This window comes from Bos grunniens, chromosome X (assembly GCF_055505025.1).
Source record: "Bos grunniens cultivar Pamir isolate PY7600 chromosome X, Bosgru_T2T1.0, whole genome shotgun sequence".
Lineage (NCBI taxonomy): Eukaryota > Metazoa > Chordata > Mammalia > Artiodactyla > Bovidae > Bos > Bos grunniens.
Window position 1 is genome coordinate 113,614,222 of NC_141194.1, and position 144,179 is coordinate 113,758,400.

The window sequence follows — 144,179 nt, forward strand, 5'->3', positions numbered from 1 at the left end:
TTGAACCACATCAGGGTCTTTCTAGGACTAATTAACATTCAAATGTATTTTAGTTAACTTATTTTATTCTTTCCCTGGTTAATGCACAGATTTTTTAAAAATTCCCTTAGTAAGTGATTGTTTAAAATGCCTGCTCCAATGACCTAGCTGCTGCTGCTGCTGCTGAGTCACTTCAGTCGTGTCTGACTCTGTGCGACCCCATAGACGGCAGCCCACCAGGCTCCCCCATCCCTGGGATTCTCCAGGCAAGAACACTGGAGTGGGTTGCCATTTCCTTCTCCAATGCATGAAAGTGAAAAGTCAAAGTGAAGTCACTCAGTCATGTCCGACCCTCAGCGACCCCATGGACTGAAGCCTTCCAGGCTCCTCCATCCATGGGATTTTCCAGGCAAGAGTACTGGAGTGGGGTGCCATTGCCTTCTCCAATGACCTAGCTGCATGCTCACTAAGACAATGTAATCTGGATCCAGGTCTCTGATGAATAACAGTTGATCACCTTCTCCAAGATAAAAGTAGTCAGACAATGTGAGAGAAAGAGCTACAGGTTGTAAGTGTTTAAAAATACAAACTGTCTCACTGTAATGAAATCATTCCCCCTTGGTTATGTCTCACAATCTTCACCATTTTTCTCTCCTATCCTCCATCCTTCCCCCTTTCCAGCTGCTCATCCTGTAAGATTTCTTTTCCATTCATCCATAGTCATCTCCTCTGAAAGAGACTGAAGTCAATTCTATCTGAAGTTCTGCTATCTCAAAAATTTTCAAAAATTTTCAAAAATTTTCATATCTTTACAATAAAAACAGAGCTGTATAGTCTGCTTTTTTTCACTCTACACATGAACATTTGCTCGTGTCATTAAATGTTTCCTTATTCTTAAAGGTTTAATAAGGGAAATTCTGGCAAAAGTAAAGATGAGCTGATGCAGATCCATACCTTATGCTAAAAATATCTAGAAATGCTGGATAAACTGTAATATAAAACAAATTTAAATACATAGCCTAGCTTGAAAGGAAATATCCAGGGGTTATGAGAGAAGAAAGAAATCCAAGTCAGAACTAGGGTGACTGTTTCATTTTTAGCATGGAAAATTCTGCATCCAGGGAAATCCCTCAGTCCTGGGCAACCTGCAGTGGCATACTTGCCCAGAGCAGTAAGAAGCTGACAAATATTGGATATCTGTAGACATACCAGGACTGATAATGACTCTAGGGGCTAGATCCAACACTCATTAGTCCCAGCGATTTGTAGATTTTCTGATTGTCTATGTAAATGATATTTGTATGCAAATAACAGTTGTTGTCTTTTAGCCATTACAAATCATGTTTCTATTATATAATTCTTTGACTAGACCGTCTAGTATTATGTTAAATAGCAGCTGTGATACAGGGCTTCATAGCCTTTTTCTTGACCTCAACGGGACTGCTTCTAGAATCTCTCCATTAAATATGTTTAGTTTACTTTTATAAGGTTAGCGGAGCTCCCTGCTATTCCTAGCTTGCTAAGATTTTTTAAAATCATAAATGAGTGTTGATATTTCTCAACTGGTTTTCTTCACGTTTTCAGAAAATTGTATCATTTTTAACCTTCAGCCCGTTGTGATTCTATTCCTCTGCATTCCAGCACTGAAACATACTTGCACTTCTGGAACAAAGCCTACTTAATACATTATTGGATTCAGTATACACACACACACACACTTGTGGGATTTTTGTATCCATGTCCTTAAGTTAAATTGGCCTCTGATGTTCTTTTCTTGCACGCTCTTCTTCTGGCTGTGTTATCTACAACACACTAGCTTCATAAAAGTGATGGACAGCTTTTTCTGTTATTCTACTTTCTGAAACAAAATGTGTAAGATTGGAGGTCTCTGTTCTGTTTGTAAGAGTCACCTAAGAATTTGGGGTCAGATCTGGGGGGCAATGAAGGAAAAATAAAGAGTGCAACTAGAAGCCTTTGGCCTAACCACTCTGGCATCTGTAGGCCTAGCCATCTCCCACACTTCCCTTCATATACTGACTCTGCCTGGGGGCCTTTAACAGGTTTTTAGTTGTTTGATGTTGAGTTCCATTAACCTCCTTATCACTTTTTTAGCAGACAGGTGTGAAGGTGGTGGAGGAATCCATATACAACTTGGTTTGCCATGTCACAACTATTCCCCAAGGTGTGCATGGATATGCAACCTGTGCGATCACGTAAGGCCCAGCTCCTTGAACAGCCCTGTACTTGGTTTAATGTCCTGTTGTCACCATCTTAAAATTCTTAATAATTTTGAATATGGAGCCCTGTATTTTCATTTTGCACTAAGCCCCACACATTCTATAGCCAGTCCTACTATTCCTGGATACCTTCCCATTTGAGTATCACCTCCCTTTGCTCTGTCTTCTACCCTAAAGCAATAACCCATGCACAGCTATGTTTTCTTAGCAAGTCTCTGAGGTCTGGGGCAGGCAGCAAGTAACTTGGATGGTCCACATGTTACAGCTTGGTCTAAGGCTCTAAATTCAGCCTAGCAATTCCATAGTAGGTATATCAGTTTCGCAGTCCTCCTAAGGGCAAGTTGTGAATCACTTAGGCCATAAATAGACAAAAAAATAGTCACAAAATGCCATAGCGAATAAAATAGGCCTTTATCACAGTAAAGAGAAGCCCTTCTTTTATGGAGAGCTCCAATTATCTGTGACAGTGACATTCAAGAAAGATTTTGTCCTCATTTTCCAAGTGACCTAACTTTACATCTATCCAGATTCTTTTTTTTTTTTTTTCCAAATAGTTGCGCTACACAGCATGCAGGATCAAAGTTCCCTGACCAGGGATCGAACCTGTGCCCCGTGGCACTGGCAGTATGGAGTCTTAACCACTGAACCACCAGGGAAGTCCCTCTATCCAGATTCTTTTACCAACATCTGGTTGGCCAATGATCCAGATATGAGATCTTTTGAGTGGTGATTTATAATTTAAAGTCTCAACGCCCATGGAGTTTGGGAGAATATCTATCACTTCTAATTTTAGAGCAGTCACCATGATCAGTTTAAGTTCAGGCTTTGCATCATAGTACTTATCACTTCACTAGTATCTTTCCATTTGGAATAGATATGGTAATAACTTAAGGGAAATGACTCTGTGACTGTTAAGGTTTGAATGCTAGTGACATATGTATGATCTACTCATCTGTCTCGTTGGGCTTGATCATCTGTGTCAGACCAGACTTTAGTACTGCTGACTACTACTGTTGTTGTTGGCACTGTTGTTGGGAGCCAGCACTCTGAACAACCTTATTTCCTTCCCACTCCTGTGAGGGTCCCTTTGGCTTTTAATCTTTGATAACAGCAACCTTCAATTGTTTCAGCTTTTCATCTTGGGTCCAGTATTTATTTGGCTGCCACTTATGTTCACATTCTTTCCTCTCATGTTACCCACTTCGTGGTAATCTCTGTCAGTAGACCCTGCAACTCAGCTTCTAATCTGTTAAACAGAGAAGAGTTGCAGGTGTTCCTCTCTTTTGCTTTCAGGGTAGTATTTGTTTCAGACTATGCTTATATTCTGCATAGACTGCAGCAGCTTTTGCTAAAATCTCAATTTTGTATTCTAAAGTATTTGTTTCCTTATGGAGTTGTCTTACTTATTTCTACCAAGAGAAATTTTTGGTTGTTCTTTTTCATTTAGTTTTCCCTGAATGCACTTCTTAAAATTTAGAGAAGCAGTATTAGATTCTTGGGCAACAGCTTTAAAAGCAACCATTTGTTTTACTGAACTGTTTTTCTTCCCTAAGAGTTCAGTTCACTTGAAAGTATCTGATCATCATAGCAAAACATCTTTTTTCCTAATCTAATCATTCAATAGGTATTTTATTTGTTGAGCACTTACTATGTGCCAGACACTGTTTGAGGCACTTGGGAAATATCACTGAACAAAACACATAAAAATCCCTCCCCTCAAAGAACTTATATTCTGGCACAGGAAGACAATAAGCACAAAAATTATTAAATTACATAATATATTAACAGATGATAGATGCTAAGGAGAAAACAGAGCAGGGCACGGTCCCCACGGATCAGGAGGGCAGACGGAAATGTCCCTACATCCCCAGCCTTTATACTCAATGTTCCATCTACTCTTCTACCTTGAAAAAAATTATTCTACCCCATTCTGTTACCAATTGATCACTGCACTGTTGTTTCTGATTCCTTTCAGAAAGTTTTTCAACAAATAGTCTATACTCTTTCACTTTCTCACTTTCCAGTTACTCTGCAACTCAAAGTCATCTAGTTTCTGCTCCTACCTCTTCCCTGAAACCGCTATTGCCAAAGTCACCAATGACTTCCATGTTATCAAATCCAGTGGAAATGAATCTGAACTTTGATACTCTTGAGTACTTCTTCCTTGAAACATGCCATCCTGCTGAATTTCATTATATTGTTCTCTCCTACCTATCCTCCTACTCTTCAGTTTCCACTGATAGCCACACTACTTCTGACCATCCTATAAATCCCAAGGAAACCAGAATTGAAAGAGACACATGTACTCCAATGTTCACTGCAGCACTATTTACAACAGCTAGGACGTGGAGGCAACCTAGATGTCCATTGGCAGATGAACAGATAAGGAAGTTGTAGTACATATACACAATGGAATATTACTCAGCTATAAATAGAACACATTTGAGTCAGTTCTAATGAGGCGGATGAACTTAGAGCCTATTATACAGAGTGCAGTCAGTCAGAAAGAGAAAGACAAATACTGTATACATGTGTGCTAAGTCACTTCAGTCGTGTCCGACTCTGTGATCCCATGGACTGTAGCTCACCAAGATCTTCTGTCCATGGAATTTTCGAGACATGAATATTAGAGTAGGTTGCTATTTTCTTCTTCACAAATACTGTGTATCAACACACACACACATACACACACATATATATATATGGAATTTAGTAAGGTAGTAATGATGATCCTACATGCAGGGCAGCAAAGGAGACACAGATATAAAGAAGAGACTTTTGGACTCAGTGGGAAAAGGCGAGGGTGGGATAAATTTGAGAGTATAGCATTGAAACATATACATTACCATATATAAAACAGATGACCAGTGCCAGTTCAATGCATGAAGCAGGGCACCCAAAGCCGGTGCTCTGAGACAAGCCAGAGGGATAGGGTGGGGAGGAAAGTGGGAGAGGGGTTCAGGATGGGGGGGACACAAGTATACCTATGGCCGATTTATGTTGAAGTATGGCAAAAACTGTCACAATATTGTAATGTAATTATCCTCCAATTAAAATAACTAATTTTTTAAAAATGCTTGGGATGCTTGCAGTGTTCCTCTGGATTCTATTCCAGTCCCCTTTTCCCCCCTTATTCCTTCTATTTAGAATCAATCATTCATTGTGATTTCAATTATCATCTATATATTGATGACTCTCAACTTTTATATGCAGCCAGATCTTTCTCCTGCGCTCCAGAACCTAGTCATATCTACTTGGATGGCCCACAGACACACCCGTGGCTGATTCATGTCAATGTATGGCAAAAACCACCACAATATTGTAAATTAGCCTCCAATTAAAATAAATAAATGTTTAAATAAGAGCTCATTCAAAATGACCCATCTTCCCCTGCCAAACCTGCCCTTCTCATTGGTCCAGCTCAGCACCACTATCTTTCCAGTTGGCCCATCATTGAGAAACCTGAAATTCATACTCTCCTTTCAGCATGCTAACTCTTGCCGCACATACATTAATCACCAAGTCCTATTGATGCTACACACTTAACAGCTCTCAAATCTACCTCTATCCACAAGTGCCACCACCCCAGCCCAGGACACACTTTCTCATCCACATTAATACAACAGCCTCATAACTGGTTCCCTTGACCCCAATATTGTTCACTCCCAATTATCCACACAATAGTCAGACTGACTTCTAAGGATTAGATCTAACCATACCATTCTTTTGCTTGAAATCCATCATTGTTTCCTTCTGTCCACAGGATAAAACCCAACCCTTTAATGTGGGTTATAAGTTCTTCTGATTTAATATCTAAGTCAAAGTTGCTGCCACCCTAAACTGTTTGCAGTGCTTCAAATTGTCCATGAAATTTGGCCTTCATATCTGAAACATTCCTGCCACTACAGTGACTGCATGGCAAACCCTGTTCAGCCCTCTTATCTTTCATTTTATATCTCTTTCTAAAGTCTGGGCTAGTTCCCCTGCCATCTACTCCCATAGAACTTGGTACTCCTGTTACCACAGCCCTGTCATTACTTTATGTGGCTTCCTCCCCAGCTGGATGGTGAGCTCCACGAAGGAAAGGTTAAGTCTATCTTGCTCATGACTATGTCCCAAGTACATACCCTAGCAGGGCCTAAAGCAATGTTTGTTGAATGAATGAGCAACAAGCCCAGGTAAACTTGAGCCCTAGACATTTCAAAGAGGAAAGTAAATCATAAAAAAGCATCAGTTTCTTAAAAAGTCAATTTTACATATGTCACAGGATGTAACTGTTTCTTTAAAAAGTAAAAAAAAAAATATATAGTAACAGTGTTCAGCTCTGGGTGGTGGATTATGGTTGATTTTTCCTTCTTTCTTCTACATAACCTTTTTACCAAGTTCTCTGTAATGAGTGTGTCTTACTTTCAGGGTGGAAAAAATGTTATAAATTATAAATTACAAAGAACACTAATATAAAATACTTTTACCTCTTTTCCTCAAAACAAAGTGTCATATAGAGTGAAATTTGATCACTTTTTTTTTTCATCACTTTGCTTGAAGGTGAATAACAGCATGATATCTCTGCCTTATTTAACACCAACAGAAGTATATATGTTGATAACATAACCCAAGTTGCAAAAATCCATCACTGTCCAGGACCTGAAATGCAAGCAGTACTTTTCATATGTTTTTTTTAATTCTATAGAAGCTACTTTTAATAAGAATTTGGATTATGGTTTGATGCACAAAACTAAACTACAACTTTATTTTATATTTGAAAATAAGCACAACAGAAGTTTTTATCCTTCTAAAACGTTCCAGCAGATTTAGATGACTGGGACAGTCTCCTCTTCTCTGAAAGGTACGCGTTCTTCTCACTGGGAAAATAATGCTACAGGAGAAAAAGTAAAGCAGAGTTAAAACAACTTCAGAACTAGTATACGTACATCATACTTTGTTATACAAGGAACTGACTGCAACAAAGTTCTCAAACTATATACTGAATGCTACAATTAGTTTATTTTCAGTTTGCCAATGTATCATCTTATTACAGTGAGGCATACAGACAAAATATTGATATACTACTACAAATATCATTACAATGACAATTTCTGAATAACAAAGGTAAATCTCATGCCCTGAAGAACTGCCCATAGAAATCAAGTTTTGTTAGTCTACTTATAATTTCATATGTATGTGCATATATATATGCATGTGTGTACTGCATTAAAGTTATACATGGTAATATATAGGTATGTGTAATAATATACATGTATTACTATTATCATATATACTTATGTATTACCTTATATAAATAATATATCAATTACATACACATATATAATACCTTGTATAAGGATTTTATTTTGTTTTTTCTGATATAAGTCACTTTTCTTATTCATATAGTCCAAATCTCTATTTTGCAGTTTAATCAACTGAGCAAAGGTTAAGGGACTTACCCAAGCTCCCATTGTAAATAACAGGAAAACTAGGACTAAAGCCCGAATCTCCTGACACTCAGTTTAATGGTCTAGTATTCCACTCTTGCCCTTACCCATAAGTGAGGCTAGAAATTAACACCTTACATTTGAGTAATGCGCTGCAATTTTCAAAGCATTTTCACATATGTTATATTGCTGCAGCTACACACACACACACATACACACACAGTATCTCAGCTAATCAAGGACCTGAAAGGTTACTTGCCATTGGAAACACTAGTTAATGTCCTGAGTCTCCTGACTCGCAATCCAGTCCTCTACTCCTTGAAGGACACTCCTTTTCCCACAAATCATTTTATTCTCACTTGGTCCCTCACAATTAATTTGGGATGAGGGAATCCAGGCCAAGGCTCAGGGATCTGTAAGCCTACACAAGTGAAGTGAGGCCCAGGGAGTCCCTGGTGTTTCATTCTGAGATCCCCTCTCTGAACCTTTTCTAATACTACATTGTGTACCTTTGGGGAGCAGGAAGCTGAAACTAGGATTAGCTAGGATCTAGGACTGGAAGAGTTGACTCACTGGAAAAGACTCTGATGCTGGGAGGGATTGGGGGCAGGAGGAGAAGGGGACGACAGAGGATGAGATGGCTGGATGACATCACTGACTCGATGGACATGAGTCTCGGTGAACTCCAGGAGTTGGTGATGGACAGGGAGGCCTGGCGTGCTGTGATTCATGGGGTCGCAAAGAGTCGGACACAACTGAGCGACTGATCTGACGACTGGATATGTCATGTAGTCAACACAACATGGAGGACCATGGCACTATTATACTTAGCAAGGGTGTCTATTATGGAGCTTCAGAATTAGGGCAGGCAGATTCTATTTCTTTGTTTCCCTGAAGGGCTGAACTACATATACCAAATAGTATGGTACCCAAACAACCTAGCACATTTCTTGTCCACCTTCTTTCCATCCAAATGGTAATAATGATATTATTTCAGAAGCTGATACTCCTGTGGTCCAAACATTTGCAGGACAAAAAAATAAGCATCAACTGAACCAAGATGAGGATAACAATCAAATATCAAATACTTCAACTTTAAATCCTTGTCATTACCTGTAGTCTCCTGGTCCTTTTCATCACCATATCCTTCCTCATCCACTGCTGTTTCCAACATTTCAGTATCCCTCTTTGGTTTCTTTCTGTGTTTCTTCAAACGCTTTAAAGTTCTGTTGAATCTTCTTCGTAAAAGACCAGCCCATCTGCTGTAATATTAAAAGTTCAAAGTGAAACTTTATTTCTCAAGACTGATAAAATAATAAATAAAGGAAAAGGTTATTTGGTAACATAACCCTTTACTGTGAGGAGACATCCCACATCCAAGGGCAGAGAAGCCACAGTAAGACAGAAGGAGGGGCAAAATTGGGACCCAGAGACCCCAAAGAGACTGAGACAGAAATGTGTTGAGTGTCTACTGAGGAGGTACGGGTCAGCAGTGGACTGCTGCAGCAACAGGGGCTCTGGGTGCAGTAGACCTGGGTATGGCATAAGCACTCTAGGAAGAAGTCGCCATTAACCCAATCATAGAGCCGCCAGAACTTACACAGGACTGGGGAAACAGACTCTTGGAGGGCACAAATAGAACCTTGTATGCACCAGGACCTAGGAGCAAGGAGCAGTGACCCCACAAGAGACTGACCCAGACTTGCCTGTGAGTGTCCAGGACTCTCTGGCAGAGGTGTGGGTGGGCGGTGGCCTGCTGCAGTGGTAGGGGCACTGAGTGTAGCAGTGTCTGAATGGGACCTTTAGAAGGAGGTCGCCATTAACTTCATTACCTCCACCATAGTTTGGCCTCAGGTCAAATAATAGGGAGGGAACATAACACTACTCATCAATAGAAAATTGGATTAAAGATTTATTGAACATGGCCCTGCCCATCAGAACAAGATCCAATTTTCCCCTCAGTTAGTCTCTCCCATCATGAAGCTTCCAGAAGCCTCTTATCCTTCTCCATTAGAGGGAAGACAGAATGAAAACCACAATCACAGAAAACTAACAAATCTAAGCACATGGACCACAGCCTTGTCTAACTCAGTGAAACTATGAGCATTGCTGTGTAGGGCCACCCAAGACAGACAGGTCATGGTGGGGATTTCTGACAAAATGCAGTCCACTGGAGAAGGGAAAGGCAAACCACTTCAGTAATTTTGCCTTAAGAACCCCATGAACAGTATGAAAAGGCAAAAAGATAGGACACTGAAAGATGAACTCCCCAGGTCGGTAGGTGCCTAATATGCTACTGGAGATCAGTGGAGAAATAATCCCAGAAACAATGAAGAGATAGAGCCAAAGCAAAAACAACACCCAGTTGTGAATATGACTGGTGATAGAAGCAAGGTCTGATGCTGTAAAGAGCAATACTGCATAGGAACCTGGAATATTAGGTCCATGGATCAAGGCAAATTGGAACTGGTCAAACAGGAAATGGCAAGAATGAACGTTGACATTTTAGGAATCGGCAAACTAAAATGGACTGGAATGGGAGAATTTGACTCAGATGACCATTGTATCTACTACTGGCCAAGAGTGAACGTTGACATTTTAGGAATCGGTGAACTAAAATGGACTGGAATGGGAGAATTTGACTCAGATGACCATTATATCTACTACTGTGGGCAAGAATCCCTTAGGAGAAATGGAGTAGCCATCATAGTCAACAGAAGAGTCCAAAATGCAGTACTCGGATGCAATCTCAAAAATGACAGAATGATCTCTGTTCGTTTCCAAGGCAAACCATTAAGTATCACAGTAATCCAAGTCTATGACCCGACCAGTAATGCTGAAGAAGCTAAACGATTCTATGAAGACCTACAAGACCTTTTAGAATCAACACCCCAAAATGATGTCATTTTCATTATAAGGGACTGGAATGCAAACGTAGGAAGTTAAGAGACACCTGGAGTAACAGGCAAATTTGGCCTTGGAGTACAGAATGAAGCAGGGCTAAGGCTGATAAGAGTTTGGCCAAGAGAACACACTGGTCATAGCAAATACCCTCTTCCAAAACCACAAGAGAAAACTTTACATGTGGACATCACCAGATGGTCAACACCAAAATGAGATTGATTATATTCTTTGTAGACAAAGATGGAGAAGCTCTATACAGTCCACAAAAACAAGACCAGGAGCTGACTGTGGCTTAGATCGTGAACTTGTTATTGCCAAATTCAGACTTAAACTGAATAAAGTCGGGAAAATCACTAGACCATTAAGCTATGACCTAAATAAATCCCTTACGATTATACAGTGTAAGTGGGAAATAATACTTAAGGGACTAGATCTGACAGACAGAGTGCCTGATGAACTATGGACGGAGGTTCGTGACACTGTATAGGAGACAGGGATCAAGCCCATCCACAAGAAAAAAAAATGCGAAAAAGCAAAATGGCTCTTTGAGGAGGCCTTACAAATCACTGTAAAAAGAAGAGAAGGGAAAAACAAAGGAGAAAAGGAAATATATACCCATTTGAATGCAGAGTTCCAAAGAAGAGCAAGGAGATATAAGAAAGCCTTCCACAGCAATCTGTGTAAAGAAATAGAGGAAAACAATAGAATGGGAAAGACTAGAGATCTCTTCAAGGAAATCAGAGATACCAAGGGAACATTTCATACAAAGATGGGCTCGATAAAGGACAGAAATGGTATGGACCTAACAGAAGCAGAACATATTAAGAAGAGGTGGCAAGAATACACAGAAGAACTGTACAAAAAAGATCTTCACAAATCAGATAATCATGATGGTGTGATCACTCACCTAGAGCCAGACATCCTGGAATGTGAAGTCAAGTGGGCCTTAGGAAGCATAACTATGAACAAAGCTAGTGGAGGTGATGGAATTCCAGTTGAGCTATTTCAAATCCTAAAAGATGTTGCTGTGAAAGTGCTGCACCCAATATGCCAGCACATTTGAAAAACTCAGCAGTGACCACAGGACTGGAAAAGGTCAGTTTTCATTCCAATCCCAAAGAAAGGCAATGTCAAAGAATGCTCAAACTACTGCACAATTGCACTCATCTCACATGCTAGTAAAGTAATGGTCAAAATTCTCCAAGCCAGGCTTCAACAACATGTGAACTGTCAACTTCCAGATGTTCAAGCTGGATTTAAAAAAGGCGGAGGAACCAGAGATCAAACTGCCAACATCCGTTGGATCACTGAAAAAGCAAGAGAATTCCAGAAAAACATTTACTTCTGCTTTATTGACTATGCCAAACTCTTTGACTGTGTGGATCACGATAAACTGTGGAAAATTCTGAAAAGAGATGGGACTACGAGCCACCTGCCCTGCCTCTTGAGAAATCTGTATGTAGAACTGAACATGAAATAGCAGACTGGTTCCAAATCGGGAAAGGAGTACATCAAGGCTGTATATTGTCACCCTGCTTATTTAACTTATATGCCAGAGTAAATCATGAGAAACGCTAGGCTGGATGAAGCACAAGCTGGAATCAAGATTGCCGAGAGAAATATCAATAACATCAGATACACAGATGACACCACTCATATGGCAGAAAGTGAAGAAGAACTAAAGAGCCTCTTGATGAAAGAGAAAAAGGAGAGTGAAAAAGTTGGCTTAAAGCTCAAAATTCAGAAAACTAAGATCGTGGCATCTGGTCCCATCACTTCATAGCAAATAGATGGGGAAACAGTGGAGACAGTGACAGACTTTATTTTGGGGGGCTCCCAAATCACTGCAGATGGTGACTGCAACCATGAAAATAAAAGACGCTTGCTCCTTGGAAGAAAAGTTATGACCAATCTAGACAGCATATTAAAGAGCTGAGACATTACTTTGCCAACAAAGGTCTGTCTAGTTATGGTTTTTCCAGTAGTCATGTATGGATGTGAGAGTTGGATTATATAGAAAGCTGAAGAATTGATGTTTTTGAACTGTGGTGTTGGAGAAGACTCTTGAGAGTCCCTTGGACAGCAAGGAGATCCAACAAGTCCATCCTAAAGGAAATGAGTCCTGAGTGTTCATTGGAAGGACTGATGTTGAAGCTGAAACTCCAATACTTTGGCCACCTGATGCTAAGAACTGACTCATTTGAAAAGACCCTGATGCTGGGAAGGTTTGAAGGTGGGAAGAGAAGGGGACGACAAAGGATGAGATGGTGGGATGGCATCACCGACTCAATGGACATGAGTTTGAGTAAACTCTGGGAGTTGGTGCTGGACAGAGAGGCCTGGCGTGCTGCAATCCATGGGGTCACAAAGAGTCGGACATGACTGAGTGACTGACCTGAACCGCACCTTTTTTATGGAGTGTGACTTTCTATCTTGGATACTTTTATATATTTTTATTAGACTATGTGCCCCTTGAAAGCACACACCATGATCTGATTCACCTTTTTGCCCTTCATAACACCCAACAGAAGGCCTGGAATCAGTATCATCTTGAATGAATTTTAAGTTCTTTTTTTTCTCACTGACAGAATGAATTTTAAGTTCCTTTTTTTTTCTCACTGACAAACTGTTTATTGAATTTTGAAGCAGTATGGGGTGTCTCTTATTGTATCTTAGAATCTCAGGATTCAGAGAGGTGGTAAAGTGGCATTGGTGAATTTGGGACTCTGGTCTCGAAGAAGTACCTGCCACTCTACCCCTGATTCCTCAATGGCTGCCAGGTGGATAACCCCTCCACTGGAACCATCCTGCTCCATGTCCAAAGTGAAAGCACTGGCAGTGAACTGCAGGCATTCTTCCTTGGTCATGCCTTCCCAGTAGGTAGCATTGACGCAGCCAAAGAAATAGGAGCTCCTGGAGCCCCCAGTGGCAAAGGACTGTTGTACTATCATACTCCCCATAGGCACTGAGTACACCTGCCCCCCTTCTTGGGGGTTCCAGCCAGCAGTGATGATTTCTGCCATCAGGTCTTCTTGGTATCAGTAACACATTTCCTTAAAGAGGCTGGCTGCCGTGTATACCAGCAGAGGCTCATTCAGCTCAATGCTGTGGAAACCAAGCTGATAAGTGACTCCATCAGCTACTGCCTGTGTATATCAGCTGCTGAGCCTGAGTGGCAGCAGAAAATACAGTCATGAATAGGGGTCAGAAAACACAGTCACAAATAGGGGTCAGCTTGTCAGTCACTCGATTGGTGATGTACAACCCAGTGGTTGATCTGGAGTCGGTTCCTAGAACCACGCCCTCAGCAAATTGCATGGCCATGACAGTGGTCCCTGTGGAAACTTCCCTGTTTTCCCAGTCAGAGGCAATGGCCTCAGGCCCCCAGGATGGTGCCGGCCCGGCTCCCCAGCAGCCACTAAGGTGGTCACCATCTTCCTCTTCCAGTATTGCCCAAATTTTAAGTTATTGAATGATATAATGAGATGAAATAATGCTGTTTTAGGGAGATAAGCCTGGCTGGATGTAACAGGGTGAATTAGAAGGAGAGTAGATGAGGAATTCATGTATATGTCCAAATTAGCTTGGCAAGCATCCTTACTCACTCCCTCCATGTGAAAGGCACAGTCATACTTTTCTATTGAAGTACCAGGAAAGTTCTCCAGGACCTAACTCTTAGCCATCTTCTAAACTCCACTTGCAGCCTCATTCCAGTTATTGTCTCTCTTGTATAAATTCTTTGGATTGGATGCATCATCTCAATGTTCTCCTCAGTTTCCAATTCTGCATTTGCATTTGAATGCCAGCTAGCCTCCTGTTACAGACTGAATGTTTGTGTCCCTAAAATTCATGTTGAAGCCCTAGCTGCCAGTATGGTTGGATTTGAAGACAGTACCTCTAGGGAATACTTAAGGCTCAATCAGGTCATAAAGGTGGGGTGCTGATCAGTAAAATTAATTTCAGTATACAAATAATAAATTTTTGTTTTACTAAAAATCAGAATGCCTGCTCATCTTACTCTCACACACATCATAGAAAGGCCATGTGAGCACACAAAGAGAAGGTGGCCATCTGCAAGCCAGGAGAGCCCTCACCAGAAACCAAATCAGCTGGCATCTTGATCACTGACTTCTAGCCTACAGAACCATGAGAAAATAAATGCCTATTGTTTAAGCCAACTGTGGTATTTTGCTACAGCAGCACTGGAAGACTAATACATTTTGCCCTTCTTTTGCACCTCAGGAAACCACTTGCTTATTAGGACAGCAGGTGACAAGAGGACTACACCTGGTCTAAGCTGTGACTATAAAATATGAGAAGAGGTGAATCCCCAATTCACCCCAAAGGAAACCAAAAAAAAAAAAAAAATGACAGGGAGTCTGAAAGAATAGAATTACATATTAAAGATAAAGGAAAGTAAATAGTCACAGATGATTCCAAGGATTCTAGCATGAGAGACTAAAGAAATCACTGAGAGAAATGAACAGGTGTCAAGGGGGGATGATTTGGGAGAAAAAGAAGTCTAGTTTTGCACACATTGCATTAAATGCAGTTAAAAATACAAAATAGGTAGAGGTGATTTCAGGATGTATGAGTCATTTATCCAGAGAAACCCAGAACACTATGTTCAGAAAGGACTTCAGAAATTAACTCAATTTTCTACTCTAATATTATGAGAAAATCAACATCAAAAGAAGTTAAGCTCACTATAAAACTGGTAGTAAAGGCAGAACTAGAACAAAGATCTTTTAAAATACTCTTTCTGCTACATACTTGTAATATTTTCTGATAGATGAGAATAAGGCTTTGGGAGACAACCACAGTTGGGAGAACAAAGAAAACCAAACTGAGGTGGATAAGAATGGGAAGGGGAACAATGAAATCCAAGGAAGGAAACTTTCAAAAAGGGAGCAGTCAACAGTGTACTTATGTGATAAAAATGTCAAGTCAGATGGAAATTCAGAAAAGGTCACTGAATTTTGCAATGAGGTTATTAGTTACTTGGCAACAAATTCTTCCTTTTAATAGTACCTAATATCCCAGAATTTTCTAAAATGCTGCCCTTGGAGTCCTTGCAATAGGAACACCTTGGACATATAATCCACATATAATGAGGTTCTCTTATTATTTCAGTAACTAAATTACCTTGAATGGGGTCCAATAAGAACTGGTGTTATGTGAATTTCAAGTCTATAGTGACTCATGTTCAAGAAGGGTTCCAGTTGCTCACATTCTCATCTGATCGTATTTTATCAAAGTTCTTAGAGCCCAGCAATACTTTTATAGACTCTATTTTCTTTCTTTGAATTCATATGTCTATAATCCTAGGAACTTCAAACCTTTCAGCAGTTGGCTAATTACTGCATAAACCTTTTCAAAATAACATTACTAATTATATTGTACAGTATAATGAGACAAACAAACATGGGGTTTTGAAAATGTAAATGCTCATTTTTAAAATTCAATGGGTCATGATTTTTAGGCAATTTTTGGCATATTTATTCCCAATTCTTTACCTCCCATTCTATGAAAGTAAGTGGTAATAAGACTGTCTACATAATGAAAACCACATTATAATACAGAGAATCACTCAGCAGGATTTGTCTAAATGTAGAAATTTTCAGTAGCAGCCATCTGGCAAGCAGCAACATTGAAAGAGTATGGGGGATGTGCTATTTACATCATCTGTGTATCAGATGATCTAGAATCTTAAAAAACACAGTTTTATTAGTTGAAAGAAACATAGTCTTGTCATTTTCACACTGAGTTCTGAATTTTCTTAATTTGAGGTTACAAATTCAATCTGATAGGAAGAAAAAGAACATGAAAATACATTTCATCTGATTTGAACAGGCACTGCATTACAGTGTTTGAATCTTTCCCCTTGCCAAAGCTATGTATACACTCAAGTATCATATCCCTATATAATACACAGATGTTTAACTGGCATATAAATACAGATTAAACTTTATATAAAAACAGGTAAATATTAGAAGCTAAATTTGCACTTTAAACTACTGTTCTTGGCACTCTACAACTGTAACAGGAATAATTCAGCCACTCTCCTCTCTCACTCTAGAGCCCCCACCTGCTTTCTTTTGTCCCAATCCACCTGATATTTTTGCTTTTAATCTCTATGTAAGTCTTAAGTCTACCAGTGACACTTAAACCTAATGAGGTTTCTGATCCCTATTAATGAGAATAAAAAAAATAGATTTTACATAACCTTGAGGACATAATGAATTTCAAAATGCATCTTATATATGTTAATAAGGATATCAATAGCAAATTCTTAGAAAGCTTTTCACTAATATTCTCTGCTCCCTATTGTATATGTGAACCAGTTCAAACTAGCTTCTCTGTTTACATTTGAACTCAAGTAGAAGTAAACTACACACACAAAATAAGTAAACTACAGATTCAGTTATAGATTATTAAAGGGACAAAGTTCAGCCACTCTTGCTAAGAAATGACAGGCATTTAAGGGGTCTATATTATTAAGGAGACTACATCTCAATGTAATGAATTCTGTGGGAGAGCCCCCTTCCCACCTAACCCAAATGTTCTCCCTTCAGAAATTTAGCTCAAATATCATCTCCATCATGGAGCCCACCTGCTCTCTACCATTCAACCTGATTCCCAATGCCTCAGAACTTTTACAAGTCACTGTCACCACTAATTTTAATCCTTAATTATATTCCACCTTATATTGTTCTTAGTATGTCATGCTTGGGATTTATTTTAAGGTATATTTAAGTTCCTCAAAATGAAAATCCATCTCTTAAGACATTTCTGTATCCTAATATCTAGCATAAGTAGTGACTGAATATGGTCAATTGCAGAAAGCCTGAATTAGGCATTAAAAATGAAATGCATTTGTCTTTGCAAAGTGACTATCTTCTTTACATAAGCTGCTTTCATTTCTCCCCTCTCCTCATATTATTTCTCATTTTTCATCCCTCCAACTCTTGCAGGTTGTTAGCTCCTTAGGTTGGGGCTTCCCTGGTGGCCCAGATGATAAAGAATCTGCTTGCAATGCAGGAGACCTAGGTTCAATCCCTCGGTTGGGAAGATACCCTGGAGGAGAGCATGGAAATCCACTCCAGTATTCTTGCCTGGAAAGTCTCCATGGACAGAAGAGCCTGGCCAGCTACAGTCCATGGGGTCATAAAGAGTTAAGACACGACTGAGCTACTAAGTACAACATAGCTCTCCTTAGGTTGCTGGTGGTTGTTTAGTTGCTAAGTCATGTCTGACTCTTTGAGACCCCATGGACTGTATCCTGCCAGGCTTCTCTGTCCATGGGATTCTCCAGGCAAGAATACTGGACTGGGTAGCCATTCCCTTTTCTGGGGGGAATCTTCTTTGAGATGGAAAACAGAAAGTGAGTTAATGGGATAGCTCTAAAAAGATACCTTGCCCCTCTAAAGGAGGATTTAGCAGACTTTGGCCTTCATTTAAACTCCTTGTTTGGTATCAAGGATAGGATCTTTAGTCTAACACAATGATTGCCCTTGACTATAAAATGAGCTTACCAGGAAAAGCTGCCAGTGCCCCATCCACCCTCAGCCATCCATCGTTCCTGAAACTTCAGCTAAGCAGCAAGCTGAAACTGACACCTGCTCTGAGGCTGCAACGAACAGCTCAGGACGACTGAAGGTACCTACTACTATTACACAAAATAGTAAAATAAGTAAGGAAATAAATAAATCATAGTAAACCAAAGTTTATGGTGTTCAATATATACATACTATTCACATTGTTTAAGTCTCTCAAGCAGTTTGTTTATTATGTAAAACGAAGAAAATATATTCCTATCAAGGGATAATCCCCTGGAATTCATTTTAGAGAAAAATCCAGTGTACTTTAACATCCCCATACCTTGGCAGAGGAACACTAGGAGGGACCATAACAGAGGTATTATAGAAGGCAGAATATATCAGACACTCTAAATTGCTTGGCAAAATGCTAGGTCTGATGCTGTAAGAGCAATATTGCATAGGAACCTGGAATGTTAGGTCCATGAATCAAGGCAAATTGGAACTGGTCAAACAGGAAATGGCAAGAGTAAACATTGACATCTTAGGGATCAGCGAACTACAATGGACTGGAATGGGTGAATTTAACTCAGATGACCATTATATATACTACCGTGGGCAAGAATACCTCAGGGAAAATGGAATAGTCATCACAGTCAACAAAAGAGTCCAAAACGCAGTACTTGGATGCAATCTCAAAAACGACAGAATGATCTCTGTTCATTTCCAAGGCAAACCACTCAATATCACGGTAATCCAAGTCTGTCTCCCGACCAGTAATGCTGAAGAAGCTGAATTTGAACGGTTCTATGAAGACCTACAAGACCTTTAGAACTAACACCCAAAAAAGATGTAATTTTCATTATAGGGGACTGGAATGCAAAAGTAGGAAGTCAAGAAACACCTGGAGTAACAGGCAAATTTGGCCTTGGAGAATAAAGCAGAATAAAGCAGGGCTAAGGCTTATAGAGTTTTGCCAAGAGAATGCACTGGTCATAGCAAACACCCTCTTCCAACAACACAAGAGAAGACTCTACACATGGACATCACCAGATGGTCAACAGCGAAATCAGATTGATTATGTTCTTTGCAGCCAAAGATGGAAAAGCTCTATACAGTCTGCAAAAACAAGACTGGGAGCTGACTGTGGCTTAGATCATGAACTCCTTATTGCCAAATTCAGACTTAAATTGAAGAAAGTCAAGAAAATCACTAGACCATTCAGGTATGACCTAAATTAATCCCTTACGATTATACAGTGGAAGTGGGAAATAATACTTAAGGGACTAGATCTGACAGAGTGCCTGATGAACTATGGACGTAGGTTTGTGACATTAGACAGGAGACAGGGATCAAGACCATCCACAAGAAAAAGAAATGCAAAAAAGCAAAATGGCTCACTGAGGAGGCCTTAAAAATCACTGTGAAAAGAAGAGAAGGGGAAAACAAAGGAGACAAGGAAAGATATACCCATTTGAATGCAGATTTCCAAAGAAGAGCAAGTAGAGATAAGAAAGCCATCCTCAGTGATCTGTGCAAAGAAATAGAGGAAAACAACAGAATGGGAAAGACTAGAGATCTCTTCAAGAAAATTAAGAGATACCAAGGGAACATTTCATGGAAAGATGGGATCAATAAAGGACAGAAATGGTATGGACCTAACAGAAGCAGAACATATTAAGAAGAGGTGGCAAGAATACACAGAAAAACTATACAAAAAAGATCTTCACAAATCAGATAATCATGATGGTGTGATCACTCACCTAGAGCCAGACATCCTGGAATGCAAAGTCAAGTGGGCCTTAGGAAGCATCATTATGAACAAAGCTAGTGGAGGTGATGGAATTCCAGTTGAGCTATTTCAAATCCTAAGAGATGTTGCTGTCAAAGTGCAGCACGCAATATGCCAGCAAATTTGGAAAACTCAGCAGTGGCCACAGGACTGGAAAAGGTCAGTCTGCATTCCAATCCCAAAGAAAGGCAATGCCAAAGAACGCTCAAACTACTGCACAACTGCACTCATCTCACACGCTAGTAAAGCAGTGCTCAAAATTCTCCAAGCCAGGCTTCAGCAATACATGAACCGTGAACTTCCAGATGTTCAAGCTGGTTTTAGAAAAGGCAGAGGAACCAGAGATCAAATTGCCAACATCTGCTGAATCATTGAAAAAGCAAGAGAGTTCCAGAAAAACATCTACTTCTGTTTCATTGACTATGCCAAAGCCTTTGACTGTGTGGATCACAATAAACTGTGGAAAATTCTGAAAGACATGGGAATATCAGACCACCTGACCTGCCTCCAGAGAAATCTGTATGTAGGTCAGGAAGCAACAGTTAGAACTGGACATGGAACAACAGACTGGTTCCAAATAGGAAACGGAGTACGTCAAGGCTGTATATTGTCACCCTGTTTATTTAACTTATATGCAGAGTACATCATGAGAAATGCTGGGCTGGATGAAGCACAAGCTGGAATCAAGATTGCCGGGAAAAATATAAATAACCTCAGATATGCAGATGACACCACCCTTATGGCAGAAAGTGAAGAAAAACTAAAGAGCCTCTTGATGAAAGAGAAAGAGGAGAGTGAAAATGTTGCCTTAAAGCTCAATATTCAGAGAACAAAGATCATGGCATCCGGTCCCATCACTTCATGGCAAATAGATGGGGAAACAGTGGAAACAGTGATAGACTATTTTTTGGGGATCCCAAATCACTGCAGATGGTCACTACAGCCATGAAAATAAAAGACTCTTACTCCTTGGAAGGCAAGTTATACCCAACCTAGACAGTATATTAAGGAGCAGAGACATCACTTTGCCAACAAAGCTATGTCTAGCAAGGCTATAGTTTTTCCAGTGGTCATGTATGGATATGAGAGTTGGACCATAAAGAAAGCTGAGCACCGAAGAACTGATGCTTTTGAACTGTGGTGTTGGAGAAGACTTTTGAGAGTCCCTTGGACTGCAAGGAGATCCAAGCAGTCCATCCTAAAGGAGATCAGTCCTGAGTGTTCATTGGAAGGACTGGTATTGAAGCTGAAGCTCCAATACTTTGGCCACCTGATGCGAAGAACTGACTCACTTGAAAAGACCCTTATGTTGGGACAGATTCAAGGCAGGAGAAGAGGGGGACAACAGAGGATGGGATGGTTGGATATCATCATCGACTCAACGGACATGAGTTTGAGTAAACTCTGGGAGTTGGTGATGGACAGGGAGGCCTGTTGTACTGTAGTCCATGGGTCTGCGAAGAGTCAGACACAACTGACTGACTGAACTGAACTGAACTGAACTGAATCCTAGCCACCTATTTCTAAGAAATAATATTTCAGTTTTATTCATGGGTTTTCTTTTACATGAACACAAGCTTTGAAGGGAAGATGTAAGGATCAAAAATTCTACTCCTATTCCCATTCAGCTGTGAAAAGAAACAAAAGAAATAAACCTAGGAATAGAGATAACTCACTCAGTATAAGAAACTAAGTAAAAACTGAGAAAAGAATTGACAGTCATGCAAACTGGAAAAGCTGAAAGAAAGGCTGTAATCCAACAGTGTCTTCAAATTCGTCTGAGAAAGTTATGAAAGCATGAGAACGTTTAAATCAATATAGAACTGCCTTCCAGGCTAGCCATCTCCATCCACCATATTCCTTTATTTGTTCAAGTACTCATTTATTCAACAAAAATATATTAAGCATCCACTGTATCTGAGGCACTTTGCTTTAAATTGAAAATACAATGAAGAAGATGACAGGTTCACCAGACTCAAGAAAAAGGTACAGAAAAGAAAAAAGACAGAATCTTTTTTTTTAAGACAGAATCTTTATGCAAAATAAGATAACATGTATAGTCTAAATCTTCCAGTGAAATCTAACTCAAATAAAAACATAAAAGATGCTTAATCTTCAACAGGCACTTTATCAGAAAATTTAATAGGTACTTGTTCTCAGGGTTGTGCTAGTGCCAACCCTGTACTTGCACAAACCTGACAGTGAGTGCCTCACTCACTCCATCTTAGTCCTGGCCCTGCTCTCTACCTCTACACACATTCTGTCTCAGTAGGCGAGAAGCTATTTAAAAAAAAAAAAAAACTTAACAAGCATCATGCCAACAGCCCAATGGGATTTTGATAAGAAATCTGATACAAATTGGTGTGAAGTCAGATCAAGGTTTTCAAACCCAATAGTAGATGACCATCTATTAGATGGAGAGTAGCGCTTCTGGGAATCCTTCTGATTTGCAGTTAACCACCTCTACTCCACATACCCTCAGCTCGCTGATTTATTTTTCCTTTCAGTTGGGATTTTGTTTTGTTTGATGAGGCAATGTACAAACTAGGACATGCAAGAGGATGTCTTAAATGGGTGGAAAAATAAAAATAGCATGCATGAAGAAATATTCTGGTAACTTAACTTTTTCCCAAGCTACCTTCTGTTAAGCAAAAGGGACCAAAACGTAATCCCTGTACTTTTGAAGCTATGAATGAATGTGTCTACACAGGAATGCTCAAGTATACGCAGCACTTGGCAAATAAAAGTTGTTTGCCTACCTCTTCCAGCAAAAAGAGCAGCAATACATGGGCAGACATCCCAGGAAGACCATGCTCATCGCACCAAACCCAAACATCCGGAACATCTGCGTAGGCTCTGGTGGTTTAATTATATCCTGTTACTTTTATGACTTAAGCAAGAGAAGCAAATCTGAGCTCTTTCATAAAGTCTTTATTAAAAAAAAACTATTAGTTAATAAAGTAAAATAAGGAGATATTCTTATACGGCAGGTAAATATCATTGGTACTCTCTATAAGCAGCAGGAGTTTATGAAATGTTCTAGAAATACAACTAAAGGTTCAGTTTGTGTGTTCTCTCCAATGGACATGATTTAGCAACTGAACAACAACCCCAAAGGAAGCCTTAACAAAACAATCCTGTTTTTGTTAATATACTAGATTATTACTATTCAGACTATATATATTTCTTCCTGTGACGTAAGCATGTTTTTTCCTTGGCCATATGTTATACATTCTAGAATACTCAGGGAGTGAATCAATCTATGAATAGCTAACTTGAGAAAGGAATGGTTTCTTAAATGTTTACTTCTAAGTATAAAACATTATATTAAATGAAAAATCAAGAATTTGCAGGTGATTAAGTATATTTTTTCTTATATTCATTGGGAAATGTATTCTAATATGACTGGGGGATTGTAAGTCACGGTTCAATTTTTCCCTCTACAAGAAACAAATGTTTCTTAACACATAATATAAAGACTACATAAATGAATGAATTATAACACCATATGACATTGTTAAAACTGTAATACTATATTCACGATCGAGTTTAGGTTTCCATCATTAATACTAGATGCTCAACAATTGAATGCGGAGAAGGCAATGGGAACCCACTCCAGTACTCTTGCCTGGAAAATCCCATGGGCGGAGGAGCCTGGTAGGCTGCAGTCCATGGGGTCACACAGAGTCGGACATGACTGAAGCAACTTAGCAGCAGCAACAACTGAATGGGGCCTATACTAACCTAAGACACTGTTTTGCATGCATCCTTTTAGTACCATTTGTTAGTGCTTAATCATATAAATCAAATATGTCCATAAAGGGACCAACTGGTAGGATGTCCCCACTATCCAAATGAAGGAGTAAAAGCAGATGGTCTGGTGCTCAAAACATTGTAAAGAAAAAAAATTCTTAAGAGAAGAACCTAATTCAAAAACAAAATAACAAAGAAAGAAACTGATAAACAGACTGAACAAGAAACATTCAATTTACTGTTACATACTGAGATGCTGAAGAAAAAGATAAATGAGAAGAATTCTACTCAGGAAGAGAAGGTGGGAAGAGAAACTAAGCTAAGAAATATATTTATATATATATAAGACTGGTATTATCTCCCAGGCACATTGATGGTTACATCTCGTAGAGCCTGGGATCTATGGGAGAAGATAGGGACTAAAACAAACTCAAACTGCAACAGTTAGGACTTCCCTGGTGGTCCAGTGATTAAGGGGCTTCCCCGCTGGATCAGCAGTAAAGAATCCACCTGTAAGGCAGGAGATGCAGGAGATGCGAGTTGGATCCTGGGTAGGGAAGATCCCTGGAGGAGGAAATGGATACCCACTCCAATATTCTTGCGGGGAAAATCCCATGGACAGAGGATCCTGGTGGGCTACAGTTCATAGGATCGCAAAAGGTCAGATACAACTGACTCAGCAACTGAGCATGCAGGCACCAGTGGTTAAGACTCCATGCTTCCAATGCAGGGCATGCGGATTTGATCCCTGGTCGGGAACTAAGATCCCACGTGCCACTTGGCCAAAAAATTATAATAAAAACAACAACAAAAACCCACCATAGTCACACCTAAGGACTATGCAGAAACAGCTCATGTATAGAGGTCTCCAGGCCTTTCTACAGATGGTAGTATTGCTCTAGGGCTGGGAGCCTCCTTTAAGGGTTAAGCTAAGAGATCCAACTGTAAACATATGCCATTGTGACCTGTTTATTCAATTTTAAAAAACAGGAATATAATAAATGTAAAAGGATTAACTTACTGTCTCTCAGAGGGGCAAAACAGCTAACCGTAGCGGTCTCGATTGAAGAGTAACAGCATTTGTATTTCAAACATTCATCCTTGTTAAGATCTTGCCCCTGCTTGCAAGGCATTAGCACCTGACCCTCCACTGGAACGCATGCTTTTAGAAACAAAATGCAAGAAAGAGATTTCAGCATGGTTAATAAGCACTTCCCCTAAATTAAATAATTACGCAAGACAAAACCAAGGAAAAAACAAACAAGCTTGTACATTTAAAGAAAAGATTGAATGACATATACAAATAGTAATGAATGCTGAAAAAATAATTACTTAACATCACATTTCCAATTCTAGATGAACTCCAGAAAAATATAAATTGTTAACAGATCATTGGTAAGGTAGTTTTAAAATGACTTTAAACTTAAGTTGAGCAGTAGTGATACAAATATAACACAGAACAGAAGGTGTTAAATAGCTAGAACAGGCCAAATGCCTTTAAAACTAACACCTTGTTAAAAGAATACTACAGATACCCTCTTACTCAATGTTACTAAGCTACAGAAATGTACTGAATTCATCAATGAAAATGAATGTAAGTAAAATTCACACCATTCACTGCTAGAAAATACAGTAATATTATTGGCATCGACCTAGTTTCTGTCAACACTTAATCATATTGGCACTGCAATATGTTTTAAGATTCTTCCTTTTGGCCTTAAGTTACAACTCTAATTCTGAATAGGCAATAATTTATGGCATGAATACCAAGATTCATGCAACTACAATAAGTTCATACATAACTGAATCTGTAAAATTCACAAGCTCAAATAGCTGATTTTTTTAAAACACCTTGCTTTATATGAGAAACAAATGACAACTAAATAGACAGATATCAGATTTTTATTCAAAAAGAAAACCTCTACAGTATGGCTTAAGGTCAGCATAGAATCAATCTCCAATATTATCAACAACTACAGACTTAGAAAAGTAGTTAAGTGATGTTTTACAATCACTCTAAAGCACTTCAACATCAGCAAAAAACAACATAATGGTTATATTATTACCTCCTGGTATATTCTTATTATATTCTGCTTCTTTAAAGATTGACAATTCCTGAAGCTCAGGTAAAAATAATAACAGCTACCATTCATTAGTCATCTATTTGGGCCAAGTATCTTGCTTTACACATATTATTTCTAATCTTCACAAGAAACTCTCAAAATTGGTTTTACAATCTCCAGTTTTAAAATTAAGAAATAAAGGATCAGAGTAACTTGTGCAAGGTCACAAATTTAATACATTACTGGTTGGCCTGGATACTCATTTCCCAAACATTTTAGACATGTGAGAGATTAGCCTACTTTGTTGTTATACTCTAAACAAGTTGTTCCTCAATCTTGCCAGGCCCAGAGTGACTCTCCTCCCCAGGATGGACTGCATCTGGAATACCATGTTCAGTCCTGGACATCACACACTCAAGAAAGAGTGATAACTGTCAGGCTCTGGTCAGAGAGCTGATGAACTTCCTGTGTGCTGAGTTCCTCACTATTGGTATTATTCAAAGACCACTTTCCAGGAATGAAAATCACACAAGAAAAGATTTTAAATCATAGAAGAGACTGGGCTAGATCATCTGTAAGGTCCCTTCTAATGCTGGGCTTCTGTTATTTTATATCTAAATTAGTATCTGGAGTTTATGCCAGATACTAAAATTAGCTTTCAGATTCAATCACCAATTTTGAATAATAAAAAGGTAGAACAATTTTTATCAGCTCTAAGTATATGATTTTGTCCAAAGGGAGAAGAACTGTGGGACCTCTCAAAGTTCCCTGTCTGTCTCAACATTATCATTTAAATCTGCAAGAGATGAATCTACTACTGTGCGTGCATGCTAAGTTGCTTCAGTCGTGTCTGACTCTTTGTGACCCCATGAACTGTAGCCTGCCAGGCTCCTCTGTCCATGGGATCCTCCAGGCAAGAATACTGGAGTGGGTTGCTATGCCTACTAAAATACTAAAAACAGTCTAATAATGAGATGACAGTCTTTTTGCTAGTGCTTAAGTGGGATGGATATTCATTTTTAATTACATAGGGGAAGAAATACATTGGCTAAAAGTACTTCATATTTTATGAACTTATAGTTTTTCTTTTTTGAGAATAAGGTATGTACATTTGTAAGTATTAATATTTAATGACTGTTGAAAGATGTGAATCAACCTGTGCTGTGTTTAGTCTCTCAGTCCTGTTCGACTCTTTGCGACCCCATGGACCGTATCCCGCCAGGCTCCTCTGTCCATGGATTTTTCCAGGCAAGAATACTAGAGTGGGTTGATATGCTCTCCTCCAGGAGATATTCCCAACCCAGGTCTCCCATATTATGGGTGGATTCTTTATTGTCTGAGCCAGCAGGGAAGCTGTGAATCAACCTAGGTAAGATATTTCTCTTAAAATGGGACAGTTTGATTTTACTGGGCGAAAACATCAATTTATAAATTGGTTTTCACTCAACTTACTGCACTAGGTTGGAGGAGTATTTCATAAATGCAGATACTTTATTTAGACTATTTTTAAAGGTGGCTTCAGTGTTTGTATAATGTACTTATTATAAGTAGCTTGGGATAGTTTACATCTGCTATCTTCTTAAGCTCTAAAGCTTGAATCATCATTTGTTGTTTATGACCAACTCCAACACTCATTAAACTATTCTCTTAGCTTCACAACAAAGCACCTTATCAGACTTCTCTTTCTCCAATCCATTTAACCGTAGAAGTATTTTAAACAAATTATTTGAGTTTCTTTATTTTGCTATTCTCATTAGTAGTATAGATGTTATAATGCTTGTTTTGAACTTGAAATCTCTATAGAGAAACATGAAGAGATTTATGCAAAGTCACAGAAGAATTCAGTGGTAGAGTCTGGAATTAAACAATGGACACAATTTCGTGCTTGTATTTATACATCAAATTTTGTTAGAATAAACTCTGCATGATTTTTAATAAAAGCTTCATCTTTGTAATTCACATGTCAATTTATTTGAACTTTCTCCTTGAAAGGGCATCACATGCTGTACAAAATGAAATGTGTTTATTTGTGGTTAATCTCAGGAGCCATCATGTGCTTGATAAACACATTATATACAGAACCACAAAAAGACAAAGATAATGTGACTTGAAGCCTGAACTTTTTATCATTAAAACAGATGGGAAAACATCTGGTATATTCCATAATATTAGAGCTACACAGTACCCTGATTAATGCCACAGAAGACACTGCTTTCACAAAACTGGATCAGTGACTAAATTTCAAGCAATGCCATTAAGGTAAATTGAGGTTTAGAAATTTGTAAAGGAAAAGTATTAACAAGCATTTATGGAATACCTTAAAATACTGCCTCAATTTACTTCACAATTATTTCTGATAAGCATTTTCATTTTAATGATGAAGACATTGAGGCTCAGAGGTTATCTTGCCTAAGGTAAAGGGCAGAGTCAGGATTAAAAATCAGGTGTATCTCACTCCACTACCAATAGACTACACTGCCTCCTGAACATTTAACTACTGGTTTCAAAACAAGGACACTGGGAGGAAAAAAATAAAACAGGAACTTACTTGTTGGAAAGAAAAATCTTATCAGAGATCTCAAGGCAGAAGTTTCATTCAGAGATTGTCCATCAGCATTTTCACTGCTCCACAGAATATAGTTATTTGCAGATACAGAATCCATATACCCTTAAGAAAAGTGAAATTATTAACCCCAACATAAAGTTATCACCTTCCTTGACCCTTTAAAAGTAATTACCTTTGCTTAAATTAAATATGCAAAGTCTAAGAACTAACAGACATTGTATTTAAAACTCATAGCTGCTGCTGCTGCTGCTAAGTCACTTCAGTCATGTCCGACTCTGTGCAACCCCATAGACAGCAGCCCACCAGGCTCTCCCGTCCCTGGGATTCTCCAGGCAAGAACACTGGAGTAGGTTGCCATTTCCTTCTCCAATGCATGAAAGTGAAAAGGGAAAGTGAGGTTGCTCAGTCGTGCCCAACTCTTAGCGACCCCGTGGACTGGAGCCACCAGGCTCCTCCGTCCATGGGATTTTCCAGGCAAGAAAACTCATAGCAGCTAGATACAATTAATAATCAGAATACGTTTTTGCTGTGAAACAAAAAACTGAGTATTAAGTTTAAATAAATTAATTAAAAAATACATTTTAAGATGTTTAAACTATAGGCCGGAACATGCCATTGTTGAACTGTAAACTACAATAGTCAATTTGCCTCTGATAGTCTTGACATTCGGTGTGAAGATCACTCAGTCATGTCCTACTCTTTGTGACCGCATGGACTGTAGCCTGTCAGGCTCCTCTGTCCATGGAATTCTCCAGGTAAGAATACTGAGTGGGTAGCTGTTCCCTTCTGCAGGGGATCCTCCCAACCCAGGGATCCAACCCAGGTCTTCTGCACTGCAGATGCATTCTTTACCATCTGAGCCAGAAGGGAAGAACAAGAACACTGGAGTGGGTAGCCTCCACTTGTGGAGGATCTTCCAGACCCAGGAATCGAACCAGGGTTTCCTGCATTGCAGGCGGATTTTTTACCAGTTAAGTTTCCAGAGAAGCCCTTGACATTCAGAAGCCCAGTCAATTAACAACTTGGAAACAGTATGTATTCCAATTAAATTAGATGCCATCACAGAAACTCTTGGCAAATATGTTGGCTTCTTTATTTACTGATTTAAAAAAAAAACAACAAGGTTTTAGACATTGTAAACATTATCTCCTTCCTCACCACTTCAGAACAATCTGGTTGTAGTTTTACTGGCATAATTCCCTCCTATATAAGGGGAGAGTATATCCATCCTCATTCCCATAATAAGGATTTGTCCATATCATTAAGGATTTTCCAACATTGTCTTTAATAACTTAACGGCATTCCATTATACAACTCTATTATAAATGAGTTGATAATTTCTCCCATACCAAGACATTTAAGTTTTTTACAATTTATTGATATTACAAAGAACACTGGAGAAGGGAATAGCAAAGCACTTCAGTATTCTTGCCCTGAGAACCCCATGAACAGTATGAAAAGGCAAAAAGATAGGACACTGAAAGAGGAACTCCCCAGGTAAGTAGATGCCCAATATGCTACAGAAGTGGAGAACTAACTCCAGAAACAATGAAGGGATGGTGCCAAAGCAAAAACAACACCCCAGTTGTGGACGTGACTGGTAATGGAAGCAAGATTGTAAAGAGCAATATTGCATAGGAACCTGGAATGTTAGGTCCGTGAATCAAGGCAAATTGGAAGTGGTCAAACAGGAGAGGGCAAGAGTGAACGTCGACATTTTAGGATTCGGCAAACTAAAATGGACTGGAATGGGTGAATTTAACTCAGGTGACCATTATATCTACTACTGTGACCAAGAATCCCCTAGGAGAAATGGACTAGCCATCAGTCAACAGAAGAGTCCAAAATGCAGTATTTGGATGCAATCTCAAAAACGACAGAATGATCTCTGTTCGTTTTCAAGGCAAACCACTCAATATCATGGTAATCCAAGTCTATGCCCCGACCAGTAATGCTGAAGAAGCTGAAGTTGAATGGTTCTATGAAGACCTACAAGACCTTTTAAAACTAACACCCAAAAAAGATATCCTTTTCATTATAGGGGACTGGAATGCAAAAGTAGAAAGCAAGTAAGAGGCAAATTTGGCCTTGGAGTACAGAATGAAGGAAGGCAAAGGCTCATAGAGCTTTGCCAAGAGAATGTACTGGTCATAGCAAACACCCTCTTTCAACAACACAAGAGGAGACTCTACACATGGACATCACCAGATGATCAACAGTGAAATCAGATTGATTATGTTCTTTGCAGCCAAAGATGGAGAAGTTCTATAAAGTCTGCAAAAACAAACCGGGAGCTGATTGTGGCTTAGATCATGAACTCCTTATTGCCAAATTCAGACTTAAATTGAAGAAAGTCAAGAAAATCACTAGACCATTCAGCTATGACCTAAATCAATCCCTTACGATTATACAGTGGAAGTGGGAAATAATACTTAAGGGACTAGATCTGATAGACAGCGTGCCTGATGAATTATGGATGGAGGTTCATGACACTGTACAAGAGACAGGGATCAAGACCATCCACAAGAAAAAGAAATGTGAAAAAGCAAAATGGCTCTTTGAGGAAGCCTTACAAAACACTGTAAAAAGAAGAGAAGGGAAAAACAAAGGAGAAAAAGAAAGATATACCCATTTGAATGCAGAGTGCCAAAGAATACCAAGGAGAGATAAGAAAGCCTTCCACACCAATCCGTGCAAAGAAATAGAGGAAAACAATAGAATGGGAAAGACTAGAGATCCCTTCAAGAAAATTAGAGATACCAATTCTATGGGAAATTGAAATACCAATTTCAAGGGAACATTTCATGCAAAGATGGGCTCGATAAACTACAGAAATGGTATGGACCTAACACAAGCAGAACATATTAAGAAGAGGTGGCAAGAATACACAGAAGAACTGTACAAAAAAGATCTTCATGACCCAGACAATTATGATGGTGTGATCACTCACCTAGAGCCAGACATTCTGGAATGTGAAGTCAAGTGGGCCTTAAGAAACATCACTACGAACAAAGCTAGTGGAGGTGATGGAATTACAGTTGAGCTATTTCAAATCCTAAAAGATGATGCTGTGAAAGTGCTGCACTCAATATGCCAGCAAATTTGGAAAACTCAGCAGTGGCCACACGACTGGAAAAGGTCAGTTTTCATTCCAATCCCAAAGAAAGGCAATGCCAAAGAATGTTCAAACTAGTGCACAATTGCACTCATCTCATACACTAGTAAAGTAATGCTCAAAATTCTCCAAGCCATGCTTTAACAATATGTGAATCATGAACTTCAAGATGTTCAGGCCGGTTTTAGAAAAGGCAGAGGAACCAGAGTGTAGGAGACAGGAAGAATAAAAGAAAAGCATGTCCCGCTAAGGGCCACAAAAGAAATTTATAATTATTGATAAACTGGATGCTATGATACTCTTGGAACCAGTCCAGAGGGAAGAGTTCATAGTCTTGAAAACAAGATATGATCCTAGTTGCTTTAGGTATAGAGTTAGGTTATTTGACTTTTTTCTTGTTTCTTGAGGTTAAGCCTGTATTGCTATGAACATTCCCCTTAGCGCTGCTTTTACAGTGTCCCATAGGTTTTGGGTTGTTGTGTTTTCATTTTCATTCATTTCTATGCATATTTTGATTTCTTTTTTGATTTCTTCTGTGATTTGTTGGTTATTCAGAAGTGTTGTTCAGCCTCCATATGTTGGAATTTTTAACAGTTTTTCTCCTGTAATTGACATCTAATCTTACTGCATTGTGGTCAGAAAAGATGCTTGGAATGATTTCAATTTTTTGAATTTACCAAGGCTAGATTTATGGCCCAGGATGTGATCTATCCTGGAGAAGGTTCCATGTGCACTTGAGAAATTTAGTTTCACTTTTTAAATGTAAATCTTTAATTCACCTGGAAAACATTTTGATATATGAAGTAGGGATACATTTTTTTCCAGTTTTCTTAAGTCCATTTATTAAATCCATCCTTTCCTACTTATGATATCACCAGAATATTCTAAGTCCTCAGTCATAGATTTGTTTCTTGACTTCCTATTTTGTTCCATTGAACTATCCATTCATGCACCAATAAGCTTTAGTAATTGATCTGGCAATCTTTTCATTAATCCTCATTATCAAAATTTTATTCTCAACTCTGAAGAATTTTTTAGATGAAACTTAGAATCATTCTGTCAGTTCAAAGAATCCTAAAAATATTTTTATGGTAATTATGTTCCTTATTTAACATTCGTTCAAAAACATTTATTGTGTGCCTTGTATACCTAGTTTGAATTTTCTTAAATGTAGATTCATTGAGAGATAATGGATAACAGTACAAAATTACCTCACTCAAGAATCTCACTCATTCAAGTCTCTTTTTTATCTCCCCGAGTAAGGTTTATAGTTACATTCATATAGGTCCTATACCATTCTTATTACACTTATTTCCATATGTCAAGTATATTTTCTTTTTATATGAATATGATCTACTTCACCACATTTTCTAGCTGATTACTGCTGGTATGTAAGAAAGGCAAGGAATTTATTTTCTAACTTACTACTTTATTTTACTCTCCTTAGTGCTCATTGGTCTTCAGTTTCATTTCAGATCTATACAACCACAATATCACTAAATACAGATGAAGACAGAAATTTCTGGCTTAAGAAAGAAATTTTTTACTAATTAAGAATGTACTCCCCTAGTCCTAATTTACTATAAATTTTCTGTTATTTTGCTTTATTTTTAAGCAAGAATGAAGTGGGATTTTATCAAATGTTTTTAATATTTACTACCATGATGGTATTTTCCTCTGCCTCTTAATTGTTGAAGATTAACATATTTCCCAATATTAAAATATTCTTGCATTCCTGAAATAAAGCCCAAAGTATTAATGCTGTATACAGAATTTGTGGATCAACATTTCGAAGTCAAGTGTGCCTGCAGCTTTCTGTTGTTTGCTATCTCTATAGGTTTTGGCATGACAGTTATATCTTCTTTCTAAAATAATCTGGGAAGCTTTTCATATTTTTTTCTATACTTAAACAGTTTAAACAGAATAGGAAATATTTGATCCATTAAAGGTTTGGAAAAACTCATCCATAAAGTCTGAGTCTGTAAGTTTTGAAGGGGGATTGTTCCTCTCTAGATGGTTCTATTCTATAGAAAATAACTACTGCTTCATGCTCATGAGTTTAATTTTCCTAGGAAATCATTTGCTTATAAAGTAATTATCAAGATTGAATCATAAGAATATTCACTTGCAATTTTTAAATCTCCTTTATATCAATGAAATATTCTTTCTTATTTTAATGAGACCAGCTTCCATACACATGTACCTGAGTGTATATTCTCAGCCTGTAGGGTACTTTATTGCAATATGAACTTTATTATATGAATATGAACTTTGTTATACATGTTAAATCAATCTAATTGTATTATTCAAACGGTCAATATTTTTACTTTTTTCTGTCAAGGACTAAAATATGTGTATCATAGTTTGCCACTACAATTGTATATTTGTCCATTCCCACTTCAATTTCTAAAACCATTTGTGTTATATATTTTAGCATTATGCATAAATGTTCATCATTATAGTTTTATCTTCACTGTGTATTACAATATCTTGGCAATGTTAAAAATACCTCATTTTGTTCTGTTTGTTTTATCCTAACCCCTACTCGTTCAATAAATATGTTTTTAATGCCTATTATATTTGAGGTTTTGGGAATATATCAGTGAACAGATCAGGTAAGATCCCTACCCTCATGAAGTTCACCATATAGTGGAGAAAACAAAAAAAGTAAACTAACAAATAATTATGGGCTTCCCTGATAGCTCAGTTGGTAAAGAAACTGCCTGCAATGCAGGAGACCCCAGTTCAATTCCTGGGTTGGGAAGATCACTGGAGAAAGGATAGGCTACCCACTCCAGTATTCCTGGGCTTCCCTTTTGGCTCAGCTAATGCCTATTATATTTGAGGTTTGGGGAATACATCAGTGAACAAATCACATAAGATCCCTACCCTCATGAAGCTTATGATGTAGTAGAGAAAACAAAAAAAAGTAAACTAACAAATTAAATAACTATAAATTGCAATGTGTGCTATGAGGAAAGTGGATATCAATATAATATAGGGTAGAGGATCTACTTTAAACAGGAGCTGACCTCTCTGAGATATTTCAGCTTACAAAAAAAAAAAAAGATTAGGAGAAACTGACCATACAAGGGGCTTGGAAGCCCAGGAAACAAGAAATTAGATTAATATTGCCAGCCATATTTTGCCAGATTAGAGAGCTCATTGCTCTGCATCATACAGGAAAGGAACCACAGTTGGAAGGAGCCTTGACAGGATCTTTGTGTTCTGTACTGCCATTTGTTCACTCAGTGCCGACCTTGACTACCCTTGTCAACACGCCATCTGAAGAAGTATCAGCTGGCAGTGGCATAAAGCGACTTGAATCTCCATACCAGGTTGTCTTCTGCAGGGGGTGTGCTCTCTGGAGTCCTTGCAGGATGCAAATTGATCTCCAACTCAGGGTACTCTAGCCTCCAAACCCTCCCAGACAGGCTTGGCTTTAGCTGAAGTGAAATACAGGTATGCTGCAACTTCTCTCAGTAGTGTCTAGCTTGGCTATCTTTTAGAAATCCCTCCAAATTTTTGGTATATAAATAAAGATAGCACCCTTCTTGGCTCTCTGAGTTTTCAACTATTACAGATATTTTGGTCACTTCAATGGGTACAAAAGAAAGAGGCAATTAAATGTTTACTCAGGTAAGCACCCATCAGCAGCAGCCTGAACCAAAAGCCTCCAGCATGTTTAATCTGCTCCCTACCACTGCTCTTTTCCCTACTCTGAAAGACAATTATTTTAAAATTAACATGAGCACTATTTCCTAAAGTATGTATAAATATCATCAGCATTACATGATTTGATTTTAGGTGGAACACAGCTGAGTATTTATGGGTGTATTTAATTTTCACTATTTAGGTATTTATTATGAAAGTGTAGAAAAAAATATACACGACTAGTATAGAAAAACTACCATGACACCAAACAAGGTTTGACACCACTCACCATATGGCAAACCTTTATAAAAATCCCCTTTGATATCCCTGTTCTTTCATTCTCAGAAGCAGCTGTCCTTTTCTCTCTCCAGAATCTCCCATCAGCCAGTGCCCAGGTCTTTTCAGAGCTTCCTCTTCACCTTATTAGGCTCCATACTCTTTCCCCTCCCCCATTGTTTTTCATATGCAGAATAATTCTATCCTCTATGCTTCTAATTTGCATCTGTACACTCATTAAGCTCAGCAAATAAAAGATTAGGAACAAGCATCCTTAAATGGCAACAAGAAATGGTAAAGAACCAATTATGTTTCCCTGTCACAAAGAATTTTTATTTTTTAATTTCCCTGTTACCAAAAAAAAAAAAAGACTGAAGATCTAACTAAGTTTCAAAGTGAAAAAATAAAACAGACTCAAAGCTGTGGGCTTCATGGGCATGTGACCTGTGCAGTCTACAGAATGTGACTCTTAAAACAGTCCTGCTGCTGCTGCTGCTAAGTCGCTTCAGTCCTGTCCAACTCTGTGCGACCCCACAGACGGCAGCCCACCAGGCTCCCCCGTCCCTGGGATTCTCCAGGCAAGAACACTGGAGTGGGTTGCCATTTCCTTCTCCAATGCATGAAAGTGAAAAGTGAAAGTGAAGTCGCTCAGTCGTGTCTGACTCTTAGCGACCCCATGGACTGCAGCCTACCAGGCTCCTCCGTCCATGGGATTTTCCAGGCAAGAGTACTGGAGTGGTTCGCCAATGCCTTCTCCAAAACAGTCCTACAGTTGGTTTAATGTTCTTCTATCATCTTGAAATTCATAATACATTTTGAACAAGGGAGCCCCCCGTCCTACATTTTCATTTGAAAAATCATGATGCCAGCCCTGCTCTGTAGTGAAGTATGTCAGATGAAGAACTAGATTAAAGGGTGAAAAGACAGAATGTGAACAGTAGCTAATGGTATTGTTAGGGGAAGCACACAGATTGAGACTGCCCACCCTGGCCAGGCACTATAGTAACCATTTGCATGAGTTGTTTTATGACAGGAGATACTGATAAGGAATACGGAACTAATGAGCCACCACCAACCAGAAGAGTTCCAGAAAGGTCTAAAGGAGACACCACATGTCCGTCCACTTCCCAGAATCCCTCTCGCTAGCATCCAACTTGGCTGAGTGATGCATGCACCACCAGGAAAGACTCTGAATTAGAATGATTGGTCAAAGACCACCCGGAAACTAATCCCATCACCATAAAACCCGAGACTTCGAGCCACGTGGCAGAGCAGTTTTCCTGGGTTCCCTTACCCTACTGCTCTCCACCTGGGTGCCTTTTCTTAATAAAATCTCTTGCTTTGCCAGCACATGCGTCTCCTCGGACAATTCATTTCCGAGTGTTAGACAAGAGCCCAGTTTCGGGCCCTGGAAGGGGTCCGCCTTCTTGCAACAAATGGTGACTCTGCCGGGACTCTTGTTAGCTGAGACTGACATCCTGACCACTCAGGGTACTCAGGGGCCAGCCTGCCTGCCAATGGACCAGACCCAGCGGCCGCAACTGGGACCCTTTTGTCCCTGGTCTCCTCCTGATGCGGACAACTGGCCAGAGTGCCCCGACCGGTAAGGAACAAGAGACTTTATTGACCTCTCTCCCCTTCCCTCTCTCTTTCCTCTCCTTAACCCTTCTTATCCTTCCCTGTTTTTCTAGTCCCCTGGTCCTGGATGCAGGAATCTGGTCGAAGGGCCCTCAGTCTGAGCTGAGGATTGGAGACTGATCACCTCCTCTTGGCAGATAACTCGAATTCTGGTTCTGGTCTGGTCTGATTTCTGGTAGGGCCGAGTTCCAGTCCTCCCTTCTCTGAAGGCCCAGGGAAAAGTCCCATAACACCTGGATATCTGTAGGTGGCAGGAGACGTCTGTAGGCCACCCCTTTTGCTCCCCTCTCCCGCCTCCTCCCCCTTCTTCTTTCAACCTGGCTTCCTTTTCTCCCTTTGAAATCTTTGATGTTAGTACTTGGATCTGAAGTTCTGTGTCTCTATAGGAGGTTTTCTGAGAGACTGTATTCTTGTATTTAAGGGAGTGTCTGATGAGGACTGCCAGGTTTATATGTGTGTGTTTTAACTCTGTGTTCTGTGTTGTGATTTTGATGGTCATTTTGCTTTGTCTGGCCAGCATTTGGTTTAGACCTGTGGCCATTTTGTTAGAACTTGATTTTCTTTCCCTGTGCCTTGAGACCAGGGCTCTCAGGAACACTTATCTAGACCATCTCTAACTCCTGAGACTGAGGGAAAAGGGGAAAAAGACTTAAAATTTTTATTTATTTCAACTGTTTTTTTATAAACTAGTAAATTTTATATTGTAATATCTAATTCATGACTAAACTTAGAAAATGAAGCTAGATCTTGCACTGTGTCTGTCTAAATATGTCTTGGTATGTCTTTGTCTCTGGGTAATATTTTTGAAGTTAATTTGTAAATGAGCTCTATTTAACTGGCTTAAAAAAGGTAAGCACTTACAAATCAAATAATTCTAAATTAAACAATAAATTCCAGGTTCATGTGAACTGGGAAATATTCAGTATTAAATACCTAATATTAATGTTTGTTTGTTGACCTATCTAATATAGACATGTCTTAGAGTAATTAACATTAAGTAGAATATTTTCACTGTACTTAGGTTTAATATAAGTTAAATATTATATCTGTTACAAGTTTGTCAACAAGGAAATTATCTCGAGTGAAGAAACTTCTAAAAAAACGTAAATGAGATATGAGCTTTAATATAAACTCTATTAAGAATAATTATTCTTTAGAAATATCTGTCTAAAATAGTCTCTCCAGATTGGCATAACTTAAATTTCTAAGGGTTGTGCTAAGTGTGCTAAGTGTTGGAAGTCTATTGAATAGTTAGGTCATTTACAAATAAAATAAGATCTTGAAACATTTACTGCTGCTGCTAAGTTGCTTCAGTTGTGTCCAACTCTGTGTGACCCCATAGACGGCAGCCCACCAGGCTCCCCCGTTCCTGGGATTCTCCAGGCAAGAACACTGGAGTGGGTTGCCATTTCCTTCTCCAATGCATGAAAATGAAAAGTGAAAGTGAAGTAGCTCAGTCGTGTCCAACTCTTAGCGATTCCATGGACTGCAGCTTACCAAACTCCTCCGTCCATGGGATTTTCTAGGCAAGAGTACTGGAGTGGGGTGCCATTGCCTTCTCCGGAAACATTTACTACTAAACACTAATTTCCTTTTACAGAGAAACTAAAGAGATTTGGGACTATAAATGAATAATGTTTGGTGCCATCCTAAAATGTTTTAAGAAAGCAAGGGTTTTAGAAATTATCACTGGTATTTATGCTCACCAATCTATAAAATGCTAATATAAAAGTTAGTTCTTGGTTGCTAAATGAAAGTAGGAAGTGTGTTCTCAGTATTTAAAAAAAAAGAAAGAAAAAGATGTGAAAAATACTAAAGAGTTATGCATGATCAGGATTTTCTAAAATTGGATTACAATTAGTTAGATAAATGGATTTTGTTAGAAATGACACAGCCATAAGAAAACTGGTTAGAGTCAACTAGGTCCAAGATGGCAGACCTGACTTTCACTAGACCTTGAGCCTTGGTATTTAGGCCTATTGTGACATATCAACAAGCTAAATGATACACCCATCAACATTGACTAAATCTGACCAAATGTTCTAAACCCTTTTAATTGATCTTTTTGACAAAACTTCCTAAATAGACTTCTTTTGAAGTTCTTTTGACCTCTAGCTACCTTTGGGGTGCTTCAGAGGGCCCCTGAAACATCCCAAAAAGAGATATTAAACTGTGTTTATTTGGTTGGTTAAGTTACATGAAAAAGATTATCAAATGAGTAATAAATCTGCTAATGTTATAATGTATGGTAAAATTACTAATACAGATATCCTAGAAATTATATGGAGTTCTTAACATTCTGATATGTCCTGGTATTCAAATGGAAAACCTGATGACTTCACAAAAGTTAACAAAAGGACTGAATGAACCAGCAAATATGCTTATAACTTTTATGGTTTCTATCTGAAAAATTACTGGTTTTCAGGGAGTAGGGAAAACCTTCCTCAAACTAATTATGACAATACTTTGGTAAAATTAAACGTTATAAACAAAACAATTATATTTTCTCTCTATCTGACTCCTCCAAAAATTGGAAATTCTTAGGTTTCCAGTAGGTTTATCAAATGAGTTAGGAAGGCTAACTCACGGGTACAAGAATCTCAAGAAATTTTTGAGACCTTAAAAAGGGAAGAATTCACCTAGATTTGTGAGGCAAAATCTGTGATAAGCCTTTGGTGTGAGTTTCCCCAGCCCTGTTTTATTTTAAAAGTTCAGTCTGAGATTCTATAAATGTTTCAGCAAAATAAAAAGTCTATGATCAATTATGGTTATATAAATCATCAGACCAAAATTAGTGAGAACAGACCTATTTTGCAAACAAACTAGCCTTAATTTGGTTATATTTGATTAAAATGAGGGTAATTTTAGGGAGAAAAAGATATTTCAAAAAATGTTAAGTCCGAGTTTGTTAATGGAGGTCTGCATCTCGTAGATAGTTCTTTGCTGTTATGTGATATTAATGTAAAATTTAATTGAATTCTTAAAGAATACCCTAAGTTTGTTTCTGAAGCTTATCTCAGTAATCTATCTTTGGATGAGTATCAGATGCCTCATGACCTGCAACCAGGACTGGAAAAAGACATAATTTAAGGGACTGTCTCCAACCTAGATGGAAGGACTTTTTTTTACCAGGTACTCTCAACTAGCTCAAGCACAATGAAACTGAAGGGAAATTAACTCTTAGATTAATTCCCACTTTCAAAGGCCCCTACACTGGATTGGTCTATAGAGAAGACAGCTGACCTGATCTCACCTTAAAATGATGCTCAAGCAGGAGAAACTACACTACACCAAGATGAGAAGATGACGACATCAGAGGTAGACAGCTTGCCCAAGATGCTGGACCTGATTCATATGATCATTTATGTTTTCTTGATTTCTTAGACCTTTGCATATAAATCAAATGCTTTCTATCATAGGCCTGATTCTATGCTAGTTTTAGAAATCAATTCAGTTGTTGGGTTTGTGGCTAATTACCTGTGTCTAGTTCTGGGTTACCTTGGTAAATTTCTCTACTACAAGACTCTAACTGGTTGGCCCTGAGAAAATTTACTTAAAAAAATTATAGCCATATTCAGGTTACTGTGATATTACTAGATGGGATCCCTGCACTGGGCCAATTAATAATGCCTGCTCTGACTCTGGCCATAAATTTGGACTTTTTTCTATTAGTCAAGCTCAATCAGAGCAATAAGAAAAGTTTCAGCAAAGAAGGAAAAATCTCCCACAATTATGGGATGGATTTAGATAGATAACACAAGGCTATGGTAATTCAGGTTTAAAGTCTCCTTTGTGTTGGAAACAATTAAATCAAACTAAGAATAATCAGTCTAGTAACACTAGAAAACTGGGCTATGTGCCTTATAAACGGTGGTGCCAATATATAATTTCCCTGGAAGATGAAGATTCTACAGACCTAAGTCAGAAGACCTGAGATACATCTGAGATGACTGGGCTATATCTAATGGAAGCTCTTAAGTCTTACTTGTGACTTTACTAATACTGCTGGCTATATTATTTGTATTTCACCTGTTTTACAAAATTGCTGTTTCTTACACTGTCAAATGTGTGTCTGAGGCCTCTAATGGAATAATATATAGTCCCATATGAGATCGATGATGGTAACAGTGTAATTCTAGATATGGGAAGAAGCAACAAGAGGGAATATTTTCCTGGACCAAGAGGCTAGTAAGACAGGTGGTCCAGAGAATTTTGGATACTGTTTTATGGCCTAGTCCAGTAACAGCACATTGAGTGGCCTTTCAACAAAATCTTTGCCAAACCTGAGAATGGACATTCTCAGCACCATGGGATAAAATGGTCATGAAATGCCCCCCTCAAAATCATGGTCAAGTTTATGAGCAAAAAGGGCTCTGCCAACTGAAGAATGACACTTGCCACCTACATCTACAAAGATTAAATCATGGCCGCTGCAACTGCTTACTTTCAACGCCCCTGAAAGGAGTTCAGGGTGAAAATCAGGAATGAGGCACACTGTGCTCTGGGAAAAACTGGCAGAACAGGCCTTCAGATAGTTAGATCTTTTCAGGAGAAGATTTTTTGAGTCCCAATTCTTGCATTTTCTCATACCTAGAGAAACACTGACATCATTAATGGTGAAATCTGCTTTGGCTATTAAAGAAAAGCTTACAATTAAAAGTCAAAATAGAGTAGCTATGGTTCAGATATCCTGGGAAATAACTAGGTGATGCTATGGGTGTACTTTCAGATTAGACCTTGTATTGCTAAACACTTTAGTTTCCTGAGTCTTGTCAGGCTTGAATGCCACCATTCTCAAAACAATGTCTGCTGGAAGCTAGTAACTGAAGCTTGACTTTTTATAAAACTAGGCAACTGGTAGTTGAAGAAGTCAAGAAACACCTGGAGTAACAGGCAAATTTGGCCCTGGAATACGGAATGAAGCAGGGCAAAGACTAATAGAGTTTTGTCAAGAAAATGTACTGGTCATAACAAAAACCCTCTTCCAACAACACAAGAGAAGACTCTATACATGGACATCACCAGATGGTCAACACCGAAATCCGATTGATTATGTTCTTTGCAGCCAAAGATGGAGAAGCTATATACAGTCAGCAAAAACAAGACCAGGAGCTGACTGTGGCTCAGATCATGAACTCCTTATTGCCAAATTCAGACTTAAATTGAAGAAACTAGGGAAAACCACTAGACCATTCAGGTATGACCTAAATCAAATCCCTTATGATTATACAGTGGAAGTGAGAAATAGATGTAAGGGCCTAGATCTGATAGATAGAGTGCCTGATGAACTATGGAATGAGGTTCGTGACATGGTACAGGAGACAGGGACCAAGACCATCCCCATGGAAAAGAAATGCAAAAAAGCAAAATGGCTGTCTGGGGAGGCCTTACAAATAGCTGTAAAAAGAAGAGAAGTGAAAAGCAAAGGAGAAAAGGAAAGATATAAACATCTGAATGCTGAGTTCCAAAGAATAGCAAGAAGAGATTAGAAAGCCTTCTTCAGCGATCAATGCAAAGAAATAGAGGAAAACAACAGAATGGGAAAGACTAGAGATCTCTTCAAGAAAATCAGAGATACCAAAGGAACATTTCATGCAAAGATGGGCTTGAGAAAGGACAGAAATGGTATGGACCTAACAGAAGCAGAGATATTAAGAAGAGATAGCAAGAATACACAGAAGAACTGTACAAAAAAGAGCTTCACGACCCAGATAATCACAATGGTGTGATCACTGACCTAGAGCCAGACATCCTGGAATGTGAAGTCAAGGGGGCCTTAGAATGCATCACTACAAACAAAGCTAGTGGAGGTGATAGAATTCCAGCTGAGCTATTCCAAATCCTGAAAGATGATGCTGTGAAAGTGCAGCACGCAATATGCCAGCAAATTTGGAAAACTCAATTGTGGCCACAGGACTGGAAAAGGTCAGTTTTCATTCCAATCCCAAAGAAAGGCAATGCCCAAGAATGCTCAAACTACCGCACAATTGCACTCATCTCACACGCTAGTAAAGTAATGCTCAAAATTCTCCAAGCCAGGCTTCAGCAATATGTGAACCGTGAACTTCCTGATGTGCAAGCTGGTTTTAGAAAAGGCAGAGGAACGAGAGACCAAATTGCCAACATACGCTGGATCGTGGAAAAAGGAAGAGAGTTCCAGAAAAGCATCTATTTCTGCTTTATTGACTATGCCAAAGCCTTTGACTGTGTGGATCACAATAAACTGTGGAAAATTCTGAAAGAGATGGGAATACCAGACCACCTGATCTGCCTCTTGAGAAATCTGTATGCAGGTCAGGAAGCAACAGTTAGAACTGGACATGGAACAACAGACTGGTTCCAAATAGGAAAATGAATACGTCAAGGCTGTATATTGTCACCCTGTTTATTTAACTTATATGCAGAGTACATCATGAGAAACGCTGGACTGGAAGAAACACAAGCTGGAATCAAGATTGCCGGGAGAAATATCAATAACCTCAGATATGCAGATGACACCACCCTTATGGCAGAAAGTGAAGAGGAACTCAAAAGCCTCTTGATGAAAGTGAAAGTGGAGAGTGAAAAAGTTGGCTTAAAGCTCAACATTCAGAAAACGAAGATCATGGCATCCAGTCCCATCACTTCATGGGAAATAGATGGGGAAACAGTGTAAACAGTGTCAAACTTTATTTTTCTGGGCTCCCAAATCACTGCAGATGGTGACTGCAGCCATGAAATTAAAAGATGCTTACTCCTTGGAAGGAAAGTTATGACCAACCTAGATAGCATAGTCAAAAGCAGAGACATTACTTTGACAACAAAGGTTCATCTAGTCAAGGCTATGGTTTTTCCTGTGGTCATGTATGGATATGAGAGTTGGACTGTGAAGAAGGCTGAGCGCCGAAGAATTGATGCTTTTGAACTGTGGTGTTGGAGAAGACTCTTGAGAGTCCCTTGGACTGCAAGGAGATCCAACCAGTCCATTCTGAAGGAGCCCTGGGATTTCTTTGGAAGGAATGATGCTGAAGCTGAAACTCCAGTACTTTGGCCACCTCATGCGAAGAGTTGACTCATTGGAAAAGACTCTGATGCTGGGAGGGATTGGGGGCAAGAGGAGAAGGGGACGACAGAGGATGAGATGGCTGGATGGCATCACCGACTTGATGGACGTGAGTCTCAGTGAACTCTGGGAGTTGGTGATGGACAGGGAGGCCTGGCGTGCTGCGGTTCATGGGGTCGCAAAGAGTCGGACACAACGGAGTGACTGATCTGATCTGAGGCAACTGGTTACCTGGCTACAAGTCTCCCTGAATTGCCAGGTCCAGACTGGGTTTCAAGCCTATTCTTCTAACAAGAAATGAGATTTATTTTGCCTACCAAATTCCAGTTATCACTCCTCCAACTACTTCTAATTGGGTCTGTTACACCAAAACGGCAGACCAAGGGATTGAGAGTTTAATCATACAAGACTCAGATCTAGAACTTGGAACTCAGAAATACTTCCAATTCAGTGTCTACACTCCAAGCTGAGGCAGTCCTATGCCCCATTTTGACAGGAAGTTATCACAGTCATAGTTGCCTAGTTCCCTAAATTAAAACTGAGTAGAACTCTATGGGGCTCTGGAGTAGAGATCTGTTCTGTGTTCTCCATTGCTTGTCTGTAGGATACAGGCTTCATTCAGCTTCCTTGACCTTCCCTGAGTGCCAAAGGGTGGATTCAAACAATTACTAATCAGGGAAGGGAGTGGATACAGAAACAGGAGAAACAAAGGTTGGTACAGCCTCCAGACAGAGTCCTGGTTCCTACTCAAAGAAATATGCCTAACAGTGTCTTTGAGCCCCTACCCAGGGGGAGGATGGTAGCTTCAGACTGAACACAAGATTCCTGGAGCACAGCTCTGTTGCCTCACCACCAACCAATCAAAAAGGTTCACAAATCCTGCAACCCTCACCCCAAATGTTGCCTTCTGTTTCCAGGGACCAGAGATGACCATCCTGTTAGGCCTCCTGTTTTGGCCCTTGTCCATTTCATCTCTGAGAGGGGCCAACAGTTTTAAACTAAATTGCTATTACTACAAAGGTGGAAGCTGGTTTCAGATGTGAAACACCCCAACTTAGATCAGGTAGACAGAGAGACTTCTGCTCTGCTAGGCAGGCCTATGCCCATGCATGGCAGGAAGAAGTTACAGAAGAAAGAGACCTCTGCCCCAATTCCCAAGAAGTATATTGAGTATGAAGTCTCTCGGGGGGAGTTGTTAGGGGAAGCACACAGATTGAGACCACCCACCCTAGCCAGGCACTATAGTAACTATTTGCATGAGTTGTTTTATGACAGGAGATCCTGATAAGGAATATGGAACTAGTGAGCCACCACCAACCAGAAGAGTTCCAGAAAGGTCTAAAGGAGACACCGCATGTCCGTCCACTTCCCAGAATCCCTCTCGCTAGCATCCAACTTGGCTGAGTGATGTGTGGGCCACCAGGAAAGACTCTGAATTAGAGTGATTGGTCAAAGACCACCCGGAAACTAATCCCATCACCATAAAACCCGAGACTTCGAGCCACGTGGCAGAGCAGTTTTCCTGGGTTCCCTTACCCTACTGCTCTCCACCTGGGTGCCCTTTCCCAATAAAATCTCTTGCTTTGCCAGCACATGCGTCTCCTCAGACAATTCATTTCCGAGTGTTAGACAAGAGCCCAGTTTCGGGCCCTGGAAGGGGTCTGCTTTCCTGCAGCAGTATCAGCTTGAAGAGGATTTTGCTAGGGCTTTATTTGAGGGTCTACCTATGCTGCAGTCTTTTCTGGGCCTCAGCCTCAAATAGACCTGAATTTGCATTCTGACTCTGCCAGGTACTAGTCAACTTGGACAAATTAGTAAACTTATCTTTGCCTCAGTTTACTCATCTGAAAAATGGGAATAGAATTTACTTTGAAGAATTCTAAGCATTACATGAAATCATACATGAAATGCTTAGTACAATGTAAAACCATAAATATTTCATCATATGTCTTTCACTTTTTAAATTGTTTCTAACTTTAATAACATTACTTTGTTTTCATGATACTGATTTTTATAAGTAATTCTCTTAATCACAAATATGACCAGTTTTCCATTTATAACAGTGCTACAGTTTCCTTTTAAAACAAATGCATTTATATTAAAAAGTGAGGCAATTTAAAGAAAATATGAATAACTGGTAGCATTAAGATCACAAATTATGAAGGTGTTATACAAATGACTGAGGCAGGAGAAACACCTGCCTAATGAAATCCCAATTTTTAGACAAGATAACTGAAACCTAAACAGGTAAAACGATTCCTCAAAAGTCACATAGCAAGTCAGTGGCAGAATCATGATGACTCAAGTCTCCTAACTCCTAGTTCAGGGTTCCTCCAACTACACCGCATATACAAATGGTTAAAGCAAGACCAAAGTTCGTGCTTAGTGTGGTACCAGGCAGTCAATCGAGGTGCACTGCCTCATTTACTCACCAAGCATAACAGAAAAATGAAGTATAATAATACAAAAACTAGTCAAGAGGTTCCCCGCACCCCATGGAGCTAAAACATTCTGAATATGTTACCTACTGGTCAATCTTTATTTCTCTTTTTTAATCTCCCCCCAAAATAGACATGCAATAAGGACTAACCCAGTAAGTTAGAGAACTGGTGGAGGAAATGGGATCAAATTCCCAGTCCTGATCTACTGGTCTCTTCATCCTGTATGCCACTAGTTTATATGCCTTGTGCATAAAAACAACCTGAAAAGCAAGGTTAAAATGACAATACAACCTGGAGCTATCCCAGCAGTTACTTCAGATCCCTCAACCTCAATTCCCCCTGGTGGCATTAAATCTAAGAGAACTCAGAAGGGCCTGTCTATGAAGAAGGGAAATTTTAGCTCTGGGACCAAGTACCCTGATCTCACTGCAATACTCCAAGGGCATGGCCAAATTATTTTTATTTATTTTACCCTGAATATACTCTGACCACCTGATACAAAGAGCCGATTCATTGCAAAAGACACTGATGCTGGGAAAGACTGAAGGCAAAAGAGAAGACGGCAGAAGGGGATGAAATTATTAGACAGCATCATCGACTAAATGGACATGAATTTGAGCAAACTCTAGGAGATAGTGAAGGACAGGGAATCCTGGCATGGGGTCGCTAAGAGACATGACTTAGCAACTGAATTAACAACAACAGTATGTATTAGTTTGCTAGGGTCATTGTAAGAAAGCACCATAAACCTAGTGGCTTTAACAACAGAAATTTATTGTTTCAACAATTCCGGTGGCCAGAAGTTCAAAATTGAGATGTCAACAGAGTTGATTCTTTCTGAGAACTGTGAAAGAAAGCCTCTCTCCTTGGCTTATAGATGGCTGTCTACTCCCCGTGTCTATTCATATAGTCTTTATGCTATCAATGTCTATCTCTCTGTTCAAATCTCTCCTTTTTATAATGAAACCATTCATACTGGATTAGGGCCCACTTCACTTTTAACTTGATTACCTCTATAAACACCTTATCTCCAAATCAGGTCACATTCTGAGGTACCAGTACAAAAAACGTACTACAACATTTTTTGATGCAGGGATGGGGGAGATACACGTCAACCCATCGCATAATTGAGTTAAATCATTTTAAATGCAAAATGATATTTAATCCATCCAGTCATATGTTACCTTTTGAGGATCTGGGAAATTTGACAACATAAAGAATGAATCACGGATTATTTTAAGAGAAAACATGTTAAACCTATATTGGAAAAAGTCCTCATGGAAATAAAGAAATTACACTGAATAACAGTAGTCTCTTTTTCAAAGAGATCTACTCAAAACAGAAGTAGAAAATGAAGAACTCATGAACTAAGAAAATACAACAATATATAGTTGTATTTTCTAAATTACTTTTTCAGAGAATGAGAAAGGTCTCAGTTTGTAAGGTTCTCAGTTTTATTTGTAACTAACATTTACAAATACATTAAAAGTAATTCAGAAATACTTTGTATTTTAGATGAATAGTAGGAAAAATACATATGAATAATCTTAAATAATATGATTTGTAAATGATCATTTAAAATGCATCTTAAAATATTTTTCAAAGAGCAGGAATCATATTTTTCTACCTTACTTAAAATAGTTGATAAAAGAATGCATAACGTATACTTTATTTAACACTAAATTTTATCCCCAAGCAGCCATGACACAGTATATAGTGGTTTCTGTTCCTTTAACTTACAATGCCTCTGCCCAATTTTTGCCTCCTCCTTTTGACTGTGGAGGACCTTAGCTGAAGAGATGGAAGGACTCTGGGGAGGGCAGGGAGAGAGAAGTCACTGAGATTAGACGTGGGGATCATGGAAGGTCTTTGGGTTTGAAGCTGGAGCTTGAGGGAAGGAGGGAGGGAAGAATACTGTGGGAAACCCAAGTTCTTTATGCAGAGGAGGAGACAAAATACCATAGTGAGGGGGTTGGGAGGGAGGGCAGCCTGAAGGAGGTAAGGTAGACAAGGCCCTTTCTTGACAAGGGTATCTTTGAGCTAAGAGAGCAGGCTGTGGGGAAAGGAAAAGTACTGGATTTGGGGCAGGGCAGCAAGAAAGATCTGGAGGAGCAAAGACTTTAAATGAGCAAAGTGAGGCCACAAGAGCACTGAGTAGGAGGAAAAGAAGACTTCTGAGGAAGGAGAGTACCTGTGGGTGGTGAGGAAGAAAAACCTATGAGTGGGGAGATTAGGGGGCCTTTGGAGGGCCAAAACAAGCATCTAGGGGAGGGGGGTGAGCAAAGGTCTCAAGGAGGGTAAATAAGAAGAGAAGGAAAGGATTTTGACTGAGGAGCTCTTTGTGAAGGTATGTTAAGAGTGAGAAGAACAATGAAGGCATTTTAAGAGGGAGGTGAGAGAGTGAAGACCTTGAGTGAGGGGAGTAAAGGGCTTTGTGAAATAAGGAAGAAAAGTTTTTGAATGAGGGGAGAGAAGGCTGGTATGGTGATCCAAGAAAAGTCATTATGGGGAGGTAAAGAATGAAAGGACCTTGACTAAAGGTTAAGAGGAACTTCTGGAGTGGTGATGAAGAGGGGAAAGCACTTGTGAGAATAAAAGAGGAAAGGGATTCGTGACTGAGGTGACAGCAGGAGTGTCTTCATGAGCATACGTAAAGGAGAAAAGTTCTTTGAGAAAGGTGAGGGAGTTTAGTACTATGTGGAGAGAGGGAAGTTCCTACTTTGTGAAAGGATTGGAGGGAAAGAGGCCTTACAGGGGAAGAAGGGAAGTCATTTTGTGAGGTTAGAGGAGGCAGGGATGGCAACCATGAAAAAAAGGGAAGGGCTTCCCTGGCGGCTCAGTGGTAAAGAATCTGCCTGCAATGCAGGAGACCCGGGTTCGATCCCTGGGTTGGGAAAATCCCTTGGAGAAGAACATGGCAACACACTCCAGTATTCTTGACTAGAGAATTCTATGGACAGAGAAGCCTGGTGGGCTACAGTCCATGGGATCGAAGAGAGTCAGACATGACTGAGCTACTAACACGTTCACTTCCACTTTTGTGAGAGGAAGTGAGCAAGGAAAGGTCTTTGAGAAAGGAGGTGATATAGAAATGAATTTGATAGGTTAGGTAAGGGGGGTTAGTAAGGTGAGGTTAGAGGTGGAAGAGCTTTAAGAGAGGAAGTGTGGAGGTTAGCACTTTGATCAGTGAGGTGAAGGAGCTTAGTAATGATAAATAGGAAAAGGAGTACATCAAGGCTGTATATTGTCACCCTGCTTATTTAACTTCTATGCAGAGTACATCATGAGAAACACTGGGCTGGAAGAAGCACAAGCTGGAATCAAGACTGCCGGGAGAAATATCAATAACCTCAGATATGCAGATGACACCACCCTTATGGCAGAAAGTGAAGAAGAACTAAAGAGCCTCTCAATGAAAGTGAAAGAGGAGAGTGAAAAAGTTGGCTTAAAGCTCAACATTCAGAAAACGAAGATCATGGCATCCAGTTCCATCACTTCATGGCAAATAGATGGGGAAACAGTGGCTGACTTTACTTTTGGGGGCTTCAAAATCACTGCAGATGGTGACTGCAGCCATGAAATTAAAAGACGCTTACTCCTTGGAAGGAAAGTTATGACCAACCTAGACAGCATATTAAAAAGCATAGACATTACTTTGCCAACAAAGGTCCATCTAGTCAAGGCTATGGTTTTTCCAGTAGTCATGTATGGATGTGAGAGTTGGACTATAAAGAAAGCTGAGCACCAAAGAATTGATGCTTTTGAACTGTGGTGTTGGAGAAGACTCTTGAGAGTCCCTTGGACTGCAAGGAGAACCAACCAGTTCATCCTAAAGGAGATGAGTCCTGGGTGTTCATTGGAAGGACTGATGTTGAAGCTGAAATTCCAATACTTTGGCCACCTGATGTGAAGAGCTGACTCGTTTTAAAAGACCATGATGCTGGAAAAGATTGAGGGCAGGAGGAGAAGGGGATGACAGAGGATGAGATGGTTGGCTGGCATCACCGACTCAACAGACATGGGTTTGGGTGAACTCTGGGAGTTGGTGATAGACAGGGAGGCCTGGCATACTGAGGTTCATGGGGTCGCAAAGAGATACAACTGAGCGACTGAACTGATAGTGATTATGTGATAGGAGATAATAAAAAGTTCTTAGGAGAAATGAGGGATGGAAGTCATTCATGAGGGAAAGAAGGGTGTTTGTGCAAGTTGGTGAGGAAATTTAGTAGCTTGTGAAAGGAAGCTAGGGAAGAAGACCTTTTAGAGAAGACCTATTTTAAGTAAAGACACTGAAACACTCATCAAAACTTCCCTATAAAGAAAAGTCGCTTCATTGGTGATTTCTATCAAATATTTAAAGAGGTAATACTAATCCTTCTCAAACTCTTCCAAAAACAGAAAAAGAGGGAACAGGTCTTTCCTCATTCTATGATGCCAGTATTAACCTTATACCAAAGCCAGACAAAGATACCACAAGAAAAAAAATATACAAACCAATATCACATATAAATACAGATACAAAATACTGGCAAATCAAATGCAACTGCATATTAAAAACAGTATACAAGATAACCAAGTGGGGTTTAATCCCAAGAATCCAAGGATGGTTCAACATAATAATATCAATGGAACACACCACCTTAACAGAATGAAGGAAAAAAAAACTCACATGGTCATCTCAATTGGTACGGAGAAAATATTTGGCAAAATCCAACAACTTTTATGATCAAACCACTCACCAAACTATGAATAGAAGGGATTTTCCTCAATATGATAAAAAGCATTTATGAAAAATCAACAGCTAACATCATAATCAATAGCGAAAAACCAAAAGCTTTCCCTTTAAGATTAGAAGAGAAGGATGCCCACTTCTACCACTGCTATTCAACACTGTATTGAAAGTTCTAGTCAGAGCAAGTAGAATATAAAATGAAATAAAAGACATCCAAAATGTAAAGGAAAAACAACTATCTCTATTCACAGATAAAATAATTCTATAGGCAGAATATTTTTTAAAGTTCACAAAAAAACTTACTAGAGCTCATACAATTCAGCCAAGTTGTAGGGTACAAGATCAACATGCAAAAGTAAGTTGTGCTTCTATACACCAGCAATAAATAATCCAAAAAGGAAATTAAGAAAACAACTCCATTTACAGTAGCACCCAAAAGAATGAAATATCGAGGACTAAATTTGACCAAGGAGGTTAACAACTTGTATAATGAATACTATAAAACATTGCTGACATAAATTAAAGAAGATATCCATTAATGGAAAGACATGCCATGTTCATAGCTTGAAAGACTTAATGCTGTTATGATGGCAATACTGTCCACTGTGATCTACAGATTAAATACAATCTCTATCAAAACTTATGACCTTTTTGCATAAATAGAAAAGTTAGTCCTCAAATTTATATGGAATTATAAGAGGCCTTGAATACTCAAAGCAATATGAGAAGGAACAAAATTGAAGGAATCACATGTCCAACTTTCTCGACTTGCTACAAACCTATAGTAATCAGAGTATGGTACTGGCACAGGAACAGACACATAGACCAACAGAACAGAACTTAAGAGTCCATCAATAAACCTATAGGTCTATGGTCAACTGATTTTCAACAGGGTGCCAAGACTATTCGAAGGCGAATGAATAGTCTCTTCAACAAATGGCACTGAAATAACTGGATCAGTTCAGTTCAGTTCAGTCGCTCAGTCATGTCCGACTCTTTGCAACCCCATGAATCACAGCACGCCAGGCCTCCCTGTCCATCACCGACTCCTGGAGTTACTCAAACTCATGTCCATTGAGTCAGTGATGCCATCCAGACATTTCATCCTCTGTCGTCCCCTTCTCCTCTTGCCCCCAATCCCTCCCAGCATCAGAGTCTTTTCCAATGAGTCAACTCTTCGCATGAGGTGGCCAAAGTACTGGAGTTTCAGCTTTAGCATCAGTCCTTCCAATGAACACCCAGGACTGATCTCCTTTAGAATGGACTGGTTTGATCTCCTTGCAGTCCAAGGGACTCTCAAGAGTCTTCTCCAATACCACAGTTCAAATATTCACATGCAAAAGAACGTTAGACCCCTAACATGCACCACAAACAAAAATTAATACAAACCAGATCAACAACCTAAATATAAGGACTAAAACCACAAAACTATTAAAATAAAACAGATGAATGGATAAAGAAGCTGTGATGCATACATACAATGGAATATTACTCAGCCACAAAAAGGAACATGTTTTGTGTCAGTTCTAATGAGGTGGATGAACCTAGTGCCTATCATACAGTGAAGTCAGAAAAACAAATATTGTATACTAATTCATATATCTGGAATCTAGAAAGATAGTATTGATGAATCTATTTGCAGGGCAACAATGGAGACTCAGACATAGAGAAGAGACTTACCAATATGGGGGCAGAAGCAGGAAGGAGAGGGTGGAACAAATGGAGAGAGTACAGTGGAAACATATACATATTACATTTTACCATATGTAAAATATATAGCCAAAGGGAATTTGCTGTTTGACTCAGGGAACTCAACCTAGAGGGGTGGGATGGGGTGGGAGAAGGGAGGGGGAATCAAGAGAGAGGGGACATATGTATACCTATGGCTGATTCATGTTGATATATGGCAGAAACCAACACAATACTGTAAGGAAAGTATGATTCAACTAAAAATACATAAATTTTTAAAAAAGAAAACCTACAGAATGAGAGAAAATATTTAAAAATCACATATTCTGAATATATGAAGAACTCTTACAGCTCAGTAGCAAAACCACAAACAATCCACTTTTAAATGGTTAAATGATTTGAATAGGTATTTCTGCAAAGAGCATATGAAAAGCTACTCAATATCATTAGTCATTAGGGAAACACTAATGAAAACCACAATATGATACCACTTCACTTGCACTAGGATGGCGCTCATAAATAACGGAGATGGTAAAAAATCCTGGTTAAATGAGGACCCTCATACACTGTCATGGGCTTCCTAGGGAGTGCTGTGCTGTGCTGTGCTGTGTACTAAGTCGCTTCAGTCATGTCTGACTCTTCACAATCCTATGGGCTATTGCCTGTCAGGCTTCTCTGTCCATGGGATTGTCCAGGAAAGAATACTGGAGTGGGTTGCCATTTCTTTCTCCAGGGGATCTACCCCACCTAGGAATTGAATCAGTGTCTCTTAAGTCTCCTGCATCAGCAGGTGGGTTCTTTACCATTAGTGCCACCTGGGAACCTGCCTGCCAATGCAGGAGATGTAAGAGACATGGGTTTCACCACTGGTTGGGAAGGTGCCCTGGAGAAGGGCATGGCAACCCACTCCAGTAATCTTGCCTGGAGAATCCCAGGGACAAATGAACCTGGTGGGCTACAGTCCATAGGGTCCCAGAGTCAGACATGACTGAAGAGACTTAGCACACAGCACACATACACTGTCAGTGGCTCAACCACTTTGGAAAAAATTGGGGACTTCCTCAAACAGGTCAACATGGAATTCCCATTTGACCTAGCAATTCCACTCCTAGGTACATGCCCAGGAGAACTGAAAACATATACAAAAATTTGTAGAAGAATATTCATAACAATGGGGCTTCCCTGGTAGCTCAGCTATAAAAACCTGCCTGCAATGCAGGAAACCCTGGTTCAATTCCTAGCTTGGCAAGATCCCCTGGAGAAGGGAACGGCACTCCACTTCAGTATTCTTGGGCTTCCCTGGTGGTTCAGATGGTAAAGAATCCACCTGCAATGCGGGAGACCTGAGCTTGATCCCTGGGTTGGGAAGATCCCCTGATGAAGAGCATGGTAACCCACTCCAGTATTCTGCCTGGAAAATCCCCATGCACAGAGGAGCCTGGCGGACTACAGTCCATGGGGTCGTAGAGTCGGGCATGACTGAGTGACTAAACACATTCATAACAGTATTATTCAAAATACCCAGCAAGTGGAAAGAGAAAAACCCTGAGGAAAAACCCAAAAGCCCAGCAATTTGATAAATCGACAAACAAAATGGAGTATATTCATACCACAGAATAGTATTCAGCCATAAAAAAGGGATGAAGCACCAATACATATGCTACAACGTCCCAAAATCTCGAAACCATTACACCAAATAGAACAAGCCATATATAAGGAAGGACAAATATTACATGTTCCCATGGATAGTAAAAGTCCAAAACAAATCCATAGGGACAGGGCCTGGGAAATGAGGAGTAACTGCAGTCTTAGTGGGTATAGGTTTAAATTCGGGGTGAGGAAAATATTTTGGAACTAGAGAGAGGTGGTGGCTGCTCAACGTTTCAATATCTAAATGCCACCACACTGTTCACTACCAGTTCATTTTATGTTCCGAGAATTTCACCTCCGTTTTGTTTTATAAAATGGCGGGAGGTAAGAGGGGGTAGGGCTTTGTGCAGGCAAGTGGGGAGGGAAGGTTTTTCTGAGCTGACAGAAGGGACGGAAGGTGCTTCTGAAGGGAGAGGAGGAGGGAAGCCATTTGTCTATCAATAAGAGGGCCGACTGTGAGGGAGGCATGGATGGCCTTCGCACCACAGCGCACAGAGGTTCCCCCCTCCTTTGACATCTTCCCCTCCCCCTCCCCCTCCAGTTCCCCTGAGGGACCCCTGCGCAATGTCCTCCGGGCAGGCACTCACCAGTACTCATGTAGAAGCACAGCAGCAGGAGGAACCAGAAACCTAGCAGGAACAGCCCGAAGCGCTGGCTGACCCACACCTTTAGTGTAGACCGGCGTGTCCCACCCCGGACGCCGTGCACAGATGCGGCCTGCCCCCTAGACTGCTGTGCGGACGCCATGCTACCCCTAGGCTGTGACCCCATCGCTGGGTTCTCCGCACGGTTCTCCGCACTGCTCTCCCCTCCCAAATTGACCTTCTTGGAGCGCGCCCGCCGCAGTGCTCGGATCCTTGCCCGGGTCCTCGACCGAATCCTCCCCCGGGTCGACTTTCTATCAGTAGGCATAATTCGGGGTGGCTGCCACGCTGAGGTACTCCCTCTCTGATGGCCGCCCAAGACCCAGAAGACCTCGGGGCAGTGACGCTTACGTGACATCCCCTCCCCTGCGGCACGTGCGGCTCTCGTGCCGTTCCCAGGCCACGCCCATTCGTAACGGCGTGGCCTGTCTAGTTGTTTGTGCCCATGCGCCCCACGCAAGGCCCGGCCCTTCTAGGGTGTGGTCAACGTTGTCTAATGAATGAGTGGACCCAAACGGCCTGTGCCAGCTGCTGAGCGGCATCAAGCACCACCAAAAAGCCTCGCTGGAATTCGTACATCAGCCTTGGCTCTTAATTCCGCTTCAAAGTCAGTTCTCTGACACCTCTGTGGTCACCACATTTAGTCACTGCAACACCGCCAGATAAATGTGGCTTTTTAAATGTACATTTTCATTAATTAAAATTAAATGGAATTAAGAAATTGCTTTCTCAATCCCCGTAGCCCCGTACCAAGTGTTTGGTAGCTACACACGGCTCTGGTGACCATATCAGACAGGGGGAAAAAAACGAGGATCTCCGTCATGGCAGAAAGTCGTTATGGGAAGCGCTGGATGTGACAAGTGACCGTTGGGACTATGATATATATTCGGGTGCTTGCTACCCTGCAGTAGGAGCTTTTAAGTGGAACAACATGGTATTTGCCTTTAGAGACCTTAAGGTTGTTATGAATAAATTATACAGTGGGACAATATGATAATACAAAGTGCGTGTTGCTGCTGCTGCTAAATTGATTCAGTCGTGTCCGACTCTATGCAACCCCACAGACGGCAGCCCACCAGGCTCCTCTGTCCCTGGGATTCTCCAGGCAAGAATACTGGAGTGGGTTGCCATTTCCTTCTTCAATGCATGAAAGTGAAAAGTGAAAGTGAAGTCGCTCAGTCGTGTTCGACTCCTAGCGACCCCATGGACTGCAGCCTATCAGGCTCCTCCGTCCATGGGATTTTCCAGGCAAGAGTACCGGAGTGGGTTGCCACTGCCTTCTCTGCAAAGTGTGTGAGGAACACAAAAAAGAGACTCAGAACCCTTCAGCTTGACTCCCATCATTTGTCACTAATGAATTAGGTGCCTGCCTTCTCCTGTGCCTCAGTGCTGCATGTGTAAAATGAGAGAGTTAACATTGTCTGAAAGTCCCCTCCTGATTCTAAAATCTGACACTTGGGCAAAATCCCATTAACTCGCTTGGTTTGGGCACATCTGGAAAAGCATCTTGTAGGTGATGCTGGAGCATTTGTTCAACTACCTTGGTCTAGTTTTCAAGTGATGTGAAGACGATCCCCTTCAACTGCATTTCCATCTGTTTTCTTACTAAATTTTACTCTGACCTTCCAAATGGTTTTCTACTAATTGTATTCTATTGTCCTTGTTATTCTTTCCAATGTTAATAAGCATTCTATAGTGTAGCAGGGAGGCGGAGAAGGCGATGGCACCCCACTCCAGTACTCTTGCCTGGAAAATCCCATGGATGGAGGAGCCTGGTAGGCTGCAGTCCATGGGGTCGCTAAGAGTCAGACACGACTGAGCGACTTCACTTTCACTTTTCACTTTCATGCATTGGAGGAGGAAATGGCAACCCACTCCAGTGTTCTTGTCTGGAGAATCCCGGGGACGGGGGAGCCTGGTGGGCTGCCGTCTATGGGGTCACACAGAGTTGGACAGGACTGAAGCGACTTAGCAGCAGCAGCAGCATAGTGGGGAGGAAGAAGGAATTTTTCCTACATAAATAATTCTTGAAATGTAGCATACTCCACCTCACCCCCACATCTAGGAGCAATTCATAATGCTCTGTAGTTTATTAAAGGAGCTGACAGAAAAAGGCACTGCTTTCCTTCCCTTTTATCTTTTTTTAATCTCTCTCTCTCTCTTTTTTTTTTTTTTGGCCTCAACTTTTCCAAAACTAATTTGACCAGAGGACAACTGTATTAACAGCTTTTGAAATTACTGTCTTCAACTGTGAGTTGAAGTGTCTGAGAAAAGTGTCTGAGATTTTACTGTACTTCTGAGTAACAAGGCAGACTGCCATAGTCTCACAAATGCTGGCAGAAGATGCAAGACTGCTGGGTTAAGGACAAAGGACAAAACCTCCCCAAGACATGCAGACACTCGAGAGACTCATGAACAATTGTCCAACAGCAACCTCATCCGTGTCATAGAATCCGTGGAAAATGAGCCTGTGACCAGGTGCACATAGCCACCCTGATCTCTCATGGACTAAGCTAGAGCACACCGTTAAGAACTCAGCTCTCTGCCACTTCACGGGTTGTGCTTTCTGAGCTTTAGTTTTCCTTTCTGCAAATTATGGGCTGTGGACATCCTGGTTGTGAAGAGTCTTTCAGCTCTGGCTCGCTGTGACTTGTACTTGATTGCAGCATTTGATGTTGCTGTCAACAGGCAAGGCATGGCAGTTCTGTACCAGTGCAATACTCGTGAGCAATTCACATTATGCTGCTAGAAATCTACATTATTAACAAAAACTCAGGAGGGTGAAATCTGTAAGATTGAGCCTAGGCACTTCCTGTTTTACAAAACACTAATTCAAGATTGGTGGGGGGCACTAAAAGCCATGTGAAGTATCCACCTTATAGACTATCAGATGGAGATTTAAATCCTGCACTGGGTTTCCTCTTTCATCCTGTATTTTTAAGGGAACTAAATTTGATAGTTTTTCTTCCTGGGCTCTAAAATCACTGTGGATGGTGACTGCAACCATGAAATAAGAACACAATGCTTCTTGGCAGGAAAGCTATGACAAACCTAGGCAGTGTGTTGAAAAGCAGAGACATCACTCTGCCAACAAAGGTCCGTATAGTCAAGGTTATGGTTTTCCCAGTGGTTCACGTACGGTTGTGAGAGCTGGACCATAAAGAAAGCAGAATCCCAAAGAATTGATGCCTTCAAACTGTTGTGCTGGAGAAGACTCGTGAGAGTAACTTGGACAGCAAGGAGATCAAACCAGTCAATCTTAAAGGAAATCAACCCTGAATATTCATTGGAAGGACTGATGCTGAAGCTGAAGCTCCAGTATTTTGGTCACCTGATTCAAACAGCTGACTCACTGGAAAAGACCCTGATGCTTGGAAAGACTGAGAGCAGAAGAAGAGGGCATCAGAGGATGAGATGCCTGGATGGCATCACTGATGGAATGGACGTGAACTTGGACAAACTTTGGGAGACGGTGAGGGACAGGGAAGCCTGGCATGCTTCAGTCCATGGGGTTGCAAAGAGTTGGAGACTACTGGGTGACTCAACAAGAACAAAATTTGATAGTAGTCAACCCAGATGTAATTAGGGAGAAAAATCTGTTGCATGGGTGTGAATACAAGAAGTGCTTCATGAGATGGTACATCCACTGCTCAGAATGTAACTATCATTCTTGTGGACAATTGAGAATTGACACTTTTAAAAATATCACTATAGACAAGTAATCAGGGGAATGCAAATTAATCAACAATGAGATAATTTATGCTCGTCAGATTGGCAAAAATTAATAAATATTCACAAGAATGCACAGAAATGTGAACTCAATCATTGCTGGTGAAGGTGCAAAAGGGTACAACCACTTAAGACAGTAATTTGACAGCATCTTGAAAGGCTAAATATTCACATTGTCTGTGACACAGAAGTTCCAATTCTAGGTATATCTCCTGTCACCCATGACATGTACAAGAACATTCACTGTTATGATGAAAACAACGTAAAGGATCACTGAGACCTGGCTTGCCTTGTGATGCAGGGAAGTGGAAACAAATTGTTTCCGCAATGTATTAATAGGTAGTACTTAGTGATGATCAGGATCAATCACCTTAGCTGACACAGTTTCTTTTTATTTATTTATTTTTTGGGGGGATGTATCTGCCTAGTGGCATAAGGTGGCAGTTTCAGCTTCTAATTCTGTGGAACCACTGTTGTGTTCCCTGAAAGAGATATTTCTCTCTTGAATAATAAGCTTTGAAAATAGCAGAAATCAGAGAATAAGAAGCAAAGTGCAAACATTTGTACTAGCGTGTCGTTAGGCATCATTCTCATCATCATTCCTTAGTCCTTAGCCCCGTGTATTCTGAGTCTGGGGAACATGGTGCCTCATGTTGGTTACTGGCCCTGGTTCGGAATGCACCACACATCCTGCCAGACAGCACCCCAGACTCAGAGTGTGCTTTCTCGGAGGTGGTATCATAACTAGTTTTTCAATCATTGATTTAATTGTTCTAGTAAGTCAACTTTTTTCCCCAGTTTTTTTTTTTTTTTTGTGCTATAATTGACAAAATTGAAAGATACTTAAAGTGTACAAGTGATGATTGTGAGCAGATTCCTACCATTGAGTTAATTAACATATCTATCACCTCATATCTCTCTCTCTCTTTTTTTGTTGGTGAGAAACTTTAAGTTCTCCTCTTAGGACATTTCAATTATACAATATAATGTTAGTGACTATAGTCACCATGCTATATGTTAGATCCTCAGACCTTATCCATCTTACGAGTGAAAGTTTGTACCCTTTACCAACCTCTCCTGGTTTCCCCTGCCCACCAGCCCACCAGCCCCCTACTCTCTGTTTCTGAGTTTCACTTTTTTTTTTTTTTTTCTGCGATTCCACATATAAGTGATACCACACAGTATTTGCCTTATTTAACTTAGTATAATGTCCTCAGGAGAAGGAAATGGCAACCCACTCCAGTATTCTTGCCTAGAGAATCCCATGGACAGAGGGACCTGGTGGGCTGCTGTCCACAGGGTCGTACAGAGTTGGACATGACTGAAGCGACTTAGCATGCGTACATGCATTGGAGAAGGAAATGGCAACCCACTCCAGTATTCTTGCCTGGAGAATCCCAGGGACACAAGAGCCTGGTAGGCTGTCGTCTATGGGGTCGCACAGAGTCGGGCACGACTGAAGCAACTTAGCAGCAGCAGCAGCATGATGTCCTCAAGTTCCATTCATGTTATCACAAATGGCAGATTTTCTTTTTCCTTATGGCTAAATAACATTCCAGTGTGTGTGTGTGTGTGTGTGTGTGTGTGTGTGTGACATCATCTTTGTCCATACTTCTTCAGGAGAACTTTCCTAACCCTCAGATCAGGTTAGATCCCCGGCCCAGCATAGATTGACAGGGGCATTCTGCTGATTGTCATCACTGAGACCTGGCTTGCTTTGTGATGCCACCATCTCCACTTGAGCTTCCAAATTGCCGTGTCAGGAAAGCGAGCGCTCAGGAAGGACATATAGTCTTTCTCTTTCCACCTTATTGGCTGAAGGAAGTTATAGGGCCACGCGTCACTTGAGGGAGACACATGCTCAGAAGGAAACAGGATCCAGGAAGTTGGGTGAGCCCTAGAAACATTTAACACCAGCATCGTTGCTAACAGCTGTCCTTTACTGAGGAGGTGCCATATGCTGGACATTCTGCTAAGCACATTTCACTCATCCTCCTTACAGACCTGAGGTCAGTGTTAATATCTCCACTTTTAGGGAAAACAGAGATTCAGAGAGATTATGTGACCTTTTTGAGGCAACAGGTGATATTTAAGCTGCCCCTCTACCCACGCACACCTGGCAGGTGAGTCTGCCAATCAGACTGCATCACCTACACTACACCACAGTACTCGATGCCCTTTCCAGAACCCTGTGTTTTGACACTTCTGATGTTCCTGTCCTGGCAAAAGTGTATTTTATCAAACTCCTGTTCACTCCTTGGGACCCAGTTCTAACCAGATCTCTCTGTGAAACTTCTTCTTTTTAAAAAATTATTTATTTATTTATTTTTTTGGCTGTGCCGGGTCTTAGCTGTGGCATGTAGGATCTTTAGTTGTGACATTCAAACTCTTAGGGACTCGTGCCCTCTGCATTGGGATCATCTTAGCCACGGGACCACCAGGGAAGTCCTCTATGAAACTTCTGACTTCCTCCTGCAGAATTCATTGCCCCAGCCTCAGTTGCACTCAATTCAAATCCCTATCAGGACACTCATCACATGAATTTATTAATATTACCTGTTAACCTTCTAATTTCTTCCACTGGACTATGGCAGCTTGAACAAGGGAACCACATCCCATTTCTCTCTGTATTTACAGGGAAGAAGCAGAATAGCTTAAATACAGCCAAAATTAGTTATACATACATGCCAGACATGGGTCTAAGGCCTTTACATATCCTCACTAATTTCACTCTCATACCATTTCTATAAGGTAAGCACTATTACTGTGTGTGTGTGTGTGTGTGTGTGTGTGTGTGTGTGTGGACTCAGTTGCTCAGTCCTGTCTGACTCTTTGTGACCCCGTGTACTGTAATCCACCAGGCTCCTTGGTCCATGGAATTTTCCACACAAGAATACTGGAGTGGGTTGCTATTTCCTTCTCCAGGGGATCTTCCTGACCCAGGGATCAAGCACACATCTCTTGTGTTTCCTACGTTGCTGGCAGATTCTTGACCACTGCACCACCTGGGAAGTCCCAGGTACTATTATTAACATCATATATATTTTTTTAAAACCGATGAGGAAATGTAATGTATAGAATGTTTAAATAACTTATCCAAAGTCTCATATGTAGTGCACAGCTATGCTGAGATTATTAATAGAACTCAGGGAGTCTAAACCCAAAGTCTAAGCCTGCTTAGCCACAATGCTACTGCTCAAAACTTCCTCCAGCTTATGTCTGAGCCCTTTGCTTCATCTATTTTTTTAAAGAAAATTCTCTCACTTAATCATAGTATAATTCTCAAAACTGGGAAATCAACATTTTCTTACTATGTAATCTACTTGAAAGTGAAAGTGAAGTCACTCAATTGTGTCTGACTCTTTGCAACCGAGGCCATGGACTGTAGCTTACCGGGCTCATCCGTCCATGGGATTTTCCAGGCAATAGTACTGGAGTGGGTTGCCATTTCCTTCTCCAGGGGGTCTTCCTGACCCAAGGATCGAACCCGGGTCTCCCACATTGCAGGCAAACGCTTTACCATCTGAGCCACCAGGTAATCTACTTTATAGCCAAATTTCCCAGTAATGTCCCTTATAACAAAAGACAAGATTTTCTGGTCCAAGAAGCAAATCCCTGATCACATATTGTATTTAACTATCGTATCTTCCTCGTATCATTTGACCGGAAACAGTTCCTCAGTATTGTCTTTCATGACCTTGATAGGTATGAAGAGCACAAGCCATTTATTTTGTAAAATGTCCATTTTTTTTTTTTTTAGCATGTGTGATGCTTCCACATGGTTAGATTCAGTTTATTAAGTTTTTTAGCTGGAACACTACCGAAGTGTGCTCTGCCTTTCTCAGTGCTTCATATGAAGAAGTACCTATCTATTTGTACCTGTAATTACCTTTTATGCTAATTTTTCTGTGTGCCAATGTCTTTTTCTTCTTTATCTCCAGCATCAAATTCACTGCCTGACTCATAGTATATGTTTAATAAACAGTTGATTGAATAAATCTCCTTTCCTCTAAAAGAAAACTATAACTCAAGGCACAAATTTGTGAATCATAACATTAGTTTCTTCCCTATCCTTTTCCCCACAAGTAATAAGCATCAAGTCTCACTAATTCTATGTCCTAAATATCATAGCAGTCTCACCCTTCTTCATTCTCACTGCCATTGCACTGGCTCATTATTCCAACACCCTAGCCTCCCTGCCTCTAGTCCTGCCCCCTGTAATCCATCTTTGGAAGGTGAGTTACAGAAAACACCACTGTATCATGGAGACTGGGCACAATAATAGGTTTCATTGAGATAACTTAAAAGCCCAAGTGTTAGTAAGATGACATACGTGGTCTCTTATTCTGTCAGCATCCCACAGTGAGACCTGCCTTCCCTCTGGTGACAGAAACTGATTGAATTTTTCAGTAGGGTTTCTGGTGTTAGTCAGGATGGCAAAGAAGATGTTGTAAAACAAGGAGGGTTCTAAATAAGAGTACAAAGTTCATCTGTGCAAAGAGTACAAAGTTCAACTATAGAGTTTTCCAAAACCTCTAGTCATGGACTCCAGGCCAAGTCATGAGAAAAAAATCCTAGGGCTGAGATGGGGAGGGGTTTAGAGTCACGTAACTAGCTCCTATAAGCTTGCAGTGAGCTATTCAGCCAGAAGCTGACCACAATACACACTGCCTAGTCAGTAATAACCCAAAGCTATGCAGATATCCAAGACAATCAGAGGTAGGGAGTCAAGAGTATCTTTGCTAGTGTAACTCTCAGCTATCTCTTTGGTAATCTCCCAGATGAGCCTTAGAAACACCTCTTGATGGAGGGAAATGCACGTAAAATGGTGATGCACTGCATCTTTTATTGCCCCCAAGGCCAGCCTGCTGATGGAACCAGAGACTGGGCATATATAGCCTATGCCCATTGGATCTTTGATTACTGAAGAGTTGTATGCTACTTTGGCCACTTGACGTGAAGAACTGACTCACTGCAGACCCTGATGCTGCGCAAGACTGAAGGCAGGAGGATAAGGGGACAAAGGAGGATGAGATAGTTGGATGGCATTACTGACTCTATGGTCATGAGTTTGAGCAAGCTCCGGGAGTTGGTGATGGACAGGGAAGCCTGTCATGCTGCAGCCCATGAGGTCACAGAGTTGGACACAACTGAGCAACTGAACTGAACTGTGTGCTACCTGCATGAAGTGGGTCACCCTGTCTCCAAGTGGAAGGCAGTGGAGGCAAGGGAGGCTGTCTCAGCACCCAGAAAATCTAGTCCTGGAAGTGGGTGGGAAGCACATCATGTTGCTTCGAGTTGGTTCCAAGGTGACCCTCTGCATCTATTTAGCATGGACATCATGGGGTGTGGATGCATGAGTGTGGAAGGTGAAGGAAAACGGTGGCTGAGGCCACTGCCTGGGAGAAGTGATGCCTGAGACATTGTCTGATAGTGGAATGCTGGTAAGATCCCTTATAGACAAATGAAATAGGGGATGACAGATCTAGCCTTGTGATAGTCGGTACTATGGTCACTGCCCCAGACTGGTACAGTCTGTCCATAACTGGATTAGGAAAACGGAGAGGTTATGTCCTCTTTAGTGCTCTACTGGCTTCACAGGTTTGAATCTGTCCATGTGGGGCCCTTGAGCTACCCTCAAGAACGAACTGGACTTCCCTGGTTGCCCAGAGTTTAAGAATCCGCCATACAATGCAGGGGACGTGGGTTCAGTTCCTGGTTGGGAAACTAAGATCCCACGTACCATGGGGCAACTAAGGCTGTGTGCCACAACTACTGAGTTGCTGTGCCACAACTAGAGAGTCCATGTGCCACAATGAAAGATCCTGCATGATACAACAAAGACCCCACATGCCACAACTAAGACCAGGTGCAGTCAAATAAATAAACATATATATATATATACATATATATATATATATAGTTTCACCTCCATGGACTGTAGGCTGTAGGGCTTCCCAGGTGGTGCTAGTGGGAAAGAACCCACCTGCCAATGCATAAGACATAAGAGACATGATTCTGATCCCTAAATTGGGAAGATCCCCTGGAGGATGGAATGGCAACCCACTCCAGTATTCTTGCCTGGAGAATCCCATGGACAGAGGAGCCTAGTGGGCTATGGTCCATTGTGTGTGCATGTTAAGTTGCTTCAGTCGTGTCTGACTCTTTGTGACCCTATGGACCATAGCCCACCAGGCTCCTCTGTCTGTGGAATTCTCCAGGCAAGAATTAACCGACCTAATTTTACATCCTGGAATGAAAAACTGCACAGAGACCCAGGGTTAACAATTCTTTTACCCAAAGCAATCTCTTCAGATTAAGGAAGAGGGCTTCAGGACAAAGGTGACTTTGCTTTAACAGAAGTATCCCCCAACTTTCAGAGGAAGTGAGTGGCTAACCCAACATCAGAGTTGTCTGCCCAGTGGGAAAGAACACAAGAAGCCATTCCACATTTGTGTTCATCCACATTTCTGTGATTCATGCGGTAAAATCTTCCCAGCTACTCGCCATGGTCAGTGTGGGTCCAAAAAAGGAGGGAAATGATTACTGTGCAGTGTGGCAGCCACACAAGTATGCCACTTCAATCTGTTGTCTAGAGCCTTATAGTCCCAGGCACTGTCTTTACGATCCTCCACTGAGTCTGTTCCAAGGTCATATTTCTTGTAGACTACTTCCAGTCAATAACCGAGCACAGTGGGATATAGATCCAGTAAGCACTATGGATAAGAGGGCTCAGAGGTCCAGTTGATTTTCTCATTGCAGATGCTTTGTTTTTTCCCAGGATGTGGTCTTTTCTAGGAGACAAATATATATGTGACTTATTAACTGGGCTTGTGAGTGAGTTGTATTTGTTTCTACCGGGTATAACTTTAATAGTTTTGGGTGACTCAATGACCTGACTCCTGACTAAAGAGTGAGGCAGCAGCCCATGAGTCCGTGTAAAGGGATATTTCAATGCTTTATTACCCAAGCACTGCACTTCCACCCATTGTGCAGATTAGTCAATGCCAGGGGTTGTCAGCATTTATCATCATGTAACAAATGGCTTAGCAGTATCCCACTGAAAATTGTTAACCCATCAGTGAAACAGGCTTCTGTGTTTGGTACCAAGTCTCAAACTTGAGGCCCACATTAAGCCAGTAGCTAAGGCAAGGCAGGCAACAGGGCCATCTCAGTACCTACTATGTGGGTAGTCACCTATTCTTGCAATTGGGTTGACCATTTGGATGTACCATTTCCGTTTTGAAATTTTTCCAGCTTGCTGCACTTTGTCAATTATTTATCTCAGTTCCAAACAATCCTTCTACACTTTGCTTTGTGAGGCTGGGGCTGGCATTCTGCACACCCCATTTCTCCTATGCCAGTGTTGCCTGTTAGATTCTGCTGATAAGAGGCTCTAGAGGGAGACTGGAAGACTGTGGTTCTTCATTCTGGCAGGAATAGTTGGGTCTAGTAGCAGCTGCTGAATCCAATTTCCAGGTTTCACCCTCTGACTCCCACCCCTCTCAGAACCAGCATCATCATGTCTCCTCAGACACACCAGCACCAGAGTGTTGGCTGGCACCCTGTCCTCAGTGGTCTAATTTCCCACATGTTACTGGGGTATCACTACTGACCAACAGTGCTCCTTTCCTTGAGGTCTGGGTTTTTACCTCTGCGGGTCTTGCTTTTGAGCTTTTGGCTGCTCATCATCCCGGCCTCCTCCCCTTGTTCGTCCAGGCCTCAGATGGTCAATGTTACTTGCAGAACTCAACTCTGTAACATCTTAATGCTCCAGTTTTGCATTTTCAGTCCTTTAAGACCAATCTCTACATTAAAGTCTCTGTTAAAATCACTGGGATGTGATTTCTGTTTTCCCGACTGGACCATCAGGGATCCACCCATGTGATGGAATTCAGTTCGGTAACAACCCACTGTAGGACGGGAATGTTGGATCTGAGAGTCACAGTTTTCCCATTCGCCAGGGCCAATAATTGTCATTCAAAGTGCCTGCACCATTCAGTAGCAGTGAGACGATCCACTCCCAATATTGGCAGAGTCTTGTTGTCAGAGACATCAGATGTGAGGCTTGTCACAGATAATGAAAATTCCATGGGATCAGAATGAGTTGGGGGTGGGGAGAGGCAGGTATTGCTTCTGTGGCTTCTTCCTGTTGTGGCCCATGGTCGAATTTAGCTGCTTCCCAGGTGACTCAGTGGTAAAGAATCACCTGCCTATGCAGGAGTTGCAGGAGACCTAGGTTCAATAGCTGGGTTGGGAAGATCCCCTGGAGAAGGGATTGGCAACCCACTCCATTATTCTTACCTAGGAAATCTCAATGGCAGGTTACAGTTCATGGGGTTGCAAAAGAGTCGGACACGGTTTAGTGACTACACAACAACTGGTGACTTATATATTCCTGAATAGCATTCCTATGTGCAGGAAGTGCTGCCTCTAATACCCAAAGAGGGCTCCTTTTGTGTAGTGTCTGTAAGGTCGCAGCTTTTCCTTTTTTTCCCCCCCTTTTTAGCAGCTCCCCGAGGCATCTGGAATCTTAGTGCCTGACTAGGAAAAGGGGACAACAGAGGATGAGATGGCTGGATGGCATCACCGACTCAATGGACATGAGTCTGAGTGAACTCCGGGAGTTGGTGATGGACAGGGAGGCCTGGCGTGCTGCGATTCATGGGGTCGCAAAGAGTCGGACACGACTGAGTGACTCAACTGAACTGAACTGAGGGATCAAACCTGGGCCCCTTGCATTGGAAGTGCGGAGTCTTAATCACTGGCCCACCAGGGAAGTTCCTTGCTGCTTTCCTTATGAGGTTCTGGAATATCTCATATGTACTCCAGTGGTCTCGCTCTGACCTCTATCCTCATTCAAGGCCCTGCCACCCATGGACAGCTGCGCTTAGAGAGCTTGCATTAGGGAGAAAACTTTTCTCTGGGGGCCCCTGTCAAAGCTGCCATCAGTGAAAGACAATGGGCTTTCCCGATGGATTATTGATCTTCATAATCTTTTAATAAACAATGGATTATTGCAGTTATTAAGTATTTCTGGAGAAGTTCAATATGCCTGAGGGAGGATAGTCTTTAAGGTGAGGTTCATGCTCTGCCAAGTGAAAACAATTTTTTAATTCCTGGAGAAATCAAAAGCAGGGAACATGAGCAATGTCCAGGGCAATTCTGTCCAAGAGTCATATAATGTGAGCCCCACATGTAATTTTACATTTTCTAGTAGTCACTATATATTAAAATAGAAAGTAAAAAGAGACAGGTCTAATTCATTTTAGTAACATGGTTCAGTTAACCCAAAATAGATCCAAAATAGTAACATTCCAGCATTTAAATATAAAAAACAGGTATTTTTCATTCTTTTTTCAAACTAAGTCTTCAAAATCTGTTGTGCATTCTACACTGAGAATTGCACATCTCAGTTCAGAGCAGCCTTTGAGTGGTCAGCAGCCACATGTGGCTGGTGGCTGAGGGCCTGGACAGTGCAGCTGCCGACCACAAACGGAGCGCCAGTGATGGAGGCAGTTATTTGAGTCACCTGCTGGTTTATCAGGTGCTTTGAGTGACTGGGTGACCACTATTAAAGCCACAACGATCTGTAATCAGACACTGGATTTAACTGACTGCCTACCCAGGCTGGGAGCTGGCAGATAGTACGCACTACCACTCCCTCCTGGCAATGGAATAAGCCTTCTCCGTCTTCTTTGTCACCAACTGGTATTTGATACTTGTTTCAATGGCGCAATCCTGACAGGCTTTGGAAATTTAAGAGGCCCTGAAGTCACCAGGAGGGATGGCGGTGCCCAGAGCCACCCAGCAGATGAGTGTACTCTGATGGACTGAGGGAACCCAGCATGTCTATACTAGTCCTGCAGTCAGTTGTAGGGACACCAAGCATGGTCCCTTCAAAGGAGCCAAAGGCCTCTGCAGCAATGGTGCCAAGTGTCTTGGGTCTAAGTGAAACCAGTCCCAAATCCTGTCAGGGAAACTTACTGTGGACCCATCAGGTTCAAGAATTTCAGTTACTGGGGCACCAGTGCCCGGTAGGTCTGCATAATTCTCCCTGCACCTATGTTCCAGGCTGTATGGACAAGGGCAAAAGTCAGCCATCCCTCTGAAGAGGGCAGAGGAAGGCCCAGGGCCAAGTTTGCTTTGGAAGGGACTCAAATCTGGACTGAACGGCCCTCTAGCAGTTGGGCCAGAAAAATCAAGTCTCCTGGATCACACAAAGGCCTGTGGACCTGGGGAGTCTCATTCTAGCAGCATGAATATGTGGCTAAGTACTCAGCTTCCTCCTCTGCACCCTTCTCCAAGTACACAACAGGCTATGAAGACTTCCTGGCTAGGCAGTGGGAAATACTAGTGGCCTCCAACATCCGCTACCTCCTTGTGTCAGCTCTCTGCAGGGCTCGCCTTAATGCCCGCTCAATTATGAGTCTTTTTTGTTTCCTACACCCCTATCTTCTCTCTACATCTCCTTTAGGGTGATTTGGGTTGTTGATCCCCACTCTTGGTTTTCCCCATCCACCTCCTTCCTTAGGGATCCCTTTGAGGACTAGAGCCCTAAGAGCACTGCAGCAAGCCTGAAGTGTTGGTCTGGGCCTTCTCACTTTTGCTGAGACATGGGACAATTTACAGCCCCCTTATTTCCTCTTACTATTTTGGGTGGGGCCTAAATCAGCACCAAGGGATCATCCCACCCCTTACTCCTGGTAGGAGGAGCAAAATTAGAGGGACGTCCTCCATGGCAACCCACTCCAGTACTCTTGCCTGGAAAATCCCATAGACGGAAGAGCCTGGTAGGCTGCAGTCCATGGGGTCACTGAGGGTTGGACATTACTGAGCGACTTCACTTTCACTTTCCTCCTCGTATAAGATCCCATCCACTTCTACAACCTTCTCTGAATTAAGGTCCTTTGCTCAAGAGTTAACCCTGAGGCCCAGGGTTTTCATACAATCCATCTATAAAGCCCAAGTGCCTTGAAGCACCTGCAACCTCAGTAGGGAAGTCTCCTCTTTGTGGTATGTGAATCTGACTTCCCTGCAAGCACCTGATTATAAGCCCAGGGCAGGCACATGTGCTTGGCTGAACCAGCCAATTCACTTGGTAAAAGGGAATCTGGTGGTAAAGCTCCAATGCTGGCCATCCATTGCCACTTACCTCCTGGGTGTAGCTTCTTCATCATGTGTAAGTAGTTCAAGCCTCAGTGGACTTCTGTGACTACTACAGGGAGTTGGATTCCCTGTGTGATGAAGCCTCTCTCTGGACCTCAACCCCCGACCCTCTCCACAAGCTCCTGGGTGGTATACTGTACAACAGGTCTCAAATCCGAGGACAGGTTGTATCTACTGCTCCAACAGCACTTTAGACCAAGGGCTCTTTTCTCTCAACTTCTTTTTCCTTAGGGCTCACAGGGCTGGCTGACTTGTAGGGAGTGCCAAGGAATCGGTCTCAGTTTGCCCTCCATGGAGGGCTTTCCATGGTCTTTGTAGCAACTGGTGTGGGCCCAGACAAGCCCTGAAATCACGTCACCAGTGATTTCAGCTCAGCTAGGTCTCCCACCACCAGCCCTACCTAGGAGGGGTGTCACGCAGCCCTGGTATGGCTTAGTTGAGCCCTTTTGTGGTTTCCCAAAAGCCAGAGCTGGAAGAAGAGGAGCTTGCCTCCTGTGGGACACAATCTATGCCTCAGTGAACAAAGGTAAACAGCATACCAGCATGCTAAAGGAAAAGGTTTTAATGAGGGAAACTTACCAGCAAGGCTCAGGAAGAACAGGCTCAGGGATGCCCAGGCTCCCAGCAGAGCCACAGACAAAGGCTGGGGCCCTGTAGCCTGCATCCTTGGGGCTGGGCTCCAGGGAAAGGTTTTCCCTGGGAGTTACTGTTTTGCAGGACAGCATTGACGCTGGTGGCCTTGCAGGCTGAAGTTCAAACCAGGGCTTAAATGCCGGCTGTCAGGGGAGCTGTCTGGGAACACAGGCTGCTACCACCTGTGACCTTGTGGGAAGCCAGATTTGGACCACGGGCAGCAGAACTTCCGCAAAGTTGGATGTGGGCCCAGTCCCTCCTGCTCATTGGTTACCAGGCAACTTGACAGAGGCTCCTGAAATCGTGGGCAATCCTGTCCCTCCACACCTCAAGCATAAATCTGACCTCGTTTAAAACCCTTCAGAGGCAGAGGCTCCTTCAAGTCAAACCTCTAACACGGCGCCCTTAGGCCTACCTTGGCCATATTGCTTGTCTCACCTCTCACTCTCTGCTTCAAATTCTCTGTTCCAGCCACAATGAAACTTCTGGAAGCTCCCCCAATTGACTTTTTCATGCCCAGATCAATGGCCTGGGCCCCTTTTCTCCTGGCTAAACTTTCCAATCTGTCCTCAGATTTCGGTAAATTTCATTTCACTGAGAAGCCCTTTACGGACTCCACACCACCCTGATTTGGGTTGTTTCTGTGTACACACACCTCACCCTGTGCATCTGAACACTGACCGTACCATGTGTTGGAACTGCCCACTGACTTACCAAGTTCGCCCACTTGACACTGAACGTCTTAAAAACCTGAAACAGTATCTCTCTATCCCCAAGCTGCCTGTGAAGTGCCTGATATACAGTGAATGTTCACTGAATATTTAATAAGAACCAGATGAAATCAGGTGGGTGGCTCAATAACAATGACTAGCTTTCTCCATGTAAAACATGTTGCTGTTGTTTAGTCATTAAGTCGCATCTGACTCTTTTGCACCCCATGGACAGTGGCCTGCTAGGTTCCTCTGTCCATGGGATTCTCCAGGCAAGAATACTGGACTGGGCTGCCATGCCCTCCTCCAGGGGATCTTCCCAACCCAGGGATCAAACCTGCATCTCTTGCATTGGCAGGCAGGTTCTTTGCCACTGAGCCACCAGGGAAGCCCCTATGACACCTTAGCAACCACTTATTTAACCCAATGAAGAAACTTGAACATGAAGAGGTGAAATGACTCTTTCAGGAACCAGAGAGCTAGTGTGCACCCAGGTCAAGTGTAGAATCTACCTCCTGATTCCTCCCTCTTCACAGCCTAACTCTTTAGGTTCCTTTTTATCATGTAATATCCAGGCTGCACTTGCAACTTTTAATGGTATTTATTCCTTGAGCACTAGTATTCTTTGATGCAGTATCTTACAGGCTTTGATCTCCAGAGAAATCTGACAAAGATGCCTTACTATTTACCGAAAATAATACTGGAATTCTTTTCTTCTCTTACCATAAGCCATCTATGTTCTCTTTGATACTGAATAATATACTCTAGTTCTCAGGATTCCATGTAACCATTTTCTGTTGACAATTTTCCTTCTAATTTTGACCTACCCCTGTAATTAAGTGTACTGTATTAGAAATTGGTGGGAAAACCTTTAGGCACTTAGTTTGAAGCTTACTCTTGAATCACTTAGCAAGTGCAACTTGCAAAGACTTTTAATGCGTCTCCCATTGACATGAGACTCATTAGCATAAAACATATTTCTTCATGGAAAGTTCTGAGAGAAATGGAAATAAAAATTTTAAATAGCAACCTTCTCCCCCCAAAAAAACCCTTCAAACAGCCTCAGATAACAGAGGGAAAGATGGTCAAAATTTAACTACTGGTACCCATTAAGCCTTCTGAGCAATCAAGACTAGTATTTTGTAACGGCTATTTTAGAATAACTGCTTATCAGAGGCTCGAAGTGTCACGACGCAAAGACACTATTTATGGCCATGAAGCAAAATGGTCAAAAATGATCTAATCAGTATATCGACTCTAAAAGGTACTATACTCCTAACCACCAGGAACCGGAAGTTCATAGTCAGATGAGAGAAATGCCTCCAAGTGAGCCAATCGAGACAAGACAGGCTGCTGCCACCAGTAGGGTATTCACATGTAGCAAGCACTGAAACATGAAACCACGAAAACCCAACAAAGTTACCTGAGGATGGTTGCTACTTACCAACTCTAATGGATTGTGCAAGAGTCTAGAACTAGGCTGAACAGGTAACAGAAATTCAAAAAAAGTACCAGAATGAAAACTAGAAAGCCAGAAAATAAAGATGGGTTTTTCTCCAGAAAACACACACAATTATATATAGAGAGACTGTCCTGCTTATCACTGGATCGTTTTGGATTCTAACACGGGGAAGCACTTAGACACCGTCATCTATTTCTATCTACTCTTCTAGGTTGTGCCAGAGTTTCCATCAAGTTATCACAGTAATCAATTCAGACATATTCTACCTACAGACTGTCACGTTCTCTATTACTGACATCAACATTTTTTTTTAAAGATTCATAGACGTATTTAATAATTTCCAAATGGCAAGTATGTTTGTTTATGTGTTCACTGACAGGAGCATGTCTTTAACATGGTTTAGTAGCATCCTATGTAATTAATGTGTTCAAATCCTCAAACTGGGAATATATAGAATTATTTTCAATTATCTACATTTCTGCCTTTTAGAAGCACATCAAAGATTATTTGCAAGGCATAATATATGCTTTGCATGATTAATACCTCCCCCCATCTCTAAGTTTTGTTACATTTAGAAATTTAAGACCAGGAACAAACATCTGTCAGACTAAATTTTTGCTTTTTCATAAGTGCAACTTTTTAATAAAAATTTACATCTAGATAAACAATCTTCAGATTTTTGAAATTTTAATAAGATTTTAAAAACATCATGACTTTGAACTGAAAAACATACATGTTTAGCACACAAATATTGTAATATGAATCAACTCCAACTCCACATGAAAACATGTGACTCAAATTACAGTTTTAGAAGTTAGTAATTCACATTTAAGCAAGTTAGCGCCTTGCTGAATTCAGCTGTGGTAAAAAAGAGACTTAGTGCATATTGTAATGGCACAATGTGCTTTTGTACCATTTTGTTGGTATTTTTCACCTTATTAAACAAGATCAAGTTCTTGAAAGTTGGTAGATAGCGGCTAACTTCCTATGACATGTGAAATTTCCAATGGTAACAGATACATTTTGTAACAGAACACTTTTCTATAGACTTTTCCTATCTTAAAATTTTAAAAGCAACCATTTGTAAGGATTGCATCAACATCAGTGTAGCAGAGGAAGATCAAACTTTATTGAAACTGCTTGCATACAAAATATATTGCACTATAACCAAACAAATGTCAACATAAAATCCAATCTGTTGTCGCTAATATGTACAGAGAATATTGCCCAAGAGCAGTTACATTACAAGGTCATTCTACCTTGGTTAATTATCTACAGTATTTTAAACCGAACAGCTTACAGATGATGTGTGCAAGGTACCAATTTCTGTTTTCAAATACTATACATTCCCAGAATAAATAACTAGAAATCAACATTAATGTTTGGCAATACTTTTAAAAGACTTTTTAATATTCTTGAAATCATGTGCAGTTTGTTGCCATTTTTATATGCTTATTTGTATGCAAGGAAAAGTAACCGTAATATGAAAATTCAAAGAAACAAACTCACAACAGACATCAGAGGCAGAACTTCGGTTTGTACGGCACTGTACAGATTCAGTGGTACCCCTACTTGGAGTTATTTTTTAAGAAAAATATAACATCTTAGAGTGAAGGTCCTTCACATATTTTCCTCAGTAAATCTCGTAAAAAAAAAAAACAAAAACAAAAAACCCTCAAAACTGAAACCCAATATGTCAAAAAAAAAAAAAGGAAAAAAAACTAAAGAAAAAAGTTTCATGTGTTAACCAATCCTAGTCTGCTTTCCAATTCTGCTTATACATTAGACCTAATATTTCAAAGTTTACAAAACATTTAACCTGCTTCCAATGTTTCTCAGACAAAGTACCTGTACTTCACAGGATTATTATGCACACATGGAAATGACCTTTCTACCTCCCCCAAATAAGCTTGAAATGAAAATGAGAAACTTCACAAAACTCGGGGAGGACAAAATAAAAGACAGCTCTAAGTTAAAACTGGTCATCAGGCCAAAGAGCAGGCGTATCCTACTAACTTTCGACCAGGAAGATTTATTCCTAGCTGAAAACATTTGAGCCTCTTGCAAATGAAAAGACCGTTACTACTTTTCCGGTCTATACAGAAAAATTACACATCCCTCCAATAACACTATTTGTCAAACTTCAGTGCAACAGAACAAAAACAAAAGTCTTATTCTTTATACTGCCTAACCTGATGTTTATGTAAGAAAAAAAATATGGAAAGCATGCATTCTTCTATAAAGTACTAATGTTTGACAGGGTTTGCTACATCTTTTAACATTTAGTGTTTCCAACTTATCTTCCCTGAACTCTGCATCCAAATATAATATTCCTACCTGCCAAGATATAAAAAAGGCACAGATCATACAACTTTTTTTTTTTTTTTTTTTTGCTAATGAAAATGACAAACGTCACATCACACACATCTCAGGGTCCACTAAAATACTGGAAAAGTGGACCAAAACATAAACTGACACAGGACATGAAATGCCATAGTATTTTACGGACTTCTATATGAGATTGAAAATAGAAGTCTAACATGATTACCATAAATGCTATTATTCAGAAAAACTGAAATATACCAGTGAGTTATCACCCAATGCAGGGTAAACGGTCCAAATTAACAAAGAATATCACTGCGTGGTATTTAAAAAATAAACCAAATGAAAATCCTGTCCTGAAGTGCTAAGTATACTTAATTATTTAAAAGTAATGTTTCAAAAATTTTAAGACCTCATTTTGTGCAAATTCGAAAATTGCTGCTTATGGCCAATGTGAAAAAAGCAAAATTCTTAACGGAATTGTTCATTTCATGCCCTGTGCCACCTTGCCTACTATTTGTCTTTGGCCTAACAAAGTTTTCTAATATGGAATAAGAATTATGGAAATGGTATAGGGGATATCACTCCAGAATTATGCAGTTTAGGGTACTCCATTGACAAGTGGTTGCTGGCCATCCACGGTGTCTGGCTTTTCCTTCCTCTGGTTACGATCTTTACCCGTGCGCAGCCGATTACCTTCACTGGAGGTATTCTGTAATGTTTTAGTGTGGACACTCCTTTCATTATTGCAGTCAACTCTGATCTAAAACAAGTTATAGTTGTTATATACAAAGACCATATTCTGTTGTAATCTGTAATTGGCCTGACAAGAAATTTAAGCCCAAAGTGTATATTCCACATGTTAAAAGGGATTTGAATAGAAGAAGTGTGAGAAATTAAGGTCAGGTAGGAGCTTTATTTGGCTTATGATTCTAAAACACTCTTCTTCTGTAACTGGAACACCTTGGTCATCTCACTGCATCCAAAGTTAGATAAAAACTCACAATCCTACTGTGTCTTCTTCTAAGTAGAACAAAACAATGAGAAACAAATAGTTAAAATGAACTCCCATTACGGATTGCAAAATATATATGCAAAATATACAGGTCTGTTCAAAAAAATGGTTTATTCTTCAAAGATATGAAACCCAGGAGGAGAGAGACAAATTATTGTCTTCCTATTCTGATGTTACCAGAGCAATAACTTAACTCACTTATTAACTAGCCTTTAGTTGACATCTTCATTTCTATCATAAGTATGATTAACTTTTTCTACAGTAAGGGCTCCCTTTGTCTTACAATATGTGTGTGTGTATATAAATATACACATATACTGTATATACTCATAAATATACACACACACTATATATCCTCATATGAACACTGGTTTCTAGTAGCTTGTATTACAGTAAGGCAAGTCAGAGGATCATACAACTTAAACTCTGAAGAATAAGAATAGTACAGGGAAATTTGAAGACACTAATGTGTGGGACTGGAATCCCAGGAAGAGGACAGAGTCGAGTATGATTTAAAAAATAATATTCTGAGATTTATATAATATTTTAAGTGCCAGCATTGAACACTTAAAATACTGCTAATGCAATTGTAGATGCTGTACAAAAGAAAGATAATGTTGACACACAGGCCTAAAACAATTAATAAAAGTACTGATATGCTTCAAGTACAAATGGGACTACCTATAGCCCCAAAATGGTGCACTCGAATTTCAAAGTGTGTTTAATTGTTGGTCCTGGGTGTTTTAACTGTTTGGTTGTCAAGAGGGGAATTATAAAACTGGTACATAAACACTTTACATTTGTGTAAAACACATGTGTACATAATTTCATCAATCTCTAGGTCTAAGATCTTTTCTGTGATGATCCTTAAGCACCAGCTAATAGTTAACACCTACTTACAAATGCTAGGACTTCCCTGGTGGCTCAGACGGTAAAGCGTCTGTCTACAATGTGAGAGACTTGGATTCAATCCCTGGGTTGGGAAGATTCCCTGGAGACGGAAATGGCAACTCACTCCAGTACTTCTTGCCTTGAAAATCCCATGGACGGAGGAGCTTGGTGCAGGCTACTACCCATGGGGTCACAAAGAGTCGGGCATGACTCAGCGACTTCAATTTCTTTCTTTCTTTCTACAAATGCTATGAATTCTAAGGAATATTCTGTCATGAAGTTTCTGCTCTTAAAATTTATGTCTCACTAATTTTAGGTACTGGTCCCAAACCAATCCATAGTCATGAAAGGACCCCCAACTACTTGGATTAAGTCCTCAGAGTTAAAGCAGCAGCCGAAGAGATCATGTGTTCTGGGAATGAGGTACCAGGGTTCAAATATCACTCTGCTGCTGCTGCTAAGTCGCTTCAGTCGTGTCCGACTCTGTGCGACCCCATAGACGGCAGCCCACCAGGCTCCGCCCATCCCTGGGATTCTCCAGGCAAGAACACTGGAGTGGGTTGCCATTTCCTTCTTCAATGCATGAAAGTGAAAGGTGAAAGTGAAGTCCCTCAGTCGTGTCTGACTCTTAGTGACCCCATGGACCAGCCTACCAGGCTCCTCCATCCATGGGATTTTCCAGGCAAGAGTACTGGAGTGGGGTGCCACTGCCTTCTCCGAAATATCACTCTAGTGTATGCTAACTATGTGACTCAATCTTTCTAAACTTCAGTTTACTCATCTATAAAAGAGTAATAAAACTTCTTACCTCAGGGTACTGTTCAAACATTAAGTGAGATACAATACACCCAGCCAAGGTACCTGGCCGTGCTTGGGGGCTCATTTTAAAATTATGTTAACAATGTGTTCAGCACAGGTGCTGGCCACATGAGATGGGTTCTCAGGGAAGAGGCTGGCTCTAAATAGGCAGCTGACTGATTCAGCATGTACTAGCCGAGTGTCATCAGCCCTGTCTATTGTGAGCTAGATACCTTCTTTTTCTTACTTTCCAGTCAGAGAACACCCTATCCTTGCAACTCTGGTGAGGAGGGATGTGGGTTCCACAGGGCTTATGCAAGTCTCTCTCAGTACATTCCTGGATGTTTCTTTCCTTGGAGAATGGGGGTAGGGAGGACCACCTATGTGGTACTGAAGTCATAATGTGGTTGTCAAAATCTTTACAAATACTGAGACTGCACATTCTCTAGAGAAATCTTCTTTGTATACTTGTCATAAAGGACTAAAATTGACCACAAATGTAATGTTGAAAAGAAAGTATTTCACAAATACCTATATAGTATAGCAAATTCACATAAATCTCAAACTTCTGTAACTGGCACAATTTAGATGAAAAGAGGCACAAAGGTTTACCTGGAGGGATCCATCTGCTGTTCTTCCTTTAGCCTCTCTTGGATTACGTGGACGATTATCTGTTCGGGAGTGATCGTCGTTTCCTAGAGGGACATTTTTAAAAGGTTCAATGGTCACTGATTCTGACATGCCTATTGGAGAGTTCTTTGTTCCCACATCCTCAATTTATTTAGACCAATCACAGAATCTAAAATATAATCAACAACCTAGCAATTTTAGTTACACACTGTCTAATAATCTAGCATCCAGGTGGCACTAGTGGCAAAGAACCTGCCTGCCAATGCAGGAGACATAAGAGACCTGAGTTCTATCCCTGCATCAGGAAGATCCCCTGGATAAGGAAATGGCTACCCACTCTAGTACTCTTGTCTGGAGAAGCCCATGGACAAAGGAGCCTGGTGGGTTACAGTCCACAGGGCTGCAAAGAGCTGGACATGACTAAAGCGGCTTAGTGCACAGCAGCACACGTTACAGAAAACATTTCTAAGCCATTACAGTCCTACATCAACTGTGTGATATGTCAACCTGAACTAATGATTAGATATGATGTTTAGAGTACCCAAAGAAGCTGAACTAGTTATCAGGGGTTATTCATATGTTTGTAAATTGTAAGGAAGCCTGTCTGATATTGCTAATTACATGAGCCTTTCTTATGGTGACCAGTACAAAATGGGAGAAATGGGGGCTTGATAGTATGTCACTTAATCACCTAGCTTTTTCATAGAACTTCAGACAGTTGTTACAATTCAGCTTCATTTCTTAAATGAAAAACCCTCCGTACCTTTGAAGCTGCCTCCACGTCCTCTTCCTCCTTGTCCTCTTCCTCCGCCGCCACGCCGCCGCCCGTCTCCTCTGCGCAGGAAGTTCTCCCTCTCTTCCTCTGTTGGAGCTAATGACCAATCACTGAGTTCATCTCTGTGGTCAGATTCTGTTTCAGAAGCATTTGATGCTTCAGAATTAGTTCCTATCGAGAGTTAAAAGTTATATACCATTGTCCGACTTAAAAAAATGTTAGGTTAACAGAAACTTCCAGAGACGTTTCTGGGGGTAATCCATTACACTTCCTAATTTATAAGCCCACCAAAGAGTATATTATCACCTTCCATTTTGTAAAACAAATTATCTTAAGTTTAAAATGAAGGTTTTCATGATATTTGAGGTCATTTTTGTTTCAAACATTTTTGGTTCTCATTAAAAAAAAGGAATTCTATTAGCCATCTAAGTTCAAACCTGAGTATGCCACATCATTAAACAGCTGTGCTCCTTTAAACATCTGTGCTCTTTGGAGGAAAAGTTGCCTACAACAATTAAATGCAATACCTTGATAAACAAAACTTCTAGAAAGAAAGTTCCTTTTAACAAGGTTTGGCCCAGGGACAAAGGGGAATGCACAAATTTTGGTCATCTTAGAGAGAGTGGCAAAGGTGGCCATTGTGGCTACTATCTCAGGGAATGGTCTCTTGTGGGATCAGGGACTGGACCTCGATGAATGGGGATATGCTTGTCTGATGCTTGGTCCACAACCTTCCCTCCCACTCCCACAGGAATAACTGATCATTAGAAAGAATTTACTGTAGTGAACTTATTATGCCTGAGTGGGTGGGTTAATGACACAGGGGATGGGAGATGGGAAAAGAACTTCCTGGTGAGAGGGGACCTTCCAAAGCATCAAGAACAGACAGTTGGGAAAGGGATGAGGGCTCAGGTTCAAGGTTGGCCTTAGGAGTAGGTAGCTCTCTCCCCCACTCCAGAACATCAACTCTACTACCTCTCTCTTCCTCTGTTGGAGCTAATGAGAAATTATAGCTTCACCATTATAGCTTCATTCCTGTGGATCTTGAAGGCTTTTCCATCTTACTGAGTTCCTTTTTGAAACGCAAATATTTGTGAGATGGATTATACCTTATACCATCATTAGCCAGTTACATAGTAGATACACAGTTGAGCAAGACAGTAGGCACGGGCAGTGGGACAGCGTTCAGTGAAAGGTACTGGGAGAGAAGAAAGAAGCACTGAGCAAAGAGCTGGGGAGGCAAAGAGAAGCTTCGCCTACTTCTTGACTTTGCCTAGGGCTGACTTTGGCCATGCCACTCAAAATCACCTTATGAGCCACAGGATGCAGACCCCTGATTTACACAGTCCATCCAGCAAGTATGACCAGCACATGCCTGACAAAACATGAGCCACAGTACACAAATGAAAAAATGTTTTGGCTATATAGTAATAAAATCAGGAAAGGCCTTAGGAAAAGCATTAGCATACAAGGGCTTAAGCAGATTTATCCCCAGTCACACTGTGGACAGAACTCACACCTGCCCTGTGAACTCTATGGGTTATTATCAGGTTTTTCACTCTATGTGTCTTGCAACACAATTTGACCCACTGTGAATTGGAAACCATGTAGTGAGAAATTGTTATAATGGAGTTCTAATGAATATTAGAGATTAGCAGCTATTAAGTCTAGGAACAGATAAAGTTACTGAGTAAAATGCTTAGTTTGTACCTGAAGTATATCCAGGACCGCGTCTGCCGTGCCCCCTATTTCTGTAAGGTCTACTACCTCGACCCAGTCCTTGACCATCATCAGTCACATAGCCTTTTTCCTTATCTGTACGATTTGGTGGTGGTCTAGAACTAGCTCCAATCTGTCGCAACTGCTCATCAATTTGTAATCTCTCCAAACGCAACTGGTCTACTTCCTATTTAAAATATACAAGATAACAGTAAAAATAATTTGACATTTTACTTAACAAAACCTTTCTCCTTTTCATCAGATAAAAAGTATACTGGAAATATTTCAATTTCAGCTCTAAGTTTATAGTAAACACTGTTACACAGAATTATCAGGAAATCGAACGGTCTCCTTAAAAAGAAAATTACTATAGGTAACGTATTATTGATGTCTAGAATTAAGAGATATAACAAAAATACTCAGCATTAAAATTATACTGACAGAATTTAAAGTTATTTAATTTGGCAATATTATCCAATAGATCTGCTAAGGCACAAATATGGTAGTTTGGGGACTTCTTGATAATAGGTTATTGAATAAAACAACTCTAAAATGTATGAATACAGATAAATGACATTTAAGACTTAACCAGCTAAGCTTAAAAATCACACATTGTAAATAATCTTAATTAATAAAACACTGAATGTGGGCCATCTTCTACTTTCAAAGAACAGGAACTATCTAACAGTTAACCCAAAAAGTTGGATATCATGCCTTGAAAACCTCTTAAAGACTACAACTCTGCTAAAACAAGTATGATGAACAGTATAAAGTTAATTGATCAAAATATATACCTGGGGTCCACTAATAGACCCTCACACACAATGCTTCCAATATGCTAGGTTCTGTCAAAACCAGATGATGTCTCAGTTCTAACCCTTCTCCTTCCAATTTATTCATAAACATCGATTTACTAGCTGCAGGGAACTGGATCCACAACTAGAGTAGTGGTTGGGTGTCTCAGTCAAGCAGAGTCAATCATAGGGACTGTCCACATGAACAGTCACTGGGGAAGCCCCTGTAAAGCTAAGTTCTTAAAATCTTAGTATAGCAGTTTCAGGAAAAGGGCAGGTAAGGATCTAGATGAGTGCCATCTGTGCTCTGAACCAGACATTGTTTTACAAAGGACTTAATTAAAGGAGAGACTGCCGCTGAGTGAGTGGCTTACTCCAAAAGTACAGTTATAGCTCATGGAATGGGTGGATCTTGCAAAACAGAATGGTAGTCCAGGTTATCCCATGGGGGCAAAGCAGTCATCACTTGGTGAGAGACGCCAAGCCCACTCAAGGGAAGATCTGGTGATGGGAAGCATGGCAACAGGACAGCTGCTAATAATCCAAAAAGATATTCAATTGTGAAGAATAAATCAAAAGATCTAAAGAACACTGGTTAAAAGAACAAGGGACTGACATAATGCAACCTTAAATTTCCAGGTCTTCAACATTATTTAAGCTAAGAATAGGAAGAAAAACACATACAACAGATTACACGTAAGACACACTTTAAAACAAAAGTGAATAAGCAAATCAATGGGGTATCCTACCCACACAAACCTTGCTGGATGAAACCTCTCCATTTTCAATTATTAATTGACCACCATAAGAAGGATAAGAAGTGCCTAGCTATTATGTTTTTCTTCCTTATTTACATGTAACTATAAATTGCTTCATTTTATTTAAGAAGTCAGCAGAAAAATTCTTAACAGGATAGCCTCATAAATACAACAGAAAGTTGGATTACTTTAAAAATAATATTTAGTACCCGTTACAGTATGTTTCTGATACATGTGGATACAAAGATGGAATTATAAAAGTGACATTGGTAAAATTCTATTTTGTTGAATTACAGAACAGTTGACCAAAATAAATTTTAAAAAACACCTAGTCTAGGGAGGTGATTTGCCTACAGACACAGAGCTGGTCATGGCAGAAGACTACCATCAAGTGCTGGACTGCCAATCCACTGCTTTTACTGGTATGCCCTGCAGCCTCCTGGTTCCTGCTTTCCAGATTCTAAGCTGGAGTAGGCACAGTGGTACAAATACCAACTAAAATGAGCATTTATACAAGGAGACATAAATTGCTTCTAGTTTGTAAAACGGAGTATAGAGAAAATTATGAAGGGTACACATTTAAACAGAGGACTTCATGAAACTCTGGGCTATTCCTGATAAATGACATAAAGGGGACAACAAAGCAAGTGTTACAGACATAAAATTTGGCCTGGAAAAAACTCTCAAGGGCTAGAAAGGATCAATGGGATGAAAAGGATTTTAGACAGGATTGTCTAAAGTGGATATGAGGGTTTAACAGAAGAATAATGGGAAATAGGGAAATTTCTTCAGAATGGGGATACTGATTCTTTAAATGATGGAAAACTGACTTGTGTTTTCAGAAAGAACACAATAAGCTAAACAAAATGAGTTTTTTTGTTTTATCTTTTATAGGTCTTTCATTATCATGTACAGGCTAGAAGAAATCTTAATTGTGTTAAGATTTACTATGGAGTATTTCTATTTTAGCGCAAAAAGATTCAAAGTTAAAGTTCTTCCTGTTCTCACCTTTAAATAGTTCAGATGATAATCCAAAAGAACAGTGGCATTAGCGATGCTGTCTTTTGTTCCCACAAAAACAAATGGTACCATACCCTGAAATAGAAATGACAACAATAATCTTATAAAATTAATGATGAATTACAATCTGAAATATGCAAATAATGACTAAATCCCTAGCACAGGATCTGACAAACGGTAGGTACAGAAAAGTTTGTTGAAAATATGAAATGCATAAAAACAAGAGTAGTTAGTATGTTTTACACATCTCCTGTGTATAAGGACAGATCAACATAGCAACCATTAAATGCATCAGGGTTACTACGATTTAAACACTATTAAATGCTGGCAAGCTTATAAATTATGTAACTCAAAATTATACAAGTTTGAAAATAAGACACATAAACAAAATGAGTACTTTAAAATACTCTTATTAAATTACTACAGGTTTTATTTAGACAAAATTCCAAATTAAAATTAGATACTAGGGCACAAAAATAAAAACTAAATCAACTTTGCTAACCAAGTCAACAGAGTACAAATAAGAGACAAACAAAAAGAGTTAGGCTAAATTAATGTGCACTTAGTAATTATTCTGTGAGAGGGGGGAAACTGGGCATATTCATGAACATAAAATTTAACATTTCAATATAATGTACTCTGAACATTGTAAAGGACTGAACCATTAAGAAAGTTTGATCTCCCTATGATACAACTTTAAGGATAGATTTTTTGAAAAACAAGTATACTAAAAATGTGTACTTCTAGCTCATCAGTAGAAATGAGGGGGAAAAAAATTGTTTCTTGCGGCAAGTTATAGGGAAGCCTAGGCCAGTTCTGTCGGAGAAGGCAATGGCACCAGTACTCCAGTACTTTTGTACTCTTGCACTCCAGTACTCTTGCCTGGAAAATCCCATGGACGGAGGAACCTGGTGGGCTGCAGGCCATGGGGTCGCTGAGGGTCGGACACGACTGAGCGACTTCACTTTCACTTTTCACTTTCATGCATTGGAGAAGGAAATGGCAACCCACTCCAGTGTTCTTGCCTGGAGAATCCCAGGGACAGGGGAGCCTGGTGGGCTGCCGTCTGTGGGGTCGCACAGAGTCACACACGACCGAAGCGACTTAGCAGCAGCAGCAGCAGGCCAGTTCTGTAAACTAACAGCTGGCAATTATGACCTTCAAAGCTGAGAATAATTCAGTATTTCACTACTGATGAAATTCTCATGGTTACTGATAGTCACAAGTGACTAAAGAAAAGTACACAGTAGTTTTGATGTAGATATATTAGAATTTTCTAGGTGAAAGAAGCCAAGAAACTTAGCAAGTATCACTCTTTTAAAAAGAGCATTTGTTCAATAGGTGTTGGTACTGCTAGGCTGCTTTTGTTTGCTTGCACTCAGTATATAGCACCTTAAACGTATGTGGGGTTGGAATAGGTTTTTTTCTTTTTCCTTCCACATGAACATGGCTGTTCAGAGGGTACAAGACTGAATAATTAGGAAATATTGCTTGCAAACTGGCATCCGTCTGGTAGGCAAGTCATTGCTTCCTAGTAACTAGAACCACCTGAAGAATCAGGTGCCACTGAAAACGTATGGGCTTCTTTTTTTCACCGAATGAACTATGGAATTAATCAGGCCTATGACCCAGATCTTTTTTTGTCAAAAACATTTTTGACTGTTGAGTTTTTTTCCCCAACTGACTTTCTTACAAAGCAGTTAACCATATTATTTTCCAAAATGCCCTATGATGAAATGCTATGCCCTGCTCCTTGGATCACATACTATCAAAATAAGCTTTAATGCCACAGATTTAGCTGATCAACTTTGAAGCAAATAGTGAAAAGCAAAATTATCTTTCAACATTTCCAAACTGATGATGTACCCAAGTGCCACTCTATTAAGCACAGCACTAGTGGACCAGAATAGTTAAGACAAAGAAAGGCAAGAGCAGAACAGTGACCTTCAATGTAGATACCAGGAAAAAGTGATTCCCTGATCTGGGATGAGAACTGGACTCCCCCGCACAGAGGAATGTCCAATCCACTTGCAGTTACATTTCTCTTTATAAAATGCTATTTTCGCTTTTAATCTCTTGTTACTCATAACTTTTCTTCCCATCAACAGTTCATACAGGCCAGATGAGGCGGCATGCCCTCAAGAAACTAACAATGTAAGGATAAAACAAGTAAACATCTATGTGCTAAGTGCTACAGACAGGGATGACCACATCAGATTATCAAAGGGGGGAAAGGCTCTTGAGCTCAGGGGGAGGGACCTGATGGCAAGTACACAAGGAAAGAGGCACATGGAATAAGCCCACAGCAAGGTGGCAAGCTGGAGAAAACAGAGGGCTTCTGGCAGAGGAAGCATATGCATGTATCTAGGAGCAACAAGCAGTAGACAGCAGTGTTTGGACAACTCTAAGTATGGCTCAAGCCTCTCTCCAGTGCAAGGAAGAGGAGTGGTAAGAGATGATATTGGTCAGGTGGCTGTGAAAAAAAGGCCTTGTAAGCAACAGGAAGGAGTATCAGCTTTCTCCCCAGGGCAATGGAGCAAAAAAACCCACAGACACACCTCCACCATGCCCCAATTCTGATGATCATTTGAAAGTCTTTCTTAACAAGGGGAATAAACATTAAAATATAAAATTAAAATGTATTTTTCAAGGAATGGTTTCCTACCTGCCAAGCCTTGAGTTCAGGTTTCTGGGATTCCCCTGCTACAATGGATGAAACCACTAACACCTAAAGCAGTATAAGGAATGCAAGTGATGTCATTAACTATAACAAATGATACACAGAAGCCTGAACGCAGGACTTTCACTGTAGGACTTCTAAATTCGTTTCTAAACAATTCGGTTAGTTCAAATATTGAAAGTCAGTTTAAAAATATGGCTTTAGGTAACAATTTATGCATCTAACAGAAGGTACATTTGGATATATTATAACCTGCAAAATTTCAAGAGCTAGAGCATGAAAAAATGAAAGTCCACCCTCAAAAGAAAAATGTGACCACTAAATGCAACCCCATATTTTATGTTTACAGCATAAGATTTGTCACTGTGAATAAACTGAAAAGTAATTATCTCATTGGTCTGTAATATCTTGTTAGCTGGCAATCAGATCTGAAACAGATATAGCATGAATAGCCTATAAGCCTAACCAGACAACATACCCAAAACAACAACTGTGACATTTGGGGCAAAGAAATTACTTACAGTATAATTCCAAGTGACAATTATTTCTTACCCTCTGGACTTTTGTGCTGTTAGGTTGTGAAAAGTGAGTGCTGTTTTCCTTTATATCTGTATGTTTTTTATCTTCTGAGGGAATAGGTCCAACCCTTGAGTTACTGGAAGGTAGGGAATTTGGTGGCATCATTTCCTTGGTGAAAAACACAAAACATAAAAGAGGAAAAAAAGGATCCATTTTAAAAATTTTACTTAGCACCATTATTGTATCAATGATCATCTTTTTTAAGAACAGAAACTATTATAGACAGTTTTGGTAAACAAACTTAGAGAATGCAAAAACTGTGCAATAAAAATGCACACAGATTGCAGTTAAAAGAACCTTTCACAAAAGCAAAGACTAGACAACATATGAAAATTATGGCAATTTGGAAGGATTTTATTTTAAACAGTATCATTGTATAGAAGAGCACGCCCTCACCTCCTCCATCCCAAATACTTCAAAAAATGTAAGGCAATACAAACACAAACATACAAACTAAAAAAGCCAAAAGATGAAAGCCAAAAACCTAATTAGTGTCCCAATTTTGTCTCTACCAGTAACTTAAGTGATTTGAAGTGTGCTTCAGATTTTGTTTTTACATTTGTGATGGCCCATGCTAAAAATCTAGAAATAAGACTTAAGGAGTTAAAGGGACTAATACACAATCACAGCATCAGAGACTAGAAAGAGGCCGTCATCTATAACTCCAATTAGCTGGCATGCCTGACAGAGGTTTTACATTCACATTATGTGCATATTAGAGGCCTCTAAGTTACTGTGTCAAATAAAAGACTTTATTAGACAAACCAGAAACATGCACTAGAAACATACCTCTTCTTGTGGAACATTTTTCTCATTTTCAGCCTCAATTCTCACCCTCACAACTCCTGACTTGTCCACAATCTCTTGAATCAGTTTTCCATTTTTTCCTATTACTTTGCCTAAGTTAAAAAATGAATAATTCATGTTTGGTTTTAAAATCACACACCTCAAACCAGTAAGCACACCCTACTGTAAACTATAACATTTTATATATGTATAAAATTTGAATTGTATCTCAAAACCAAAACAGAGACTTTTTTTCAAAAACAAACAAACAAACACAGTTTTTCATTCTATGAAGTCATCACAGTTCAAACTCCTTTGGTCTGGTATGAATTGAGTCATAACTTGTGAACTGTCAGGATAATTTTGCATTTTTAAGGCAGTTCAAAATATGCTCTTATTTGGCATACAAGGGCACACTTTAAATGTTCAGATAGAGTGGTGTGTATCCTTCTTTCTGCAAAGCTCTATAAAAAGAATTAACGAAAAGGATAAATAATAGAAAATACAATTGCTTATTTCACAATTTCAATCCTATCTGTATCTGATTTACACCTGCTTCTTTGCCCATGGCAAATATTTTTAGAATTTTATACGGCACATTTATAAGACACTCTAAAAGCGGCATAAGCAGCTATGCTGCTGCTGCTGCTTAGTCGCTCAGTTGTGTCCGACTCTTTGGGACCCCATGGACTGTAGCCCGCCAGGCTCCTCTGTCCATGGGATTCTCCAGGCAAGAGTACTGGAGGGGGTAGCCATCCTTCCTCCAGGGGGATCTTCCCAACCCAGGGATCGAACCCTGATGTCCTGCATTGCAGGCATATTCTTTGCCATCTGAGCCACCAGGGAAGCCCATAAGCAGCTATACATTCATCTAGAAGTACACATTCTTCAGGCCAATGTGTTAGTGGACTACTACTCTTGTGCGTGACTCACAAATTAAACTAGTATGCTAGAAGGTGATTAGTTACAGAATAAAAGATTAAGAAATCACACTTTAGCTTAAAACCACAATGAAAAAGTTTAAAACCAGTTCCAGATTAAGTTTTATCGTATCATCTGTTAAAACTCTGAAGACTTCAAACACCAGCAATGGAGAGGCACTCAAATCTCTCTCACTTTAAAAAATTTAATCATATACCTAGCTGGGAAATGACTGCTTTCAGAGCCAGCAAAACAAGACATTCCAAATACTAAAAACAACTGATTGTAGAAATCTACATACGAATTACATCCAATTGCAAGGGCACTTCCAGGTACTTAAAGCAAGCTGAGCTGGCCATGCCCATAAATGGGTTTGCCCCACTACTTCATCTAAGGTAGGGATGGGGATCCTAAAGAATTCCTAAATGAAATCCTAAAGGATATCAACCCTGAATATTCATTGGAAGGACTGAAGTTCTAAAACTTTGGCCACCTGATGCAAAGAACCCACTCACTGGAAGATATCCTGATTCTGGGAAAGATCAAGGGGGAGACAGAGGATGAGATGGTTGGATGGCATCACTGACTCAGTGGACATGTTGTTTAGTTGTTCAGTCATGTCTGACTCTTTCCGAGCCCATGAATTGCAGCTTGCCAGCCTTCCCTGTCCTTTACCACCTCCCAGAGCTTGCTCAAACTCACGTCCATTGTGGAAGGATGGGGAAACCTGGCGTGCTGCAGTCCATGGGGTCACAAAGAGTTAAAACATGATTTAGCGACTGAACAACAATAAAGGAAAAAAACAGGAATGAAAATTTGCTGAGCCAATCCTAGATAAAAATGCAGGGAAAGCCTTCTCAAAGCAAGACCTTGTGGTTCATCAAATCAGAATAGCCTTGGTATTCCTGCTGTGTGTGCCAGTCTCATTTACCCCCACAACCTCTTCTGCCTGGTCAGTGATCAGGGAAAAGAACTGACACACTAAATCAGGACTCCTGACCTAGGTGTTTCTGCAATTATTTCTGTTGTTCTTCCCCTCAAATGAAAAGGGAAAGAAGGAGGAGGGAAGTTACATGGAGTCTTCCCATTTTTTTTTTCTTTAAATCTGTAGCACATTTTCATGAATTGATGCTGATTTTAATAAAGGTCTTTTAAATGAGTTAGCAAAAGGAAAAAGGAGATTTTGGCACATGTTTCTACTAATATCTTAACAATCCTATATATAGATAGATAGGATATATACAATTTTATGTATTTATATAAATATATATATCCTGTGTATTAACTACGACTGAACAATTAAATTCAATGTCAAAATGGGTGAAGAACAAGCAAATTATTAGAAAAGTTTGTGGGAAATAAGAGATATCTTGTTTGAAATCTGATTTTTTAGCACTTTGAGTGATAGGTTTTTAGAAAACACTTTACTGAATAAAAGGAGCAAAATATAATTAATTTCAGTTCCATTGTTATTGTTGTGTTAGTCACTCAGTCGCTTCTGACTCTGTGACCCCAAGGCTTCCCTGGTGGCTCGGACAGTAAAGACTGCCTGCAATGCAGGAAACCCGGGTTCAATCCCTGGGTTGGGAAGATCCCCTGGAGAAGGAAATGGCAATCTACTCCAGTATTTTTGCCTGGAAAATACCATGGACAGAGGAGCCTGGCTGGCTACAGTCCATGGGGTCACAAACAGTAGGACACGACTGAGTGACTAACACTTTCACTTTCATTCTAACTATAAAATGTATGCAACTGCTTGACAATCTGTAAATAAGAGGAAAAAATACCATTCACAAGCCCACTTCTCCTGAGGTAATCAGGAGAGTGCTAATCATACATTTCCCATACACACAACTGGCAGTGACATTACATCATCATGCTCTTTAGTTGACTGTATGTAGTATATAGTTGAGAAAATAATTCTGCATTATTTCACTAGTATTTACACTTTATCCTCAAACTGATTTTCTTTGGGTGAAAAATACTATTCTAAGTGTTTTTACAATGGCATAGGAAGATGTTTACAATTCTATGCTGACAAAAACAGCAAGCTAAGTAGAAGTGAAAGTATGTGAAGAAAATGCAGAGTCCTTATTTTCTCTTTTAAACCTTCCAAAGGGCATGCATTACTTTTTGTAATTAGCCAAAGTTAAAAATGTTTTTTTGGAGAAGGCAATGGCACCCCACTCCAGTACTTTGTCTGGAAAATCCCATGGATGGAGGAGCCTGGTAGGCTGTAGTCCATGAGGTTGCGAAGAGTCGGACATGACTGAGCGACTTGACTTACACTTTTCACTTTCATGCACTGGAGGAAGAAATGGCAACCCACTCCAGTGTTCTTGCCTGGAGAATCCCAGGGATGGGGGAGCCTGGTGGCTGCCGTCTATGGGGTCACACAGAGTCAGACGTGACTGAAGTGACTTAGCAGCAGCAAAAATATTTTTTAAATGTAGTATGTCCCAATTTTATTGATAAATTTAAAACATATGCAGTATTCTGATAAAATTCCACTTTGCTGATAGATTTTACTAAAGATAACTGCACTATTGAAGAGCACGGGTGGAGAGCTCCTATGTTATTTACACATGATTGTGATGGTCATGAAACAAACTCAAGTCAAAATGAAGAATTACAGCTGATGTTGCAGAAAGCCCAAGAGACATTCAGAATTACTTCTAGCTTTGGAATTTATTAGATTTAAATAACCTATATTCAGATCTTCAACGCTGAGGTAACTGTTAATTTTATAGCCCCATTAGAGAGATCAAATACCAATCTACTCTAAATTATAAAAAGGCCCCAAATGGCATTCATTTTGAAAAAACATTATTTAACATATAAATATATACAGCGAAAAGGCTGTGCAAAACTTATCCTTCCAGGAACCAGTAGGTTTGAACTAGCAAAGCAGTATCTTTTGTATGCCTTCTGAAAATGTAATCTTTGAGTGTATTTAACCAAATATTTTTTTGTATACTGCAGCAATAGACTCTATTTCAAAGACTAAGCTTCAGCTAAATGACTCCACAATGAGTGAAAATGGAATTCTATGAGCATAAATAAGTTATTTACCTAACTTGTTTTTGTAGTGCGTGTCAAAAGCAATTTGTGACTCACCTACTAAGTTCCTTGGAACTTGTATGACATCTTCAGCAAATTCAAGAAAGCTTCGAGCCTTTTTCACTGCATCCTGATCCTAATCAAAATGGGGAAAAGGTTTAAATCAACAGAAGATGAGCTATCTGAAATATTGTTTTTATTTTAGAAAAAACTATTTAGTAAAATATTTACCTCCCCATAAATATGAAATGTGCAGGTATCTTCATCTAGATCAATAGCAGTGACCCCAGGTACCTTTCTAGCTTGCTGAATATTAGCACCATGAGTACCAATAGCTAGACCCATTAGATCTTCTCGTACAACAAACTGTTCATGAAACCTTGAGGCAAGCTGCCTTGAACTCTGAAGAGAAATGCACATCTGATTAGTATGCTTTATCAACTATTAAGACAACTGTATTTAGGTCAGCCATGTAAATCATCTTGACCCTGTGTATCAGTTTCTATTGGAAACTAACAGGTTTAAGAAAATATTTTGCACAGCTTAAGTACTTTTTAGGTTACTAAAGGTCTATGTCATTTGATATATTTTTGTTAATAGGAAAGGGCTTGTTGACATTTTTCCAAGGTAACCTTTGAAAACCTATTTGCAAGGCTGCCTTAGTTAACCAGTGACATCAATGTAATAATTAAGAAGCAGATCAACTGTTCCCAAATAAAAACCAGCTCACTGGGTCTGACAGACTCAATATTAAGTAAAAAAAAATTTTAAATACCATCTTCACAGAACACTGTATTCATTTCATTTTATTAAAGGATATTGGTGTGTATATTTTTCTAGAAATGGTGCCATTTATATAACATCACTAGATACTGTGGGTTTAGATACCTCTCTGATGAACATTAAAAGGACACCCTCCTACCACCACCCCCAAACCTGAGTAAAGGAATCATAAAAATTGTTGGTACATTAAACTGAATAATTACAAAGTCAGAGATTTACAACTTATCTTACATATCTGTCTGCAACCTAAAACAAGATCAGAGTCTGTAAGACCTTGTGATCTGGATCCACAAGTATGATGAATTCTTTATATTCAGTGATGACTTAACTACATTATACTGACACCCCAAAACTTGTGGATAATCACTCTCTTTAGATAGTATCATCAGTATTACCAAAATTTAATGTTTAGTTCTAGCATGCCATTAATGAAAACCAAACATATTAGTGGCTCATGTTGAAAAATGGAAATTTCTTATCTGAATATGTGGATCTCTTTAATATTAGTAGTGAGGAAAGATAGGCATGCACACTAGTTTCTCATTATTCAAACATACCTGATAATCTGAATGAATGTTAACTACTATAAACAATTTTAAAAGTATAAAATCCTTTTTGTAGATTAGAGTAAAAAAGTGAATCAAATATTCCTAGGACTTTTCAAGAGGTCATGTTTTTTGACTCCTGGTTGATTCACCTGGTTCATTCTTTTCACTGATAATTCACTGATAAATGATAAGCCAAAGTTATGATAACAGATCATTTAAGAAGAATCAGATGTTTAAGAAGAGGTAAATGAGTATATTTCCATATTACTCACAATGAAAGTAAGGAGGCTGTTCTGGCCTAAAAGCTATGAGAGAATCACTAAAGAAACCACAAACTTGTGAACACAGGGACATCAAGAAAGAATGAGAGTAAAAAGTAATTAAATAGACCTCCATGGCCAAAAAGAAAATAAAGGAGCAAAAGGAGATATGAATGTCTCCTCTCCGGCTAGGTGTTCAGCAATCTCAATTAAGTTGGAAGGTGGCAAGTTTTACAGACTTTTACAAGAATACAGCCTTTAGTAGTGGTCACCTTTTCTCTTCAAATGCAGTCTGGAACTCCTTTTTTTATTTACTATTTCAACTGCTTGGTGTTTTCCCTCTAATGAAATGAATAATGATGAGGAAGTCTGGAATCTGACAATTACATACTGGAGTTGGCACATTAAACTAAAATCCATTTAGTTTCTATGGTAATGGATGGAAGTACTAAACAGTTATCAATGAAAATAAATGTATGGTAATGAAAATTATTGGAAGATTAATAAAAGTAGATAAAATGCACCTTAAAAGACGAAATAGTAAGTTAGGGAAAGAGCCTCTGGCAGGAATCTGAAGACAGGAGTTTTAAAGAGTGACAACCAATTAGAATGAAGAAGTTCTATACCCTTTTAAACAGAGATAAACATACATAATGAAAGGAATATGATTAGATATTTAAATACTCTCTAGTACTTTAATGATAACATGTTACATGGGAGCAGCATTGCTTCACTTTATTAGCAGCTTTGATGAACTTCTAGCAAAAAGTGAGTTGGCCAGAAGTTCCTTAACATACATAAACTGCTGCTTAATTCTGAAACCTCAGGCATAAAAATTTTAGTATGATTATGCATTGTACAATTTAACTTTTTAAAATATAGAATACAAGGAATTGCTAAGAACAATAAACAAAGGACAAGCTGCCCAAAGTCATGTTTTGTAACCACACAGTTATCATTTCTAGATAGCCTTACAAGCATCGCTAGGGAAAACCACATACCTCCAGCTGCTTACTGGCTTCTTCATTTCTCAGTATCAGAGACAGCTTAGTGCGCAGACTCCGAAAGTGCATGTCAATCAGCATGTGTGCTCGCTTTGAGGTGACCTCACTGATGGACTGAAGGATATTTAAAAAAAAAAAAAAAAAAGTTATGATCAAAGCAAATGCCCTAAATGAAGCACACCAAAATAGACAACTCAGAAACACTCACCAAAACCACGAGCTGATAATTTTCTGGATCGTAAGTTACAGAAAAGGCACCAACTGCCTTTTTAAAGTCTTTATGTGCAGATTCCTTGGCACACCTAGAAATAAAAAGAATAACCATTGTGAAGTTAAGATGAATGATTACCAACTACTGGTATAAATATATGCAGAGACATTTGCACTTAGTAGAATTGTAGATTCATATTAAACTTGATTTATGCAAAATATGCTATATCCATCTGCAAATTCAGTTTCTTTGCTGGGCTTCTCAGGCCAATCAAGCATTTGAGATTATAGAGAAAGGAAAAAACCAGTTATGCTCTTAGGAAATTACTGGTGGTCCTAGATAATCAAAGATGACATCTTTAGGGGAACTTACCTCTCTGGTGGCTCAGCAGTCAATAATATGCCCGCAAAGTAAGAGATTCAGGACACCAGAGTTTGACCCCTGGGTTGGAAAGACCCCCTGGAGGAAGAAATGGCAACCCACTCCAGTCTTCTTGCTTAGAAAATCCCATGGATAGAGGAGCCTGGTGGGCTACAGTCCATGGGGTTGCAAAGAGTTTGGACACAACTCAGAGACTGACCACCACTCTCCTCTGCAGGCTTCCTGGTTTCAGTTATACATGATGCATGCATGGTCAGTCGTGTCTGACTCCTTGTGACCCGAGGACTAGAGCCCACCAGGCTTCTCTGTTCATGGGATTTTCCAGGCAAGAATACTGTAGTGAGTTCCCATTTCCTCCTCCAGAGGATCTTCCTGACCCAGAGATCCAACTCGCATCTCCTATGTCTTCTGTATTGGTAGGGAAATTATTTTACCACTGAGCCACCTGGGAAGCCCTAGTTACATACAGTAGGTCACTAACTTTCTTGAGTCAACTGTTAAAAACTTTTGGGGATAGCTACCGGGTATCCAATTTTGTTCTGCTGTTTCTTTTCTAAAGAAAAAGTGCTGATCAATTTTAGCTTGAGAACAAAATGTGTATGAATCAGAAGGCACAAACATACATATGCAATCTTTATAATTAAGAAGTAGGATTTCTATGCATTTTGAACTATTAATAGAAGTTAATGTTTATCTAAAGTGTAATGTCTAAATCAAATTTAATATATGCTCCTTCTTCTCTAAAGAGTCTTATTTAAGCATTACTTCATATCAAGGATGATGAGAGAAGACCTTTGGAAGCTTCTTTGAGCCCTACTTGTTATATATGTATCTCAGAATACTAGCTAAAAGGGAAAAAAACCTGGAGAAATCAACATTGCCTAGAAATTGGTTTGTAACTTATGACAGAACTGGATTAATCAGTTTCAAAAATCTTAAAATTCTATGATGAATGTTTATGTTAGAAAAAAAATGTACATTAGCTATCTATGTGGCCAAGTAAGTTTAAACAACTGGAATGTTGGCTTGATTCAGTTCAGTTCAGTCGCTCAGCTGTGTCTGACTCTATGTGACCCCATGGACTGCATCACACCAGGCCTCCTTATCCATCACCAACTCCCCGAGTTTGCCCAAACTCATGTCCATTGAGTCAGTGATGCCATCCAACCACCTCATCCTCTGTCATTCCCTTCTCCTCCTGCCTTGGCTTGATTACATAACCAGAAAAAGCTAAATTTTTTTTTTCACTGCTTTTGTAAGCCATTTATGTCAAAGTTCACTGAGGTTAAAAATTGATTCCTATTATTTGAAAATGTATTATTCTTTTAAATTAATTGCACAGCTCCTCTAAGTTCTCAGCCTTTCTTGCAAATCAACTCACATTTGTCTTAAGTCTTCTGGAACATCCAGTTTGATTTTATGAAAAGTCTCTTTTGTGGCAGGTTTGTTGGGATTGACCGATCGCAAACGTTCAATTGTGACAATTTCATTGTATGTAGCATCACAAGCTGCATATTCTATCACGTAAAACTGTGAGAGAGAAATCAAAGTCATTCCTGATCATAGTGTTTAAATTAAGAACAAGAAGCTATACCTATTCAGTTCTTTTAAAATTCTTTAAAGAGAAAAAAAGCTATTTGATCAACTAACTGAAACACACAAAACATACTGAACATATAAACATTTAAATAAGGTAATCAAGCTAGCTATTACTTTCAAATAGAAATCCAAACAGAAATGTATATACCTGAATTTAGAAAAGGAGAAGAGTGTAAGAAAAACAATTGAAATAGGCATTTTCCTACCTCACCCTTTATCATCCTCACTTTAGCTAACCACCAACAGCAAGGCTCTTTTTCATTTGCTCTGGAATAAACCTACACAAAAATTACAACATAGAATATTTCACGATTAAAATCATTCAGAAATTTGTAAATTATCAGACATCAAGGAAAATTTCTTAAAATGACCTTAGGTATCTTGCAAATCTGTTAAGTTGTAGACTTTTAACCAGACTGCACCCCTGCTTCTAGACAGAGACATTCAGAAACTACCTGGTTACCAGGAAGAGTACTGTAAAATATGCTTCCCTATTTCTCTGTGCTGTCTTTGTGCTGCCTCAGTAATCATCAGTATTCTGAATATGAAAGCTCGAGAAAAGCTGACCACTTATAAAGCTGGGCATGCTTTCTTTGGGTACTTTATGAGCTATGAAAATGTATCTAAACATGTAAAGATGAACATGTTTTTGTTTTACTTTAATAAGCAAGTAACAAGCTGGAAGTTAGTGACCCTGGCCTACTGCCTGGCTCATGGTCACTAAATGGGTAAGGCCACTGACTATTCAGCCCACTAAGGATACCACCTGGTGTTCATGTCTCCTGGGACTAAACGGACACTAAATGGGTCACTCTCTGGTCTCCTGTCCCCTTCTCCACTAAAATGGACAACTCTACACTGGCAATCCTCTGGATACCACCTTTCTCCTCTCACATACTGTGGATCAGTTCTAAACTGATCTCTCTGGTGACCACTTCAAAGTTCACTTATGATGTGCAGCAGGGAACCTTTTGTGAAGACACTAGCAAATCAAGGTTAATAGGGAAAGAGACACATGGTGAGTGACAGAAATACTCAGAAGTAGAAAGAAGACAGGGAGGACAAGGGGATGGGGAGGAAAGGACAGAAGACAAACAACTCAGGTCCCCCTTTTACTACTGAAGTTCATAGTGACAAAACACAGTGATGAAACACAACTTAACTCAACCTACCTTTCCCTCTTGCCCCCATTACTTCCTTTCACCTCTGCTCTAGTCAGAGAAATAATGTCAGTTATTTGTTAACTGTTTTGTCATCCTAACAACAGCTTTTCATTGGTTCCCATTGGTCATGTGACTAAAGTGCGCAAAAAGTCCCCTCTATCCATTACTATTATGAGCATTCCTGGTGTAGACAGACCAAAAGACCTAAGTTAATGGTTATACAATACAGTGACTAAATATAACTTGATTGAACCTACATTTTCTTGTAACCATCAATTCCTTTCATCTCTGCTCTAGCTAGTGATAACCTCAGTTATGTATCACTGTTAGTGGGGTCATGTGACTCAGTTGAGCACTATAAAGAAAAAACAGTCCCTTTTATCAACCCAAACACTACTATGAGGCCTTCTGATACAGACAGACCAAAAGTCCTGGTCCTTGACCTCAGGACGCATGTAGTCTCCTGGGGAAGTGAACAACTAAAGGTCCTCAAGTACAGTGTTTGTACTCTCTACTTGAGTCCTGACAAAACCAAACCCAGTTCCTTTCACCTAGTTTAAGTACTGAGTACATCCTGGGTAAATAAATAGCACTTGAGAAAAGAACACAGGCTGGACATCGAGACCTTCCTTGAGCACTCCTTAAAATGGCACTCTTGCCCATACATCACCTTCCATCCTTGGTTTTCTTTCTCGGCCTATTCACAATGGCCCTAATATTAACTCTCCTCACTAGAACAGGAACCTGTTAAAGGCTGGGGCCTCTTCTGTTTCACTGCACCATCTGTACCCAGCACAGAAAATAAGAATTCAAGGACCTAGTACACCTCACCTGACCTGCACAAATGGATTCTTAGCTGCTTCCATCATCCTGCAAATAAAACTGCTACCATTAACAAGGCATTGTGGAGAAGAGAAGCGCCTTAAAATTGAGTACGTGCAGGGGGGTGAAGAAGAGGATACTACACAGGCCAGCTACAACATAAAGCTGACTCGAAGTTCCTGAAGTCTCACAAAAATTTCCAGTGGCTACAGAAATCACAAACACAATCTTTCTGTCAATGTGTTACATCTCCATAGCACCTTTTGGTCAAAGACATTACTGGCACATAAGCAGTTAGTTCACAGCATCTCCTGTGAAAAGATATTTTACCTATAGGTATATATACTAAAACTCGTAGATGAGTTTTTAAAAATATCCCAGAAGGCTCTATATCACTACTTAAAGAAATCCTAGGATGCTGCTCTATTGAAAGGCATGGTTCTTTTCCTAACTCATTTTGCTTAAAATGGGGACATGGTTGTAAACTAACAATATATTATTCAAACAAGATTCAGAAATTGAGGAAATGGGGAAAAGAAATCCTAGTGGACAAGGGAAATCAGTGACTTTCCAAACTGTGCCTTGAATGCTGTTCAGGCAGCCACATTTAAGCATCAATAATGTATTATGTCAAATCATTACTAGGATGGTGCAGTCAAAAGCCTATTTGCATAAGAGCTATAATTCTCAAGGTAGACTGAAAAGCATTAAAGACAAGGGATACAAACGGCGCAAACAAGTTAAATGTTCCCAATTCTTCAGTGCTTAATAACTTGATGGTGGGGAGACTTACCTCTACTTCATCGCTTTCATTTATATCTTTATTATAACCCACAGGTGGTGGGAATCTCACATCATGGAATGGAATCTGCCTGTCTGGCTGCCAGCTGCAAATAAGCAAACACAATTATTTAACACGTTTTCTGGTTTAACGGAAGGGATGACTATGCTGCCATCAACCTTTGGTTAAGTATAACCCTTTGTTTTTCTAGTTTAAAGAAGCAAATGCTTTAAAACTGTCAGTGTTTCACTGAGTGGGGGCATAATGGTAATATACAGACATTTCAACAAAGTCTGCATGCAACACAGCAGCCTTGTAGTTCTATTTGGAGTATTTCTCTAAACACAATAGATCAACATTACAACTTAACAAGTCTTTCTTCCAATAATTTCAACTTCTAAGGATTCTAAAATTCAGGCCATGACAGCAGTTTCCTTTGGTGCTTTAATACGTTAGTATCAGTATGTGTTAGTAATGTCATCACCATACTTCTACTTGCAAAGGAATTTTAACCACATTCCAACAACCACAGAAACTGATCTTAATGCCCTCTAATTTCCAAGCAAAATGGGGTGGTCAGCACATTAGCAATTCACAACTCACTTTTCCCCCTTTAAATTTTAGATCCCGCGAGGTGGTCAACTCTTGCCACGGATAGCTGGCTGCTGATCAGTATGACGTACCAGCATGCACTGGACGGGTGGGGTCTCCTAAACCACAGAAACCCAATGGAGACAGCCTACAGGAGTTCAGTAAGTTGCCTATGTTTTTTCATTTAAAGTTATATGGAACAATTTTGAAAACACCAAATTATTATATCATGATGATATGAAATATTAAAAGATAAACTCTGCAAAACGCTGGCAAATTCAACTGCTAGAGCAGTCATTTCTGGGTTTTCTGTTAAAGGGCTTTCTTAGTAAAATCCTATCAAGAAATTTGCTATTTGTTTTGGGGGATTTTTTTTTTTTATATTCTATTATATAAGATAGCAAGGTAAAGTCAGAATTTGTGGAAATCTGATTCGGGCCTATGTTACACTGCACCTATTTTCTGCATTATTATAAACCCTTGAAAACTCTGCAACTTAAAAAAAAATTATCTTCAGGGAATTCCCTGGTGGTGCAGTGGTTAGCACTCGTCTCTCTCACTGCTGGGACTCTAGGTTTGATCTCTGGTTGAGGAACTAAGATCCCACAAGCCGTGCAGTGTGGCCAAAAACAACAACAAAAAAGTGTCTTTACTGCAGAAAAACTTTTTTTAATATACTTACTGAAATTAGTGATCGATGTTACAGATAAACATATATATCACAGATTCATTGCTAAATTTTATTGGTAAAGCATGTAGTAGTACATAATTTTCTTCATTCCAAAGAAGGAAGAATTATTTTAAGGATACAGAGATAAAAATTCAAATTCTTTTTTTTTTAATGTGACACATGGAAGACAAAAAGAAGACATCTAAAATTATGTGGTATTATATAGGAGTTTATCATTGAAAGGAAAGAAAGGATATAAGCTGAAGTTTTATAAAACATCAGGTTTGTTTTTGTATGCTTGCTTTTAAAAAATCAAAAAACAAAAAGGAAATGCAAGGGAGTGCAAAGACACTACTTTGGTAGGGACCTATCAAATCCTGGTAACATGCTCAAACCCAGTGTTGAATCACATACATAGTACACAAACACAAGGAAAAAGTTGATCTATTTCAAATTCCCAGCATGACAGTAAGAAGAGAAACTTGTACACAACTATAGTACAGGAGAGAACTAAAAGGTCCAAAGACAAAAAAATTTTAAGTTTATAGTAGAAATCTGATTGAAAACATACGAGAACTGACCACTGTAAAAACTAGAAACCAAACACATTCTTAAATGCATAGAGGAAATAAGTATTTGCTTAATACTTTAAAAGAGTAGCAAATAAAGAAAACTCTCCCTTTATGGAAAATAGTGTTTACCTCATGATGGAAGCAAGCAGATAAAGAGTGTAAGTACAAGAAAAAAATTCCTCTCCAAGTTATTAAAGATTCCTCTGTTAGAGGCATGATGCTGTTATCCAGTCTATAATGCATGGATAATCATGTAATGAAGCAGATTCTGAAACTTTTGGCTCTATGTATTCAAAGAAAGGTATTCTATTACCCAAACTTGTATTTTGGACCAAGACCATTTGTCTAGAACTGAAAATATGATTGGATACTCTAAATCCTTTTATCTGTCCCCTTAAATTTTAGGCATCCGAGACTACTACAGTTGACCCTTGAATAACTTGGAGGTTAGGGCCACTAACTCACTCTTTGTGCAGTTAAAAATCCATGGATAATTTATAGTCAACTTTCCATATCCAGAGATTTATGGTTTGTATCATGGATTCAGATGACTCTGATTCATGTACTACTGTAGTATTTACTACTGAAAAAAAAATCCACATACAACTGGTCCTTTACAGTTCAAACTCATGATCCTTGGTCAAGGGTAAACTGTACTTTGTCCTGTTGGTAGCTAAAAGATCCTGCTAACATTCTATTTATACCATGTCTTGGTCAGATACTGTATTTTAACAGATTTATTGAGATATAATTCACATAACCCTATAAGCCATCCACTGAAGTGTACATACAAGTCAGTGACTTTAAGTAGATTCATAGATATGTGCCACCATTACCAGGGACTTCCCTGGTAGCTCAGTTGGTAAAGAATACACCTATAGTGCAGGAGACCCAGGTTCTATTCCTGGGTGGGGATGATCCCCTGGAGAAGGGCATGGTTAACACACTCCAGTATTCTTGCCTGGAACATCCCACAGACAAAGGAGCCTGGCAGGCTACAGTCCATGGGGTTGCAAAGAGTCGGACACAACTTAGCAACTAAACCACCACCATTACCAGTCAATTTTAGAACATTTTCATCACTTCAAAAAGAAATCCCACACTCTGGCTATGGCTTTCCACTCCCACGAGCCCCAAGCGACCACTAATTTATTTATTTTCTCTATAGATTTGTAATCTGTTTTTGATACACTACTAATTTCTCTAAACGCCAAAGAACTGATGCTTTTGAACTGTGGTGCTGGAGAAGACTCTTGAGAGTCCCTCGGACAGCAAGGAGATCAAACGAGTCAATCCTAAAGGAAATCAGTCCTGAATATTCAATGGAAGGACTAATGCTGAAGCTGAAGCTCCAATACTTTGGCCACCTGATGCGAAGAGCTGACTCATTGGAAAAGACCTTGATGCTGGGAAAGATTGAGGGCAGGAGGAGAAGAGGGCGACAGAGGATGAGATGGCTGGATGGCATCATCGACTCAATGGATATGAGTCTGAGCAAACTCTGGGAGACAGTGAAGGACAGGGAAACCTAGCATGCTCCTAGTTCATGGGTTCACAAAGAGTCGGACATGACTAAGCAACTGATCAACAACAATTAATTTCTCTTGGTAAATAAAAAACAAACATCATAACTGCTGACCATCCTTGAGAATTTAGTAAAATCCTAAGATCATGATCACATTTTTGGGTTTGGCAAAGGAGTTTATACGTACTTTAGAATCTTGAATGGCTACTATGAAAATACCTCTCATTAACAGCATTCAAAAACTTTAGTCAAAAGACCTGTCTCCCCAATAAAATGTTAACATCTACCTCTACTATTGATGCCTTTGTATATACAACTAATGTGCCTAGGCCTCTAAGTATTTTTATGTACTCATTTAACAGTAAACAGAAAAGATCAGTTACTGCTCTCGATGATTTTAAATTTATGAAAGATAAAAAATGTTAATAGGCAAACATAATTATTTCTAATAAAATATACCAAAGGACTAAAACTATCAGTTTTAGATTTAACATTACAAAATTCACATCAACTTTCCCAATGGATTCCCATGAATCCATTCACTTTCATCTTTTAATATTTACAAATATTTCTATTCAAACTCTCAGTTACTAGCACAGAACAATCTGGTTTCTTTGTTCACATTTAAAGGAACCAAGATGTAAGGGTCAAGATTATACAAAAGGGATCTCCAAGGTCATTAGCAGGAACAGTCATTCCATTGGTTTAATATTGAGTTGTTCATGAACTTCCTGGTCAGTTAACATGAAGATCCATTCCTGAAAAACACTCAAACTAGACTTGAATTTTTTTAAATGAGGAGTAAAAGGAAAAATTAGCATAAAATGTTAAAGAACCTAAATATTAAAATTATATCAAGACACTTACTTGTTTTCAAATGCCACTGTTATTGAATCTTCATGAACATCTTTTACAAATGCCTATTAAAAAAACACAGTTAAATTAATTTCTAAGCTTAAGTATCGTTTTTGTTTTTAGTTACACTTTACAGTGATACAAATATTTTATGTTTAACAACAGAATGAAGCTTTAAGTTTGTTAGTTTGCGAGGCTCACTCATTCATGAATCACATCTGTATTTACATACCTACAGCATGGTAGGCCCTAGGAATACTGACTATTTAAAACAGAGCAAAAAGAATTGCTCTAGAATTCAGCGTCTAATAGGAGAAAGACAGATAAGTAAACTGAAAATTACAATGCAAAGCTGAAGGTATACTTTAGATTAAAAGTTTTAGAAACTAAGAAACTTGTTACAGAGCTATATACCAGTCAGTATAGATCTGTTGTAACCTATCTTTTTCTCCTTAATACAATTTTAGAATACAATAGTAAATAACTAAATATAATCTCAAATCTATGTGAACACAAGTACACTAAGTTCTCTTTAACAATATGCTGCTAATACCACTAAAAAAGTCCAATTACTAGAGTTTAATTAAATTCTCAATCTCACAGGCACTTGGTGGAAAAAATAGTAATATAAAGTACAGAAGTTTAAATCTTTTAAATCTGATGACGCAATTGCTAATAATCCGCAAAAGACATAACAAAATAGCTAATTATCAAGAAATCTTTAATCAGCATGCTGTCCCTAATTCTATAAAATGACATAACAAAACAGCTAACTATCAAGAATTCTTTAATCAGCATGCTGTCTTTAATTCTATAAAATTAAGTTTTTAATAGGTGCAGGAAAGGAGGCTTTGTTTTTTGTTGTGACAATTAGAGGAGTAGGATAAAGGATAAAGAAACCCAAGGGGCTTTATATCTTAATTCATTTTAAAATGGTTTTAGAGATTCCAGCTTCTTACTCCAGCGTGTTCTGGGCATGTCTCTGTGCTTTTGTGGTTTCTGTCTACAGGATTTTGGTCAAACTCCTCCAGCTGTAGAAGGCCCGTGGTGACCCGAGGTGAGCATTTTTGGAGGCTGTAACCCAGCAATGCTAAACTACTTGGGCCTCTCCTCCTGCCTGCCTGCTGTCCTTCCCCTCTTTTCACTGAGCTGTCTCCTATGGGTTTTATTTCAGTTCAGATGTCACCTCCTATGGGAAAACCCAGAAGACTAAGTTCAATTTCACCTTCAAACTTCTTAGAGCATCTTATGAGTATCCCCCACTATAAACTACCCTACTAGAGTATTTTGCCCATTTTTGTACCAAAGGTAAGCTTCCTGAGGGTGTCTTTTATTTACGGTTGAACTTCAAAGTACCTATTAAGGGTTCACTGAATAGTTATTATCATAGATCACTGCCTAAAGGGTTCTTATCCTAGCCTCCAGGAGGAAAAGTATTTGTGTGGTTTGAAGGGATGGGGCTGGGTGGGGATGCTGATCAGGGAAGACAAATAGAAGAGGTTGAGGTTCTTATGCAGCAGGCCTAAACGGGCAGTGGGAACAAAGGCTCAGACCTGGAGAAACAGCTAGGGCTGTGGTAGAAATAAATCCTCCATGGAAAGGAAGTCAAGACAATTCAATGAGGGGAAAAGAACAGTGCTTTCAACAAATGGTGCTGGGACAACTGGATTATCCCCTTGCAAAAGAATAAATTTTGGCCTAACCTTATACCATATACAAAAATCAACTAAAAAATATCAAAGACTTAAAGGTTAGAGCTAGAACTATACAACTCTTAGAAGAAAATATAGTAGTAAATCCCCCTGACTTAAGACAGCTAGCTTGGAGTAAGACCCTTCTTTAACTTCTCTATGTATCCTCAGTAATTGGCACAATTTCTGGTATACAGTAGGTGCCCAATAGATGAGTTAAACAAATGATTCAATGCAAATATCTTGATAAACAAATACATTGTCAAAGGCCAGAAATTAAAGCATTGTTTAAAAACTAAAACTTCTCAAAATATCAAATTAAAACATATCAGTCAAGTATTAAATAGCTGTGCAAAGTCACTTCAGTCATGTCCAACTCTATGCGACCCCATGGGCTGTAGCCGACCAGGCTCCTTTGTCCATGGGATTCTCCAGGCAAGAATACAGGAGTGGGATGCCATTTCCTTTTCTATTAAATAGCTGCTCCTAAGAAAAACAATGGCAAGTAAGGCAGGGCTCTGGAAACCATTTATAGTTGACCCTTGAACAACACAGGTTTGAACTGTGAGGATCCACTTACACATGGACTTTTTTCCAGTAAGTGTAGTACCCATATTTTCACTTCATAGACATTTAAATTATCTAAAGGGGGGGCGGAGTTTGTGTTCAATTAGAGGTCACAATATGTGGAATCAAAGGAACTTGGGTTTGAGTCTTGATTCTGTCCAAGCTATTTCACCTTCCTGCCTTTGGGTGAACCATTTATCAACTGCTTTTGGTACCCTAGCCCCAGTGTTCAAGGGTTGACTGTACATTGAACCTAAACAGAGACACCAAACTCCTGTAATTATGCTGTAAAGAATAAAGCAAAGCTATGCTAAAAGAAAGTTTCCTTGTAAGATCAAGGTGGACTGTAATGGAATCTAGGTGTTCTGCTATATCCAAGATGCCTAAATAATTATTTCTAAATTAAACATATGTCTGTATTTTTATAGTTGTTCATCTCAAGTGGGGGGAATTCACATTTTCTTCCTATCATTTTGATATTGCTTATTTTCCCTCAGCTATATTTAAATCACACACATTTTCAACAGAGTGTTGAGAACTCTAGTTAAATACTGACCATGATATCCTAAAACATACTCAAGATTTTGTAAGGGCGCATGCCCGTACTGCTCTAAGGGGTTTGCCTCACTATTACTATAGAAACAGAAAGGCTTGATTTTGAGTAAAGTTGGAGGAACTGGACATTTAGTTTTCTAAAGTAAAATTAGCTTTTTAGTTTTAGTAATTAGTTTTCCACAAATTACAAAGAAAGGGAGAACAGGGCCCCCCTGCCCTCAATTTCTCCCATCTTGACAGTGATGGCTAATACCAAATTAACAATTTGCTTTTTGAGGGTGGGACTTCTATTAGGAGCTAATCCCTTATTTACCGAAAAATGTCATGGCCTCTGTCTTCATCCTTGTCTAAAGTTTTATGTTTGCATGTCACGGCAGTAACAAATATTAGTTCCTTACTTCATATTATGGGGCTTTCCAGGTGGCTCTAGTGGTACAGAACCTGCCTGCCAATGCAGGAGACGCAAGTTCCATTCCTGGGTTGGACCCCCTGGAGGAGGGCATGGCAACCCACTTCAGTATTCTTGCTTGGAGAATTCCATGGACAGAGGAGCCTGGTGGGCTACAGTCCATAGTGTTACAGAGTCAGACATAATTGAAGTGACTGAGCATGCATGCACTGTATATTAAATGCTAAAAATGTTAAGTCCTTTAGTCAGCTAAGAGAACCTTGTTACAGCTGGGTGAAAATTTGTTCTCACTAAATAAGGTATCTTTCCACTACTACTGCCCTTGTCTAAACTGTGCTACTGTTCACCACAGAAGCTGCTGGTCATATATAAATATTTCTATTTAATAAAGTATAAGTAAATAAAATTAAAAATCAGTCTCTGAGTTATACTTGCCACATTTCAAGTGCTCAAAAGCCACACAAGGCTTAGTACCTACTGCAGAGGACAGCACAGGCAGAGCACATTGCATCACCACAGATGGACAGATCTGTGCACAGCACTGATTTCGACACTTAGAAATCCGGGGGAATGATTTCAAATCCACGTTGAAAGCACTCTAAAAGTTCATCTCATTATTTCACCGCTACATTTTAACTTGTTTTTCTATTTGCAACAAAGTTTTTGTACAGTTTAATCACACTCATTCACCGCATTTGCCTATTTCCTAAAATGAAACATTCCTTCAAAGGAGGAAGATCTGCAATGGTTGTGACTATTTAAAAAAACAAAAACAGCTCTCAAAGACTTTAAAAACAATTCCAGATATACAGTGTCAAAAATGGTTTAAGCAATCATCAGAGCCTACCAGAGCCACTGCTTTCGAGTTAATGAAGCTTATCTATATATGGATGTTTGCATGATTGTTTCAAAACCAGTCATTTTTAGTGGAATAAAAGAAATTCATAGGTTACCTCTGGTTCACACACTCGCTAAGCACAAAGGTCTCCTGTGACTTCAGAGGCCTTTTGCTAAAATGCCAACAAAGGTCCCAATTTTCTGTTTCTCATCATACCTTCTCCAATAACTCTCCTTTTTGGCCCTGCTCCTCCCTTATCCCAATAATCATGTCCTTTCCTTCTCTGGCTGCCCCCAGAGCACTATCACCCCACCCACCAACGTGGAAAACTAAGGTTGGTTGCACTCTCTACCTATCCGCACATGAAAGTTGATGAGAAGATAGGTTGAGGGAATTTCTGTGGGGTTGGATACCAAAGAAGGCAACTGAAAGGGTTTGAATGAGTACAGGAAGAGAGTTGCATGGAACTGGATGAGAACTAGGGCTCTTACAAGAGTCAGTAAACTTGGTGGTTAAGTGTTCTGCTGTGGGGACTTTCCTGGAGGTCCAGGGGTTAAGACTCCATGCTTCTACAGCAGGGGGCCCACATTCAAGCCCTGGATGGAGAACTAAGATCCCACATTGGTCTATGGCCAAAACGAATGAAAACCGCAAACAACAACAATAAAGAAAAGAGCCTTTGAGGAAAAACAAAACAAAAACGAGTTTTGCTGTGAATGAGAGCTAAGTTCAAAATCTTGATTTTATGACATAATAGCTGTCAGACTCTCCAAGAAGTGGTCTCTGGGCCTTGTATGCCTTGTCTGCATAAGTAAGGAATGGATACAGAACTGGACTTGCTGTCTGCCGTCGTGAATAAAGAAATCACACATGTCTAGTGCCTAGCATGAGGCCTAACACATAGTTGGCACTAAGATAAGTTACACGTAAAGCAGAGAGGAGCATATTTTATAAAAGATGCAAAGCCATAAACACTCTTGCACTTGAAAAAGTTACATCTCAAAAAATCATACATTTAAAAAAGATATTAAAACTTAGGACAGAAAAAGAAAAGGATATTTCCGCAAAGATACTAAGTACTAACAGGTCGTTTACACTCAGAAGAAAAAAAAAGTAACAAAAACCTTTGGGGTTTGAGAAACTGCTAAAAGTGCAGTTAAAGACAAGACACCCAAAGCAACTATACTCCAAAAACAAAAAAAAGACACACACGGACTTATCATCAGGGGGAATAAACACAAAATTAAAAAAAAAATCATTATGGGGTCCCACCCACCTTACTGGCAACTGGGCCAAAGAGGCAATCATAACATGATACTAGCCAAAGCGTCATGACTAGAGTTATCTAATTCCAACATCACATCACCCAGACTGATGAAACCAAAAGAAAGTCCGTCCCCATTTTGGTGAACTTTTACTCTCCCACTACACCTCACACCTTGGCAAACTCTTCTCACAAACATGAGAGGGGTGACTGTGTAGAGAAATTTCAGTGTAAGCCACTGACCAGCAATGAACAGCTATTACATTAACACTGAAGACAGCTCATGTAGTGCAATGATGATTCTCATTAGAGAAAACTTAGAAGCATCGCAAAATATCCCTCCTCAAGAAAATCTGTAGGAGATAAGATGACAAGGACATATGAAATCTGATAAAATATGATTCAAAGCCAAGGCTTCACATACAAAGTGAGTTATTGCTTTGCCACCCTTTGAATGTGGGCGCTAACAACATATGAGAATGAACAACGGAGAGGGCAAAGTACAATAAAACTCCTCAACAATTCTTCCAACCGCAGTGCATGACTAGGAATACTTGACTTCATTTGGGCATTTACCACAAATTCTGAGAAAAATGCATTCTTTCTGGTTCACCTTGACCCAAAGACAACACACAGGTACAGAAAGAATAGTATGAAATGAATTATTAATTTTCCTGTGCCTATGTATTCTTTTGAATGCATCAGTTCTTACCTGCCCCTAACATAACAAAAGCAATTATTATAGGAAAATCAAAGATTTCAAACTTTATCTTTCATTAACAGGCATTCACATGAAGAATTACTGTGTGCGGAGTTACTAAAAAGGAAGCCTACATATAAACAGAGTATTTTCATGATGTCATTGTATGAACTTATAGAATAATGCTGAACCTGCATGTCTTACGCCTCCTGCGTTGGCATTCAGGTTCTTTACCACTAGTGCCACCTGTGAAGTCCAGAATAATGTTAAGACAGTGTTATAGTAACAATTACAATTAAAAAAAGTACAATGAAAATTTGAAAGTGAAAGTGTTAGTTGCTCAGTCACGTCTGACTCTTTGGGACCCCCGTGGACTATAGTCCTAGGCTCCTCTATCCGTGTAATTCTCCAGGCAAGAATACTGGAGTGGTTTCCCATGCCCTTCTCCAGGGGATCTTCCCGACGCAGGGATCAAACCTGGGTCTCTTGCATTGCAGGCTGATTATTTACCATCTGAGCTACCAGGAAATCCAGTTCATTTCTTTAAGTTAAATTTCATTGCTTCAGGAAGTCAGAGTACCTCATCTCAAAGCCCCAATCTGACCCTTACTGGCTCTGACACTTAGTAATAAGTCACCTACCTCATCTCTTTGTACATCTATGTCCTTATCTATTACCTAAAATGGGAGTAACAATAGTACCTCACCGTTGTGGGAGGTGATTAAACAAATTTAAAAGAGGTAAAGCACCTAGAACAGTGCCTGACACCTAGAAAGCTCTGAGTATCTGTTAACAGTTATGCTCATAGTTATGTCAGGAACCACATTCTCATAGCGGTCAGGAATCAGAAATCCAACTATTGTAATACTGAATTTTACATTTAATTAATAATCTATGGAGATTTTCAGAGTGCTTGAATACGAAGTTGGAAAATGCTCAAAAGGGTAATAATGCTGCTTCCAAAACACTAAAAAGGGTGTTTAGACTGGGAAGAAAAAAAAATGCAGTTGACCTAAAGTTGTACTTCCTTGAAGTACAGAAGACTTCAGAGAAAATATGAAGAAAATGTTCATTTAAAAAATTTCCTCTTGATCATACATTTTTAGGCAGATGCCCTGATGATAAAGACCTTTTTCAACATTCTTTGTTTAGGAGATGTTTTGTAACAAATTTTGTGAGGTATAATTCAAGTGTTTTCATGTCTTAAGTAACCTAGGCTCTATATGGTGTACTCATGACTTTTCCAAAGTCAAAGAAATACCTAAGCATAAAAATAGTGGCTCTGACAGTTACTAAATTTAACTTTCAAGTTTTTAAGAATAAAGACCAGAGGGAAAAACAGAAATGAGCTGTTATGATCTTAGGTTTAGATTTCATGGTTCTGTTAATTCTGAATCTGAAGTTTAAGTTAATTTTTTAGAGGAATAAACCTACCTGTTACCAGCATACATTCTATCCAGTTTATACTGCAAATGTGGACCATGTGCTCAGAAGACAGAGAACTGCACCTTCCAGTATGGTGGTTCTGGTAGGCAAATCAAAGTCTGAATGCAATTATACTGAAGTCGTTCGAGTTGTTTAGTTTCTTAAGCCTTTTCAATCCGGTGAACCTAGGTTTCTAATTTTTCGTAAATTTAACATTTCTCCATAATAGTGCATTTTTTGTCTTTATTTCCCATCTTTTCTGTCCATCCCACTGGACAACTTGATTTACTTTTGCTTTACTTTTATAACTCAAATCAGTATTGAGTCTGATAAGAATTTAAACCTTTTTCATTCTAGAAACTATTTTTCAACACAGACCATTTGCGGCGTTCTTAAAAACAAAACCTTAATTAAATAAGCACCTCAGCAATTTTTCTGCATGTGTTTGTTCACCTTTTAACATTTCCCCTCAAGGAACAGACAACCCATTCTTTCTATTCACCTTCATATTAAGCAACTTTTGTTAAAAAAAAAAAAGAGGGGGTGATAAAGAGGAGAGATAGAGGGAGTTTCTTATATTCCAATCAGTTTGCAAGTAAAATCACAAAGCAAATCATAGGCTGCTTGGAAGAGAACAATAAATCCTTCAAGACTAGGATGTGCTTGCCCTCTATAGCAAGCAAACTCCACTGAAAGACAGTAAGAGTGATATCCGATTTAATATCACAGATTAGACTACCGCTCCACCATTAGCCCCTACTCATATTTATTATATTTAGCGTTCCAAATCTGGTGGGCAAAACTACCAACCTAGGAATCCCAGGGACTGTGGAGCCTGGTGAGCTGCCATCTATGGGGTCGCACAGAGTCAGACACGACAGAAGCGACTTAGCAGCAGCAGCAGGAAACAGAAGGGTTCTACACAAACTAACCAGCAATAATTATGGATCACTGAAATAAATGCAACCAGAAACTGCAGAGTTAACTGGATGAATTCTATATTGGTGAGATTTAGGAACAAAAATTCTGGGTTAAATTTTTCCTCCTTTTACAGCAAAACATTTTATCATTTTGCTAAAAGCATGGAAGAGTTTACAGACTTTACTCATTTATGAAATATAATGCTCTCCAAATTTCTCCATGAAATAGGTAAACACATATATAGTCAAATCAGTGTTTACTTGCCTATTCCTAGTTTGAAACGTTTATGTTTTTCTATGTAGATTTAAGAATGGCGCTTGGACAATGGCAATATTTAATTTCCACTTTCTTCCATATGCACCTTCTGTTTCCAAAATATTGTAGTAAGGTGGGACATCACCCACCGAAGTTACAGAGAGACATTCAAGAGGATACGAGGACTTAGATTGCTAGATCTACAGCAAGTATGAACCAACAGAGGCACCACCTGACATATGAAATTATTAATTCTCTTTTTGAAAGTGTAAGATATTAGTGAGATTTGAAATGTTGTAACTTTTAAAAAGCCCGTAGCAAAACCAAAGCCATGCATGCCTATTTAAAACCGCAACAATATAGTTAGCTGCAACATTAAACGTTCAGAGAAGATAAATCGTTTGAAGCACAAAACAATCATTTCCACTCACTTAAAAAAAAATTCCATAGGAATGATACATGCTTAGTACATTTCCTAAAGTTTCATGGCATATATCCAGGCCTTTGGAGGGTTAATTTTTTTTTTCTTAAGTAGCAGAGTTGCCAGTGTTTTTAGACGCTGAAGCATCTGTATTCCAGAATATTTATAACGGGGGGGGGGGGGGGCGCAAACATTCAAGATTACCAAAGTCTTCAATCCATTACTCGGATATGTAAGGGTCTTCCCGAAAACTTTTGAATCTAAACTCTCTTTTGAAATCCACAAAGAGAAGTCACTAATAATCAGTTGCCATTGTGATTTGGTACCAACTACAGCTTCTTACTACTCTTTCTTCACACCGCTTGCCCAGAACAGTGGAGCTCTCCGAAGTCCCAATGCTGGACCGGAAAAGAGAAGGCAAAGGAGAACGCAAACCCTCCTTGCAAGGCAGAAGGCGGCTTGACGGAAGCGCCCCCCGCTCCTCGGCAACTACCCACACGTCAGGCCCGGATCCCACTGGAAGAGGATATTTAAGAAAACAGAAATAAGCCTTCACCGTCACTTCGCGCGGATACTGGTGCTTCCCGCCCGGATCTCTTACCTGCCGTCGGCCCTCGCCCACCCCCAGCGCTCCCTGCTGGGGCTAGGCTCCCAAAAGGGCACCCTCTTTTCCTTGCTCGCTTCTCATTCCGACAGACGCTGGGGCCTCACACTGGAGAGGCAGTGGGGCTCGAGGGGTTTCCCAAAGGCCCGAAGTCCGGTCCTTCCCTCCCTCCCCAAGAACATCCCGCCGAGTGCGCCCCGGGCCCCGGGCGCGGCGCTCGCGAAGAGGGTTCCAGGCCTGCCTCCGGCCGAGTCTAAGAAGAAAAGGGAGGGAAAGCAGGGCGAAGATGGGGCCTGCCCTGGAGTCAAGTACCTTGTAGAAAGCGCCATTGGAGCCCCGCACTTCCACCACCAGATCCTCCATCTTCTCGTCCGCCCTGCTCGCTTCGGAAGCCCGCCCTCGAGAGGTGGGCTGCAGGCGCTCGAGGCCCAGCCGCCGCCGCCGCGTTACCGCACGCCCCCCGGCAGCGGCGCCGCAGTCACCGCTGCCGCCTGCGCTCGCCTTCGGCTCGCCGCCCGCTCCGAAGCAGCCCCTCACCGGAAGTGAAACCGAAACGGAGCCGAGCGCCTGACTGAGGCCGAAGGATCCGGCCGCTCCGCGTGTAAACAGTGAAACCGCGTCATGTGACCGACGCCGCCCCTCCCCCCGCGGGTTCGGCCCCTCGGCCCCGCCCTCTTTCCCCTGGCGGGCCCAGGAGCGCGCGCCTGCGCGCTGCTCTGGATGGGCCGGGGGGGGGCCGAGCGCAACGTGAGGCGCGCGGGCTTGGCGTGCGCGGGCTCGGCGGCCGGCGGGAAGGCGGGAAGGGCGGCGACAGGTCGCACCGCTGGCCGAGGTCGCGCCTTTTGGCGTGGCCTGGCAGGGTCCTGAGCGCCCGTTCCGTTAGTGAGGGCTGGGGGTCAAGCCAAGGGCGTGTGAAAGGGCCTCCCATAGCGAACAAGAGTGTTCACTTCTCCAGATCTGGACTGGCTTGGGTCGGAGGTGGTTTTTGTTTTGTGTTTTTAAGTGGGGCAGAGCCTAATGGAGCTGGAGGTGGAGTGGGAGACAAGAATAGAGGTGAAACATTAGATTGACGAAGACTTTAAACTGGTAACAGTGGCAACAGTGGTGACCGGGCTTGTGTGACCCTTAGAAGGTGAGAGTAATGCTCTCCCCTCCCCAGGAGATTTTGAGCCGCCCCGTGTGCTAGGAGGGGCAGTGGATTGTGTCAGGACCTCTGGAAATGTCTTTCCTCAGACGCAACTCTGACGCACGTGCTCCCCTTCCCTCTATTCTATTTCATACCGTTTTGACACAGGTTTTAAAAAATGCGCTAAACACTCGTTGATTTCTTTACAGTTAATTTCCCTATTGTTTCACACCTACCACATGCCCGCCTTGCACTGGAGGTGACTTATCTACAGGGGCCAGTGCACCTCTTTGCAGCTCTCCCCGCTTACCCCTCACAGTAAAACAAACCCTAAATTTTTCACATTTTTGCTTCTGCACCATGCTTGTATTCACCTCGACCTCGGTTTCCTTTCGAAGGCTTGTATTCCGCTGAGAAGTTTATTGAGCCTCTACCCTATGCCAGTGGAGAAGGAAATGGCAACGTGCTCCAATTCTTGCCTGGGAAATCCCACGGATAGGGGAGCCTGCAGCATGGCAGGCTGCAGTCCATGGGGTCTCAAAGAGTCAGACACGGCTTAGTGACTAAACAACAACTATGTGCCAGACGGCTTGCTGAGTGCTAGTGAAACATTGGTGAAAGAAAAAAAAAAAGTGAAAAAAAGTAAAGAAAAGACCACCTTCACTGAACTTGGAACATAGAGGAACCTAGATGATCATACATTATCAGAAAAGAAAATCTGGAGTGGCAGCTGTGATAAAGGCTCTGAAGGATAGGTACACCTATGATAGTGGTGCAGGACCCAGTGTGGGGTGGGGGGAGGGTGGTCACGGCTGGGAAACTCCACCTGGAATGTGACCAGTGAGAGTTAACTGGCAGCACTGAGTTGATGGAGGTGGTTGAACTGCCCCAGGCAGATGCCCCAGAATGCGAGGCATCCTTGGGCCTCCAGTTCCCTTCCCAGCCCACTCCTGGCCAGAGCAGCCGCCTTGCCTCTGGTGGAGCTCCAGCATGAAAGCCTTAGATCAAGGCCACATTCCTTGAGGCCACATAAACAGGAGTGATTTGTTGAACTAGGATTTCTGGAGTCGTCACAAGATGCAAAGATCCCAGTGCAGCTAAAAGAGACTATCACTGTTGACTGGATGGAAGCAGAGCAGAGCATCAGCCTTAAACCCGATATAATGAAGGGGGACAGATTGATACGGATGATTGTAACTTCCACGTGTAGGATGTTGTTCAGTTTACTCCAGGCATTCAAATATTATCAGCTCTTCATAACCACTGCAACCAACACTAAACCTGGTGCTGTTCCCTGAAGCTCTGATGCACTTTCGTGCCTTCATGTATCCCAGTGCTTCTTGGCCCCCAGAAATCTTCTCATTAGGGTTATCGGCTGGATTCCCATTAGCTTGTTATTTGTATCTCAGGTGCAGAGAGTTTACTCTGCTCCACAATTCTCAGCACGTTGTCATCATCAGTCCCTGCAAGGCCCTTTTCTTATTTATATTGTTTTACTTTGGTTAAATTATTTGTCCTTGTCTTTCTCAATACCCACTCCCATTCATCTTCTAGATACAAACTGCAATATGTTTGGTATGGATTCTTGATCATTTAAGACATGGGGTTTCGTGTATGCCTTTTACACTTATGAAGATGGTCCTGGACTGTAAATCTCTTATTTCCCACTGTTTTCACTCAATGCTACGTTCTTGAGCTATATCCACATTCCTGCAATTTCCCTAGTGATGGGCATCTAGGATACTGCCAACTCCTTTATGTCACTCTGTGGTGAAAATCCTTGTGTGTGTCTTTACGAACCTTTGCAAGAACCACTTTTGTGCTCTTAAAGACTTTGTACATGCCTCCTGTTTCTCACTGCACAGCTCAGCATATAGAAGGGACTCAGTCGATGTTGAATACCTCACCTAGGATGCTTAATGTACTATCATCACTTATTTACATTTCTGTTTTCTTTGTTGGACTGTGAGTGCCTTATGGGCAGGAGAGATGTCTTAGGTATCTTTACGTCCCTGGCACATTCAGAGGTTGATTTTAGGAAATCTTGGATGAATGAATTCATGCCTATCCTCACTGCCTCTATGTACTATGACTTGGTCTTTCCCAGTTAACTCTCAGTCTCAGCCTTGCTCTTATCTCTAGGTCCTTGAAATGCCCACGTTCAAGACAGCTCAGCTGAATTCAGACACGGGCTCAGTCCCACTCATGACCTTGTTACTCCCAAATTCTTTCTCCCTGTCACTAGCAACCCCTTCTTCCAGGTGATTGCTCAGACCTAAAACAGTCATTCTGACCCTCTCTTTCTCTCATGCATTGAATCCATCAGCAAATCTTTTCAGAGTCCACACTTCTCACCACTTGTGCTGCTAAAACCATGGTTCAAGTCCTTTTCCTCTTTTACCTGGATTATTTTAACAATTTCCCTGGTCTCCCTGCAGTCACTCTTAGCCTCTGTTTGTTATCAGCACAGACATTGACCCTATTCAGGTGTCAATCAAGTCACTCTGGTATTCAGAACCTTCCAGTTGCACCCTAAATGCCTCAGTGTAAGGCCAAAGTCCTTGTTCATTCTGGCCTCAGTGCCCTTCAGTCACTGGCCTCACTTATCTCCTCTGTCTCTCACCTTTTATCTCCTTTATCTCCATTCCAGCCATACTGGCTTCTTTGCTGTCTCTTGAAAACATCAGGTAAGTTCTGTCTTCTATCACTAAAATGTACGCTCAGTGAGAACAGAGATTTTTTTTTTTTTTATTCACTGCTGGTTCCCAGTGCCTACCACAGCATTTGGAACATAGCACGTACCTACTAAATATTTATGAAATGAGTGAATCCATGTTGAGGATGTAGCTTGGGTCAAATCTGCTACCGTACTTACATTTACCCAATATGAGAATGATGCTTCAGCACCTCTAGGCTTGCCTTGGCCCCTAGCTTCCATTAAATTGTTACCTGTTGTCTTTGCATTGATTTATTCTGTGTTATTTCCTGCTGCTTTGAAATTTGAGCCCTTTGAATGTTTTTCCTGCCTCAATCCCAACTGAGATACCCTTTGCCCTTTCTAACTCTTGAAATCCTATGTACTCTCTTGGACCCAACTAAAGCCTCACTTTTTTCATGACACATTCTTTGACACATTCATCTTCATTCACTTCACTTTGACATCTTCTTTGAACTAGACATTAGGAAAAAAATTAAATCATAGTCCTTATGTTTTTGAACAGTTTAAGATTTACAGAAACATTGAGCAGATAGTAAAAGAGTTCCCATATTGCTTCCCTGATACCTCCCTCCCAGTTTCCTTTATTATTCACATATTGCATTTCTGTGGTACATTTGTTATCACCAATGAGCCAAAATTGATTCATCTTATTACCCGAAGTCCATATATTAGTTTAGATGGACTTCCCTGTAGCTCAAACAGTAAAGAATCTGCCTGCGATGCAGGAGACCAGGCTGTGATCCCTGAGTTGGGAAGATCCTCTGGAGAAGGGAAAGGCAGTCCACTCCAGTATTCTTGCCTGGAGAATTACATGGACAGAGAAGCCTGGCGGGCTGCAGTCCGTGGGGTCGCAAAGAGCCAGACACAACTGAGAGACTAACACACACGTGTACATTGGTTGTATAGTGTATGGGTTTTGACAAATGAATGATGTCATGTATCCCCCGTTATAGTATCATAGAGAATAGTTCCTCCATCCTAAAAATTACCTGTGCTTCACCTATGTATTCATCAGCTCAACCCCCTACTCTAGGCAACCACCAAACTTTCTGCTGTCTCCATACACTTGCCATTTCCGGTATGTCATAGAGTGGGAATCATACGGTTCGGAGCTTTTCCACATTGGCTTCTTTCACTTAGCGATAGCATTTAAGATTCCTCCATGTCTTTACATGATTTGATAGCTCATTTCTTGTTAGGGTTGAATGATATTCTGTTGTCTGTATGTATCTCAGCTTATTTATCCATTCGCCTATTGAAAGACATCTTGATTGCTTCCAAGTTTTGACAGGAGTAGAGCTGCTATAAACATCCATGTGTGCATTTTTGTGTGGATATGTGTTCAACTCATATGGGTAAATGCAGTACCTAGGAGTGTGATTGCTGGATCCTATGGTAAGAGGATGTTTAGTTTTGGAGAAACCACCAAACTGTCTTCCTAATTGGCTATGCCATTTGCATTCCCACCGGCAATGAATGAGTATTCCTGTTGCTCCACATCCTCACCAGCCCAGCCTAACTTTTAGTGCTGTCAGTGTTCTGGATTTTGGCCATTCTAAGGGGTGTGCAGTGGAATCTTATTTTGTTTTAATTTGGAATTCCCTAATAGGGGCTTCCCTGATAGCTCAGTTGGTAAAGAATCTGCCTGCAATGCCTGAGACCCTGGTTCGATTCCTGGATAAGGAAGATCCCCTGGAGAAGAGATTGGCTATCCATTCCAGTATTCTTGGGCTTCCCCTGTGGCTCAGCTGGTAAAGAATCTGCCCTGCAATGTGGGAGACCTGGGTTCAATCCCTGGGTTGGGAAGATCCCCTGGAGAATGGAAAGGCTACCCACTCCAGTATTCTGGCCTGAAGAATTCAGGTCACAAAGAGTCAGACACGACTGAGCGGCATTCACAATGACTTACGATGTTGAGCATCTTTTTGTACGCTTGTTGTTATATGTATATCTTCTTTGAGAAGGTCTCTATTCAGATCTTTTGCTCATTTTTATTTTTTAATTAATTAATTTTAATTGGAGGATAATTATTTTATGATATTGTGATGGGTTTTGCCATACATCAACATGAATCAGCCACAGGTATACATGTGTCCCCCCTATCCTGAAGCCCCATCCCACCTGCCTTCCCACCCTATCCCTCTGGGTTGTCCCAGAGCTCAGATCTTTTGCTCATTTTTAAATTGGATTGTTTTCTTATTGGTGAATATTAATAGTCCTTTGCATATTTTAGATACCAGCTCTTTATCAGATTGTGTTTTCCAAATATTTTCCCCATTTATGGCTTGTCTTTTCTTTCACCTGTCTTTCACAGAGTAGAGGTTTTTCACTGAAAACTCCAACTTAATCAATTCTTTCTTTCATGGATTATGCTTTTGGTATTGTACCCCAAAAGTCATCAGTGAACCTAAGTTCACCTAGATCTTCGCCTTTGTCACCTTCTAGAAGTTTATAGTTTTGTGTTTTGCATTTAGGTCTGTGATCCATTTGTGTTACTTTTTCTGAAAGGTATAAGGTCTGTGGCTAGACTTATTTGTTGCATATGGATGTCTAATGATTTTAGCACCATTTTTTAAAAAAAGACTTGTTTTTCATTGATTGCCTTTGCTCCTTTGTAAAAGATCATTTGACTATATTTGTAGGGGTCTAATTCTGGTCTCTGTTCAGTTCACTGATGTATTTATTCTTTCATTAATACCACTGTCTTGATTACTGTTGCTTTTTTAAAATTATTTTTTTATTGGTGTATAGTTGCTTTACAATGTTGTGTTAGCTTTTACTGTTGATTTAAAGTAAGTTGTAAAGTCAGTCCTCCAACTTTGTCCTTCAATATAGTTTGCTATTCTGAGTCTTTTGCCTTTCCATATAAACTTTAGAATCAGTTTGTCAATATCCACAAAATAACTTGGCTGTATTTTGATTGAGATCACACTTGAATCTATAGAACAAGTTGGGAAGAAGTGACAATTTATCAGTAATGAATCTTCCTATCCATGAATGTGGAATGTCTCTGCATTTAGATCTTCTTTGATTTCTTTCGTCAAGGTTTTGTAGTGTTCCTCATATAGATACTGTACATATTTTGTAAGATTTATGCCTTAGTATCTCGTTTTTTTTCGTGCTGATGTGATATTGTATTTTTAATTTCAAATTTCAATTGTTCATTGCTAATATATGAATCTCCCTTTAACCACTGCTTTTGCTATATCCCATAAATTCTGATAAGTTGTATTTTTTTCATTAGTTCAAAATATTTAAAAGTTTCTCTTGAAACTTCTTTTACCCATGTGTTATTTAGAAGTGTGTTGTTTAATCTCCAAATATTTGGGGATTTCCCAGTTATCTTTCTGTCATTGATTTCTAACTTCATTGTTAGAAACTTGTTAGAAACATTGTTAGAAACTTGTTAGAAACATTGTTAGAAACTTGTTAGAAACATTGTTAGAAACTTGTTAGAAACATTGTTAGAAACTTCATTTCCTCCTTGGTTAACTTCACCTGGTCTGAAACAGAAGACCCTGTGTGATTTCTATTTCAGATTCGTTATGGTATGTGTTATGGGCCATTCTTGATGAATGTTCCATGTGAACCTGAGGTCTTAGTTAATCTGACTAGGGGCTGAGCTGTGTTTAATGTTTGCTGCAGCTGTTTCCGGAGAAGGCGATGGCACCCCCACTCCAGTACTCTTGCCTGGAAAATCCCATGGACGGAGGAGCCCTGTAGGCTGCAGTCCATGGGGTTGCTCAGAGTCGGACAGGACTGAGCGACTTCACTTTCATTTTTCACCTTCATGCATTGGAGAAGGAACTGGCAACCCACTCCAGTATTCTTGCCTGGAGAATCCCAGGGACAGGGGAGCCTGGTGGGCTGCCATCTATGGGGTCGCACAGAGTCGGACATGACTGAAGTGACTTAGCAGCAGCAGCAGCTGTTTCAGTTTCTTCTAGTAAACTTGTTTGATTCCTTTGATATCTTTGAGTTTCCCTAAGAACTCCTACTTACATAGTTTGTTTCTCAGCTCTTTTAGTTCTAATCAACTATTATACTGGAGCCCTATTGATGTGGTGGTAATGTGTTAGGGAGGGGATGCATTCTGTCATCTTATGATTAACTCCCAAATTTTTGGTGTGCATGAGTCCCTTGGCTATGATCTTCAAAAGCCCTTCTTAGTTTGTTTTTTTTTTTTCCCCTCCCTTTAGGTGATACAGAAAGGTTAGAGGGGACTGGAAATGGCTAATAGCCCCTCCCCCATGTTCGGAAGTGCTTGAGTAAGGTAATTTCCTTTAGAGAGCAGGCATTTGTTACAGAGAACACTGTGTGTATTTTAAAATGATTGTGTTTTACAACCTCCAGCAGGAAAATGGAGGGAATTTTTCTCTGCACTTCACTCTGAGAACCTGGAGTGGGGGCAGGATGGGGGGCGGGGGAGGGCAGGGGGGGAGGGCAGGCTGGGTCCCAGAGGCAAAAGCCATGAAAATATAGGACTTAGCCCAAGATTGATTCCCCCAGGAGTTTTCAACTCTCAAGCTAGTCCCACTCAGCCTCAAGCAATTCATCAAAGCTAGCATTTAAGTATTCCTACCAATAATTGGCTCCAGTGGCTTCTGCCTCAGGTAACCTGAACTTTGTTGTGATTATCTGTATTCACCTGTCTCTCCACATTTGGGACAAGCCTTTTGCCTGGTGATGTCAGTTCTCTAGGTCTAAGAAAAGTCATTGCTTTTCTGTTGCCTCAATGTCTTTCTTATTTTAAGGCTTGGAATGGCAATTTCTAAGCTCTTACTCTACACTTCAATTTCTAAGCTCTACACTTCAGAGCTTGATATTAAACATTTGGGTTGGAATTTTTTTTGTACTTGGGGTTTGAGTGTCCGGATTCATGTTCATAGTCCAAACATCACCAATAAGCCTGCACAGGTGGAAGTATTAATGCTCAAGGTCAGTTCAGTAGCTACTTCATAAAGAGATAATCACATTATTTTCTCTTTATCCTTTAAGAACAAATAAGCATGTGATCTTATGGCAGAGACTGGGTTGGCTAACTCCTCTTCTATTCCCAGCCTCATTCTCTCCTGCTTGCCTCTACCCTAGAGGCTGCAAAATCTAAATATGCACATTTCCACCCCCTACTCCCCAGCTAGAATGGCCACATGACATATTTCTTTGCAATTAAGATGTAAATATGGACAGGAGTTGGAGCAAGCTCTGGGAGTTGGTGATGGACAGGGAGGCCTGGAGTGCTACAGTCCATGGGATCACAAAGAGTTGGACATGACTGAGCAACTGAACTGAAGATGTAAACATAAGTTACTGGGAAGTTTCTGGGGAAGCTTTTGCTTTTTTTGAGAAAAGGGGACAAATTTGGCTGATGTTGCCTCTTCTTCTGTAATGCCTGCCTTGGCAGTGGATGAGGTGCCGAGAGCTAGGAAAACCATGAGAGGGGAGCCAAGAAAATCACAGTGGTATCACTGGACTGTCACCAGCAACCACCTACCACCAGACTTATTATATGAGAAAAATACACCCCTACTTGATTAAGCTTTCCAAATATAGCTTTTCTATAACCTGCAGCCATATGCACTTCTAACTGATGGAGCACCTAACTGATGGAGCTGGAATCTGGGGTGCAAAACCAAGAAATCAGTCTAATAGATAAACATGAGGAAAAGCAGCAGTAAGTTTTGTTACAATGAACAAGTGATGCTGACATCTACCCTATTCAAAGAATGAAAGGAAAGATTAGCCTTAATGTTGAAATAATGAGGGCTAGAGCTTTGACTCAGAGAAGGCAATGGCACCCCACTCCAGTACTCTTGCCTGGAAAATCCCATGGACCGAGGAGCCTGGTAGGCTGCAGTCCATGGGGTCACTCAGATTCAGACAGGACTGAGCGACTTCACTTTCACTTTTCACCTTCATGCATTGGAGAAGGAAATGGCAACCCACTCCAGTATTCTTGCCTGGAGAATCCCAGGGACGGGGGAGCCTGGTGGGCTGTCATCTATGGGGTTGCACAGAGTCGGACATGACTGAAGCGACTTAGCAGCAGCAGCAGCAGCAGAGCTTTGACTGCCATTTGTTATCTACATATGTTACATGAGATGTGGAGGGAATATTGATTCTGTAAAGTCCAGAGTACCAGTGACCAAGCATGAGGAAAAGGCAGTTTTCATGGAGGTGGGGCTTGTAGCAGTATCCCAGTACTGCACAGAGGGAACCAGTCTAAGGATGGATTGCTAGAGTTTTCTGAATTTGCCAGTCTTCTTGGGCAAGTTATTTAATCTGTGTTCAGTTTCCTTATTTGTAGTGAAAGTGAAAGTTGCTCAGTCATATCTGACTCTTTGTGATCCTATGGACTATACAGTCCATGGAATTCTCCAGGCCAGAATACTGGAGTGGGTAGCCTATTCCTTCTCCAGGGGATCTTCCCGACCCACGAATCAAACGGGAGTCTCCTGCATTGCAGGTGGATTCTTGACCAGCTGAGCTACCAGGGAAGCCCTTATCTGTAAAATGGGGATAATAAATAGAATGCAGCTCAGAGGGGGCATTGTGAGCGTCAAAGGAGATAATCTATGTGAAGAGCTTAACCAGTGTCTACAAACAATAAGGGCTGTATCAACTGTGTTAGGATTGGGTTGTGGGTGTATCCTCTGCTTGCTTTGCCATTACCAGCCACAGACTTACAAACTCTGCCCTGCTCTGCAGAGCAGCGCACCTGATGGCTTGTTCTCCTGACATCAACGGAGTACTCCAAGAATGGCTCTTACATCAGGACAGAGAAGTATTTCTAAGCTATGATGGACCTTGGTTTGATCATTCATTGGAACTTGATAACTTGCCAAAGTTAAGTGAACTTTCATCTGAAAGGCAGTAAGCAAAGTCCTTCAGAAGTGTGAATTTGTTGAGTTACAATCACATTTAGAGTTCTGCTGGGAATTAACTGAGTTTGGAGGTCTGTGTGTCCTTTTTGAAATGGGGAATATTGTCTATCTCCACTCTCCTGGCTTTTTTCTCATCCTCTTCATTTCTCAGAGAAGATTTACAGCTGTTACTGACCATTACTGTACTGCATACTGGGTCAGTGCATGTTGCCAGTGTGACTTTGTTTATCAGAATGATGACATTTGATCATCTCTCACTTAAACCTAACAAATATTGACCTAACTAAAAGATTTTATTTTTATTTCATTATCACATGTAATAAAAAGTCTGGAGACAGGTTGGGTGGAGTGGCTATGGGAACTCCTTCTGCTTCACACTCACTGTCCTTGATGTTGCCATGCTTGCAGGTTGACTGCTTCTCCTCCAGGTCTTGAGCTTACATTCCATGCAGGAAGAAGAGGGAAGAATAGAATGCACAAGGCATATGCCAGCTGCTCGTTTCCCCACTCCCTAGTTTTCAAATCAGAAAAATAATAACTTTCTCAGAAGCCCTTGTAGACCTCTGCCTCCATCCCATTGGCCAGCATGATGTTACCTGGCCATGCAGAGCTGAAAGGAAGCCTGAAGCTTGACATTTTTTAGCCAGACACATTGCTGTGGTAAACAAAACTGGCCTTCTTTTGGAAGAGAAAATTGTGAGTGGTGTTGGGTATGCAGCTAGCCGCGAGTGCCACACTCTGCATCCGCAGTGTCGACTGTAGAACAGTAATACCTGGGTAACCGTGGCTCACAGTTGCTAGCTAGTTGACAGAGTAGACAATGTGGGTAAAATTGTGGAGATTTTTGTTATCTGCCTCCGTGAAAAGGTTGCCTATTTTGAAAGAGTAGACGAAAGTCCAACCTCAGAAATAGAATCTGGGATTGTTATATTATAAAGCAACACTCTAGAGCTTTCTCGCTCCTCTCTTTAATGACAAACCTGCCTTTTCAGAATTAACAAGAAGAAATATTTTCCATACCCTTTTGTATCTAGACAGAGCAGGGCTCAGACTCTTCTTGTAGAACTGACATAAAAATATTTCAACTATTTAAAAATTCAGGGTACAAGGGAAGACTGAGGGATATTAACAGACAAAAGGAGATTAAAAAGATATGCTGACAAAACGCAATGTGGTATTCTGGATTGGCTCCTGGGAGAGAAAAAGGAAGGTAGTGGGAAAGCTAGTGAAATCAGAATAAAGTTGGTAGTTTAGTTAATAGTAACATGCAGAAATTGGCTTCTTATAGTTGTGACAAATTCAAGGTGATGTGATGTGTTAACCTTAGGGGAAACTGGATGTATGGGAACTCTAGATTACCTTTGTAACTGTTTTGTGAATTGAAAATTATCTCAGTATTAAAAATGCATTGAAAAATTAAGGGAATGCTGGAGGAAAAAGTTGTTACATGACAAATGAAGTATTTACACTTCCTTAGTAGCCACTGTAGTTAGAATGAGTGGGAACCAGATGTACTGGAATGAGCCTAAGGTATTTTTCACAGCTAGAATTGATGCATGTCCAGAAAACGGATGGGAGAAAGGCCACCATTAGTCTGTTTTTCATGAGAGATGCAAAGTCTGTTAGGAAAAACTTAGATTTGGAGTAGAGAGATCAAGCAGATGTGGTCCAAGGACTGAGGCCACCATGGGACAGGACTGATTGTTAGTGTGGTATTAGTCATTCAGATTGTTTCCTGGTTCTAGAACCCCTAGCATCATGCAAGAATTCTAGATATAAGATACAGTATGGAATTTAGAAAAATGGTGCTGATGAACCTATTTGCAGGTCAGGAATAGAGACACAGACATAGATAATAGACATGTGGACACACAGAGGGAAGGAGAGGGTGGAACGAATTGAGAGAGTAGCATTGACATATATACACTGCTGTGTGTAAAATAGATAGCTAGTGGAAAGTTGCTGTATAGCACAGGGATCTCAGCTTGGTGCTCTGTGATGACCTACAGGGGTGGGTTGATGGTAGGAGGGAAGGGATATATGCACACTTATAACTGATTCATGTTGTTGTACATCAGAAACTAATACAACATTGTAAAGCAATTATACTCCAATAAGAAAGTGAAAAGTGAAAATATTAGTCCCTCAATCATGTCCAGCTCTTTGTAAACCCATGGACTATAACCTGCCAGGCTTCTCTGTCCATGGGATTCTCCAGGCAAGAATACTGGAGTGGGTTGCCATTTCATTCTCCAGGGGATCTTCCCTACCCAGAGATTGAATATGGGTCTCCTGCTTTACAGGCAGATTCTCTACCATCTGAGCCACCAGGGAAGCCCCTAATACTCCAATAAAAACATAATAAATGCAAAAAAAAAAGATATCACCAAAAAAAAAAGTGAAGCAGTAGAAGAGCTCTTAAAGCTGAACTACTGAGGATGGAAGGTATCAGCTACTTTGAGCCCATGATTTTTTCAAGTGATGGACATTACTCTGGCTCTGTTAGCAGTGATGGGCGTTCCATCTTCAGTTTGCTGGTCACAGGACCTTTAGCAATGGCCCCGAGCATCAGTGACCTAATGGGTGGCCAGAGGTATTAGCAATCATGTTTCCAGTTAGCTGTGGTAGCATAGTTTTAGTGATAGGAGATCTAAATACAGGAGAAAGAAATATAAAATGCCTCAGGAGCCAAGAAGGCTAGTTCTAAGAGATCACATGAGGCACAGTCAGGGACTCACCAGAAGTATTTTTGAGAAGCTGAAGAGGCCAAGATTTTCTCAGAATTGTACAGGAGCATGATCAGAGTCACACTAATATACAACTGACATTGGGACTCTGTTTTGACACCTTGGTTAATGTGACCTGAGAATCACAGTTTATGTGAGAATGCATTTTGTAATGCCTCACTATAGAATAACAACACTGTAGAACTGATTGCTATTTGCTGGGTTCTTTTAGTGTGTGAAATCTGACTTAGGGATGCTGACCAAATACAATATGATGAAAAAGGAAATGAAAATCACTTTGGCTTGAAAGATGTGTCCTTGAAAAATGTTACTTTCCCCAATAAATGGTGATCTTGCCTTGTAAGAAAGAAAATAACAAGCTACATGTTAAGCACACTGTTATTATTCATGGAAACTGACCAACTGATTATTCAGGAGAAATTAATTCTTTAGCACCAGGGTTTGGGGCTGGTGTAAATCTGATCACTGACGGGTCTTGTGATAAGACTGTGAAGAAAACCAAAAATGTTACAAATCTTGTAGTTTGTAAAATCAGGGGCTTCTTTATCATGAATTTCTGTAGTGCTTGCAATAAACCTAGCAGAAAATTGGGCAGAGTTTTTTAATGTAACGCCAATTTGCAGCTTAAAATAATATATTCCCTAATATTAGTGGAGTTACAAAGTCCTGGGAGTGGAGAGAGAGCCTTTGGACATATAGGTCCTAATTCCAATCTCTCTACTTCTCTTTTTTAAATTTAATTTTTATTTTATATTGGAGTATAGTTGATTTATGGGCTTCCCTGGTGGCTCAGTCAGTAAAGAATCCACTTACAGTGTGGGAGACCTGAGTTCGATCCCTGGGTTGGGAAATCCCCCAGAGAAGGGAATGGCAACCCACTTCAGTATTCTTGCCTGGAGAACTTCATGGACAGAGGAGCCTGACAGGCTACATGCCATGGGGCTACAAAGAGCTGGACACACTAACACACACACATAGTTGATTTATAACATTGTGTTAATTTCAGGTGTATAGCAAAGTGATTCAGTTATACATATGCATATTCATATATCCATTCTTTTTCAGTTTCTTTTCTCATGTAGATAATTACAGACTGTTTTTAGAGTTACCTGTGCTATACAGTTACTGGTCCTTGTTGATTATCTCTTTTATGTGTAGTAGTGTGTGTATGTTAATCCCAAATACCTAATTTTTCCCTCCCCGCCCCCTTTTCCCCTTCAGTGACCATCAGTTTGTTTTCTAAATCTGAGAGTCTGTTTCTGTTTTGTAAATAAGTTCATTTGTATAATTCTTAATATTCCACATATAAGTGATATTATATGATATCTATCTTTCTCTGTCTGACTTACTTTACTTAGCAAAATAAGCTCTAGGTCCGTCCATGTTGTTGTAAATGGCATTATTTCATTTTTTTCTTTTTCATTCTTTTTAATGGCTGAGTAGTATTCCATTGTATATATGTACCATACCTTCTTTATCCATTCCTCTGTCTATGAATATTTAGGTTGCTTCCATGTCTTGGCTATTACAAACATCACTGCACTGAACATTGAGGTGCATCTATCTTTTCAAATTATGCTTTTCTCTCAGTATATGCCCAGCAGTGGGATTACTGGATCATATGTCTCTCTGCTTCTCTTGAGGCAAACAGACACTGAGACCTCTAGCTATTGGGTGCAAATGAAGCTTTGGACTCTGTGGAAGCTCCAGTGGAGAGAATTGGTATGGGACTTTCTTCTCCATGGGCTGTAGAAATGCTTGTAGACCAGCATGCAAGAGCCATGGTCTCAGGGGGAGGACACTCTCCATCCTGGGAGAAGCTGGTGATTTGAGCCAAAGGAAAACTTCAGTGGCTGCTTGCAGGGCACTGGAAATCTGTCTGCTTCCAAATTCTTGACCTGGGGACTGAGTCTTTTTCACCTGCCTTCACCCGGAGGACTGATTCAACTTTATGCTCTCTAAAATCCAGAACTCAGCCTCAAAGAGGGGACAACAACAATAAAATAACTACCATCCCAGGAGCCTAGCAGCCAGAGAGGAAGATCCATAAGGATGCATCCCAGTCAGCAACCTGCTGGAAGGACATGAGACAACTCAAATAGAAAATAACTAGAGCATTTGAGGTGACTCAAGAGTAAATTAAAAGAGTCTGAAGCTCTGCGAGTTGATTTCCCAACTACATCACGGGGAGAGAACAGTCCCTGTTGAGATCCAAATTTGTGGCCTGGAACATCAACTCGAAACACACAAAAATAGAGAGTGATGGAAATCATGAGAGAAAAGAAGGACAGAGTTGGAGGAGAGATTTAGGAGATTTAATGTGCAAATTAACAGAAGTTCTAGGAGGAGATAAAGGAACAGGTGGATGAGAGCCCACAGTAAAGAAGTGAGAGTGTGACCAGAATCTATAGATTGAAGGAGGTCACCAAACTCCCAAGTGGGTGATGGGAAGAGTCACCAAGGGGAGATAGGCTGTCCAGGACACCAGAAAGCTGGAGAATGAAGTATTGGCCAGGGACACCAGGGCACTGACTGTGCTCCTGAAAGGTCCCAAACCCCAGTCAAGACCCACAAGAGCTCATTGTTTATCAACATTTCCTTAAAGGAAAGCACATTATAGAAGTTGTCCAGAAGGTGACGTGAGTTTGAGACTAGAAGGGCAGTGGTGGAGAAACTAGCCAGCTACTTTCCTGATCGGGGAACCCTGCCTGCATGGACAATGCCACTGTGAACTGTGCCCACACATGGAACATAGAGGCCAGGGAAAAGCCAGGGCAATTTAGGCTGCATCAGCTCCTGTACTGTGGTAACCATTAGTGCTGTTTACCAAATAATTCGAATGCTCTCCTGTTCTGGGAACAGGATAGTAATTTACATTGCTGCCCTCTATTGTTGTTTGTTTGTTTTGGTTGATTTTATTTCTATTAACAGCAAAAAGAGAGTTGGAACCCTGAAGGGGAGGAAAGCTTGATGTTCAGGCAGAGGCCTGAACAAGTATCTCAGTTGGATGCCCCAATTCCTGTATGAAATGAAGGATGTCTTGAGGACTACCTTGAGACCCTAACAAATGAACAGTTAAGCTGAATTTTCAGGCAGGGTTTGATAGCGACCAGGGCTTTTAGAAGTAGAAAGTGGTGACAGCAGAGATGATAAAGCTTTAACTTTCATGGAACTAACTCTTGCAAAAATGGTGCAAAGTACAGAGATTATGAAACAAGGGGATTTAAGTCAATATCTGAAGTTTTAAATATGGGAAGGGATAATAGTAATATCAATAGAGCTTTAAAATTTTTGCTTTTATTGACTTTCCCTGCAAAAGTGGCTAAGGAGGAAATGAGCTTCAAGTTAAAAAGAAATTTTGTTAGAAGTTTGTTAGAATTCCTTCTTTGAAAGAATTCTTTAAAGTCAGTTGGAATCTTTGAGCTCTGTGATTTATGTGAGTGAATTCTTTTGTTTTTAATCGATGGTCAGAGGACAAGAATTCAGAAATGATTTTCTTCATGGAATGTGACCCTCCACCCCCTGCCCAAATATGTACATCTGAATAAGACATAAAGCTTCCATTGGCTAATAGTACAAAAAAAAAAAAGTTTCTGACATTTTTCTTCAAAGACAAATGAGTGTATGCATGAATTTTGGGCAAGTAGATCAGACAATGTTTGGACTTTTAATAGACTTGAGCAATTGATCCCTAAGTTTCAGTATTTACATGATAATCTGTGCTAAGTATACTGAACTGAAATGGCTTTCAGCCAATTTATCTAAATGGTTAAGATAAGTATAACCTTTTAAAACAAAGCACTTTATTTTACTTCAGACATGACTTTATTTAAGGGAGAAGATGGTCCTGCTGGAGTGGTATGCAACTGACATTGGGAGGAAGGAGGTGGTTGTTGTAGATAAACCCATATAGTTTTTATTGAACAGTTCCTCTCTAAGGCCGCAGTCTTGGGAAAAGAATAGTTTGTTTCCTTTTCTTTTGTTTTCTTCCTCTTCGAATGTTTCAACATCTTGACTTGAGGCTGAGGTATCTGAGCTGGTGAGTAGAGAATTTGGACTATTCCTTTAATAGAAGGTGGGGAAGCACACATTGTAAAAGATGGGAGCGTTGTTAAATGGACAGGATGGGACAGGATGAAACAGGATGGAAATCTATTGTGTTCATGGTGCCATAGGAGTTCTAGCAATGGGCACATGGGAGGGGAGAGTAGGAGGAGGAAATCCCACAGGAGGTCTGAGAACTCCCACTTTCCCACCCTGCCAGGTCACAATGGGCTCCTCCTGCTTGCACAGCCATGGTGAAAGATGTCATGAATCAGAAAGGCAAAGGAAGTCACATAAGACCTGGTGGAAGAGAAGCTGTTCCTCAGTTTCAGAGCTCAGAGAAGAGACTGAGCGTGGGCACAGGGAAAATGTAGAATTCGGGGAAAACACTGTTCAGAAAAGTGAACTCTGGGGAGCCAAGCTTGACTGAGCACTGCCCCCAAAGTAAGTTTGCTGCTGACAGCAGGTGCTGATTGGACATGCAAAATTAGAACTGCTGGTATTACAGGCCACTAGAAAAGAGTTAATCTCAAGCAGTTAAATTGTGGAAGAATACATTACTGGCCCTGGTCCCACCCAAGTTTGAGTAGAATTTCAATTCCTAGTTGGCTTGCTATGGTTTTGGCAAAACCGCATCCCATACTTGAGCCTCCTATGGGTCGTTTCATTAGATCACTTTGAAGGAATAAACTTTGTGTTTTATCACTGTGTTGATTATGAGGCCATCATAGAGTGCAGAATTGGATTATTTTCTTTCTTTGGATTGTTTTTATTTTTGAATGTACTTTACATAAAATACAATTTACTCTTTTTAGTGTATGGTTCTTTCTATGAATTTTGACAAATGGTTACAGTTGTATAACCATAACCTCTGCCTCTCACACCCAGTCCCTGGCAAACACTCTGATATGTTTTCTTTCCCTAAAGTTTTTCCCTTTCCAGAGTGTCATGTTAATGGAATCATACAATATGTATGTAGCCTTTTGAGTCTGAATTTTTGCACTTAGCAAAATACATTTGAAATTGCATGTATTAGTACTAGTCCATAACTTTGTATTGATGAGTAATATTACATTATGTGCATATGCACATGTTGTTGTCTGACTCTGTGCCATCCAATGGAGTATATATAGCCCACCAGGCTCCTCTGTCCATGGGATTTTCCAGGGAAGAATACTGGAGTGGGTTGTTATTTCCTTCTCCATGCCTGACCCAGGGATCAAACCCGCATCTCCTGCATTGGCAGGCAAATTCCTTACCACTGAGCCACCAGGAAAGTCCCATATGCACATGTACCAGTTTGTTTATCCATTCACTTTTTTGGAGGCCATTTAAATTGTTTCCTGTTTTGGGAAATTGTGAGTAAACATGATATAAACATTTGCATGGAGATATTTGTATGAATACAGTTTTTTATTTCTCTGAAGTAAATACCAAGGAATGGGATTGCTAGATCATAAGGCAAGTATGTGCTTTATAAGAAATTGCCAACCTGTTTTCAAAAATGGCTGTTCTATTTTGCATCTCTATCAGGAACGCATGTTGCTCAGCCATTTTTGCCAGCATCTGGTATTGTTACTTTAAAAAATAGACATTCTAATAGCTGTGTAGTGATATTACATATGAGTTTTAATTTGTATTTCTCTGATAAGTAACTAAGTTCATATGTTTATTATTCACTTGTGTATCTTTTTTTGTGTGTAAACTGCTCTAAAATCTTTTCCCTGTTTTAAAAATAGGTTGTTTATTTCTCATATTATCCTGGATACATATCCTTTGCTAGATATGTAGCTGATCTTTTCACTCTTTTAATACATCTTTTGAAGAGCAGTCATTTTTAATTGTGATCAAGTCCAATTTATTTATTCTTTATAGATTGTGCTTTGTGTTTCCTACCTAAAAAAACAATCTTTGCTTACACCAAGGTGGCAAAACTTTTTTCCTTATCTTCTAGAGATAAGGAAAAAATGTTATCTTCTAGAATTTTTATACTTTGAACTTTTAGGTTTAGCTTTATCATCTACTTCAATTTAACTTTTGTGTAAGGTGGGAGATATGAGTTGAACTTCAACTTTTTGTTCAAATGGATATTGTTCCAGCATAAAATGTAGGGGCTGCATTGAAAGATGGGAGGTGAGAGGAAATAAAGGCCTTTATGAGGATAGGAAGAAGAGGGCAGAGTGAAAGTATTCTAAATGTTTCACCTTCCTGGAATGGGGGAAAATGGGGAAGGAAATGGAGCATTTTGATGGAGACAACATTTGATATCTTATTTTAAATAAATAAATAATTATATTAATTAGTAATATAATGTAAATAAATATGTGTGTTAGAAAGAAAAATAGCAAACAGCAATGTAAAATAAATAATAAATATAAAGCTAGATGCTCAATGCAAAGCATAGAATTAGGCACATCAGACTTTATGTTATATTTGAATGGACTTTTTATCTCTTTAAAATATGGAGACTGAAAACACACTTAAAATGATAATGATTGAAATTAAGTGTATGAGCAAAAAATATTAGGCAAACATAGATAAAAAGAATATAGGAAGGATTTAAAAGTAAGAGCACCAAAGAAGACAAAAAAAGACATTATGTAATTATAAGGGACAAGGCTATAATAAACAGAAACATAGAGCTATATGCAGGAAACAACATAGTAACTAAATACATAAAGTAGGGTTGGTCACTGACCTATAAACAGGAAGCATTGGATGGGGATTCTAGGAAAGCTCTTTAAGGAAGGATGACTTAACTATAAGATCTTTTTTGCCTCTTCCTTTCCTTCTTTCTGCCTGGAATATTGGATGTGATGGTTGAAACTACCAGCCCTCTTTTGGCCATGAAGCAACTTTGAGGATGAATTGTGGCACCAAAAATTACAAAGTAGAAAGAGAAAAGAAACCCAGAACATTAATAACATCATAGAGATGCCATATCAGCCCTGAGCTGAAATTTACTGTGTGTGTGTGAAAGAGAGGCAGAGAGAAAACCAGTACCTTGTTTAAGCTACTGTCGTACTGATCCTCTTTCTAGCAGCTGAACATAATTCCTGTCTGATACATAGTGGACTTGAATAATATAATTAATAAACTTAAGTTAGTAGCTATATGTGTATTGATAAGTATACTATTTTGTGAGGGCAAAGGGCAGGGGGAATAAGGGGATATATACACTGCCAATCATGACTTGGTCCAAAAATAGACATGAAGCAGAATTTTAAAAGTAGTTCCTTTATAGATTATACTCAATGATAAAATTTAAATAAGATTTGAAATAAATAATATAAAGACTCATCTATTTAGATATAAAAAAACCTCTCAGATTTCCAAATAATCTTTGGATCAAAAAAAAATTGAAAACTATTTAGAAAACAATGTGCAATATGTATCAAAATATATATTCTCAGAGTAAAATTCATACCCTAAATATCCTCATTTTTAAAAGGACCATGAAAAACAAACTAAGTGCTTATTTAAAAATATTGGGGAAAGATAATGAAATAAACCAGAAGAACTAGGAGAAGGTAATTAAGAAAAATAAAAGCTAGCGTTAATAAATTGGTAAACAAAAATGGTAATACACAAGATAAAAATCCAAAAGCTTATTCTTTTAAAATACCTATTCTTTGCTAGACTAAGGGGGAAAAGTAGAAAAAACAGAAATCCTTAACATTTGTAAGCAGAAAGGATACATAAACTTGTGTGTAACATATAGTGAAAGAAATATGTCAGTATTACATACATGTGTTTGGCAGCAGATCTGAAAACTGAGGGATCACTGATTTCTTTTTAGTATGTGGTGACCAAAATTGACCAAAGTAGATGTGGAAAACTGGGGAAGATCAATTTCATTAAAGAGATTGCAAAAGTGATTTAGGATATATCATGAAGTGACTTAGCAGCAGCAGCATGGCAAAATCCACCAGACAATGTTGGCTAAACTTTCACAAACATCCTGTCAAAAGCTTACCTGAGCTCAAGAGAAAGTAAGGGCAGTTCCCAAAGAATAAACCAAGTAGAGCTGAAAACCAGAGGGGTAGGCTGGAGCTGAAGTTGAGCCTACGGTGTCATTCTGCCAACGTCAGTAACAAAAGGTTCAGAATACAGTGACTGTGGCCAGATAGGAGATAAGTCCATGCGACTGCATGACATGGAGAGTTAAACTGAGATCCTCAAATAATAATGAGGCAGTCTCAGTGAAAAACGAACTGGAAACACCTATGTGCTCCTTCCCTCTCCTGTCTTCAAGCTTTCCCCCAGAGTTAACTATTCCTTGGGATTATGTTTTTGTGTTGACACAAATACCTGTTTGTTTTTGAGCTTTATGAAAATGAAATACTAAAATAGTCTTGTGACTTGCTTTTTTAAAAAAAATGCACTATTGTGTTTATAAGATTTATTCATGTTGCCTGTAGTTATAGTGAATTTATTTTCTCTGCTGTATAACATTCCATTGTCTAAATTTACAACCATTTGTCTTTATTCACCTGTTGGTAGAGTTTTTTTCCATTTTTATTGTTTGCTGTTATGAACTGTGTATAATCATGGTGAACATATGCAGGAATATAAACATATATGCATATATATGTATATGCATACATACATGCTGCTACTGCTAAGTCGCTTCAGTTGTGTCCGACTCTGTGCAACCCCATAGATGGCAGCCCACAGTCTCCTCCATCCCTGGGATTCTCCAGGCAAGAATACTGGAGTGGGTTGCCATTTATATATATGTAGGCTATAGTCCTAAGAGTAGAATTGCTGCCTTACAGAATATATGAATGTTAAACTTTATAACATAATGCAAACTCTTTTCCAAAATGTTTATACCTGTCTATACTCCCACCAGAAGTTCCCAGTGATCTGTATCCTGACAAACATTTAGTATGACCAGACTTGTTAATTTCTGGCAACCTAGTGGATATTAAATAATGTCTAATCATGATATAATTTATATATATTTCTCTGATTATTAATATGTTTGAACATCTTTTTACATGGTTATGTGCCATTCATTTTTCTTTTCTATGAAATGTCAGTTCAAGTCTTTGCCCAGTTTCTAATTGGTTGTTTGTCCTTTCTTTTTGATTTGTAAGAATTCTTTATGTATTCCAGATATGTTACACATATCTTCTCCCTGTTTATTACTTTTTACTTTCTTTTTTGACAAACAAGTTAATAATTTTCATGGAGTCAAATTTATCAATATTTTCTTTGTCATTGTTTTATGTGTCTTATTTAATAAATATCTCCTTATTTTGAGTTTATAAAAATATCCTACTATATTGTACTAAATTTTTAAAAATTTTGTTTTTTCATATTAAAAGTTTAATCCACTAGCAACTGATTTTTGAGTATGGCCTATGGTCAGACAACCAGTTGTTGCAGCACCATTTGTTGAATAATCTATCTTATTTTTATAGTACCATTTCTAGCACATATCATTTTTATATATTTATGGGTTTATTTCTCCATACTCTATTCTGTTTCATTTTCAGTTCTTTAGGCCTATACCAATATTATATTAATTTTGCTTTATAGTAACTTTTGACATCTGATATAGCAAAGGCAAACCTTGGATATTCTTGAGCATGTACATTTTCGAATGTACCTGTTGAATTCCTTTTAAAAATTTGTTGGGATTTGAGTTGGAATTACACTGAATTATGGATCACTTGACCATGAACAAGGCATCTTTTTCCATTTTGAGGATTTTCTTTAATATCTTAAGAATTTCAAGACAATGACAGCAGAGTATTAAACCAAGTGCTTAGTTCTTCTTGGTGCAAGGCTCTGTGTAGATTGCACAGGTTGCGTGCCAAAGAGGCTGGCCCTGTCCACATTCCACCTCCTATACTGTCTATGTTATTTATATTTGCATTCTGTCCAAGAGATACTATCAAAAGTTGATAGAACTAGAAATAGAGCTTTAAGTACAATATTTAAAGTTACCAAGGTAACCAGAGAGAGAGAACTAAAAATAACAAAGATCAACAATCAGGAAGATGAGAGAGGGCCAGAAGGATGTTGTAAATTACGTGCTTCTTTCGTATCAGGGCTATCAGGGCGTCAGCAGATACAAATCAGGAAATAGATGTCTAAGCATATCATTCATCCTTCCAAAGAGCTCAAGAGAGAAATAGCAAAAAGGGATTGCTTTTGAGAAGTGGGTTTCCTGTTGGGAAAGAGTGAGAAGGGAGAGGGTATGCGGCCACATGTCTTTGGATTTTTTGTTGGTGGATTACTGTTTGCATTCATTGCTTTTATAAAATAGAAGTAAAGACACGGAAAGATGTTTGCTGTTTTGCTTTGCGATAAGCCAATATGTATGAATTACCATAATTCACTCTTAGCTGATTTTGGACAGAGTAAATTTGATTGCTTTTTGAATATGAAAATACAAAGTTTATCATGATTAATTAGATTCAGATGTTTTCTTATTCTCATGAATTGGATATTTATAACAATGAAATTTCTCTGTATTTTATAGTTAATAATGATTTAATCTGAATAGATATTTATCAAATAGAAAGATATTTTATTTTATTATGTGGCTGGTATTTCCAACTTGTATATTATGTAGTTTTCTGTTAAACAAGACAAACTAAGGTTTTTTTAAGACTGGTTAGCTACTTCCGGGCGGGGCGCATTTTAAAACTAGTTCTGGTTGTAGGAACTAGAGAGTGGTAGTTAAGACTGTGAGACTTCAGTGCTGGAGGTTCAAATCCTGATTCCTCTGCTTACTAGCTGTCAGGCCTCTCGCAAGTTACTTAATAACTCGATGCTTCTGTTTCCTCCTTTCTCAAATGCAAACAATAATAGTACTCACCACCCAGGATTTTGTGACAATCAAGTGTGATAAAATATGTGAAATATTTAAGCAGATTTGTGAAATTTAGCAGGTCAGAATTATAAGTTTTTGTCATGTCTTCAGCCATACCATATATCTTAGAGCTCACATTTAAGATATATGTCATTTCTGTGTCTGAGACAAAACAATTGTCCAGTTCCTGTAAGAGCCATTGGAAAATTGTGCTCTAAAATACCTTTCTTTTTATCTAAGAAATGGAGACAGAAGCCAATAATTTCGTGTATTTTAACTTTTTTGAAAGTCAATTCCAAAGAATCAAAGTGATTTGAATATTTAGTCTTCTACTCCCCTAAAAATCCTAATTGACTCTGTATCCTCCATGGTGAGTAACATGTTTAATAGATAAGCAAAGCCAAAAATCTGGATCAAGTGTTTTGATGGCTCTAAATCCATTTAAAATGACTTGAGATATGTCTAGTAATAGATGGTTTACTTGATTCTTCATTCTGGCAACTGTATGACATTAAACTGCAAAGGTAAAGCTATCTGATTTTGAAAACTTCCTTTCCTTCTGAGATACTGTAGTGGGAAAATACATACTCCTGAGTTACAATTTGTTTATACCCAGCTTAGAACACATCAGTTTGGGAACCTGGCATGATAGACTTATAATTATGCAAAAATCTTCTGCCTTGTATTTTTGTACCCCTAAATTAGCAATTATACTCATAATTAACAAATAATTCAATTCCAATTTATTCTTTCTCTTCTCTTTGCTTTTCCTTTCTTTCTCTCCCTCCCTCTTTTTCGTTTTCCTTCCTCCTTTCTGGAAAGAAAAATGCATGTATTCAATTTCCAAAAGAAAAAAAAAAAAACAAATTAGAACCTCACACCAATCTGAGTCCCACATAAACTTATTGTTTATAGCAGTATTTAAAAAGATTTTTCTTTGTAATTCTGAAAATACACCTTGGGGAGAATACATATATACAGACTATGAATAGGAAATTAGAACAATTAAAAAATACTGTTTGGAAAGTTTAAGAGATTCCGAAGGATTTGTGAAACTTAGCAGATCAGAATTATAAACTTTTGTCATGTCTTCAGTCATACCATATATCTTAGAGCTCACATTTAAGATATATGTCATTTATGAAAATAACACTGTCTTTGTAAAATTTAGTTTTTACACCCACATTATACTAATGATGAATTACAGGTACAAAATAACATGATAGGCGAATAAGATCTTTCTACTCCCTTAAAAGATCTCATTGAAATGTGAGTAAATCTGGGGAGAAAATCTTTATAGTTGTTACTTGAATTTTTTGAGTGGCCTAGGAATGCTTGCTACTATTGGAATCTACCCTTGGGAAACTGACAAAGTTAGCATATTCTGGTGATTACTGTCTCATATGGTTATTCTCCTCTGAAATACCAATGTAATGAATTGTTGAATTAGTCAATATTATTGGTTTTAGGTGACAGAAATTTATCTCAAATGAGCTTATACAGAAAACGGGGATTGGTTGGCTTCCATAACCTTGGATGGTCAAGGCTAGAGCTAGTTCCAGGCATTCAAACAATATCGTTTCAATTCTCTCTTTCTCTTTCCATCTCTTGGCTTTACTTCCCTTCGTGTTGGCTTCATTCTCAAGTGGGCCTCTCACACTTGGCTGCAAAGACAGCCCCTGGCAGCTCTAGGCTTATAGTGTCCCTGGTGCTTACAATCTCAGAAGAGGCCCTTTCATAACTGATATCTGTATCAGTCCCTGAAAAAGAGCAGGGCTTGGCTTTATTTATTAAATGTATTCATTCCTGAACCAACCAGACACCTCGATTGACCTGGAGGAGGCACCGTCTCCTGAGGTAGGGGAAGAAGTATTGAGTGGTGATGGATTGTCTCCACAGTGGGGCAGTGGAAGTTTCCAAAAAGAAAAGATGTATATATAGCACATGGAGCTCTGCTGGATGTTATGTGGCAGCGTGGATGGAGGGGAGTTTGGGAGAGAATGGATATGTATGGCTGAGTCCCTTCACTATTCACCTGAAATGATCACAATATTGTTAATCGGCTATACTCCAATACAGAATAACAAGTTTAAAGTCAAAAAGAAAAAAAAAAGGAAAAAAGAAAAGAAAAGGTGTAGGGCAGTGAGAAAACTAACAGAAACTTCTAGGATCTTCCCTTTGACCTCAATGTTCTAAAATTTCTCAATGAGATGACTTAGTATGTTTCTATTTTCTTTCATTATATTGGGCATGCAATGGTGCCTTTCAAGTTGGAAACTCATATCCTTCAATTCTGGAAAGTTTTCTTATATTCTGATATTGCTTTGAAGTTTTTCTTCTATGGAAGATTGCATTTTCCAAAGATGACCATGCCAATATGTCTCCTGTCTCATATACTCGTCTTACAATGTGACTTTGACATTCCTCTAAGGAATGGTAGTGTCTGTATTCTCTCCTTTTAAACATGGGTGGGCCTTTGTAACTGCCTCAACCAATAGAATATGGGAGAAGTAACACTGCTCTTCTTCCAAGGGTAGGTCATAAAAGGAAATATGATTTCTGCCTGGACCTTACTTTCCCTCTCTCTATTTCTCCCAACACTTATTGGAATCTAGCCACTACATTGTGAGAAAGCCTAGGCCACGTGGGTATACCAGTTGACAGCCCCAGCTAGACCTTCAGTCAACAGCCAACACCAACCACTAGATATATGAACAAGCCCTCAGATGATTCCATTCTCTAGTCCTGGAGCCTTCCAGCTGAGACCCAGACATTGTGGAGCACAGATAAACAGTCCCCACTAAGCCTCATCTGAATTCCTGTCCCACAGAAATCGCAGGAGATAGTGATTATTGTTAAGCCACCGAATGTTTGAGGAACCTGTTATGTAGCAATAGATAAATAATACATTTCCCTGTTTTCTCTCTGTTCTCTCTATTGCACTGCCATTGTTTGCAAGTTGTATCTTAGACTGGGTCTCTAATTTTCTTACATTTTTTTAAATTCTAATATTTTATTTCTTCACCTTTTTGCTCTACTTTCTGGGAGATTTCCTCAATTTTATATTCCAATCCTTCTATTGAATTAAATTCTTTTTACCATAATATATTTCTAGGAGCTCTTTTTTGTTTTTGTTTTTTTAAATTTTCCTTGTTTATAGCATTCTGTTTATATATATATCTATATACACTATCTTTTCAGATATCTCTGAGAATATTATTATATAATTTTTATAGCCGATTACTGAGACATAATTCACATACAATGCAATTCAATCTTTCAAAGTATAAATTCAGAGTTTTTTAATGTATATTCAGAGTTGTGTAACAATGATTATCTAATTGCAGAAACTTTTCATCACTCCCTGCTAAAACCTTGGACCCATTAGCAGTTTCTCCCTGTTTCCTCCCCATCCCGTCCCCTGGCAACCACTAACCTACTTTCCATCTCTATGAATTTGCCCATGCTGGACATTTCATATAAATGTATCCCTATACTACATGGCTTTTTGTGTCTGGCTTCTTTCACCTGGCATACTATTTTCAAGTTTATCCATGTTGTAGCATGGATTAGTACTTTAGAAGTGTTTTCTTTTTCCTTCATGAATAGTCTCTGCTTTCTTGGAATTTTTTTTTCTTTCTTATTTTCTTGCTTTGGGTTCTATCTTTCATGTTGGAAGCATTCCATAGATACCTGATAATCCTTGGATGTATGCTAAAATGCTTGAGTGGGAGACCAAAAGTCAGTTGAAAGCAGTCATTTGGAGGTTGTGGGTAGACCTTGTCAATGTAGAGTTTCACTGCAGGGTGATAAACTGGGCCATTTTGAGAGGAATTTGAAAAAGTCCTATACTAGTCCTATACTAGTATAATAGTCCTTTACTATGCTATGGCTGCTGTAACGGTACCACAGACTGGGTGGCTTACACACAAGAAATTTATTGTTCACCAATTCCCAAGACTAGAAGTTTAAGACAAACTGTAAGCAGGGTTGGCTTCTTTTGCAGCTTTTCTCCTTGGCTTATAGATGGCTCTCTCCTCCCTGTTTCCACATATGTCTGTGTGTGTGTCCTTCTGTATATGTCTGTGTCCAAGTTTACTCTTTTTGTATGAATATCAATCATACTGGTTTAGGGTCCACCCTAATGACCTCATTTTAACTTATTTACCTCTTTAAGACCCTGTCACCAAATATACTCACATTCATATGTAAGACGTGAACATACAGATCTTGTGGGGCACATAATTTAGTCCATAACAAGTCCCTTTAGATTTCTTTTCTTGTGATGATCAGATTTCTTCCAAACTTGTGCCTGGAGTGCATAAACCTGGCCACCACCACAGCTCTGAGAACTGAGTAGGGGGAAAGAGCTAGAGGTTTCAGCATGTACCCACTCTGTCTGCTTTCAGGTACAGTACCCTCAGCCCACCACTGTGTCTGATGCCCTCTTGTCTAGAGACCTTCTGTTTTACCCTCTCCAGAAAACAAGCCTTTAGATCCAGCTGGCTTAGGGAAGAGATCTGGAGTTCCAACTACATCCTAAGTCAACTTTCAAGTGACCTTTTCTTCCATCCTTCCAGAAGTACCTGCTTCCACTAATTAAGATGTCATCAGGGGTGAGGGCTCTGCATTGGAAATTGGGTTATTTCTCAGTTTTCCATACTATTAGTTCAAGATTTGGCTTTCTGGTTTCTACTAAGTCACCACTCAAATGCTTTCTAGTTTTGAAAATTGTATTGCTGTTTTCTCTTTTCCTATTGTTTTTTACTTGTCAGTTTGTACCTTTTAAAAATATTTTTATTATTGTTTTCGTGGGGTTTCAGGGAGAAGTAAAAGCAAATGTGGGTGTTTAATCCATCATCTTTACTCAGAAGTCCCACACATTTATATTTTTAAATGAGCTCACACTATACAGACTGTTCTATAATCTATTTTATCATCAAACAAATTTTAGTGAATATTTATGTTGTCTCCATGTCAATAAATAGAAATCTACATCAGTGGTTCTTAAGCTTGGCTGCACATTGGAATCACAGGGTGGTGGGGGTAGAGGGAACTTTATAAAGCTCTAATGTCTGGGTCCCACCTCCAGAAGTCCTGATTGAATGGATATGAGGTATTGTGACATTGGGAATGATAAAATCCCAGACAAGTCAAATATACAGCAAAGTTTAAGAGCCCTTGACTTACACCATTGTGCATCATGCCAGTATCCACAAAAGGGATAGATGGCAATGCATTTAAACAAACCCCTTTCTGTTTCAAATTGTTATTGTAAACAATGATGTTATGAACATCTTTGGACATAGAACCTTATATTTCTGATTATTTTAGTGGCTGTATTCCTACAAGTACGATCACAAAGGATATGAATATTTATAAGATCTTGGGGTAGAGTGTACCTCAGTTCCTCTAAGTGGCTGGGTCAGTTCAGACTCCCACCAGAAGCATGTGATGGTCCTTGTTTCCCCACACTTAGAAACACTGTGTACCATCATTGACAAAATGTAAAAGAATTTTAAACGTCAGTTTAAACATTGAAAATTAGTATTGTGTTGCTATTATTTTCTGATTGGTATATTTTTATTGTGGTAAAAATATATACGACATGCAATTTACCATTTTAGTAATTCTTTTTTTTTTTTTTTTAAAAACTAATGTCTGGGGCCATATTTCTCTTCTCTGAGTTTTGCAGACAGAAGAGCTTGGCTCCAGGGTCATCCTGAGGTCATGTGTTCCCATTTTAGTAATTCTTAAGTGTATGGTTCCAGAGAAGGCAATGGCAACCCACTCCAGTACTCTTGCCTGGAAAATCTCATGGACGGAGGAGGCTGGTGGGCTGTAGTCCATGAGGTCGTGAAGAGTCGGACACGACTGAGTGACTTCACTTTCACTTTTCACTTTCATGCATTGGAGAAAGAAATGGCAACCCACTCCAGTGTTCTTGCCTGGAGAATCCCAGGGGCGGGGGAGCCTGGTGGGCTGCCGTCTATGTGGTCGCACAGAGTCGGACACGACTGAAGTGACTTAGCAGCAGCAAGTGTATGGTTCAGTGGCATTAAGTACATTCACATTGTTGGGCAGCCATCACCAACACCCAGCTCCAGAACTTTTTCATCTTCTCCATCTGAAACTCTAATATTAAAGACTAATTCCCTGTTTTCCCCTCCCTTTGCCCCAGCCCCTGGAAACCACCAGGTTTATTTTTTGTCTCTATGAATTTGAGGATTCTAGGTATTTCATGTAAGTGGAATCATAAAGAGTCTTTGTGAGGGAGGGGGGATGATTTGGGAGAATGGCATTAAAACATGTATAGTATCATATAAGAAACGAATCGCCAGTCCAGGTTCAATGCAGGATACAGGAAGCTTGGGGCTGGTGCACTGGGATGACCCAGAGGGATGGTATGGGGAGGGAGGTGGTAGGGGGTTCAGGATGGGGAACACGTGTACACCCGTGGCGGATGCATGTTGGTGTATGGCAAAACCAATACAATATTGTAAAGTAAAAAAAAAAAATAATAATAATAATAAAAGAATCTTTGTGGCTGGCTTATTTCACTTAGCATAATAGTACTGCAATTTTATTCTCAATGTATTTGCAAGGTGAAGTAACGTTTACGCCTATTGTCTATCTGTATCTTACTTTTTGTGTATGAGTTGCTTAATCATATGAGGAGCATCCGTGAGGAATGATTTTGGCTCAAAGTATCTGAAACCCTTATTAACAGTGGCTTAAACTAATAAGGGTTCATTTTTTCTTCACACAGACAGGAGTCTGGAAGTAACCAGCTGCTGATGGTATTGGGTCAGCAGCTCA

The 144,179-nt window shown here is 39.8% G+C and overlaps 2 protein-coding genes and 1 pseudogene across 22 annotated transcripts; all 3 read right to left on the reverse strand.

Moving 5' to 3' along the window:
* Positions 1-6,937: 6,937 nt before the first annotated feature.
* FMR1NB (FMR1 neighbor) lies at positions 6,938-70,812 on the reverse strand. Of its 2 annotated transcripts, none has more exons than XM_086389864.1 (6): positions 70,623-70,812; positions 28,247-28,366; positions 24,657-24,797; positions 22,642-22,738; positions 8,762-8,910; positions 6,938-7,092 (listed from the first exon to the last, which is right to left on the reverse strand). In XM_086389864.1, exons 1-6 carry the CDS (start codon positions 70,705-70,707, stop codon positions 7,076-7,078), a joined length of 609 nt encoding a protein of 202 aa, XP_086245990.1. In that variant the 5' UTR covers positions 70,708-70,812; the 3' UTR covers positions 6,938-7,075. The 2 variants fall into 2 exon arrangements, with proteins under 2 accessions (XP_086245990.1, XP_086245989.1); XM_086389863.1 differs by lacking the exon at positions 70,623-70,812 and adding an exon at positions 55,089-55,599.
* Positions 13,158-13,986, reverse strand: LOC147341216 (proteasome subunit beta type-6 pseudogene; annotated as a pseudogene). Its single transcript, XR_015159864.1, has one exon. The product of XR_015159864.1 is annotated as a proteasome subunit beta type-6 pseudogene (transcript).
* Positions 70,813-73,955: 3,143 nt separating the features above from the next.
* Positions 73,956-113,590, reverse strand: FMR1 (fragile X messenger ribonucleoprotein 1). Of its 19 annotated transcripts, none has more exons than XM_086389851.1 (17): positions 113,324-113,590; positions 103,374-103,426; positions 99,161-99,254; positions 96,589-96,660; positions 96,165-96,313; positions 94,400-94,493; positions 94,189-94,305; positions 91,828-91,998; positions 91,654-91,732; positions 87,619-87,728; positions 86,803-86,937; positions 86,236-86,298; positions 83,559-83,645; positions 80,990-81,185; positions 79,268-79,375; positions 78,487-78,569; positions 73,956-75,882 (listed from the first exon to the last, which is right to left on the reverse strand). In XM_086389851.1, exons 1-17 carry the CDS (start codon positions 113,372-113,374, stop codon positions 75,772-75,774), a joined length of 1,773 nt encoding a protein of 590 aa, XP_086245977.1. In that variant the 5' UTR covers positions 113,375-113,590; the 3' UTR covers positions 73,956-75,771. The 19 variants fall into 19 exon arrangements, with proteins under 19 accessions (XP_086245977.1, XP_086245973.1, XP_086245985.1 ...); XM_086389847.1 differs by having other exon boundaries at positions 73,956-75,933; XM_086389859.1 differs by having other exon boundaries at positions 73,956-76,193.
* Between the last annotated feature and the right edge of the window lie 30,589 nt (positions 113,591-144,179).

Bases quoted from the DNA above. Each gene is read 5' to 3' on its own strand.
- FMR1NB (XM_086389863.1), bottom strand. From the start codon at position 55,503: ATGTCACGTAAGCGTCACTGCCCCGAGGTCTTCTGGGTCTTGGGCGGC. The intron at 28,367-55,088 runs GTGAGTGCCTGC...ACTTTTCTTAAG, and splicing joins GTGCTTCTACATGAGTACTG to GGTATATGGATTCTGTATCT. The intron at 24,798-28,246 runs GTAAGTTCCTGT...TGTTTCTAAAAG, and splicing joins AAGATTTTTCTTTCCAACAA to CATGCGTTCCAGTGGAGGGT.
- FMR1 (XM_086389842.1), bottom strand. From the start codon at position 113,374: ATGGAGGATCTGGTGGTGGAAGTGCGGGGCTCCAATGGCGCTTTCTAC. The intron at 86,299-86,802 runs GTAAGAAATAAT...ATACTGCTTTAG, and splicing joins ACAGCACAAAAGTCCAGAGG to GTGTTAGTGGTTTCATCCAT. The intron at 79,451-80,989 runs GTACAAACTAAG...AACTCTCGATAG, and splicing joins CGGTCCTGGATATACTTCAG to GAACTAATTCTGAAGCATCA.